This window comes from Pelodiscus sinensis, chromosome 3, assembly GCF_049634645.1.
Source record: "Pelodiscus sinensis isolate JC-2024 chromosome 3, ASM4963464v1, whole genome shotgun sequence".
Taxonomy (NCBI): domain Eukaryota; kingdom Metazoa; phylum Chordata; order Testudines; family Trionychidae; genus Pelodiscus; species Pelodiscus sinensis.
The window spans coordinates 55,646,595-55,790,773 of NC_134713.1; the positions used below are offsets into that span (position 1 = coordinate 55,646,595).

General features: G+C 44.3%; 1 protein-coding gene across 2 annotated transcripts; it reads left to right on the forward strand.

The window, feature by feature from the left end:
• The first annotated feature begins 3,337 nt into the window (after positions 1–3,337).
• On the forward strand, positions 3,338–84,063 carry ELOVL4 (ELOVL fatty acid elongase 4). 2 transcript variants are annotated; one of them, XM_075923779.1, is made up of 6 exons: positions 3,338–3,738; positions 37,640–37,827; positions 44,421–44,501; positions 70,752–70,923; positions 73,896–74,023; positions 81,424–84,063. In XM_075923779.1, exons 1-6 carry the CDS (start codon positions 3,639–3,641, stop codon positions 81,697–81,699), a joined length of 945 nt encoding a protein of 314 aa, XP_075779894.1. In that variant the 5' UTR covers positions 3,338–3,638; the 3' UTR covers positions 81,700–84,063. The 2 variants fall into 2 exon arrangements, with proteins under 2 accessions (XP_075779894.1, XP_075779895.1); XM_075923780.1 differs by lacking the exon at positions 3,338–3,738 and adding an exon at positions 37,008–37,143.
• Positions 84,064–144,179: the final 60,116 nt, after the last annotated feature.

Genomic DNA, 144,179 nt, shown 5'->3' on the forward strand with positions numbered 1-144,179 from the left:
ATCATTTTATTGCCCTTTTCTGAACTTTTTCAATGCCAAGATCATCATTGAATAAGCCTGTAGGTATCTAAATGCCTATGCTTCTCAGCAGATGCACTGCAGTCCTGCACCTAAGACCCAGAGTGATGCATGAACCAGTGGCATAGATTGGCATTCCTCTGCCTAACTCATCTGTAGGAGCCAATCTACTAAGCACGGTAAGTGCTTACCTAACAGTCGAGCCCCTGTGGCTGGATCAGGGGACAGGAAAAGGGGAGGATCTCCCTTATAACTTTTAACTTAGTGGTTAGAGTGCTCACCTGGGATGTGGGAGAGCCCCAGTTTAAGCCCCTTTCTCTTTTTTATCTGTTTGGGAGAAGAGATTTGAATTGGGATATGCCATCTCCTAATGATCCATCTAGTTCAGTATCCTTCCACTAAATATTTCATTTTGATCAAAAGTTTGATCATAACTTATCTTTGATAAATTGTGGAGAAGGGATGAGATACTAAAGGACTGGAAAAGAGCAAGTATAGTACCCATCAAAAAAAGGGGGAATAAGGCAACCCAGGGAATTATAGACTAGTCATTTAAACTTTGGTACTGGGAAAAATAGAGTAAATATCCAACCAGTCAATTGGCAAGCACCTAGAAGGGTATAAGGAGTATGTCTAGACTACATCCCTCTGTTGCCAGAGGGATGCAAATTAGACATACTGACATTGCAAATGAAGTGGGGATTTAAATATCCCGCGCTTCATTTGAATAAAAATGGCCGACGTGTTTTGCCGAGTCAGCACTTTGACGGCAAAAAGTGGCTGTCAAGACGGGGATTGGGCGACAAAAAAAGTCTTTGTTGACCGATCCTGTAAATCTCATTTTACGAGGCATAAGGGATCGGTTGACAGGGGCTTTCTTTGTCGCCCGATCCCCATCTTGACAGCCGCTTTTTGCCGACAAACTACTGACTCAGCAAAACGCAGTGGCCATTTTTATTCAAATGAAGAGCGGGATATTTAAATCCCCATTTCATTTGCAATGTCGGTATGTCTAAATTACATCCCTCTGGCAACAGAGGGATGTAGTCTAGACATACCCGAGGTGATAAGTGAGAGCCAACATGGGTTTGTCAGGAACAAATCTTGTCAAACCAACCTACTATCCTTCTCTGATAGGATAACAAGCCTATTGGATTGGGGGTGGGGAGTAGCAGTAGATGCGCTATCTCTTTACCTTTGTGAGGCTTTTGATACTGTGGCACATGACCTTCTTACAAACAAATTAAAGGAATATAGCCTAGATCAGGGGTAGATAACATATGGCACACATGCCATAAGTGACACACGAGCCGATTTTGAGTGGCCTGTGGATCAGCTGGTGGGGCTGTGTGGTCAGCGGCTGCCCCGTGTGCCGCCATTGGAGCCAGGTCACAGTGAGGCTGTCTCTGCTGGGGCAGCCTCACCACAGCCCTCATTCCTGCTCCATGGCAGCCACATGGTCCGACCGGTAGGCCTGCATGACCAGCAGCTGCTCCGGGGTCAGGGCTTCTCCAGGGGTGATTAGGCATTGTGGGGGAGTGGGGTGCCCCCAGGCCAGCTGCCAGGGCAGCTAGAGCTGGGCGGGGGTGTGGTGGCTGCGGGGAGGAGGGGATTTCATTCTGGGGCACAAGTGAGTGCTGGGGCATGAGTGAGGGTGAGTGCTACCTGGGCTACGGCTACAGAGCTGGGCGGCAGTGTGGGCGGCTGAGGGGAGAGGAAAACATGTGGGGGGGTCCCTCTACCCCAAAGCAGTGTTGATCCCTTAGCACCTGGGTTCCTGGCAGGAAGGCAAGGGCGCCATTGGCCCACCCCCCCATCAGGGCTGGACACCCCAGGGTCACCCACCTGCCCACCCCAGCCTTGCCCATTTCTCTGAAATGCCCCCCAGGCCACCCTCACCCCAGCCCATGCTGGCAATCCAGTATCACCCCCTGTCCCTCCCTGCAAGATTGGAGCCAGTGCTGGCTTCCTGTGGGGGCTGGAGAGAAGCCCTGAGGCTCTGCACTGCATCTGGCTTCCAGGGAAGTGCACGTGCTGCTCCTCCCTTCTCCACAGGAAAAACCAGAGTAGAGCCTGGGGCAGGAGACCAAGTCAGGTATGTGGTGGAGGGAGCCCCTCCCCGACTCCTCGGAGAATGGCGCAGCCCAGGGCAAGCAAGGCTAAATCTTGGCACGCCACTTCAGAAAGGGTGCTGACCCCTGGCCTAGATGAACATACTATGAACTGTGTGCACAACTGGATGGAAAAGTATACTCAGAGAGTAGTTATAAATGGTACACAATCAAGCTGTAAGGACAAATTAAATGAAGTTCCACTCTGATCAGTTGGGGTTTAGTTCTATGCAATATATTTATCAATAATTTATATTTATAAACAATTTAGAAAAAGGCATAAAAGAGTATATCTGTGAACTATAGCTTGAGAGGGTTAAAAGTGCTTTGGGGAACACACTGATCTTGAAAAATTGAAGAAATGGTCTGAAATAAGTAGGATGCAATTCAATAAGGACAAATGCAAAATACTACAGTTGGAAAAGAATAATTAATTGAACAAAACCAAAACGGGATATGATTGCTTAGGAAAGCACTGTGGGAAAGGATGGGGTGAAGGGGGAATTTAATGATCCATTATAAGAGGCTACAGTGCAACACTTGCAAAGCAAGTGAACATTCTGGCATATATTAGCAGGAGTGTTGTAATCAAGTCGGGAGAAGTACTTCTTCCCTGCTACTCAGCACGCATACAGACTCGGCTGGCGGGTAGTGCGCAGTTCAAGGCACCATACTGGGAGAAGACTGGGGACAAATAAGAGAAAGACAAGAGGAGAACCACCACAACGAAGAAAGCTCTAGGAATCCTGACCTATATGAAGAAGGAGTGAAAATAAAAAGTGGGGGGTTAGTGGGGGGTTGGTTTGCTCTGGAGCAGGGAAGGCGGGGGGGGGGGTGGAATGGGGGCCCTGGGAGCAGCGATGAGGGATGTAAATGGCAGTTATAAAGAGGGGAAAGCCTAGAGACCCAAGGCAGGACCAGAGCCACGGGAGGCGCAGATCTCCGAAGGGGTGTGTGTGTGTGGGTGGCCCACTAGGAATAGCGCGGGGGCAGGATGGGTAGGCACCGGCCGCACTGCAGGTGGGAGGAAGGGGTTAGGCAAACACCTGTCAGGGGCGGACCAGCTAACACTCAGCCCCGGGCATGGCAGGGGCTGCAACAAGGGACCAAGCCAGGACCCCCCTCGCCAGGCTGCCAAGGGAGGAGGGAGCGCGCACCTCCAGCTGCAAGAGCGCCGAGCCCTGTGCGCCTGCGCGGCCGGTGATGGAGCGGTGTCTGCGGGGTGCTGCGGCTGCGGCGGCAAGAGGGGGAGGCTGCTGGCCAGGTCACGTGGAGTGAGCCGCGCGCTGCGGACCATCCCCAGCCGGCGGACAGGGAGCCGGGCGCCTGCTGCGCTGCGCTGCGCTGCTCCCGCCCTGCCCGCGGGCACAGGCCGGTCAGCGCGAGGCGGAGTCAGCGGCGGGGGCCCCGGCAGCGGCACGCGCTTAAATTACGTGCCCGGTGCCAGCGGGGAGCAGCTGCAGCCGCGGCACTAAGGCAGCGCAGCCTCCCCAGCCACCGCCGCTCGCTATGGGACCCGCCGCCGAGCAGCCGGGCAGGGCCCCGGGCCTCGTGTCCAGCCTGCTGAACGACACCCTCGAGTTCTACCGCTGGAGCTGGAGCATCCGAGGTAGTCGCCGCTTGCACCTGCCGTGCCCCAGCCTCCGCGGCGCCGCAGCCTGCCCCCCCCCCCAGCCGGTGCCATAGCCCCGCTCCCCCCGACAGACTCCGCTTCCCCTTGGCCTCCGACCTGCCCCATCTCTGCTCCCCACAGCCCCCCCGCCAACGACTCTGCCCTGCCCCAGCTCTGCGCGCTTTGTTAGCGCTCCAGCCCCTCTTGCCGTTCCCCATGGATCGCCCTCCATCCCCTGCCTTTAGGGCACCTGCCTGTACCTAGCGCCTTCCCCTGGATTTCTGTCCCCCGGCCACTACTCTCCTCTGATCCCCCGCTCTCTCCTTCTGTGTCCCTTCGCCAGCCCCAGCTGACCACCTCGTCTCCAGTTCTCTCCATTTCCTGCTCTCTTCTTGTCCCCTCCTACTCTGCCCCTGCCATGGCTACTGCCCCCAGCCTTTCTATCCCTCTCTTCTTCCAGTCCACTCTGGAGAGAGACGGTCCCTCCCAGCCTTCCCTCCTTACGCGCTGTCACTGTCACACAGCGGTCAAAATGGCTCCATTCCTCTAGACACCGTCTCTATGTGCAGAGCAGGCACGGACTCTCAGTCCATTAATAGTGCATTGAACAGTTCAGAGGGGGTGAGGAAAAGAGGCAGGAGCCTTCCACCCCTGCAGGTAAATTATGAACTATTAGTCTCTTCTGCACCCCTATCTTATCTCTATGAGGGGTCCCTTTGCAGTTATAAATACTGGGAGCATATTGGTGCATGGGTTTCCCTTTGCCCTCCACCCTTCATGCCCTCCTAGGTGTTACTTAATGATATGATATGATTGAAGATAGTGGGACCACCTTATTGGAACATGTCACTTTCCACTTCTTAGTTCATCTTAGTCACAATATTAAATGTTGTGTTAAAACTTGTATTAAGTGGCAATCATATTATTGGTACTCTGGGATCTTATTGCTAAGTGAACTTCTACTTAATTTCCTCCTCTCAATTTATTTTCTTGGCAATATGTTATAGCCTAAAGTTTGATAGTAGTGATAAACAAGACCCATATATTCCATGGAATTATATACCTAAATTCACCAGTTAGCACTTGAGCAGTATCACTTACATTTTACAAACTTTTTTTTTTTTTTTTTTTTGCAAAATAGGGAACCAATTAATACAATCAACACAGAAACTTTTCAATTTATTTTAAAACTACAATCACTGTATTCCATTTCATCGTTTTCCCACATCTTCTTTATGCTGCTATTTTTGTTTTGGTAACTAGTAGCTATACTGGAGAAGTTACGAAGGGGACAGGGTAGAAAGCAGCTTGCAGTTTGGGAATATATATGTTTGTTTGATTTTCTGCTAAAATGAGCACCAGTGAAATAGTGAATAGTGATTGTTGAAATGGTCATCTTTAGGTTGCAGAGTTATTCCATTGATGCAATATGAGATACGTTCACTCTTGTCACTGAGTTATTTTTGCAGGCAGGCTTCAGGCTCAGGAGGACAATAATGCAACTGTTTGTGATTTTGATTGGTTGTCTAGAACAGGGAATGGTTAAAGATTCTGATAGCTCACCTACCTCATCAGATGCCTTTTCCCTTCCTGCTTTGCAGCCCACCACCCCCAGCCATCTGTCAGATAATAAATTAAGCTTATGTTGTAGATACAGACAGCTTGTTATTTCATGATCTGCCTTGCCACCCTAGCTTCTGATTTTACCTTGACATATTTTAAATATTAAATAATCCCATACATACATCTCTGCTATGTTTCAAATCTTCCTGAAGCTGAGATCAAATGGAAAAGATGCAACAGAAAGGCATTGCAATAAGCCAGCGTATGCTCCACTGAATATATTTGCATATACTGTACCCATGTAATATGTGGAACGGAGACTCTTTTTGCTCATCAGTGCTAGAGTCAGAATGAAAGAAAATAGTTTTAAGGGTCTACTCACAGCCTTTTAGGGAGAAGGGTTGTTTGGGTTTTTTTGGCTACTGAATGTGTGTTTTTACTATCTTCTGTACACTGTGGTACAGTGCAATAACAGTATAAATCAAAAGACAGAGCTGAAAGGGAAAAAAAACCTGAGCAAAGAGTGATTAGAAAAACAGCGAAAGCGATTGCTGTCTTCCATTAAAACGGCATATTATAAAAAACTTTTTCTAACACTGTGGCATGGAGAAACAGCATAGGCAGTAGTAGATGTCCTTTTGATGTTTCTAAAACCATCCTGAGCTTTTTTCTAATTAGGCCTTCAATTTTTCATTGTTCTGTTAATTTGCTGGTAATGAAATAGTATAGTAATTTAGGATTTTAAACAAGCTAAGTGTCAGTTACATTGGAAGGGGGAGAAGGCTTCTTGTTATGACCATTAGGTTTGGAGGCTGCCTGGAAGGACAGTCTTGGAAGGGGCCTAAACCATACCAGTATCATTTTAGTACTTATTTATATAGTGGCAATATGCATAAGGGGGCTCTAGAAGGGGCACTACTGTAGTCACAATCAAGTAAAAGGTAAAAACGATTGCTTCATGTTGTTTCATTGTCTGAGTGCAGGCCTGCTGATGGGGGAGGGTGACAAAGGAGGCAATTGCTGGGGATCCAGGTGATTTAGAAGGGCTTGCCCCTCCTCCAGCTGGCACCTGCAGTGAGGCAGGGCTAAGAGAGGCTTCCTACCCACTCTCACTCCACACCATTCCTGGAAGCAGCCAGCACGTCCTTGCAGCCCCTGGGGGAGGAGGGAGTGTCTGCACAGTGCCCCATCCAAAGCACCTACTCTGCCGGGAACTGCAGCCAGTGGAAGCTGCAGCGGGTAGTGCCTATGGGCAGAGGCACAGGGAGACCCCTTTTTCCCCTGCCTAGGAGTCACTTCAAGAGGGCTGTTCTGATTGCTTTTGGGAGCTGCCCGAGGTAAGTGCCAACTCCCTGACCCCTTCCTGTATCCCAGAGCTCGCACCCCACCATCCCAGCATGCTGGAAGTGAATGAGGGTGAAAGTGAGTGAGAGTGGGGGAAAGCAAGTAAGGGGGGGAATGAACAGATGGGGTGAAGGAGAAAGGGTGGGGCTAGGCTAGGCAGGGCCAGACCGAGCCATTCCGGCGCCCCGGGCAGACTGTTGAATTGCGCCCTGGGTTGGGGGAGGGCACATGCGCGGACCCACCCCCACCCGGCACATGGGGGAGGGCACGCGGAGCTGGCAGCAGTGGCAGGACGCACATGCCCAGCCTGGCGCAGCCCAGCTACTGCCGCTGGCGCACAGCCTGGGGCCGCCCAGGGCGGGCCAAGCCTGGCCGTGCAGGGCCCTGCGGCCACAGGGGGAAGGCTGCTGCTGGCCAGTGCTGTGGCGGTTAACGCGGCCCCCGCCCTGGACAGCCGTTGCAGGATAGCCGCTGACAGCTGCTGCAGCCCGTGATCCGGGAGCGGGGCATGCGGCGCCTGATAGCAGCTATAAGGCTCCTGATGGCAGCTACACAGGCACAGCATCACCCAAATGTCAGGTGGACTATATCTGCCCAGGTATGTTTTGAGTGTGCATAGGGAGCCCATTAACTGTTTTGCCCTACATCCCAGAATTACTGTTGGTGGACCTGCCTGAGTATGATGTTTCAACTGTTGACAGCTGTAGTGTCATCACATAACAATGCTGCTATGTCCTCAGATAAGTCATGAAAACCCTCAAATTCCATTTATGGATTTGTAGTACTCTTGCTCAGTTTACTGCTCTTCTTGCTCTTCTTTTACTTGGAAAAGGGCATAAAGCATCTGGATGCTCTTCTTGCTCAACTCATCCATTTAAAAATCATAAATTTACCATGTCCTGAAGAACCATAGCAGTGATGTTGTTCAGCAGTCATCAGAAAAGAAATTGTCATGCAATCACATCATCACACCACTTAATGACATCATGGATCAGTATTATTGAATAAATCATTTTGAAATTACACAGCAACATTATACAATATACAAAATAAGAAACGGTATTCCCATTACAGCTCCTACACAGTAATATTTCTTTGTTTATTCTAACCTTTCCCCATTGTCTTCTGTTTTCTTTCTCACTTGTAATCAGGCATCCCAGTTTCTCTTATCTCTTTTCATGCAATAGAACAGGAGTGGCCAATCCCGCGGCTCGCAAGCCGCATGCAGCTCTTCGCTCTTGAAAGTGTGGCTTGCAAAGCCTCCCCCATGGCTCGCGAAGCTGCCCCATGCACCCCTACCTCGGCTACTGGCCTCAGCCCCTTGTGCTCACCAAGATGGTAGTGGCTCATGGGAGCCTGATGTGGCCAAAAAGCCTGCCCACGGTTTTTAAAGGGGCAGCGTCTTTTTTTGGCTGGTGGGGAGCTGGACCTTTTTGGAGTTTGGTTTTTTTTGCTTAACAATTTTGGTGTGGCTCTGCATTTTTTCCGCCACTGTTCTGGCTCTCTTCACTTAATGGGTTGGCCACTACCCCGGAAATAGAACCTCAGTTACAAATTGACCAGTCAGCCACATATTTCATTTGGAGCTGAATGTATGCAATCAGACAGCAGAAGAGACAAATAATAAAGTATAATATTGTTGTTAAACTACTTTAAAAACAGCATTTTTCTTCTATATAGTAAAGTTTCAAAGCTGTATTAAGTCTGTTCAATTGTAAACTTTTGAAAGAACCATAAAGTTTTGTTCATCTTCAGAGTTGAGCATTTCAGAGTTACTAACAACTTCTATTCCCAAAACTTTTGCAACTCTGGGGGCTTGTCTACACTGTCACTTTACTGCACTGTAATGTGGAACTCCTTGCCAGAGGATGTTGTGAAGGCCAGGACTTTAACAGAGTTCAAGAAAGAACTAGATAAATTCACTGAAGTTAGGCCCATCAATGACTATTAGCCAGGATGGATAGGAATGGTGTCTGTAGCCTCTGTCAGAGGCTGGGTATGGGTGATGGGAGAGGGATCATGTGATGATTACCTGTTGTGTTCATTCCCTCTGGGGCATCTGGCAGAAGACAGGACACTGGGCTAGATGGACCTCTGGTCTGACCCAGTATGGCCATTCTTATGTTCTTACCAAAAATCTATTTAGCCCCATATCATCTCTTCCAACAGTGGCCAATGCCAGATGTCCAGAGGGAGTGAACAGAAACAGGTAGTCCTCAAGTAATCCCTCTCCTGTCATCCATTTTCAGCCATTGACAAACAGAGGCTAGGGACGCCATTCGTACCCATTCTAGCTAATAAGTATTGATAGGTATTCCTAGAACAGTGGGAGAACTCTCTTCCAGTGCTGGCACTGTGACCACACTGCTGCGTTAAAATGCTGTGGTGATTGTGTTTTAAACATAGCAGTGTATACAAAGTCTGAAGTTCTATGGCAGGGGTGGGGAACCTAAGATGTGGCCCCCAGCTTGCCTGGATCCGGTTCCCGAGGCTCAGGGCTTTTCCCCCCAGCATTGGGGAGCCCACACTGGCACTTCAGGCCCCCTCCCCACCACTCCCTATGGGGCTGGGGCACACACAATCTACTGGCCTGTTCCCCCTTCCCCCCCCCCCCCCCCCCGGTTCTGGTGTGCAAGGGGAGAGCCTTGTCAGTGAGGGTTTTGTTTTGGTTTTTTTGCTTCTCGCTTGTGTGCAGCCCCTGACTGATGTTTCTGTGAGTCAGTGGCCCCAACCCAATAAAGGTTCCCCATCCCTGTTCTACTGTAACGCACAAGACTTTTCTGACACTTTGCAATTCTGCCAGCATTCTTTCCTTTTGTTGTCCAAAATCCAGGAAGAGGTCCAGGAATAGCTTGGCTCACTTCTCAATTTTAGCACAGTCTTTCTAGTTTAGCATTGCTCAGCACCATCATAAGAGTACCAAGAAGAGAAAAAGTGTAATGTGTTTTTAAACATCAATAAAATCTGTTCTAGGATTATAAACACTATTGTGATAATCCCAATTGTACTTTTTTCATGGTGTCAGTGGAGGGCAGAGTTGTTGTTCGTCCTTTGAGTTCAAAGATGATCGTGACAGTACCGAATAGTTTGTTTTTTGTGAACATGTGAGTGGCTGATCAGACCAGTTTTAGCTTTGAGTTGTCTGTGGCACAGTGGACAAGAGATGCTGCAATAAAGTTACTAGATTAATAGCAGATGTGCTGCTGTTGTGAGATTTACACTGCTAGCATTTCTGCTTTGCCTCAGTAGTTCTCCTTGCTGCTCCAGTATTGATGAGACTTCACAGGTAGAAGGTTCACGAGCAAGATCTTCAAAGGACTCTGGATCATTGTTGAAATGTATGAAGAAGAACTTGACGGAGTCTTTGAAATATTTCTTCTGGCTTCCCTGAGAGTGCTTTCCTTCCTTTAGCTCGCTGTAAAAGATCTTTGGCACTGGCTCATCTGACATGCTGGTGACATGTTCTGTCCATCTAGGTTGGAATGCCTGCCTATATGAGAACACGAATATCTGGAACCTTGTCTTGCTATCTTGTCCTCTTCAGTTTTCTCAGACAGCCCAAGCGATTCAGCTTCATAATGTGGTGTCTGTACACCATTTTTGCACGCATACAAATTTGACAATGCAATGGCTTTGCCAACCTTCAGAATTGTTTATTGTGAACTCATTGTGAACTCCAGCTGGCAGTGTCCTGTGACATAAGTAAACTTGTCCACTGCCTGGATGGTATGGCCATTCACTGTGATAGTAGGCTCTATGTAAGACTTTCCTGGTGCAGGCTGGTTCAGCACTTCTGTCTTCTTGATGTTGATAGTGAGACAAAAAGTGTCACAAGCTGAAGAGAAATAGTCTATACTATTCCATGTCAGACTCAGATTTAGTATTCAGGGAACAGTCATTTGCGAATAGATTATGAACAGTCACTTTCTACACACAGTCTTTGCCTGTAGTCTCCTCAGATTGAAAAGCTTGCTATTAGTCTGGTGTCTCATGCCAATACCAGTGTCATAGTTGTAAAAGGCACCTGAAATAGGACAGAAGAGAGTTGGAGCCAAGGCACAGCCCTGCTTTACTGCCTTGATCACTGATTCACCATCATACATAACACAATCGAGTATGCCATCTTAGAATTGCCGAACCATTGTGATGAATTTCTTGGGACAGAGTTAAGGTTGTTTGGATGCCCTATATATACATTTCCATTCCTTAACATATTTGGATTTCTTCTAGGTTTAATCTTATCTCTGAATTTCTGTATTTAAAAGGCTTGGCTTTAAGATAGTAGTAAATATTCCTGTAACTTTTTCCTCTTTGAATTACTTATGTACTTTAAGCTTTCACAACCTATAATATAGCTTTTTGGTCTTGGAATACTTTTCTACTTTATTTAGGCCCCAATCCTACAGATTCTTAAAGGCTCACATGTGTAACTACTGACTTTCCATGAGAAGCACATGTATAACTTTGATGTTTAAGATTAGGGTCTTAGCATTTACATTACAATAGATTGATTTAATCAGTAATCAGGACACCTTGATTTAAATCAGTTTCAAGCTTTTATTTTGCATTTGTATTTTTTTCTAAAAAAAAAAAAGAACAGGTTCTCATTAGTGTACTAGCTTTTGCTAACCAGGAGTATACCCTATATCTGAGCAATTATGGTTTAATTATTCAGATTCTAAAATTTACATTTTTAAATTAAAGGTAAATGACAGTTCTTATTTACTAGATTTTTTTACTCAGTGTAATATTCCCCTAACCCCTACCTGCTCTCAGCAGGACGAAGTCTTTTCTGTGCCTGCTGTGGACAGGAGTGGCCCGAGGCCAGCTGTGGCAGCTGGCGCCCCCGGCGGAAGGCACAACTGGCGCCCCCACCTGCACGGCCATCAATGGCCGTGACGTAATCATTGGATGCCCGGGCACCCCATGACGTCGAGTCTGCCTAGGCTCACAGGCCACCCCTGGCTGTGGATCTTCCTGAAACTCACCAGCCTCCTTCAACACAACCACCACCTTACAGGCCTTGCTCTACAGGTAGTGATAGGCACACACCATCCCTCAAATCTATGAAGCATTCCTTGTTCATTGGACACTAAGGGTATGTCTACACAGCCGGGTTAAAGTCGAATTAAGCTACGCAACTTCAGCTATGTGAATTCCATAGTTTAAGTCAAAATAGCTTAATTCGGCTTTTGGTGCTGTCTACACAGCAGGAAGTCGAAGGAAGAGGGTTATCATGAGTTGGAGTGAGAAGTCCTCTAGTTTGACATTGTTTCAAAATAAAGGCTTGTAGTGTAGACACACACTATTTTATTTCAGAATAACGTTAGTTATTTCAAAATAACGCTGCTGTGTAGACGTATCTTAAAAGAATCACCAGACCTGCTATTCCCAAAGAAGCAATATATACCAGCCTATAAGAGTTAACTCAGGATCACCCCTTTGCTTAATACCACAATACGTAGATATCTTTATAGTGAAAATAATACGATTACTGGAATCTTCTTTAAAATGTAAGACTATTGGAAACAAATGGTTACCAACAGATCATTGCATGCTTTCTAGAGACTATATTTAATTAAAATTTAAGCTTATTTAGACAGGAGAATACCTCACTGGAAGTTCTCTCCAGCATTTTCAATCAAGCCTGGCTTAGATCCCTCTTTCATGAAGCAAACTTGCTCTTCATTTACTTTCTTGGTGAAGGATGACTACTGGTAGTCTTCTTTGTCCCCCAAAATGTAGTAGAGCAAGCTTTTAATGTGCACCTCAAGATCGGGTCACTATCCTCACCTCTCCGTTTGCTGTTTACTTCTTTCTGTTTGAAGAGGTTTTTTTACTCATTACCAGTTACTTTACATTGGGGAGAGACCTGTTGTGAGCCATAATATTTGGCTTACATGTGAACAACAAAGCCAGTGCTGAAAGAAAATCTGTTTTTCACCTTTGCTGGTGATTAGTCCATAAGAACATAAGAACTGAGGGTATGTCTACATTACAGCGTTATTTTGAAATATCTAATTTTGAAATAGTTATTTAGAAATATCTTATTTCGAAATAACGCATCTACACACAAAATGCATTTCGAAATAGCTTTTTGCTATTTCGAAATAGTGCGTCCATACTGATTGGATGCTGAATCACATTTAAGGCCAGCTGGAACTGGTTCCGGCAGGGCATCGGGTCAGAAGTTACCTTGTGGCCAGGGCAGCCAGCAGGGCATCCTGGCAAGGTCTGGAGGCCCCCTATTTTGAAATAAGTGTCTACACAGCGCTTATTTCAAAATAGCAATTTCAAAATTGGCGCTATTCCTTGTGGAATGAAGTTTACCAATTTTGAAATAAGCCCTCCGCTATTTCGAATTAATTTCGAAATAGCAGCTGGCTTGTGTAGATGCTAGGAATGTTATTTTGAAATAACTTTGCTGTGTAGACATACTCTGAGTTAGATCATTGGTTCATCTAGCACGCTATCCAATCTTCTGGAAGTGGCCAGAGCCAGATGTTTAAGAGAAAATGAACAGACCAGGGAAATTTCATATGGTCTGTCCTCTGTCAGCCAGATTTAGCTTTTCACAGTCAGAGGTTCAGGGATACCCCGAGCATGGGGTGGCAACCCTAATTATCTTTAGCACATAGTTTACTTTAAATGTGCCGGGTACATAAGGCTAGGGGACTGCACCCCCGGCTCACTACGCTCGCCAACCCCCCCATCTGTCCACCGCAGCCAGATCGTGGCCTCCCCTTCTACAGCAGGAAGGGGGCTGCACCAGCCCTTTCTACAGCCAGATGGGACCTGGACTTTTGGGCCTGTGGCCAGGGGGAGAGGTCAAGAGCAGGCTGGGGGCAGGGAGTCTGGCCAGAGGGAGGGGGCAGGAATAGGGGAGGGCACAGGAACAGACTGGGGGTAGAGTGTCTGGCTGGGGGCAGGAGCAGGCTGTGGGCAGGGTGTCTGGCCAGTCTGGGAGAGGAGGGAGCTGATTTCCTGGGGAGTGCGTGTGGATTACTAGAGCCAGGTGGCAGCTGCACCTGGGCAGGAAAAGGGCGGGGCAGCATCTGCTGCAGGGCCGGTGTTCCTTCTCCGGGGGTATCTCCATCTCCAGCTTGCAGCAGGTGGCTCTGGGAGACGGGGCTGGCCCCCTCTAGGGGCGATGAGTGCAGCAGTGCTTCAGGCCACGGAGACTCCTTTTTCAGGAAAGGACTTTTCCCTTTCAGCCCCCACTGGCTGGTGCTGTGATCTCTGCCCCACGCGTGGGGGCTGCTCTTTATCCTGTCTCTCTAACGCCCCCCTTCCACTGCTGCAGCTGGGACCAGCGAAGAGTAGCGGGGGAGAGAGCAGCACTCTGAGCAGCATGCAAGGACAAAAGCCAAGAGTCTCAGTGCATGTGCTTGGGAAGCTCTCACAAGGTCTCACAACTTCATATCAGAGGCAAACTTTGTAGCAACACCCCTCCACCTGAATAGCTGGAGCATCCTAGTGGCTCACCTCCTCAAAACAGGGCATGTGTGCGCATCCCCGTAAGCTGCATCTGGCGCAGAGTCTCGGGGTTTTCTCCTCCATCCCCATCTCAGGAAACTGAGCATTGGGGAGGAGAGTGGCCACGTGGCTCCCGTGACTCCCCAGAGCAGGAGAGAGGTCGTGCGGCTCACAGCTCCTACAGCTCCCCCTGGAGCATGGAGGAGGGGAGAAGGAGCGGAGAGGCCATGCAGCTGAGGACAGAGGGAAGGGCAGCAGGATGTCACTCGGGGTATGTCAACACTACAAAGTTAGTTCGAACTAACGGAGGTTAGTTCGAACTAACTTTAATAAGTTAGTTCGAACTAACGGAAGTTAGTTCGAACTAACTTTAATAGGCGCTACACTAGCGCTCCGCTAGTTCGAATTTGAATCGAACTAGCGGAGCGCTTAGTTCGAACTAGGAAAACCTCATTTTACGAGGATTAAGCCTAGTTCGAACTTACTAGTTCGAATTAAGGGGTGTGTAGCCCCTTAATTCGAACTAGTGGGAGGCTAGCCCTCCCCAGCTTTCCCTGGTGACCACTCTGGCCAACACCAGGGAAACTCTATGCCCCCCTCCCGGCCCCGGACCCCTTAAAGGGGCACGGGCTGGCTACGGTGCCCGTGCCAGGTGCAAGCCTGCCAGCACCCAGCCAGCAGACCCTGCACCTGGCACGGCACAGAGCCACCCACCCGATGCCCCCCAGCCCACCCCCTCTTCCCGGGACCAGCTGGCGGCTCCCGGGAGCTTGCCCTGGACCACAAGAGGCGGGCACCTTCCTGGGCTAGTGCAGACATTGTGGACCTCGTCCACGATCTCCGCACTAGGCACAGGAAAGTGGCTGTCTAGGGCAGGAGAGCTGCCAGCCTGGCCACCCAGGAGCAGGTGTGCATGAAAATCCAGGTGGTCCACTGAGACCCCCGACCCTGAGCCCTGAGCTTACAATGGCCGTCCTGGGTCAGACCAAAGGTCCATCTAGCCCAGTAGCCTGTCTGCCGACAGCGGCCAACCCTAGGGACCCTGGAGGGGATGGACCGGAGACAGTGACCAAGCCATTTGTCTCGTGCCATCCCTCTCCAGCCTTCCACAAACTTTGGGCAGGGACACCACTCCTACCCCCTGGCTAAGACTACTCCATGGACCCAACCTCCATGACTTGATCTCACTTCCCTTTCAACTCTGTTCTAGTTGTAGCCTTCACAGCCTCCTGCAGCAAGGAGTTCCGCAGGTTAACTCTTTGCTTTGTGAAGAACAACTTTCTCTTACTAGTTTCAAGCCTGCTACCCATTCCTTTCCTCTGGTGTCCTCTAGTCCTTCTTTATGGGAACTCATGAAAAACTTTTCTGAATGCACCCTCTCCACCCAACCCCTGCTTTTAGAGACCTCTATCCTGTCCCCGCTCCATCTCCTCTTTTCTAAGCTGAATAGTCCCAGTCTCTGTAGCCTCTCTTCATCTGGGACCTGTTCCCAACCCCTGATCATGTTAGTTGCCCTCCCCTCTCCCAGCCTTTCTCTTCCCCTCTCCCACCTCCTTTTCCCAGTCTCCCCCAGTTTTGTTCAATAAAGACAGAGTCAATGTTGGAAGAAACGTTATCTTTATTTTGTACATCAATAAGAAGGGAGGCTAGGGAAGGGTAAGTGGAAGGAGATGAGGGAGGAATGGGGTACGAGCCCCTGATGGGGAGGACTGGGCTGGCTCTGTGGGCTTCTGGGGGTGGAAGCTCTCCTGCAGCCCCCCAATTGCCTCCTCTCCCCAGATGGCAGCCTGCGGCAAGTGCAGCCGGGCTGATGGCCGAGTGCTGTGATGTGCCCAGTGTGGGCACTCCAAGCCAGGACTGCTTTGCAAGCGGGGCACCCCTTAGAACTGTCTGTCCAGGGTGGGGGTCGGGACCCTTTAAGTGCAGCCCTCGGCTATCCTGAGACAGCATCTCCATGCTCTAAGTCCTCCTCTGATGCCCTGCCGGCACTGCTTCCGGCCATCCTTAAGCCCTGTTCAGAGTCCACTCAATGTGGACATGCTAGTTCGAATTAGCAAAACGCTAATTCGAACTAGTTTTTAGTTCTAGACGCGTTAGTTCGAATTAGCTTAGTTCGAATTAACTAATTCGAACTAAGTTAGTTCGAACTAGCGCTGTAGTGTAGACGTACCCTCAGACATCCCGCAGGAAAAGGTTTTTATATATATATATATAGAGAGAGAGACTAGATTAATATCACTTCATTGTGATAGTGCATATCAAGAAAACATTTCTGCACTATGCCCACAGTCTTCTAGTGCTTATAAATATGTGGGGAAATATCCATTGAGATTTATGAGAACAGAATTACATTAATAAAGGTTATAAAATGAAAAGTTTGAAAGATTTAAACCCCCATACACCTGGGCACAACCAAGTGTGGTTGATCTTTAACCAAATGTGCTAGGAGGATCTGCCCACAAGGAAATTTCATTTAATAATTGCTTATTTCAAAATTTCCAAATATAAACTAGACTAGCTGTCCCAATGGTCTGATATGGTACTGCAATTCATGCCATAGGTGTGGAATTCATACATTTATACTGGTGTCCACTAGGAATTTAAGGGTGTAGTTGGCTGTTTAAACGGCTGATAAGCTTGAAATTTTTCAGCGGTTACATGGTTAGCCAATTACTTGCATTTTAACACCCCCCAGTGTCCACTAATGCTCTATAACTCATTCTCTGAAGCTATTAGGGGTTTATGTATCTTGGCTACAAGTCTTTCTGCTCAAATTTGGTTTCCTAATCTCAACCAAGAAATTAGTTAAAGTGATACTGTAATTAAAGATGAGGTAATATTCTTTTGTGTTTGTCAGCTTATAGATAATAAAGTAAACTTTATTTTAAAGCTTCATGTGTGGCATGTAAGTACGCCTGTCTTAGTAAACTTTGCCCTCATTGGAGAATCTTGGTTTGCCAATAACATAGTTTGGAATATGTGAAACTCACGTACTGAGTAGGTGTAACACGTTTTGTGCACTGAAGAATGTATTATTTGCATGTTTCCACATAATGATTTTCCATGTGCACAGTCACTGATGATTGCAATCAACTTATGAGGGCAGGGACGATGCTTGTCAGGAGGTGGTTTGAACAAAGTGATCTTTTAGATGTGAAAAGTTTTCATGACTTCACAGCAAATGTATGTACAGCCACTCCCCGAGTTACGAACACGTTACGGACCAACACTTGGTCCGTAACTCAAAGTGTTTGTAACTCGGATCCCATAGAGTTACATGGCGACCGCACTGTTCGTAAGCGCAGATCGCCGTTGTAACTCGGATCTGCATTTACGACCACTTTGGTCGTAAGTGCGGATGGTCTTAAGTGGAGGTGGTTGTAACTCAGGGAGCAGCTGTACTCTGTAGGATTGCCAACCTCCCAGTTTTGCCAGAGTCAGGCTCTATCTCCCCAAAGCAATTAAAGGGCAGATTTTAAGATGCTTTAAGTCCAGCAGTGCAGTAAGGCTAAAGCAGGCTCCGTGACTGCCCTGGGCTTATGCCACTCTTAGAAGCAGCTGGCGCATTCCCACAGCCCTGGATCATGCAGTAGGGTCTCTATGTATTGTCCTCTGCCCCCAGTTCTGGCTCCACAACTCCTTCTTGCTGGCAAGGGCAGTGCACAGAGCCCCCTGCCTCCCCTTTCTCTCCCCTCCCTCCCCATAGGAGCCACAGAGATGTGTCAGCCACTTCTGGGAGTGGCACGTGGCCAGGGCAGGTAGGGAATCTGCCTAGCCCTACAATGCCGCCAACAGGAACCGCCCAAGGTATGCACAACCCAGCCGGAGTCTGCACCTAATATCTCATCCTGCACCCCAACACCATACCTCAGCCCTTTCCAGTACAAAAGCTCCCTCCCAGAGCTTGCATCTTGCACCTCAATCCCCTATTCCAGAGCCTGCACCCCCATTCTGTCCCATCCCAGTTAAAATGAGTAAGAGTGGAGGAGAGCAAGTAACAGAGGTGGGGGGGATGGAATGAGTGGAGCAGGGCAACAGGAAAGGGGCAGAGCAGGCCTTGGAAGGGGCAGGGCAAAGTTATTTGTGTGGGTGTGTGATTACATGCTTGGCAACTCTAGTGTCCTGTGAGTTTGGCTCCTTTATTTAGTGTGCAATGGTTTCATCCTTTTCTTGAAGCAACTGCTCTCTTTAACTGTAATGTGTACTAGGGATGTAAATGGTTTAGTGGGTGAGGCTTACCAGTTCGAGTTAACTGGTAGGAACTGGAGAGCTCCCTGCTCCAGACCCCTGAGGCCCATCGCAAGACGGGGCCTGGCTCAGCACCCCCACCACAGGTTACACACTGGCTTCCCAGGAGCAGGTGGCTCCCCGAGAGCTGATTTACTTGCGGGCTCTGCAGTATAACTTTCTTGCAGGTTCTGCAGCATAAAGCTTTTAGCAGATTTTTAGCAGTTACACAGTTACACTTTAAAACAATTTTTTACCTCCCTAACGTGTACCCATTGTAAGATGTGATACAGCAAAATAAATTGATTCTTGGGATAAGTATATTGCGGAAGTCACAAACTGAAGTATTTCTAGGATATTTTAACTAGGGATGTAATAGTATAGTCCAGTGGTCCCCAACGTTTTGGGGCTGCCGCGCGTCCGGGGGTGGGGCTGCTTACGGGCCACGTGGCTGGGGGCGGGGCTGCCCAGGTGCCACATGCCTGGGGCCAGCACCGGCATGTGCTGTGACCCCGGGCAGAGGCCGCCCAAGTGCCACGCGCCCGGGGCCGGCACTGGCATGTGCTGCGACCCCAGGCAGGGGCTGCCCAGGCGCTGTGTGCCCGGGGCTGGCATCGGCATGTGCTGCACACCCGGGGCCGGGGCCGGGGCCAGGGCCAGCACCAGCACCGGCATGTGCTGCGACACCGGTCGGGGCCACCCAGGCGCCTGGGGCTGGCACCTGCCGCACACCCGGGGACAGGGCCAGCCCAGATTGCTCCGCGGGCGCACATAAATGGCCCGGCAGGTGCCATGGCGCCTGCGGGCACCATGTTGGGGACCACTGGTATAGTCGATTAACTGATAAGAAAAAGCTTATAGGTTAATGCTATAGACTACATGCATTTTCCCCCACCCCTTGCCAATAAATTTTTTATCAGTCTGGCCAGCAGCCCAGGTCAGTCCTGACTTGCACTGGGTCCTGGACCTACTGTGGTTTTGTATTTAAAGTGTCCTAGGAGCCAGGCAAGTAGGCAGCCCAACTCAGTTTCGCCTTGTGTTGGGTCCGGGAGTTCAGACCCTTGCCCCCGGGTCTATTATAGAATAGTCGACTAACCAATAAGAATTAATGAGGTTTATCAACTATTCAATTAATTGACATTTAGCAGGTTAAATCCCTAATTTTAGCAGGTTAGAAATATTGCTGTGATGTCATTTCATCAGGGCGGGGCCTCCTAAGTACTTTAATAGGTGTCTAATGCACATATGTATATTTTAAAATAGTTGCGTAGGGTTTCTTTTAGAAAGATGTGATTTAATATTTTTGTTTTAAGTTTACATGTTCCTTTATTGTAAGTATAGAGTTCAAAATAGCAAGAATTTACTCCAAAAGCCTTGCATTCAAAAGACAGGTTTTGGGTGTATCTGTGCAATCTTTTAAATAATAAATAATTTAAAATAATAATAAACCCTCTCCTAGGAGATGTCTCTGTCTGACCCAGTATGACCGTTATTATGTTAATAATTACTAAGTGGGAGGAGAGGGGAAAATTTGAATTAAATCTATCTGCCTGTTTTTAAAAATGGGATGTGACTGACAAAGCCTGTTGCTTGGCTCCCATACTCACTTTTGGGCTGCAGTCCATATAATTGACCAGCTCACTTCTCAGTACTTTTATGAACACTTACCATAGCTATCAAAACAATGGTACACGTAGAATCCTCTTGCACAGGGCCTATCCTATTTTCCCTATTAGTATAGCGTAAACGTTACTGGATAAAGATACCCAATTAAGATTGAAGTGGGCTCAAAGAAGATTGATTAAAGGATTGAAAAAACATCCCTTATAACAAATGCTACAAGGAGTTGAATCAGTTTATTTTATCAGAGAGACTACTTGATCAAAGTCTGTGAGAATTTACCAGAACAGACATACGATCAGAGGTCTCTTCAGTTGAACTGTAAAGCTGATGGACCCGGCTCATTGGCAGGTGGGATTGAACCTGGGACCTTAGGGGCTAAAGCTATGAGCCAAAAGCCAGCTGCCTCTTAGGTAAGGCTATATAGTAGACTCTCACTCCCTTTCTCAGTGGTCTCAGTGCCTGTTGGTTACATAAAGATATAAGAAGTTCCAATGCTAGAATTTGAAGTTAGACAAATTCAAATTAATGATGTGTATATTTGTAATAATGACATTTAATCGTTGGAACATCTTGGATGTGATTAAATTAAATTAAGACTGGGTTTTTCTTCTAGAAAATATGCTCAACTTCAGGAATTAGTTCAGGGAAATCTTGTTCCCTGTTACTTACCTTCAGCTCAGTGAAACTGTGTCTTAGTTCTCCATCTGTAACAGTCATAGAAAGCTAATTAATACTTCTGAGGCACACTCAGTACGGTGATAGAAGCGTAGGAATTCCTAAGTAGATAGTCATGTTAAAATCCTTAACCACCTCCCTCACCATGACACTTTGTCCATGTCACTAGTTTCTCAGATTATCAGAGTTGAAATAATTTTGTTTATTGTATTTTTCTTAGCTTGAATTAGTGAATTTTACTTTTTTAATAGAAATTTGCTTTTCTAGTAGTATCTTTTCACTAGGGATGCAAGCGACTATCTGATAAGGCTTATCGGGTAGTCAAGTCATTACTCGACTAGTCACTGCCCCCCTTGCTGCTTCTGTATCAGAGGCACCAAGCAGGGGGAGCAGGAGCCAATGCTGGGGGGAGGCAGAGGTGCAGTGGGGAAACCCACATGAGTAGGGACCAGTGTTCCCTCTAAGCTGCACAGCAGCACAGCTTCACAGGTGATTGATTAATCAACCCCGCCCCCTCAGAGGCTCATGGGGGGGGGGGGCAACTGCTGTGCCTCTCCCTTTGAAATGTACAAGAGCCACTTGAATGGGTTCCCTGTTCACCTTTTCCTTTGAAACATACAAAAGCCACTCACAACTCCTGTACATTTCAAAGTCAGGGGCACAGTGGAATAGCGAGCACCTCCCTATTGCCTAATTGAGTAGTCGATGGACATTCCATTGACTACTCAATTAGCAGATTAATCTAAATTTAACATCACTACTTTTCACATACTGCAATATTTGGATTGCAAATGCTGTAGGGGAAAGTTTATTTTTGGAAATTATTTCTACTGACATTTTTAAAAAACGTAACATTTCTATTATTGGCTTTGCAAAAAGTTAGTTTTGTCAGATTTAAGCTTTGGAACAAATTAGATGCAGGGGCAGGGTGGCTGCATATATCAATCTCTCCAGATGAATTGTCTGGTTACTTTCCAGGCCATCCTTTAATTCAAGACTAGCGTATTTTCCTCAGTGGTGGTCAAGGGAACTCAAGCCCAATCAGTAATCTTGGTCCCAATACAGGGACCCTACTGTTCAGCAAGTAGGCTGTTTACTCCCAGACTATATTGCTATTTCCCTGTACTTGTTTCTTAGTTTGTTCTCTGGCACTGGCCATTTGCTCCCTGTTTTATATTTTATTCCTCTCATGTGATTTCATATGAGTCCATCCTACACCTGTTCAGCTGAGCTTCATTTTCTATTAAGGCTTGCCTAGACAGCTTAATTCTCTCCTAGGGCCTCCTAGGTTAATTAGCCCCTTTTAGCTCTCTTAACCCCTTCAAGTGAGGATTCTTTTGACAGATTCTTTTGGCAAGCTTTAAAAATGGGATAGAATGTATTTGCAATAAATTCAGTATTTGAAATGTTTATGATGTGTGCTGATTCTTCAGTTTACAACCTTAGGACCAAGTGTTGCAAAGCGAGTGTCATGTTTTGTACTATGAGTCATTCCCTTCCAGTCAAGCAGATTATGTGCAGTAGTAAATACTGTACTTGTTGGTAAACATTTGTAGCACTGCTACTTAGTAAAATGTTTGGGCCATTATTTCTGAAGCATAATGTTTCTTTTAGTAATTTAAATCCTTAAAAACCACATCAGAAGGAAGCTAATTTAAAGATTTTATAAACATTTTGTTACAGTTTAATGTGTGTGAGCTCATTAATTCTGAGTTCCCTTTTTTTATGATGGCACTCTTTTTGTTTTGTAAAGTTCTTTGTAAATGATAGCAATAGGAAAGCTGACTGAAAAGTCAAATAATACAATGCAGAAAGAGATTTGTTGGTTAGTACTATCTGGGGTACTATTTTTCTGGCATTATTAAAATATCAGTTTAATGTTTTTGTTAAAATACACTAAATGAGCTAAAAAAAAGCTTGTTTATAAAGCTCACCTTTAGAAATATAACTGTTTAAAGACATCTGCAGAAGTGATGGTAATTGGACAGATGGATATACTGGATTGGTATTGTAAGTGTCTTTGCGCTGAGAATAGTAGCCTAGCTATTAATACTTTGAAAGGCTCCCTAGATAAATTAGTGAATAGCAGCCTTCTAGCTAAGGAATGAATATGCTCTTAATCTAAAAATCTAGACTACCACGTGTTGACATTACATGAAATATGAATACAGAGATGTTTTAAATCCGCATTCTGTATTTTTAGATGTATAATGCTTTCCAAAGCTAATATAGATATTAGATAGAAAAGACACATTCAGACTATGAAGTCCTCTTCCTGTCAATGCAGGAATTTTCTTCCTATAAAATATATTTTCATATAATTTCCTTCCATATAAGATATAGGTACAGAATTCTTCTAGTATTCTTGACAGTTTATACTTGTCAAAATAGTTTGGAAAATTAATTTGAGTCTCTATAATATGGTACAGATAATAATTATAAAGAAAATAGCCATTACAGAAACAAATTTCACACCAAAAATTTGAACACTGTGTAATATGATTTGTGAGAGCTTCCTTCTGTTTCAGCTTTTGCTCACAACAGTATTGATTTTCCCCTTTTCCTGAAAACTTTGAAATGTAGGTTAATTTTGTGTTCTCAGTGTCTTTGTGTTCTTTGTTTCCTGAACATGTAGGTGGGGTTTTTTAAAGTCCTTTATTAAGATTCTCCCCCAGTGCATATGTGTAATTTACACTAATGCTGAAGTGGCATTTGTCTCATAAAGAGAATTAAATACCACAAGGATAGGTACTTCTAAAAGATTAAAATATATATTCTTTATCTCTTGTTTCAGATTTGTAATGTGGGATTTTGAAAAACTTTCACATCCACCCACCATTACTGTAAAATGTACTGCATATAAAAGTCTGATTTTCATATAACTACATTTTTCATGTGCTAAAATCATTAACATTTGTGGCTCCAAGGCTCCCTTCTTTTGTTCTGAGTTCATTTTTTTGGCTGAGTGCCAATTAAAATTCTTACCTTTTCGGAATATATATTTTATTTTTCTGACAAAAAAAGAGATGTAGCTGTGCTGTGGGCTATTCTGTAATGAGTCATTTTATTTGTGATCAAATTAGAATCTGTGTCTGAGGATTTGAAAGGTAAATGCATTAATCCACTGAAACATTCAGTCACTCTCTGTCAATTCTAATCAGGTAAAGGCATTGGTAATTTTGAACTGAAGCAGCTGGAGGTTTTTTTAATTCAGGGGTCAGATTTCTTGCTGTTATATTTCATTTTCATGGGGAGACATTTCTCAACTGCTTGCATGTGAATTTTTAGGATTTAATGAGTAAGTAACTTTAAAAATCATAGCTTTCTATGCCCAGCAGATGTCATCTGTGGTCATCACTAGGGCCTTACCAAATTGATGACCATGAAAAAAGTATCAGAGACCATGAAATCATGTTTGCCTCTGGGAAATCTGCTCATTTCTGTGGTTTTACCTTGTACTGCTCAGATTTTACAGGGGAGTCTGGTGTTTCTGAAATTGGGGGTCCTGTCCTCAAAAGGAAGTCTGAGTGGGCCCAAGATTATTTTAGGGGGATTCACAGTGTTGCCACAGTGCTGCATGGCCTTTGAGCTAGGTGGACAGAGAGTGGCACCTCTTTTTCCATCCCAGCCCTCTGCTGACCCAATGGGGTTATAGCTGTCCCAGTCCCCATCTCTGATCCCTAGCTGCCCCATGTGATCATTCCACAGTATAACTGTCCCTCTTACCAGATCCCCTCTGTTTCCATTTTATGAAAATCAGTCAAATTCCAGGCACATCCCATTGTCCTGGGACAGCCAAAACCATTCCTTGCTTTAAGTTATGATAAGAGGAAGCTGTGTACCAAACTTGGTGGTCCTAGCTCTTACCGTTTAGGAGTCCTCGAACCAACAGACTCACGGACAGACAGATGCACATTTCTAAAATATATGGTAAGATTTACCTTCCTTTTTATAAAATTCTTTTTAGATGAAAAGCACAATCAAAATGTCATATTTTGCATTTTTAATTCATATTTCTACCCTATATTTCCCAAATTAAATTAGTCAGAATATAGTGTATTAAATTATAACCCAGCTGTATCCATGTGAAAATGTTATATGTGTGTGTGCGTGCACACCACAATCATACAACTGAGAAGACTGATTAGTAATTTCTTGATTATAACTATGTCTAAATACAGGAACCTTTTATTCCCAAGCACTTTACAAACATAGCTATACTGATGTACAGTGTAAACTCAAGAATCATAGCATCCATTGTCAGGTTCTCACTGAACTCCATTGAGATATTCTCCTTTCTGGGTGAAACATGCTCATTGTCCAAAGTCTCACAGGAACAGTACACAGGTTAATGTGAATTTGTGTCATGGTAGCACTAGAGAATGCAATCCTGGACCACTTCTGAAATCCAGAGATTTCAGGATCAGTTTTATTTTTATCTCAACATGAAGTGTTTTTACTAATTAAGCCTCTAGATATCTAGGGATAGTCTGAATTCTATCCCATTGGAGGCTGAACACTGCCAAAGAAAGAAGAACGTTATGTCCCCGAAGGTAACAATATAGTGCCCAATTTCCAACTGGGAGAATTACCTCATCAAGGCAGATTGCTTTGTTTTACTTTTTCCTTGTCTGGGAAGAGGATGATAATGAGAACACCCACCAAAGCCTGGTCACCTTTTAGAGCTGTGAGCTGTGCCTCTTCTGATTGTCTCCATTGTCCATCTGCACTCTGGTTTCTTTGCACATATGATATTTAAATGACTCAGAGGCTTTGTGTGCCAGACATTTTCCCCAATCATTTCCATTGGATTGTAGCAACTCCAGAGGCAGAAGAAGGAGTTGCTGTTGGCAGTTGCTGGGGACTCAACTAGTCTCCCCCTTCTCCCATTTCAATACTGGCATATTAGACATTCATTATCTCTTGAATCACTAGCTGGAGATTCAAGTCAGATTCCCTGCTGCAGTATTGTCCCTTTATGGTGCTCAGACTGTGCAAAGAGGCTGCGAAGCAACTGGATCTCTTTTCATTTCTGCATTGCCGCACCTGGCAGCCCTCCATATTTGAGATGAGAAGGTGATGTGGCCAGAACATGCTACTTCTTGGCTACTCCCAACTCTCAGATGACCCATAACTGACTCCAGAATCTAGAAGCCAATGTTTCTTTGCAGACACCCTTCTGCCTTTGCTTGGCAGAAGCTGAGTGCAGGGAACTTGAGAACAGGCACCAATTATTTCATTCTATTAGGAAGCTGAGTTCTGTTCTTTCTGATGATATACACTTTGCACTTGTTTATCTCAATTTGCTAGATAGAAACCAGTTGCTAAAATTGAATGGTAATAGGAGTGTGGGTGGGATGGTAAAATGGTAATCATCACAGTGTGATATCTTGGTAAATATGTAGCATCTTGCTAGGGCTGGAAACAAATGCTGCAGCACCGACAGTATCCAAACTTTGAGAATGGTAGAGTCCTAGTTCTCATTCCCTTCACAAGTTGGATCATATATTAATAGAGGTATTGTTCCAAGAACTATGTTAATTACAGTTGTGACGGATTTTTACGGGTGCGAGCACCTCGCACCCCTCCCCCGTCCAATCACGGCCAAGTCCGGGGAGGGGGCGGGGCCCAGCGAACCCACCGTCTGGGTTTGGCTCTTCAGCCCCCACCCGGGGTCCTAGTAGTGGTGTCTGGTTGCGGGGGCGATCACCCCTCAGCGCCCAAGGGACTGAGGGGGCTCGGCGGCCCCTTCATCAGCCTTCCCCCTTCTCGGGTTTGAGGGGGAAAAGGAGGTTGATGTGGGGGGACGGGAGTGGGGGACCCGGGCCCTCCCTCACCTCCGGGTCCCAGCCCGAGGCCCTAAGCGGAGGTCGGCGACCTGTTGTCGCCCTCCATGGCGGACGGGGCTACGGCCCTCAACTCGTCCGCCCACAGGCGCCAAAAGGGCCCCGCCTCGGGCTCCTTCCACTCCCCACTGACTTGCCCCGCTGGTGGAGCAAGGTTGGGATCACTCACCACGCTGGAGTTGTCGGGCGCGTCCCAGGGCTAGCCGCCAGCTGCCGAGCCCGTCTCTCCGGGTTGCCCCAAGGGCTGGGGGTTTGGTGCTCCTGGACACCTGGGCGCCCGCCGTTGCACTCTTCCCCTTCTTGCCGGGATGCTCCCGGCCTTTATGGTCACCGGGGGATGACGTCGGGGCGGTAAGCTCCGCCCCCTCCTGCGCCCCCCCTTCGGGGCTGCCCCGGCGTGCACCCGGGTCCTCCGCTGGAGCGTCAGCCGGGGCGGCAGGGTCGGCCGCTTCCTGGCCGCTCGCGTTCGGCCCCGCCTCCTGCTCCCGGCTCCTGTCGGCGCTGCGGGGCGTCCGGACCCCAGCGCTGCCGCACCGGTGTGTTTCCCAGCCGCAGCGGCCGCTTTTCCCACCATGGGGGGGGGGGTTCTCCCGCAGGTTCGAGTGCGGACCCCGCCGGGTCCGTCACACACCTCCCCCCCTTAGAGAGGCTGGTCCCAGGGTTTGGTTGTTCCCTTATTCAGGAAAAGAAGTCTGTGTTTTGATGGGTAATCCCTGGCCGGTGCACCACGTCAAAGCAGTACGGCTGTAAAGCCAAGTACCACCGCATTATACGCGCATTTGTTTCTTTCATTGAATTTAACCAAACTAAGGGTGCGTGATCAGTCACCAACTTAAATTTATTCCCTCATAAGTAATACCGTAGTGTGTCGATTGCCCATTTCACCGCAAGTGCTTCTTTTTCGATCGTGGCGTAGGCCCGTTCGGCTGGTAACAGCTTTCGGCTCAGGTATAGGACTGGCTGATCTCCGCCCTGCTCTTCTTGGGCTAGCACCGCTCCGAGTCCCACCTCCGAGGCATCTGTATAGAGGATAAAAGGTTTATCAAAGTCTGGCTGCCTCAGTACCGGGGCTGAGGCCAGGCTTTCCTTTAACGTTTGGAAAGCGAGTTCGGCCTGTGGGTTCCACTGAACCCTGGTTGGTTCTGCATTCTTTATCAGTTCGGTCAAAGGGGCAGCTAGGGAGGCGAACTGCGGTACGAATCTTCTATAGTAGCCTGCCAGCCCCAGGAACTGGCGGATCTGTTTTTTTGTTGTTGGGGTCGGGTAATCTTTGAGGGCTTGTACTTTGCTGTAAATTGGCTTCAGCTTTCCCCGCCCCACCATGTAGCCAAGGTAGGAGACTTCCCGTTGTGCAAAGTGACATTTGTTGGGGTTGGCTGTGAGGCCCGCCTTACCCAGCGTTGTCAGTACCGCTTCGATGTGGCTTAGATGATCTCTCCACGTTCAGCTGTAGATGACAATGTCATCTATGTAGGCGGCAGCGTACTCCTGGTGGGGCGCCAGAACTCGGTCCATCATCCGCTGGAAGGTTGCGGCTGCCCCATGGAATCCGAAAGGCATGGTCCGAAACTGGAACAGCCCAAAGGGTGTTGAGAAGGCTGTCTTCTCCCGGGCCGGGGGGTCAAGTGGGATTTGCCAATATCCCTTAGACAGGTCCAAAGTTGTTATGTACACGGCCTGCTCCAGTAGCTCGTCCCCCCTCGGCATCGGGTAGGCATCGAACCGGGATACGGCGTTTACTTTCCTGAAGTCTATGCAAAACCGGGTTGACCCGTCGGGTTTTGGGACCAGGACGATCTGGCTGCGCCACTCGCTGGCAGATTCCTCTATCACCCCCCAGCTTTGCATTAGCTGCAACTCCCGTTTAACCGTGTCCCACACCTTTCGGGGGAGGGGGCGGAGGGGCTCGTGCACCCTTCGGCCCTCCTCTGTGATGATCTGGTGTAGCCCCATGGTCGTACGGCCCGGCCTCGTTGTGAGGGTCCCCCGATGCCGCTGGAGGACCTCTTTTAACTGTTCCTGTTGTGGGAGTGTTAGTTCGGGGTCCCACCGGGGTTCTGGCTGCTCCTCTCCTTCCTCCCCTCGGGGTCCCAGGTCCTCTCCCCGGGAGGCCGGTGCTATCAACAGGGCCTCGCAGGGTACCCATTTCTTTAGCAAGTTGATGTGGAAGAGCTGTGTCCCTTGCCTGCTTCCTGATAGCTTCACCTTGTAGTCGACCTCCCCCACCCTTCTTACTATCTCAAAGGGTCCCTGCCACTGCGCTAGCAGTTTGGACTGTGCTGTGGGGAGGAGTAGCATAACTCGGTCCCCCGGCTGGAAGTTCCGCTGGCGGGCGTGGGCGTCATAGTACCTTGTTTGGTGCCTCTGACTCTCTTCCAGATTCAATTGGGCGTACTCGCCCAGCCGGCTTAGCTTCTCCCGTAGCTGGGTGATATACTGGACCGTTCCGCATCCGGTAGTCGGCGCCTGCTCCCAGCCTTCCCTCAGGAGGTCCAGGATCCCTCGGGGTCGCCAGCCATACAGCAGCTCGAATGGTGAGAAGCCTGTGGAGGACTGGGGGACTTCCAGCACTGCAAATAGGAGGCTGGGGAGCATTAGGTCCCACCCCCGGGGATCTTCCTTTGCAAACCGGTGCAGCATGCCCTTAAGTGTTTGGTTAAACCGTTCCACCAGGCCGTCGGTTTGGGGGTGGTAAACCGACGTCTGCAGCCGTTTGATTTTCAGCATCCTACAGAGTTCTTTAATGACCCGCGACGTCACATTCGGGCCCTGGTCTGTGAGGATTGCCTGCGGAAGCCCGACTCGCGAGAAAATCCGCAAGAGTTCCTGGGCCAGGGTCGGGGCCTTGGTATTTCGGAGGGGTACTGCCTCCGGGTAGTGGGTGGCACAGTCGATCACCACCATAATGAAGCGGTGCCCCCTCCCCGTCGGTTCCAAAGGTCCAACCAGGTCCATGGCTATCCGCTCGAATGGGACGGCCACCACCGGGAGGGGTACCAAGAGGGCCCTCGGCACCCTGGCCGGGCCGGTTTTCTGGCATTCAGGGCAGGATTCGCAAAAGTCCTGCACGGCTCGGAAGACCCCTGGCCAATAGAACCGTTGCAGAACCCAGTCCAATGTTTTCTCGTGCCCCAGGTGTCCTGCCCAGGGGTTAGCGTGTCCCAACTCTAATACTTCCCGGTGGAATCGGGTGGGGACCACCAGCTGCCTCCACTCCTTCCCCCCCCCTTTCCGTCGTGACCCGGTATAATCGGTCTTCCCATACCTGGAATTGCGGTCCTTGGGCGGGTCCGTCCGAGCCTTGCTCCGTCCCTCCGGTCGCGGTCACTTGGTCCCAGGTGTTTTGCAGGGAGGGATCCATCCTTTGCTCTGTCAAGAAATATGGTTCCGTCCCTAACTCCAGACAGATTGCCCCTCTGTGGGGCTCCCCGTCCTGCCCCTGGCTTCGGGACTCCGCTGCTCGCCCCTGGGGCGTTAGGGGGGTCCGGCTCTGCAGCAGGGCCCCAAATCCGGGCCAGTCTCGTCCTATAAGGAGGGGATAGGGCAGGTTCCTGGCTTTCCCCACCTTCCATAGTAGGTCCTGGCCACTGCCGGTCAGGTGTACTTGGGCGGTGGGGTAGGCGCGGACTTCCCCATGGACGCAGCGCATCCAGACAGGTTCTCCCTCCGATTGGCGATGGGGGACGAGGTCAGCCCTAATGAGTGTCACGGATGACCCGGAGTCTACCAGGGCCTTAACGGGCCACCCTTCCACCAGCATCTCCCGGATGACGCGGTCCCCGGTACCTGTTGTCTTTGCCGCAGTCCCGGCGGGTTCCCCCTGGTTCAGCGTGCAGTCCATCATGGGGCAGTCCCGTTTAAAATGGCCCTCCTGCCCACACTGGAAGCAGGGTCCCCGGGGCCCCGCTCGTGCCTCCCTCTGGGTCCGCTCCGCCGGATCTCCCTCTTCGGCTCTCTCCGGACGCTGGGGCGGTCAGACCGGGGCTAAATGAGGGACATTATCCCGTCCTCGACGTACTCCGGGAGGGGGGGTTCCCGCCCTCCGGGTTTCCCCAAGGGCCGGGACCCTCCAGTCTTTGGGCCTGGCAGTACCTCTCGCCGGCCCCCGCTCTCTTCTCGTTTGGCCAGTAGGTGTGCCTCCATCAGGGTTGGGAGCAAGGTTGGGAGGCTGCCCGTCCCGGGGTAATATGTGCATAATCTGTTCCAGGACTACCATTTCAGTGACTTGAACCCCCGTCTTCTGTTCCGGTTCTAGCCACCGATTGGCCCATTCCCGCAACCGCTGGGCCACCGCTCGTGGTCTGTCCCCTGTCTTGTACCCTTCTTGCCGGAACTTCTGTCGGCAGGTCTCAGGGGAGTGTCCTGTTTGGTCCAATATGGCTTCACACACCTTGACATAATTCAGGGCGTCCGAAATTGCTAGGCTACGGTAATAAGCCAGCTGAGCGGGCCCGCTCAAATTAGGGGGCCAACAGGGTGGCCCGCTGCTCTGGCGGCCAGCGAGCTGCCACTGCCACCCTCTCGAAGGTGGTCAGAAAAGCTTCGGGGTCGTCCTAGGGACCCAACTTGCTAAGGCGCAGGGGGAGATTGGGCCCTTCCCCGGCTCCTCCTGGTCCTCCCGTGGTGGTCCCCCATCTCTTCTCTGAAGTCTGCCGCCACTGGTCCTGTTGAGCGGCCATCTCCTGAATCAGTAGTCTTTGTTGTTCCTGGAATTGACTCGTCAGTTGTTGGACCAGCTGCGCCTGGCGCTCCTGCTGGACCTGGTTCTGCTGACGTTGGTTTCCTTCGAACCATTCTAGGAATTGCCGGGGCTCCATTGTTCCTTCCGGCTCAGTAGCGTACTCTGGGGAAATCGCCTGGTTTTCCCGGTCTTGTTTGTCTGTGGGAAACAAGGTTTATGCCCACATTCTCCACCAGTGTGACGGATTTTTACGTCCAATCACGGCCAAGTCCGGGGAGGGGGAGGGACCCAGCGAACCCACCATCTGGGTTTGGCTCTTCGGCCCCCACCCGGGGTCCTAGTAGTGATGTCTGGTTGCGGGGGCGATCACCCCTCAGCCCCCAAGGGACTGAGGGGGCTCGGCGGCCCCTTTGTCAGCCTTTCCCCCTCCTCGGGTTTGAGGGGGAAAAGAGGGTTGATGTGGGGGGACGGGAGTGGGGGACCCGGGCCCTCCCTCACCTCCGGGTCCCAGCCCGAGGCCCTAAGCGGAGGTCGGTGACCTGTTGTCGCCCTCCACGGCGGACGGGGCTACGGCCCTCAACTCGTCCGCCCACGGGCGCCAAAAGGGTCCCGCCTCGGGCTCCTTCCACTCCCCACTGACTTGCCCCGCTGGCGGAGCAAGGTTGGGATCACTCACCACGCCGGAGTCATCGGGCACGTCCCAGGGCGAGCTGCCAGTTGCCGAGCCCGTCTCTCTGGGTTGCCCCAGGGGCTGGGGGTTTGGTGCTCCTGGACGCCAGGGCACCCGCCGTTGCACTCTCCCCCTTCTTGCTGGGACGCTCCCGGCCTTTATGGTCGCCGGGGGATGACGTCGGGGCGGTAAGCTCCGTCCCCCCTGTGCCCTCCCCTTCGGGGCTGCCCCGGCGTGCGCCCGGGTCCTCCGCTGGAGCGTCAGCCAGGGTGGCAGGGTCGGCCGCTTCCTGGCCGCTCGCGTTCGGCCCCGCCTCCCGCTCCCGGCTCCTGTCGGCGCTGCGGGGCGTCCGGACCTCAGTGCCGCCGCGCCGGTGTGTTTCCCAGCCGCGGCGGCCGCTTTTCCTGCCGCCGGGGGGGTGGGGTTCTCCCGCGGGTTCGAGTGCGGACCCCGCTGGGTCCGTCACAACAGTCACCTCTTGACCTTCATATTTTCTCCCATTCTCACCTGGTTTGTTCCACTCTTTCTCTCTGGTTCACTGTAAATGTTTCTCTGCCATGTGGTCCACTTCTCTTGTCCCTACATCCTTCCCTGATGCTTGTGTCTTTTCTCCCCTGCACAAGTTGCTTAGCTGCCTGGTTCCTTTGGCCCATTGGCTTCTCTTATTCTAACAGCATCAAGGCTGCCAGTGGCTCCTGTTTTTAAAACTCCTGTTTCCTTTCCTCTTTTTTCTATTAAATAGTAAGAGCCCCTCCAATGGAAGTAGTTAGCTTGGTTTCTCTTCCTCCTTCAGCCACTTCATTGCAAAGGGCTTGGACATTTGTAAAAGTGGTTGCAAGCTGGGGAGGAAGCAACAGCACCATGTGATTTGTTCTTTCTGCAGGCCACAATCCAGGAAATTCTACTATGCAGAACTTGTTAAATGTTCAGCTATCTGACCCTAAAATGTGGTTCCAATTGATACAAATGGAAATGTCATGTTTTATATTTCTCTCATTGACTCTATATCAGAGGTACACAAATTACAAACAAAAGGAGGGGTTTTTGGACAGCCTTGCAACATAACTTGGGATCAAGAAGTTATGGATTTAGTTAAGGTTAAGCACCATGACCAATAATAAAGATTTTACTCTTAATTACATATGTGTAACTGTATTTCTTTCAGTGAGGTTGCACAAATGTAACTCAGGGCAAAATTTTAATACAACGCTATTGTACATATTGCCCTTGAATTGGAATTTAGTTAACAGTATCACTGATAGTGTATGAGTCAGGAAGCAATCACGCTCACTTTCATGCAGCTGTGTGATGATAGTGGAAAAGTTACTTTTTGTATGTAAACTAAATAGCCACAACTCGGAGTACAGATAAAAATCATATCTGATTAAACTGACGCTGTTTTTGCAGTTATTTTTTCAAAGTGGTGCCGTGCTTTAATTACTGTATCTTGAAGATGACAGTAGTCCTCAGACAAACAATGCTTTCTTTACATTAACCAGGACCGATGTTCCCTCTAAACTTTTCCATCCATGTGCAGAATAAATTTGTATATGCACCAAGGAATGTGAATGTGTATCACCAGTAGAAACAAACAACCTAGCTGTGGAAGTTCTGCTAATCAGCTGGGTGGCATTTGATTCTCTCCTGAGTGGCTGTCTGAGTACACAGTGTACAGGGAACACTGGCCCAACACTTAGTATGTTGAAATCTGTGTCCTTAAATACAACTTCAGATCTCTGGAGTGGTGCTCTTAAGTTAGGTTTGCCAACACTCCTGGTTTTGCCGGGAGTCTCCAGGAATCAGGCTCGACCTCTGAAGATTCCTGAAGCCAAACCAGGATATTGACATCTGAAAGTAAGGTGCTGCAACATGGTAAAGCAGGCTCTCTGCCTGCCCTGGCTCCGTGCCATTCCTGGAACCAGCAGGCACATCCCTCTCTGTGGCCCTTATGTGGGGGCTGCAGGGGTGGGGGGCAGCATGAGGAGCCATTGCCCCCTCAATATATAGACGTTTTAGCTACTCCCATGAGCAATGTGGGGTCACGACAGGCAGGGAACCTTAGCCCTGCTGCTCCACCAACTGGGAGTCAGCTACCTGGGGTGAGTGCCACACAGCTGGAGCCTTCATCTGACCCCCTTCTGCATCCCACCTCCTGCTCCAGTCCTGAAACTCCTCCCAGAGACCATGACCTGGATCCCCTTCTGCATTTTGACCCCCTCCTACATCCCAAATCCTTGCCACTCCTGAACCCCTTCTCATACCCAAACTCCCTCCCAGAACCAACACCCCCTTCCTGCACCATAACCCCATGGCTCAGCCCACAGCCTCCTCCTATGCTAGTGGTCACCAACCAGTAGATCAGGATCTAGTAGTAGATCCCGGGGCCTCTGACAGGTGATCCTGACTACTTTGGCCAGGAGGTTGTCAAGTGCCAGCACGTCAGCTGCCCTTTCCCACACTGCTTTGCTGCTCCTGCCCTCTGCCTTGGAGCTGCCTCCTGTTTGCCTCTTGCTTGCTCTGCAGGGTGGAGGAGACTGAGGAGGAGGATGCTGAGATGTTAGGGTGTCTACTTCCCTCCACTCCTGTACCCCAGCTCCCCAGAGTGAGGAGGGTGAGGCCTCAGAGGAGAGATGGGGCAGGGGCAGGGCCTCGGAGAAAGATGGGGAAGAAGACAGGGAAAGGATATTTGGGTTTGTTATTGATGGTTAATATTGGTTAATTTAATAGTCGAGTAACCTCACAAATTCTTATTGGTTAGTCGACTATTCTATAGTCCCCGGGGACAAGGCCAGTAGCCAGTGTTCCCACTTCGGAGGAGCCCTCTGCCACTCTGCGCTGCTGCCTTTGTATCAGAGGCAGCAGCACAGGGTTCCAGGCAGGAGCTGGTTCGCGAGGGGTGCCAGTTTAAAAAACAGCTCCCTTCACGGGACATGGCGCAAGCTGGAACTGAGCTGGGCTGCCTGCCCACCCAGCTCCTAATACATTTTAAATGCAGAGCTGCAGAAGGCATAGGTCCCGGACTAGGGATGTTAACTATTGGTTATTTTACTAGTCGAGTAGTTGATAGAATTTCCATCGACTAGTTCATAGGCACTTTTGCATTCCTCCTTTGAAATGTACAAGAGCCCCCCCCCCCCCCCCCAGGTGGGTCTCTTGTACATTTCAAAGGAGGAATGCAAAGCTCCACATGCAGCCCAGGGCCAGCAGGAAGTCCTGCTGACTCCGGGCTGCATATGGGTGTGCCAGCTTTGAAGTGAACAAGAGTCCCCAACAGGGACTTTTGTGCATTTCAAAGCGGAAGCGCAGCATGGATCATGAGGTCAGCGGGGGATTCAGAATCCCCTGCTGACTCCAGGCTCCATGCTGTGCAGCTGATTTGAAATGCCACGCAGAGCCCAGATTTGAAATGCCCATCTGACTGCTGGTTTCTGCTGATCCCGGGTTCCTCAGAAATGCTGCAGAGAGAAATCCCCAGCAGACCCCGGGCTCTATGCAGCGCTGCCGCCTTAAAACGCCGGCATACAGCTGATCCCAGGCTCAGCTGTGCAGCACCGCCCCTTTGAAATACCCGAGGCAGCGTTTCAAAGGGGGAGCACTGCACAACTGATGCCAGGCTCAGCTGTGCGGCGCTTCTGCTTTGAAATACCTCGTCTCCCCCTGCCTTTGTTGATTCTATCCCAGTAGTCTCCAACCTTTTTGAGCATGAGATCACTTTTTGAATTTAAGTGCAATCCAAGATCTACCCCAAATATTAAAACCATTGTCCCACCTCCTTCTTGCCTCTTCTCCAAGGCCCCGCCTGTGCTCATGCCATCCTCCCTCTCTTGCCATCCTCACTCACTTTCATCAGGCTGGGGAAGAGGGTTGGGGTGCAAGCTCTGGTCTTGGATTAAAGGATTTGGGGTGTGAGAGGGGCTCTGAGCTGAGCTTGGGGAAGGCAGTTGGGGTGCCGGAGGGGGTCTAGGTGCAGGCTCTGGGAGGGCGTTTGGAAGCATGGGTGCTCGGGGATAGAACAGGGACTTGGGGTGCAGGAGGGGGTTCATGACTGGGATAGGAGTTCGGGATGTGGGATCCAGTTTGGCCCTGTTTTCCTCAGGTGGCTCCTGGGTGGTGTTGCAGTGGGGCTAAGGCAGGCTCACCCCTGCTCTGGGCCACTCCCTAAAGAAGCCAGCAAACTCCATCCCAAATCCTGTTGTGCCCCTTTCTACTCTGTGGAGAAAGGATACAGAGTGGGAGGGGGCACCTTGACATCTGCACCCCTTTCTTCTCCCTACCCTGCCTTGCACAGCAATCAGGAGGCTCCCCAGGGGGAGGAGCAGCTCCAAGGCAAAGGGCAGGAGATGCACAGCAGTGCAGGGAGGGGTAGCTGACGTGCCAGCCCTTGATAGCCTCTTGGCCAAACCAGTCAGGATCACCTATTAGAGGCTCCAAGATCTACCAGTAGATCCTGATCTATTGGTTGGTGACCACTGTTCTATCTGATAGAGGCAGCAAGGGGGGAGAATCAACTAGTCGACTGACTATCCAATAGGCATTTGCTTATCAGATAGTCAATTAGTCTTTAACATCCTTATCCTGGACTCAGCATGAGCCATGTCTGAGCCGGGCTGCCTGCCTGCCCAGCTCCTAATACAGTTTAAATGCAGAGACACAGCAGAGGTAGGTTCCAGACGTGTTGCAAGCCAGGACTGAGCCAGGCTGCTGGCCAGCCTGCTAAAAAATTTACTGGCAAGGGGGGAAATGTGTGTAGTCTATAGCATTCACCTATAAACTTTCGCGTATTGGTTAATCGGCTACACTATTACATCCCTATTTTGAGAGACACTCTGGATTGACTTAACTTTAAAAAGTGATTTTGTGCTTGAAGAGGTTGGAGACTGCTGTCTTACTCACTTACACCTCTTGGCCCCAGCCTAGAGCACTCACTCCCCACCCCTCCCACACTCCACCCTGATGACAATGAGTGAGTGTTGGGGAGAGTGAACCACAGAGAGACCAGGGATGGAGTGAGCAGGAGTGGGGCTTTGGAGGACAGGGCAGGGACAGAGCATATGGGAAGGATAAGGCAGGAGTGGTGTAAGGGTAATTAGACAGTTGGTAACCCTATCTTGAGTGAGTCACTGAGTCTGTAAATAAAACTTGGGTATCACTCGTGGCTTCATAGAGTAGTCTCACTAAGCCAGTCCTTCAACCTTATTTATTTAGTAGTTTTCCAATACTTGTATAATTTCTGGTAGGTCTGAGACATAGCATGCTGATCTACATAACAAGTATAACAATTGATCCTGCATAAAATTGTACGTATTGTGGTTAAGCTAATTAATGCTTCTTTTATGCATTAAATTTTGAGTTGTCTGGCTTACCTTATTTGTGTGTGTCTGTACTTGAATCTGAATGACATTGGTGCCAATGAATGTTGTGATAATGTGACTACAGTTTATGATGGACAATGAGGCATTTGTTTTTTGTGGACCTGACCAATATAGTTTGCCTCACATAGTAATTCCTTGGCTTTTGAATTGTGTAGTCTAATTTGCATTTTTCCAACGTTTTGAAAATGTAATGTTACTAAACTACTCGTTTAAAAATGAATGATCAGTGAAAGGACAAGCACTTTATCTTATATCTTCCCATCCGATCTATATGTCAGGTAGGATAGATGTTACAGGAAATTAACTTTAAAAAATGTGATGACTAAAATTATAGTGAATATATTTTCTTTAAACATAATGAAAAAGCATGTTGGTTTTTTTATTATTTTTAGTTAATTTGATGTGTTTTATTCCCCCCCAGACAAACGTGTTGATGACTGGTTCTTGATGCAATCTCCATTTCCAACACTGACAATAAGCACCCTTTACCTCATCACTGTCTGGCTGGGCCCCAAGTGGATGAGGACAAGAGAACCCTTCCAACTGCGCTTCTTGCTGATTAGCTACAACTTTGGAATGGTTCTACTTAACTTCTATATTTTTAAAGAGGTTGGTCTTGTATTTTTATACTTTGGAATTGTGTTAGAATTCACAATTTTGTCAGTGTTAGATACATTGTGTAATGTTTATATTCTCTGGATGATTTGGTTAGCTGTTCTGGGTGCTGGATATATTGATGTTTGGTTTTTTAGTGTTCTAATGGTAATGGTGTCGCTGGAATTGGTATATGTCACGAGTTTGTAAATCAGTATGGCTACGTCTACATTGGCCCCTTCTCCGGAAGAGGCATGTTAATTTCCAACTTCAGAATAGGGATTTAAATAAACATGGCCGCCGGTTTTTTTCCGGCTTGGGGAAAAGCCAGAAAAAAGCGTCTAGACTGGTGCGATCCTTCGGAATAAAGCCCTTTTCCGGAGGATCTCTTATTCCTACTTTGAAGTGGGCTGTCCGCTGCCCGCGTGTTCCGCGGCTTTGCTCCCCGTCCCCCTCGTCTGCAGACCAGGGGGCCGGGGAGCAAAGCAGAGCAAAGCGGCGGAGCATGCGGGCAGCGGACAGCCCAGATGCGTCTGGACTGTCCGCTGCCCGCGTGCTCCGCTGCTTTGCTTCCTCTCCCTGGTCTGCTGGAGACCAGGGAGACGGCCCCGTTCATAACTGCGGATCCGACGTAAGTCGGATCCACGTAACTCGGGGACTGCCTGTACATGCTTTGTTAGTCTATAAAGTGCTACCAGACCAGTTGTTGTTTTTTAAGTTTATCCTGATTACTAGAACACTTCTCATACAATTCATATGAGTTGAACAAATCCTTTTCTGACTTAAAAATTTGTGACTGTCTTCATTTGCTGGCTGAAAATCTTTTTTTTTTCAGATTAACTCCTTAATGGAAGAATTTTTATTTTGCTAACATGAGATCCATTGCCAGGAGCCTACAAGTGAACTGTGCAGTTGAAACTAATGGCTTTTAGGAATTGGATTTATAAACATCTATTTTCATTCAGTTCACCATTAAAGTGGTATTATTCCAACAGTTATTTTTTCATATGAACCACTACTTTTTTTTACAGCATTGTTAGACTACGTTGAAGCTACTTGTGTCAAGACATACTTCAATAACATTAATTTTAGCTATAATTACTTAGAAAATCCTCTATTAGATTATACAGAACATACTGGACCCCATTTCTCTCTGATTTACATCTCCCACTGAAGAGAAAAGGATTACAAACAGTAAATGTTATTGCAGAATTTAACTCCGTGTGTGTCTCATCTAATTGCAAAGAATAAACAGGGCAGGCAGTGTCAGCACTCTGTTTGATTTCTTCAGATAAAGGTGGGAAGGGCGAAGGCAACTCCAAGGTCCTCCCTGAAAATTTGTAATACAGGTAGTGTGTGCCGAAGACAGCGAAAGAATTAATATATGCTGCAATTGATACCACATGACACCACTTTTTCAGGCAGATGGCCACCTGCAGCACTAAGTTTAAACATGTTAGTGCTGATTAAAAATGTAATGTCAGTTTATTGATGGTCACAAACACTGCTTATCTTGTGCACATTGTATTGAAGAACATGGGTACAAAAGTTGCAGCGCAAACTCCTCAAGACTCTTCTCCATTCTTTTAATGGACAGCAAAACCAGTTTCAGGATCATCTCAATTTGTTACTCTACTCCTGTGGTAAAATCCTTAAAGTTACTAAAGTGCTATTGGAACCTCCTCCATTGCACCACATGCAGCTTCAAAAAACCATTCCACTACCTACTGCTATCATTGAAATGCCTCTGATGTGTTTATCTAGATTAAAGCTATCACTAGCAGCTGGTACAATTTAGGCCAGGTCTAAATTAGACCTGGAATACATAGCTGGAGTTGTCTTAGCTTAAGTGGGAGGCGATTGTGAGGAGCTGCCCTCAGTGTTCAGTATATAGGTCTATACTAGACCCACTAAATCAAGTTCCAGAACGTCGATCTCCGGCACTTTACCCAGGTTAATTGTGAAGAGTCTGATAGCCTAAGAAGATTAAAACTGCAATCTCTAAAAATGAACTTGATTTCTCCATTTTAATAGCACTTTTCCCCCCTTGGTTTGTGTCTGAGCCTTTACATTTTGGTTTTTTTGTGTGTGATGTGTAAGCAGAGTGAAATTCTGCTCATATACATTTGGGGAGAGACGAGTCTCATACTAGTTCATATTGTTCTGTTAGGTCACTCCTAGCGTGGCAGATGCAGTTGCACAGCAGCAAGTGATACTCAGGTGAAGATTTGCATACTTCTGGGGATTTAAAATACCCCTAGAAATCTGGATTCACAGAAGAAATGAATCAATTTGGCTATTCCTAACATATCAAATTCTAATATGTATTAGTTGTTGATACTCTGGGTGCTTTTATTTTACAAGAAATAAATTAGAACACTTTGGGCATGTCTGCACTACAGAGTTATTTCAAAATAACAAGCTGAGCGTCCACACAGCAAGCTTATTAATTTGAAATAATAACCCCTCATTCAGGCTTGTTATTTTGAAATAATAACCCCTTATTCTACAAGGAATAATGCCTATTTCAAAATTACTATTTCGAAATAGGGTTAGTGTGGACACTCAGCTGCTATAATTGAAATAATTACTTTCCAGAGCCATTCAGAGTAACTACTCCACAGTGTCTCCTGGGCTCTAAGTTGAGATAGCACATCCACATTAAGGGAGCATGCCTCAGATTAATTTTGAGGCTTCCCTATAGTGTGGATGTGCTATTTCAAAATAGTTATTTTGGGTATTATTATTGTGAAATAACCTAGTAGCATAGACATAGCCATAATAATAAGTAATAAGCTTTTAACTTTATACTAGTTTAAAACCATTATCTCAAGTATTCACTATTAAGCGGGACTAAAAGAAAGGCTTGTCGTCGTAAAAACATGTTTTCTTGATTTTTAGATATAGTTTGGAGAAGAGCATTTGAAATAAATATTTGCACCTTGAGTTTTTAATGTTGCATGGTTTATAGCTATGCAGCTTAGATTTCACATAGCATGATGTTTTAGTGATTTACTGATTCCAGGACATATTAACTTACATGAGTAACAGGATGTAGGAGTCCCACTGCTGTGAATTATCACAGAATTCACAGGCAGGCATTGCATATTAAATGACTGATTTTGGCCTGACATTATTTCTAGAGTTGAATCAAATCAAATTATCCAATAAATATAATATATATTAGGTACTGTTTAAACTTTAAAATGCTATACAGGTATCCTTTCTGCTTGCTATATCCATCAACAACCTTAGATACCTTTCGACACAAATTTTTAAGGTTAGAAAGGAACACTAGATCACCTTGTCTGATCTGTATAACACAAACCATAGAATTCCACCCACTTACCCCTATTTTGACAATATGTGAACTCATAAGTGGGATCAGACCAGTAAGTGGGCTGGCCTTACAATGAGCTGTAAGAGGACTCAGTGAACTGTGCTGAATTAATTGCTTTTTCTTCTTGTGAGCTCTTTTGTGAAGTGTTGTTTTTGTACACATCAGCTAGTGAAGCTTGATGTCATAGGTTGCAGATTTTTCAGTGTCTGAATGGCATGCAATTCTATATCATCTCTTTGTTAGATACTGTGTTCTCTTCCGGCTCTCCTAGGGCATGTCTATGCAAAAGGGGAATGTCTAATTAAGATACACAACTCCAGCTATATTAATTACGTAGCTGGAGTCGCCGTATCTTAAATCACCATCCAGACAGCAGGAAATTGACAGGAACAAAATGTGCTGAAAGGGGGTACCCTCTCAATTTGAATTAGCAGGTATTCATTAGGCCTGCTAAACTGAACCCTGGAAGATCAACCACAGCTCCATCGATCTTCCCCATAGTGTAGACATGATCTTGGTGTCTAACAGAGATGGGGACACAAAGCAGTAAATTCATTTGAGATTGATCTCAATAACACAGAAATGACTGCTCTGTAGAGGCTGGAATAGGGGCTTCATTCTCCTCTGGCGGTCTCTGTATATCTGGTCTTCGCCATTATGGCTGATGGCCTAGAACTGTGGTCACCAACCAGTCGATCGCGATCGACTGGTTGATTGCAAGGCCTTGACCAGTTGATCGCGAGGCGTTCTGGCCCCCGATTTCCCTCCACCCCCAAGAAGCCCCACTACCTACCTCGAGTGACAATAGAGGTAGTGGCACTACCTCTGCCGGGTGGATGGGAGTCCTACAGCTGCGCGTGACTTCCAGGGATCCAGAAATGCGCTGGTTGCTTCCTTGCCCCAAGTCTGTGGCATGCTGGGAACTTACCGGGTGAGTCCCCAGACGCGCACGCTGGGACTTCCCTTCTCTGTGGGAGGGGGGAGTAGGGCCTGGAAGGGGCACATGATGGGGGCTTCCCTGCTCCACGGAAGGCTCCTGCCGGCCCCAGCGGAGGCGCGCGATGGGGCTTCCTTCATCCGCGGAAGGGGAAGTCAGCCCCGAGGGGGCGCGTGCGCAGCCTTCCCTGCTTCGCGGGAGGAGGGAGTCGGGCCCAGAGGAGGTATGCGACAGGGCTTCCCTCCTCTGGGGGGGGGGGCGAAATCCTGGGAGGAGGCTGGTGCAGGGGACTCTCTGCCCCCACTGGCACCCTGCCCCCTGCCACAGAACCCTGTCCCCTGCCCTCCCGGCACCCTGTTCTCTCTCCCCTGTCCCCAGCCACAGAACGCTGTCCCCACTGGCACCTGTCCCCTGCCCCAGCACCCACTAGCACCCTTCCCCCGTACCATGTCCCCTGCTCCCACCAGCACAGTTGGGGCCACATTAGTGAGGCTTGGAGGGGGAGTGGGGGTTGGAGGAGGGGTTTTTTTTGCATCTCACTTGTGTGGCCCCAACTGACTTTTCTGTGGGTCAGTGACCCCGCACTCAAAACAGGTTCCCCGCCCCTCTCATAAATAAAGACAATTCAGAAACTTTTTGTGTTTGTCATAGTATTTTTTAAAAAAATGAAGCATGGCCAACAAACCCCCAATTGGGGCCAAGCCCCCATCTGGCTGCAGCATCATAACACTCCTGGAACACTCCCCCAGACCCTAGATCTGACCCTGTCTTATACTGGAACCCCTGCCCTGAGCTCCTCACATACCCCAACCCAAATTCCTGAACCCTCATATCCACAAGTCTGTGGCTTGCTTAGTACCCCAACCCCACATCTAACCCCAACAGTGCCCAGCCTGGCGCCCCCTCCCCAATCCAGTGTCCCCTTCTCCTCCTCCTCTTGCATCCAGATTTCCTCCCAGAGCTTGCACCTCTCACCCCTTCCCACACCCAAATCCCTCATTCCCACCCCAGAGCCTACACATCCTGTCTCAACCCAGCGAGGGTACGGCTAGACTGCAGGAGTTTTTCAGGATTCTGGAGATATCCCAGAAAAACTCTTCTGCATCCAGGGATGCATTTGTTCTTTCGCTTTTTTTAGTGGAAGAGCAAACATGCTCTTTCGGTCACCCCTATATTCCTCTTTCCACAAGGAATAAGGGGGCTTCCAAAAGAAGGGTTTTTTCTGACATTTGGTCCAGTCTAGACAGGTCAAATGTTGGAAAAACCTCTTCCTACATAAGAATTGAAAAAAAAAGCAGCAGCATAAGGGTTGGGGATAGCAAGTGATGGAGAGGAGGAGAATAGAGAGGGTGGGGCTTCAAGGAAGGGGCAGGGCTTCAAAGAATAGGCAGGGCGGTAGATCTTGGCTTGTTCTGTCATTTAAAAAGTGATATTGGGTGTAAAAAAATTGGAGACCACTGGCCTAGAAGTTGGACCTGATTCATTGCTGTCTTTGGATCTGGAGGCCTGGCATACCTTTAAAAGTTGACTGAGAAGCTGTGGCCCCTCCCTTCTGATGAGAACTTATCACAGTGATTGAAACCTGAAGGCTAAAATACTGCAAAGTGCTTTATTTCTAGAGCACTTGGAAGCTTCTGCTGATAAAGTTAGCCTCAAAGAGGCATGTGTATAAACACATTACACTGGTGCTCTTTATTGGCTTTGTATTTGCCTCTGAGTACAGTTGTACATATTGATTACTATATTGTTGCCCTAAATGATCTAGGTCCTAGCTATCTGAGAGAGATATTTTTTTCTCCATATATCCCATCCTGGAGTTACTCTTCTTGTTGGTTTCATTAAGGTGTTCTGTATCTCAGAAACTAGTTTCCTCTCATGGCAGTATCCAAGATTTAGGTCACAGAGAAAGTCATATGAATTTATAGTATTCTCTACATACCTTGCAGACTCTTTGGTTTATTCATCTTTTTCCTGAGTATTTTATGTTTAATTAATGGGACCATTTGTCTTGACACCCAGTGATCTGAAAAAGTATTTTGTTAAAACTAAATACTGACCAATTTGTTAAATACAACTTTTAAAAAAATGAGTAGTCCTATGGCACCTTAGAGACTAACAAAAATATAGCATGACAGTATCATGAACTTTCATGGGCAAAATCCGCTTCTTCAGAGGAGATTATCTTGAGTGATGATTTGTTAAATAGTGTCTTTGTATTGTAAATAAAAATGGTTTAAAAGATTGCTTTTAGAATAAACTTATAACACTAAAATCATTAATAAAATTCTCTCTTTATGAACTTACTCTCATATATCATTTTAATATTTTCAGCTATTTTTTGCATCTAGCGCTCGAGGTTACAGCTATATCTGCCAGACTGTGGATTATTCAGATAATATTTATGAAATGAGGGTGAGTACCCTTTTTATGTATTATTATAAGGGGGAGGGATAGCTCAGTGGTTTGAGCATTGGCCAGCTAAACCCAGGCTTGTGAGTTCAATTTTTGTGGAGGCCATTTAGGGATTTGGGGCAAAAATTTGTCAGGGATGGTACTTGGTCCTGCTGTGAAGGCAGGGGAGTGGACTCAATGACCTTTCAAGGTCCCTTCCAGTTCCAGGAGATAGGCAATCTCCATTAATTTAATTTAATTTTTTTATTCTGCACATGCAGCTTATTATTTTAAGCTTTAACTCAGCAAGTCTGAAAATAACATGTTTAGAAGTAAAAGGTATTGGTCAATAATCTTCCCTCTTCCTGCCCAAGTTCTGCAATTTTTATCCTCCTCCTATGGTTAGCTTTATATCCTCTTTTACTCATTTCTGAAAGACAGACCAATATCCTAGTGGATATTGCATAAATGTGTATTAATAAACATTTTTCAATGTATAGGCTCTAAAGAGAGTCAGGAAATGTAAATATTAACATTCTCATATCACTGTGCATTTGCTCACATACTTCTTACATGTGGCTTAAAAACAGCAGGATTAGATATGTCATTTACTTCCCTGTGCCAGTAATAATCTTCATGATGGTGTTAAATTTGGAATAAGCAAGTGATGTCTGGGAACTGTGTATCCAGACTGGTTAGCAATATTCCTCTTGGAGTAGATAAGGACCAGTGAAGAGATGCATAGTTTTTGCATCAGTCCCTCAGGTCATTCCTGCTAGTTTATGGATGAGATTTATACACTCCTTTATTCTGTCTTGAGTATTTTCAGATACTGGTTGCATTAGTCTCAAGTCACACCAAGGTATGTCAGGGCGGGAACGTGTTCTATCTACTGGCCGCAGAAATCTTCTTGGAGTTCCATCTTAGCCCTTTGATAATTTAGAAAAAACACTGACACAGTAGTCTTAGAGGGGTTTGGTTTTAGCTTCCAGTATAAATATATTCTTCCATGATTCTGAGGTGACGCACTAAATATCCTAGATCAGGGATCGACAACCTTTTCAAACCAAAGAGCCAAACTACATCAAAATTCAGAACAAGTGATCAGCAAAGAGCCGTATAAGAATGCCCATTTGCAAGACTGAAAATATACAACTTCATATAATTGATAGTTGGCATAATGATTACTAATAGCATAAATGTAATGTACTCACATAATTTACTGGGACTTCTGCTGCTGCATCTTTTTGTACATTTCTTTGAAGTTTACATCATAACTGGTCAAATCCAGCTTCATGCACACATCCAGGCTGTCTTCTGTCAATATTATGGTAGGGGGTTGAGGATGTGGCGGTGCAGGAGTCTGGGTTGGGGCGTTTGAGGGGCTCAGGGCAGGGGCTTTGGGTATTTGATGGGCTTGGCACAGGTTTGGCGGATGTGGGTGGTGCAAAAGTGTTATGGCAGGGGACTGGAGATGTGGGTGTACAGGAGTTTGGGGATGTGGAGGTATGAGGGACTCAGGACAGGGAGGTTCACATGTATGACGGGGTCAGGGTTGAGGTATATATGGGGGGTGCAGAAGTGTCACGATGCTGCGGCCATATTGAAGCTGGGTCCCAATTGGGGGCTTGTTGGCCAGGCTTCATTTTTAAATAAAGTAAAATATTATGTCTAACACAAAAGGTTTCAACATTGTCTTTATTTGTGGCACGGGTGGGGAATCTTTTTTAGGTCTGGGGCCATTGTCCCACAGAAAAATCAGTTGGGGACCACACGAGTGAGAAGCAAAGAAACCCTTCCAAAACCCCCCAGCCCTCACTGATGTGGACCCCAACTGAGACACCTCACTCCCCTGGTGCTCCAGCCCCATGGTGGGGGGAAGGCAGGGAGGACTGAGGTTCAAGACCTTAGGCCAAATTTACTCTTCTGGGGCTCCAGGGTTAGTGGATTTTGTCCCCCTTCCTCCCCCCCCAGGCTCTGGGGTGGGGCCAAAAATGAGGGGTTAAGTGTGTGGGCCAGGGCTGCCAATGAATAGGATAGGGATGGAAGTGCAGGATCTGGGCAGGGTGTGCGGTGCAGGGTGGGGTGAGGGTGCGAGGTCTGGGTGGGAGATAGGGTACAGGAGCAGGCTGGCAGTAGGGTGTCTGGCCGGGGGCAGGAGTGGGATGCGGGGTCTGGGCATGAGGGTTGAGGGGGCCACTTACTTGCTTTCACGCCGTGTGTAACACAGCCTCCAGCTGCTCCCATTCACCAGGAAGGATTCGCAGGGGAAGCCTCTAGGAAGTGTGCCCCTGGGGGAATGAAAAGAGCAGCACACAGAGACATTTTTTGGTTCCTGGGGGAAGGAAAAGGGCGGCACACAGAGACAAAAATGACGGAGCATGCCACTGCAGTGATGGAGCATGTTCACTGCATGCCAGATCCTGCAGGGAGGCTCAGGGCTTTCTCTCCCTGCCAGAAGCTGGTGCTGGAATTTGTCTTGTAAGGAGCTGTAAGGCTGTAGTGACAGCGCTGGCTCCCTGCTGTGGGGAGAGTTAGAGGGGGCTGAGTTCGGGCTCCAGAACAGCCATATCTGGCCCCCTACTGAGCCATAGCTTGCTGACCCCTGTCCTAGATGATATTTTCAAAAAACATTTAAATGACTTGACTTTCAGTGAGGCTTAAGTGTTTCTGAAAGTGTTGGCCACTGTATATGAAAACTGACTTTTAACAGTTTAATCATTACATAACTATAAATTTCCTGCCCTGGACACATTATCCCACTATGGGTGAAACTTAAAAAAAGTACTGCCTGCTAAATTATCCATAACAACGTGGACATGAAGAAAAGAATTGCAGTTGTTGTCATCATCTTGTATCAGTTTCATGGCCAGTATTGCAAAGTGTAAGCAGGAGTAGTGACTATGAGCCAGATTTATGAACCATGTACTCAGAAATCCTGTAGTTTTATTATCACTGCCATAGTCTTTGCCTTCTGTAGAGCACTGCCGCAGAGCTCAGTTCTGTGAAGCAGAATGTCCAATTTTTTTTTTTGCATGACCTCTCATTGACTCACTCTTTGTCCAGTGGAAGCAACATAGTTTTTGCTGCACATGGGGCCTTCAGCAGTCCTTCTGAGGAAGACAGATTGTCTGGCATAATGCAGAAGAGGATACAATTCAATTAATTTAAAAAATGGCATAGGCTACAGATAATACATATGCCTAGTTGTGAGCAAGATAACATTGCTAGAGGAACCTTAACTTTTTCAAACTTAATGAAAAGATCTTGATAAACTTTTGGGAAAAAAAACTTAAATGAATTCACAGATTCTAAACCTAGGTTTCTAGTTAATGCCTAGGTTTCTAGTTAATTTACTTACAATATGGAGGAAAAATACAACTTGAATTATACCTTTTATTTTGCTGAAATAGCAGTAATTGGTTGATAATACCAAACAAATCTTTTATATATTGGTTACAGCTGATGATAAAGCATGGCAGTGGTAGTAAGTCTTAACAGGTCAACCCCAGTTTCCTACTCTCTACCTGATTCTTGGCAAATAACACAAAGAAGATGGGTAAGAAGTCAGTGAACAAGTTTTGCATAGAATAAGGAAAGCAACAGCCATTATAAAGAAGCTATACTGTGTCATATACAGTAAGGCCAACGACAAAACTGAGTCCATCTTTCAATTGTGTGTCATAGAAACTGCTATTCCAAATACACCAACAGAAGCAAAATACAGAGGTTACAAAACACAAGAGCTTCTGCAACCAATGTATCACATGCGGAAAGCTGTAGTTTTCTTTATTAAAAACACCAAGGTCCATAATGTAAGACAGTCCAGTTTTGTGAACCTTTTAAGTGGAGATGTTGCATATTTTGACAAGACATGCACCATAAACAGAAACTCATCTCTATACGTAACTACATTCATGGGGAGAGAACAGATAATGAGGGGAGGTGTATTTGACCATAAAATGAGTGTTCATTTGGTGGGAGTAAATGACCTCATCACTACTGAAGGAAAGTATCATCTGACTTGTTATATTCCTTTTATGAGGTCTGTAATGAAGAAGAGAGTGGGCACCAAAATTACTGATACAGCAATGCATTGGCTTCAAAATGAGCTTCATCCTGCTGATGTCAGAGGTATAGTGCCATTAGTGCAATCACGCAAAGGAAACTAGCACTGAAATTCCACACTCGTACATCAGTCATAGCTCAAACTATCAGACATAGATCAAACTAGGACAAACTCCAAGCTCATGCTGGAGACTTACTTCTCTTCTTTTCATTGTGTGATTGGTCTCCGGCTGAAAGACAAACAGTCTTCATTCCAGCCAAGTATAAATGCATATCCATCTCATAAATGATTCCTGCTAAGATATAGAGATGACTGACCCATTCCCCATCCCCAAGGAGATGTATTTCTGTCACTGGTACATGTTGCATTAAAAATTCCAGGAGATACTGGCCCCAAAGGTTTGGGGATCAGTGAGGTTGATGTGTCTGCTTGCATTTCAGATAGCTGACACATGTTCCTCCAGTGCTATATGAAGACAAAGTTAAGGAGAACTCTAAGAAACAAGAATCAGTTAAATTAAAGGTGCTTAGCATAGCTCAAGATTTTGGATACAATGTGAATATTGGAAAGAAATGAACACTAAAATATATTGATCTTGGATGAACCTTCCATCAGACAACAAGGTTCAACTTTTTCATTTTTATAAGGCTAGCCACTGCATTAGTCATGAAGGAATCCTAAAGTTGGGCACAGTGTGATGGGTTTGATCACTGGGGTCCTCTTGAGATTGTCACCCACTGTGCTAGTCTTACCACTGAACCTGCTTTTTTGCCCTCTGGCACACACCCCCTCCCCCCCGCCCACCTTGTCTTGCTGGGCCAGAAGTTATGGTCTCCCACAGGCAAGGCACAAAGTTGAGGTAACCACCCCCGAATAGAGCAACACAGGCATTGAACATGATCAGCTCTGGGAGGCTCTGCTACAGGGCCATTGAGAGCATCCAGGAACACCACCCCCAAAGGGAACTAAAATCCCAAGTAAATGTGTCTGTCTTTGTATACAAGTTTTACACAGAGAAAGCTCATAATGTAGTACGTGTTCAAGAGCTTAAAAAGGACACCATCAAAAACAGTCAGTCATATCCTTAGGGTAAGTTCATGTCACTTCATCTTTGTATAGTACAAAGATTTTGAAATTCAATCTCCACATTAGTGACCTCCAGAAGTGAAGGTAGCAGAAATGGCAGGTACATGGGAATGGTAGCCCTCCTGCTCATGCTCAACTGTGCCTAGAGAGAAGGAAATTGAGAGCTGCCTCTGTTCACCTTTAAATGTGTGATGTCATTCTTCATGAAATGTGATCTCATAAACTAAGCAACATAGGGTGCCATCTGCACTTTAGAAATGCATCCACTACCACCTGAAGGGCTCAATGAGTTCCAGCAAGGTAAGTTTGTTGTCAAAAAATCATGTCAGAAGTCCAACTCAATGGACCTGGATCAGACCCATAAATGGCTTGATGGCATAAGAAAAAATTATAGCCAATACTAAGACTAGCTCAGGCCTCAGAATATGGGTCTTGTCTTAAAAGCTGAGAGCCCATATTACTGCAGACACCAGAGCCATGCTTCACATTTTCTTGGATGATAAGTTTATTCATAATGAGTCAAGAAAGACAAGGAAGCAGTGTCTCAGATGGGTAGCCATGTTAGTCTGTAACTAAAAAAAAACTTTAAAAAGAACAATAGTCCTGTAGCACCTTAGGCTGTGTCCAGACTCCATGCCTCCGTCGACGGAGGCATGTAGATTAGCCAGATCGGAAGAGGGAAATGAAGCCGCGATTAAAATAATCGCGGCTTCATTTAAATTTAAATGGCTGCCCCGATCTGCCGATCAGCTGTTTGTCGGCAGATCGGGAGAGTCTGGACGCGATGCCCCGACAAAGAAGCCTTTCTTCATCGACACAGGTAAACCTGGTTACACGAGGCTTACCTGTGTCGATGAAGAAAGGCTTCTTTGTCGGGGCATCGCGTCCAGACTCTCCTGATCTGCCGACAAACAGCTGATCGGCAGATCGGGGCAGCCATTTAAATTTAAATGAAGCCGCGATTATTTTAATCGCGGCTTCATTTCCCTCTTCTGATCTGGCTAATCTACATGCCTCCGTCGACGGAGGCATGGAGTCTGGACACAGCCTTAGAGACTAACAAAAATATATAAATAGTATCATGTGCTTTCATGGGCACAACCCATGAAAGCTCATGATACTATTTATAATTTTTGCTAATTTCTAAGGTTGTTACAGGACCATTGTTGTTTTTTAAGGAAGAAACGTGACAGTGAATATGAGGATGTGCTCTGACTAACACTTCAAAGGTTCAGAGTTTTCTCTAGGGAGGAACCACCCATTTCGTTGCAAAATATTTCAAGAAAAGATCTGGCTACTGAAGCCATGCATGGTGCACTTTTAAATGCAAAGATCATATACATTTGGACAGCTTTGTGGAAACAGTTTATGACATAAGAGGAGATGCCTGGACATGTACACATTAATGACTCACAGACTAAAAATCATGCTACAGCTTTTTTCCGTGCAGTGTGGGGTGAGGAAAGAAGTCAAAGCAAAGGCTTTAGCCACGAAAGAAAACAGAAACACTCTTCAGTGACTAATCACAACCTGTGAAGTCAGCAGGACTGTGAATTTGCAATAAAATCTGAAGCATGAATTAATGCCTGTCTCTGTAGTATTGGCACTGATAAATGACAGTAACAATAGGCACAAAAGCAGTAATGGACGGTGTACTCACAACTGATGTCCACTGCTCACCCACAGTTGCCCAGAGGCCTGTTGATGACAGCTGACAAAAGGGTTCACTGTTCTTTAAAAGCAACTCCTGTTTCAGTTCTGACACACTCCCATACATTAAAAACACCACTTTTATGGTATTTTACCATAAAGACTATCATGCAAGGTCTTTAATGAAAGTTTGTAACTTATCAATACTCATAATTTGCAAAAAAAGCAAATATGATTCTAGGTTGTATCAACAGGTGTGTTGTAAGCAAAACTCGTGAAGTCATTCTTCCGCTCTACTCTGCACTAGTTAGGCCTCAGCTGGAGTACTGTGTCCAGTTCTGGGCGCCACATTTCAAGAAAGATGTGGAGAAATTGGAAAGGGTACAGAGAAGAGCGACAAGAATGATTAAAGGTCTAGAGAACATGACCTATGAAGCCAGGCTTCATGAACTGGGCTTGTTTAGTTTGGAAAAAAGAAGATTAAGGGGCTGGCCGGGAGGGGGGCGGGAAGCAGAACTGGGGGGACGGAATCGGGGGCTGTGGGGCTGGAGGGAAGGATGGGGGGGCCCAGAGGAAGGGAGGGAGGGAGAGAAGCAGACCTGGCCGTGGGGGAGGGTGTGTGCAGCCGGAGTCCTTCCGGCCGTGCCCCCAGCAGGTGCTCACTTTACTTGCCAGCAGAAGCCGGGCGGGGGCAGGGCTGGGAGCCGCTCCCCCCGCCCGACTTCTGCTAGCAACCAGAGGCTCCCAGCTGGGAGCCTCTGGTCCAGTGCAAAAGCTGGGTGGATGGGGTGGCTGGGAGTCCCCGCCCTACCCCACCCGGCTTTTGCACGCGACCACAGGGCTCCCAAAGCCAATCATGCTCCACCTCCCAGTCACTCCCCCACCCCCGCCAGGCTTCCCTCCGGCGCCCAGCCGGAAATTCACAAAATACCAGACATTACACATGTCCGGTATTTTCTGAATTTTTCTACCAGACAGACGGTGCAAATACCGGACTGTCCAGTAGAAAACCGGACACCTGGCAACCCTACTACTGGGTGTGGTGTACTGACCCATGTAATGGAACTTAAACTAGCAGTTCCCAACTGCCGGCCCACAGACTGGTGCCAGTCCGCAAACCGCTGGCTGCCAGGCCGCAGCAGCTGCCAGAGCTGAAGTCAGCTGTTCACAGTGGCTCAACTCCAGCAGACGTGGTGCCTGATTTATATTGTGCTGGGACTAAGGCGGCAGGAGGAGGAGCAGGAGACACATCCATACTTCCTCCCCCCGCCCACATGGTCAGTTTTTGCTGGCGGCAGCAGGCGCAGGTAGAGCAGGAGGTGCCTACCTCTGCCCTCCAACCTCAGTAATGGTGGCCTAGTCAGGGCTCCACCCTCCCTCACCCACCCATGGGGGAGCAAGATGCACTTGGGGAGGGAAAGGATGGCACGAAGTAGGGATCACACAAGCCACCAACAGCCACTCACCTTGCTTGCGCAGCAGTAACGGCCACACTCACAAGGGAGGCAGCCTTGCTCTGGGGAATGTGGGGATGGGGTGGGGACAAAGGTCAAAGGGGTGTTAGAATCATAGAATAATAGGACTGGAAAGGACCTCGAGAGGTCATCGAGTCCAGCCCTCCGCCCTCAAGGCAGGACCAAGCTCCGTCTACACCATCCCTGACAGATGTCTATCTAACCTGTTCTTAAATATCTCCAGAGAGGGAGATTCCACCACCTCCCTTGGCAATTTATTCCAATATTTGACCACCCTGACTGTTAGGAATTTTTTCCTAATGTCCAATCTAAACCTCCCTTGCTGCACTTTAAGCCCATTACTCCTTGTCATGTCCTCAGTAACCAAGAGGAACAAATTTTCTCCTTCCTCCTTGTGACATCCTTTTAGATATTTGAAAACTGCTATCCTGTCCCCCCTTAATCTTCTTTTTTCCAAACTAAACAAGCCCAGTTCATGAAGCCTGGCTTCATAGGTCATGTTCTCTAGACCTTTAATCATTCTTGTCGCTCTTCTCTGTACCCTTTCCAATTTCTCCACATCTTTCTTGAAATGTGGCACCCAGAACTGGACACAGTACTCCAGCTGAGGCCTAACTAGTGCAGAATAGAGCGGCAGAATGACTTCATGAGTTTTGCTTACAACATACCTGTTGATACAACCTAGAATCATATTTGCTTTTTTTGCAACAGCATCACACTGTTGACTCATATTCAACTTGTGGTCCACTATGACCCCTAGATTCCTTTCCGCCATGCTCCTTCCTAGACAGTCGCTTCCCATCTTGTATGTATGGAACTGATTGTTCCTTCCTAAGTGGAGCACTTTGCATTTCTCTTTATTAAACCTCATCCTGTTTACCTCTGACCATTTCTCTAACTTGCTAAGGTCATTTTGAATTATGTCCCTATCCTCCAAAGAAGTTGCAACCCCACCCAGTTTGGTATCATCTGCAAACTTAATAAGCGTACTCTCTATCCCAATATCTACATCATTGATGAAGATATTGAACAGTACGGGTCCCAAAACAGACCCTTGCGGTGAGGGCATGGTGGGATCACAGGGCAAGAGGGTGTTGGCATGGGAGGTAGGTGTCAGAGGTTAAAGGATCCAAGGGCACGGGGCGTAGAGGTGAGGGTCAAAGGGTGTTAGGCACTGGGGGGAAAGGGGCTGGGTTAGAGCTAGATGGACAGGTAACTTTTTATTTGAACATTCATTATTTATAAAACATAAGAATGGCCATACTGTGTCAGACTGAATCATAGAATCATAGAATCATAGAATAATAGGACTGGAAGGGACCTCAAGAGGTCATCGAGTCCAGCCCCCCGCCCTCAAGGCAGGACCAAGCTCCACCTACACCATCCCTGACAGATGTCTATCTAGCCTAGTATCCTGTCTGCTGACAGTGGCTAGTGCCAGATGCCCCAGAGGGAGTGAACACAACAGGTAACCATCATGTGATCCCTCTCCTGTCATCCATTTCCAGACAAACAGAGGCTAGGGACATCATTCCTACCCACACTGGCTAATAGCTATTGATGGACCTAACCTCCATTAATTCGTTTTTGAATCCTGTTAAAGTCCTAGTCTTCACCACATCATCTGGCAAGGAGTTCCAGAGGTTGACTGTGTGCTGAGTGAAGAAAAACTTCCTTTTGTTTGTTTTAAACCTGCTGCCTATTCGTTTCATTTGGTGACCCCTAATTCTTATATTATGGGAACAAGTAAATAACTTTTCCTTATTCACTTTTGCCACAGCAGTCATACCTTCTTACCATCATATACACCTCTATCATATCCCCCCTTACTCTTTTCTAAGATGAAAGTCCAACTCTTTTTAATCTCTCTTCATATGGGACCCGTTCCAAACCCCTAATAATTTTTGTTGCCCTTTTCTGAACCTTTTCCAATGCCAATATATCTTTTTTGACTTGAGGTGACCACATGGCTGTGTCTACATTGGCACCCCTTTCCGGAAAAGGGATGCTAATGAGATACTTCGGAATTGCAAATTCCGCAGGGGATTTAAATATCCCCCGCGGCATTTGCATGAACATGGCTGCCACTTTTTTCCGACTTGGGGTTTTGCCGGAGAAAAGCGCCAGTGTAGACGGGATCTTGCGGAAAATAAGCCCTTTTCCGGAAGATCCCTTATTCCTACTTTCAAGTGGGAATAAGGGATCTTCCAGAAAAGGGCTTATTTTCCGCAAGATCCCGTCTACACTGGCGCTTTTCTCTGGCAAAACCCCGAGCCGGAAAAAAGTGGCAGCCATGTTCATGCAAATGCCGCGGGGGATATTTAAATCCCCCGCGGAATTTGCAATTCCGACTGGTCTCATTAGCATCCCTTTTCCGGAAAGGGGTGCCAATGTAGACACAGCCCATCTGTACACAGTATTCAAGATGTGGGTATACCATGGTTTTATATAGAGGCAATAAGATATTTTCTGTCTTATTCTCTATCCCTTTTTTAATGATTCCTAACATTGTTTGCTTTTTTGACTGCCACTGTAGACTGAGTATGTTTTCAGAGAACTATCCACAATGACTCCAAGTACTCTCTCTTGAGTAATTATGGCTAAATCAGTCCCTATCATTTTGAATGCATAGTTGGGATGTATAGTTTGTATGTATAGTTGGGAAATCTAAATATATTATGTACATAGGATCCCACATGTCCACATGTTTGTTGGCCCTCTCAAAGAACTCTAGTAGATTAATAAGGCATGATTTCTCTTTAGAGAAACCATGTTGACACTCCCCCCAAAATTATGTTACTCTATTTGCATAATGAATATGCAAATATATAAATAAAATGTTACCAGTTTGCCAAAAGTTTATGAATGTGTTTGCCAGACCACAGTTTAAAAAACGTTGGGAACCACTGACTTAAACCACTTACAGAGATGAGCAATAAGTTTGCTCTACTACAATCTTAGCAGAGAGCCAGCTGGCTTTTAGCTCAAACTGTAGGGAGGCTCCTGCATTAAGTTCCAGAGATCTCAGGTTTAGTTTCGCCTGTTGGAATTACAATAGCAGCACAATTCAGTGCGATTAGTGAAACTGAGTTACAAGGAAACAGTATATCTCAATGCCAGCTCATTCAAACATGATAAAGTTCTCACTCCTTCCTGGCTATTGATTATACAGTATATTGTTTGATTGTCCACCGTTGCCCCAAGCAACAGATGTCACTGGACAACTATCAAAGTTTTCCATGAAAACCACTTGAAAGGAACAGTCTGACTGTGAGGGAATCACCCTATCTAGGAATAAAAGTAAAAGACTGATTCAGTAGTTCACAGGGTGGAGAATGGTTACACAATGTTTGTCACTGAGGAGCTACTTGGATGAGTGGGGGTGCTTCATGGAAGACTAGGTCCTAACTTCTTGAGGGCAACAAGCACTGTGAAAGACTTAATCATGAGTGGGGTCTACTGAATTAGATAGGAAACTTAACTGTTAATAGCTGTAGACTCTACTTCTTGTTTTATAGTTTTGTATGTAACCATTTGTTTCCATCACTCGTGCTTGTTTGTTTGAATCACTGTTGTTTCCTAAATAAATTTCCTTCTGTGTGTGACACAGGAGCAGTGGTCTTAGATAAAACTAGTGAACTGGGGTATGGGAGCAGAGGATGTGGGATTTAATCAGGTTCTGGATGCCAGAGAGGGACACTTTGAAGGACCTGGGGTCTGGAGCATATCTGTTGTAATCTGTAGAAAGCTCTTGTAATCCAATGGAGTATGGTTGAGTGGCTGACGGGCTTGTTACCAGAGATCAGACTTGGCAGAAGTTTGCAGTTCTGATAAAGTGTGTACGCCATTTTGTTCACATGTTTGCAGTTAACAGAAGCTAACACCCCAACAAGTGATGCTCTTTTCGTTCACATACTGAACACTAGTTTTGAGACAAGCCCACTGCTCCAATCTTATTTTCCTCCTCCAAATACAATGGATTTAAAATAGGAGGATAGAGGTCTCGTGCCACAGCTCAGGTCAAGCGCCAGCGAACTGCATGAGGCAATATGCTGTGCAAGAGTCAACGCTGCAAGACCAGGACAGCATAACTTGTTTGTATAGACGCATGCAAATACAGAGAACTGGAACAAGGCCTTCAATGTACCTGATCATTAGTGTTTTGGAGAGTATTATCAAAGAAGTAGATGTCATAAGTGACCCACTAAGATGTTGATTCAGTCTGTTACTATATGCCAAAATTGCTCGAAATACAGGTAGTCCCCGAGTTACGCGGATTCAACTTATGTCGGATCCGCAGTTATGAACGGGGATTTTCTCGCCCCGGAGGACTGGAGCGGCGGGACGCCTGGTCCCACCGCCCGCCTCCTCCGGGGCGAGAAAAGCTGCTCCCCGTCTCCCTGGTCTGCTGGGGGAGCCAGCAGACCAGGGAGACGCTGAGCAAAGGGCCGGACCCGCGGCGCTTCCAGCTAATCAGTTTCAACAGCGGCTGAATCTGGACGCCAGTTCCGACTTACATGCAGATTCAACTTAAGAACCCCAGGCGTCCCCAAGTCAGCTGCTGCTGAAACTGATCAGCAGCTGATTCCAGGAAGCCCGGGGCAGAGCAACTCTGCCTCGGGCTTCCTGTAGTCAGCCGCTGGTCAGTTTCAGCAGCGGCTGACTTGGGGACGCCTGGGGCAGAGTAGCTCAGGTGCTGCTGGGTTGGTCCAGTAGCGCGGCCGCTCCTTGGCGCTAGTGGACCAACCCAGCAGCACCCCAGCTGCTCTGCCCCAGGCGTCCTGATTCAGCTGCTGCTGAAACTGATCAGCAGCGGCTGAATCAGGACTCCTGGGGCAGAGCAGCTGGGGTGCTGCCGGGTTGGTCCAGTAGCGCCAAGGAGCGGTGCTGCGGGACCAACCGGCAGCGCCCCACCTGCTCTACCACAGGCCCCGGGCTTTGCTCCACGTCTCCCTGGTCTGCTTGGGGGCGGGGGGGCACTAGCTGCATCTCCCCCCCAGCAGACCAGGGAGACGCTGAGCAAAGCGGCAGACGACCCGGGCTGGACCCGCGGCGCTTCCAGATCAGCTGGAAGCGCCACGGGTCCGGCCCGGGTCCTCCGCTGCTTTGCTCAGCGTCTCCCTGGTCTGCTGGCTCCCCCAGCAGACCAGGGAGACAGGGAGCAGCTTTTCTCGCCCCGGAGGAGGCGGGCGGCGGGACCAGGCGTCCCGCCGCTCCAGTCCTCCGGGGCGAGAAAATCCCCATTCGTAACTGTGGATCCGACATATGTCGGATCCGCGTAACTCAGGGACTGCCTGTATTGCATCCTTCCTCTCTGCCCCTCCCTTTCCATGTTCTGGAAAACAGGCCCATTCCTGGCATTTCTCATTTTCCTGACACAACCAAAGCCTGACCCTGCTTTAAGTTAGAGTAAGAGGAAGTTGCATATCAAATTTGGTGGCCCTAACTCTTACTGTTTAGGACAAGTTCTTGAACAAACAGATTTGCAGACAGACCCACAGACAAACAGACACTCTAAATATAATAGATATAGATAATATATGCTATTTTTAAATTGTTTTTATTAATTGAGATTTCATTATTCTTTCTGTTAATCATGATATTAAGAAGCAACTTTATCAAAAATACAACTATAAATTAGGTTCTATATTTTTCATGCTTTACAAAGCAAGTTTAATGGTGCCTCTTCTTAAAATATTAAACAGAATGTGGACATGTACGCTCTTTCTATCCCTATCTCCATCACTAAGTGGCTGCTTGATCTTGAACAAGCAGTTTAGCATTTCTTTGTTTCATTTTTTCATCTACAAAAATAGTTCCTCACTCCTTAGGGTATTGAGATAATTAAAGACTTTACAGCACTTGAAATCTGTCAACATCTTTGTAAGTGATAAGTAATAGCAAAACTGAATTATTTATAGCTGTTGAGCAAAGCATGCAACTGATACTGCTGTTTTCTACTTATGTAGCACCCTTTAGGTGAAGGTTTTGAGATTCTATGAAAAAATGAGTAGGCATAATCCCACTGAGAAATGTGAAACTGAGGTGAATACCACCCTGGATCTTTAAAATTTGTCATGTCTTATAGGAAGGGGGGAATGGCTTTTAAGTGGATTTAGTTATTCAGTATAACTCATCTAACAGGATGTTAGTAATCTACATGGAATTCTAAGACTCCTGGACTATAAATATTGAGTGACTTGCTCTTTTAAGAGCAGGTTAGACAAACACCTGTCAGGGATGGTTTAGATGGTACTTGATCCTTCATGAGTGAAGGAGACTGGACCTGATGACCTTTCGAGGTTCCTGCCAATTCTGTTATTCCTATATCAAGCTTGTAGTGTGCTGGGCATAGAAACAAGGTTGTCTGACTGCCAGGTTTCACTTTCACATCCATTCTATGTTTAAGGTTGCCAACTTTCAAATTCCAGAAAACCAAACAGCTTTGCTCTACACATTACATAGCCCCTTCTCTGAGACCCTGTTCCAGCCTTGCCCCCACTTACTCCATCCCCCACTGTCACTTGCCCTCCATTACCCATGCTCATTTTCACTGTAAGGCCAAACAGGCCTTGTCTGGAATATTTATTATTTGGAAAGATGTGTTATGCTAAGTTCAGGTATTATTTGTTACAGGACACTAGAGCTGGCAGGAAAATAGCCAGAAAAGGTAATTTTTTTAAAAATGACATTTCACAAAGGTTTTCATGATTCTTTCTCTCCCCTCTTCCCATTTTTGTAACCAGCTCCATGTTTGTGTTCACTAAAGTTACTGTAATTTTTATGTGTGGAATTAGTATCACACATCATAGCTGCAATGGGTCCATTAAAGGTCCACTCCTGAAGCCCAGGTACAGATCTGTAGAACACAACCACAGAAATGCACCTTTCCAGATACTTAACATAACTACATCTGTAGAAACTGAATCCCATACGTCCATGCAGATACACAAGTGTATTCATGCGAACACATTTAGCAGGCACTAACACATATACTTCCACAATATGTATTATTTCAATTGTTGTTTAGTACCTAGAGACCCAACTAAGATCAGGGCTCCTGGGTGGTAGGTACTGGGCATATACATAAGAAGAGTCTGCAACAAAGAGTTTATAATGAAGCGAGACAAAGGTGGGCAGAGGTGTATGATACATTGTCTCTTCTGCAATTACTAATCAACAACATTCACTTTTTAAGACATACATTTCTTTTAGAGTTCCCTTCTCCCCCCTCCCAGGTGCCTTCTGGCACCTGCAAACACTCTCCCTGTCTGCAACAGCCAGTGTGTCCTCCTCCCTTTTCCCCTCCAGACATTCCCCTTTCTAGTGCTTCATTCCGTCTGCCCCATCTACTTCCCTTCAGGCTTTCCCCTTAAAACAATCCCCCGCCCTGCACAGTATCCCCCTCATCCACACTCCCCTTTTGTGCCCCCTCTCCCTTTGCCATCTGCACCCCCCTCCCCAACTTCAGTCAGACCTGGTCCTGGGCAGGTGCTCCCTTTCTCAGGTTGGAGTCAGCCTGCAGTGCACATTGCTGTTCCCGCATACTGTTGTGCGCATACCTCCTGCCATACCCTTGTGTGAACTGCATGGAGTCTGGGATTGCAGCCTTGGCGGTGCCTGCAGGGACGGGGAGAGGGAAAGGGAGAGACGAGGGAGCCAGGGTCAGTTCACAATGCATGGGGCTGGATCTTCCTCTGCTCTCTAGCTGTTTCAGCCCTGCTGCAGGGACTGGGAGACAGGGCACCAAGTGCCACAGCTGCAGCCCCACAGGCTGGATACAGTCATGAGTAATGTGGTGCAGTAACTAGCAAGGAGTTTGCCAGCCCTGCTGTGCGGAACAGCGGAGGTATGTGGACATTCTGTGTCTAGTGAGTGTGGCAGAAAAAAGACTATATGATCTCCCTTTAACCGGGTGTTTTTGTCCAAAACCTGACACCTGGTCGCATACCTTGGTGTTTCTCAACCAGTGGTATGAGTAACCTTAGAGGTTCTTGAGAGAAGTCTGTGGGGGTACGTCCATACAACTCACATTTGGAGAAAACTGAATTTTTGTTTTAAGTTTTACAGTGCTTTATTATTTTTGTTCTTTTTGCACCCCAAAATGTCATTGCCCGCCCAGCTATGATTAAGTTCTTTAAACAAATGTGTTGCAATGGTAAAAAAAAAAAAATTGTGTCTGAAAACTGTAGGTACTGAGGGTACTTACAATTTTTTTTTAAAGGGGTACTTTATAAAAAAGGTTGAGAAACACTGGCATACATAACTCTTCAAAACACTGCTTCTTGTTCCTGTGTTTCTTTAATAACAGTAGCACATAAGTATTAAACCAGCACTCATTGTAGCTGTCAGGATATTTGATTTAGCACTGTTGCAAGCCTCCAAGTGATTGCTTTTATATGAACATGTATGAGAGATGAGTAGATGCTTTTTTAATATCTTTAAATGTACAGCACCTTTAAGAGCATTCACTGCACAACAGAGTCATCAATGGGTGTGAGGCCAAGCTTTCTGTGGGAGTTAAACATATGACTGTCTGGCCCAGAGGCAGAAAGAAGTGCTGCATATTGAGCAATATGTATCTTAAGAATTCTTTTGGCTTGCCTATGTATCTGGGAACTCCCAGCTCTGACAGTCTTCTTTATTTCTTTCATCTATTCTCTCTCTCCCTATTATGGCAGAAATTATTCAGTCGTGCCTCTGTTTATGTAAGCTAATGAGACTATCTCACCTCCCTATCATGTACATTGATTCCAAAATATACACGGAGATGACGAAGCCATTCAGCGGGTGATTTGCAAAGCATGAAGATTGGCAACAATAAGTATGTTGCTACTCTTCCGGGAACTCACTGACTCTGCAATGCAGAACTCCAGCTTCTGCTCCTGTGATGCTTTCTCCTTCCAACTTTTACCTAACCTAAAATATGCGTGTCATTACGCAGGGTGTGATTTGACCCAGAGGCAGGTGAGACATCCCTCTTGCTCCTGCTCAGATTGGGGAGGGAGCCATTCCCAAGCAGAAACATGTAGGGCAGGGCTATGTGTCCTCCTGCTTCCCCTTTCTCCCTACTGTGTTTATGTATTGGGGGGGGGAGAGGAGATGAAGCTCTTCTCTCTTTCCTTCTACTTCCCGTGCAGGGGCTATCCTTCATGGCTTCTATGTAATGGAGCCCAATACACGCATTATCACACAGTGGAGCCATTCTGTCAGAGAGATAGAGGAGAGGGTGGCTTCTGCTTGCTTTTTGTAGCCATTTTGAGCTTTTGCTTTCTGCTGGCCTGCTACTAGTTTAGCTCTGCTGCAGACCTGTCAGGACCATATTCATGGACATGGCCCCCAGCAGACATGGGAGACCCCTAATTATGTGCTTATAGATTTCTTTTTCAACTTTTTTTTTATTTACTGGGCCCTAAAACATGTACGAGTCCCATGTACATCTCTGTAAGAGCAGGAATTACTGTTCACAATTTTATTTTTTTATTTAGTAACACTTGCGGTCCCCTCCCTTGAAAATGATTTGAGCATTTTTGTTATGTCACCTGACTGTTTTTAGATGAATGTCAATATATTTGAACTACAATGTGAATATATAAATGAATGCTTGTACCAGTGTGTGCTAGTTCACACTGTGTACACTGGTGTTAGCATTCTAGGAGTGATCAGCATACAACAAATGTGTAAATCATGCATTCTGTACAACCATCACTACTAAAGTGGACATGGTAAACAGAAAAAACAAAACAAAAAGAGAAAGAAAAGTGTTAAAAAAATGCAGCTCTACTAGAAAAATCTCCAAAGCTCAGCATATTAAAAAAACAACAACAGTAAACACAAAGGCTACGTCTACACTGGCCACAATTTCCGGAAAAGCCATGCAAATCAGGTAAGTCAGGATAGGGAAATCCGCGGGGGATTTAAATATCCCCTGCGGATTTAAATAAACATGTCCGCCGCTTTTTTCCGGCTTGGGGAATAACCGGAAAAAATGCGTCTAGACTGGCGCGATCCTCCGGAATAAAGCCCTTTTCCGGAGGATCTCTTATTCCTACTTCGAAGTAAGGAGGCCACTCTATCCATAGTAATCACAGCTGAAATGCGAGATTGTGTCCATTCAGTGTGGACGCCCTCTTTCAAAAAAGCAGATTAGTTTTTCAATGCGCTTTGGCAGTGTGGACTCTTTTAGAAGAAGTTTTTTCTAAAGATCTCTTCCGGAAAAGTTTCTTCTGAAAGAAGCCTGCAGTTTAGACATAGCCTTAGTGACTTGCTGAGTATAAGAGGGGTACAGAACACTGATTCTGCTTGCTTGTTTGAGTAATACATACAAAATCATCTAGTAGGGATATAAACAACGAGAAGTCTAGTAGGCAACTTAAAGACTTAACACATTTATTAGGGCATAAGCATTTGTGAGCTCAAGCTTACTTCATCAGTTGCATGAAACATAGAAACATATAGTGAAGTGAAAGGATTAGTTGGCAGGTATATGCATACATACATCCAGACAAGAGAGTATTACATCAGTGTTGAAGAGGCTAATTCAATTAGGGTGGATGTGGCTCACTTCCAACAGTGATAAGAAGGTGAGAGTAACTAAAGGGGAAAATTACTTGTTGTAACCAATGAGCCATTCCCAGTGCCTGTTCACACCCATTCTAATTGTGCCAAATTTGCATATGAATTCCAGCTCAGCAGTTTCACATTGCAGTCTGTTTTTGAAGTTTGTTTGCTCACTGGCAACTTTCAAGTTTGTAACTATGTGTCCAGGGAGGTTAAAGGGCCCTCCTACTGGTTTTTATATGTTACCATTCTTGTCTGATTTGTGTTAATTTATTCTTTTTGTAGAGACTGTTTGGTTTGGTCCATGTAAAATCAACAGTCAGAGAGCAACAAAAATGATTAGGGGGCTGGAGCACATGACTTATGAAGAGAGGCTGAGGGATTTGGGTTTGTTTAGTCTACAGAAGAGAAGAGTGAGGGGGGGATTTGATAGCAGTCCTCAACTACCTAAAGGGGGATTCAAAGAGGATGGAGAGAAGCTGTTCTCAGTAGTGACAGATGGCAGAACAAGGAGCAATGGTCTCAAGTTACAGTGGGAGAGGTCTAGGTTGGATATTAGGAAAAACTATTTCACTAGTAGGCTGTGTCTAGACTGCAGGGTTTTTTCGAAAAAAGTAGCCTTTTTTCGAAAAAACTTCACCTGCGTCTAGACTACAGCCGCATTCTTTCGAAATTAAATTGAAAGAACGCGGCTTTTCTTTTGACGGTGGTACTCCTCATTTCACGAGGAAGAATGCCTTTTTTCGAAAGTGTTCTTTCGAAAAAAGGGGTTCTTGAATGCAAACAGGGCTTTTTCGAAAGAGAGCATCCAGACTGCCTGGGTGCTCTCTTTCAAAAAAGCGGCTCACTTTTTCGAAAGAAGAGATTGCAGTTTAGATGCTCTTTTTTGAAAGAAGCTTTTTTGAAAGTATCTTTCAAAAAAGCCTCTTTCGAAAGATGCTTGAAGTCTAGATGTAGCCTAGGAGGGTGGCAACACACTGGAATGGGTTACATAGGGAGGTGATGGAATCTCCATCCCTAGAGGTTTTTAAGTCCCAGCTTGACAAAGTCCTGGCTAGAATAAGTTAGCTGGGGTTGGTCCTGCCTTGGGCAAGGGGTTGGATTCGACCTTTTGAGATCTCTTCCAATCCTATTATTCTAATGTACATAGCAGAGGAGCATTGCTGGCACATGATGGCATATATCACATTAGTGGATGTGCAGGTGAATAAGCCCTTTATGGTATGGCTGAGGTAGTGAGGTCTTATGACAGTGTGACTTGAGTAGATGTGTGGACAGAGTTGGCAATGGTGCTAGTTGCAGGGATTGGCCCCGGGTTAGTCTTTCTGTTGTGGGGTGTATAGGTAGTGAGTATCTGTTTGGGTACGTTTACACTGCATCCCTAGTTCAGACTAGGGATGCAAATGGAGACGACCGAAGTAGTTAATGAAGCGGGGATTTAAATATCCCGCGCTTCATTAACATGATCTCGCCGGCAAGAGGAGTAACGCTAGTTCGGACTAAGGGTTTTAGTCCCAGCTGTGATTCGAACTAGCACGCCGGTGAGATCATGTTAATGAAATGCAGGATATTTAAATCCCCGCTTCATTAACTACTTAGGTCGTCTCCATTTGCATCCCTAGTCCGAACTAGGGATGCGGTGTAGACATACTCTTTCAGATTTGGGGACTGTATGTAAGTGAAGACTAGCCTGCTTTCCAAGGTCTGTGATAGTGAGGGATCATTATCTAATGATAATGATACCCTTTGTGGCATCTCAAAGGGTACGTCTTTGAGATGCCACAGGGTTCCTTTTTGTTCTTTCGGAAACAGAGTACCACAGCTACCTTTCTGAAACTTATCATGGTAGGGACAACATTTGTTCTGATCTGGCACACCAATTTAATTCAGAAGAGCAGTACCAGAGAGATGTTCTTCAGCTTGCTGTGGCAGTTATAAAGTTTTTAAGTGCTCATGTGTTTGGCTTCCAGGGTCAGGATGATGTATTAGAATCCAAAAACATTAGAAATTATTTTGGGATTTTGAAGCTAATATCACAGTTTTATCCATTTCTGGCTGACCATCTTGTTACATTTGAACAAAAGAGTAAAAATAAGCCTTCCTGTCTATTGTCGTCTATCTCTTGACATTCATTGAATAGATAGGAATGATCATTAAAAATACCAAAGCAGGAGAATTGCAGCAAGCTAAGTATTTCTCTGTAATAGTTATTACAACCCCTATTGTAATACGTGTAGACCAGTTCACATTCACCTTCTGATTTCTCAATTCAGAGGGACATATAATTGTGAAATTTATTGAGTTTCATCTACCTGAGAACAACATGTGCAAACCTGCAAAGCTGTGCTGGCTATGACAAATAAGTTTTGGATGTGTCTAATTGCCAAGGACAATGACATGATAATGCTACATTTAGTCTGAGTTGGCAGTGTTAACAGTTGCTCAGATGTAGTCATTTTGAGGGGGTTATGCAGTCACTCTACTTGTTCTGCTTTTCCTCAACCTATAGCTAGAAATCCATTTTCCACAGTATAAATACGGACACTAGCCAGAGATTGTTGACTCTAAAAGGTTGTCAAATACTGAGTGGCATAATTGTGCCAATTCTACCAAGCCATTGTGTCAAAAGTATATTACTATTCAAAAAGCCTTGGAAGATCTTTCGAAAAATACAAATCAGTCTCCTGCAACTTGTTTAAATGCAGCTTATCTTCAGAAGAAAATGGAACAATTGGAGATGGCTGTCACGGCACGCTTTTAGATACAGTGCTTCATCAGTTCCTGCCAACCAACATTGAGCTACAGAAGAGGGACATACATTAAACAGCTGCGCGTAGATCTGTTGTGCTACTTGAAAACATTTGTTGGGATGTTATGTCACTATTTTGAATTTGGTATCAGAGAAAATGTGCTTGCTACTTCTGAATACAGTATATTCTACTTGTGAGTAATCCCTTAGTTGCCAGAAAAAAGTTGCCAATATCTGTCATTTGCTAATAAGTGAAAGAAAAGGGTGTGAGATTGCAGCCAGCACAGGAATTGCGGGGGTGTGCATTTCCTGACTTCATCCTTATGAATCTGCCTGTATTTGTGGCCTTTCTTCCAAATAATATAGTTAGTAAGTGGCATGCTATTATCAATATCCAAATTTCATTAATAACAAACTTACTGGGTTGGGATTTATTCCTGGGAAAATATTGCTATTATCTGTAGTTAACATTTGGATTGCTAGAAAGTGGAATCTACTGTTCTAGCAACATGAGTTTCTAGTCCTCATAAAAGAAAACCAGTTTGAGGTTGAGTCTGAAGAGGCAGTAGAGCCAGTACCTGAATGAAGTTGTCAGTTGTGCGTTGAAACTTTTTTGTCAGAACTTACAAATTTGCAGCTTGTCTACATCACAGACTTTCATTGTGCTGCATCGCTGCTTTGAAGTCCTGTTTAAACTGGATTAAGTGTGATGAAGTTTGCAGTTGCCCTCAAAACTTTCCTAACAGTCTCTTTTAGTGTCAGTTCCTTTGTACAAAAAAGAAACAACTACCATATGCACTTCATTATATGCTACAGCACTATTATCTTCAGTCTGCATTTTCTAACATTGACATTGGCCATGAAATTTTCTCAGTCTATCTGTGACTAAATAGGAAGGACATCAGTCATTTTCAAATGGTTTAAGATGATAATAAAAAAAAGAACTGAGATACACAGTGCAGCAAAGCCAGTTTGAATGCTTTGGGGAAAAGGGTTGGTCTAAGAAATTAACATTGCCAGTTTAATCACTGACTCCATGCCTTGGAGTACATCAATCGCAAGGGATACTTCTCCATGGTGCTGCAGGTGCTCATGGATCACAAGGACCATTTCACTGACATCAACATGAGATGGTCAGGAAAGATGCACGACACGTGTATCTTTCGAAACTCCTACCTCTTCCAAAAGGTGCACACCATCACTTTTTTCCCAGATCAGAACATCAGAGTCGGAAAGGTAGAAATGCCCATAGTGATTCTTGGCAACCCAATCTACCCCTTGCTCCCCTGGCTCATGAAGACCTACACAGACAGCCTGGACCCGAGCAAGGAGGAGTTCAATAACAGGCTGAGCAAATGCAGGAATGTGCGGGGGTGTGATCGGGGCAGGTGAGGTTCTTGGAAGGTGGCCCATTTGAGGCAGGTTGCCACGTGCTCCATGACAGTAGACAGGGAGGAAAGCATTGTCTCGTGCTGCCTCGAGAGCTGCTCCCAGGTGACTCTCCTCTCCTGTTGCTTCACAATCCTGTTCTGGTGCTTAGCCCAGATCTCCTGCACGAGTGAGAGCATGAAGTTCATCTGCTTGCGGAACATCTCTTTTCTTGTCTGCTTTCACCTGCCAATCTGCACCAGGCAGGCAGATACTGTAGGAGCTAGAGGATGTACTGAGTTGGCAGCTGGCCCAGCTGCAAAGAAAAGTTACAAGGGCAGATATTAGAAGAGATACATTGTGTGAATTCTAAACCTAATCTATTCACATACACAGAAGGTCTCTGTAAAGACAGTGGAGAAGTTTTCTGTGCAAAGCCAAATGTTTGCTTTAAAGTGGGCACTTTACAGCAGGTGCCAGGTGTCTCAGGGGAGTATCGGACACACTCGGTCCAGAGACAGGCAGGCATGGTAAGGGGCCTTCCAGGCCAGGAGCTTGTAGGTGGGGAGAGGGGCAGCACAGGGCAGCTTCCCGCTGTGTCTAGCACACACTGGGTCCAGCACACCGGGCCTCACCAGGACATTGCTACTTTCCCAGCCAGGGTAGCAGCCTGTGGACAGGAGGGAGGGGAAGGAGCGGGGCGGCTTCCCACTGTGTCCAGCACATGCCGGGTCTGGCATACGTGGCCTCTCCATTGCCTGAACCTGCTTGTAGTTAAACAAAGTTTGTGAACTCACCAGAAGTGCCCTCCCCAGGATTGTCGGTGGCCTGGGAGATGTCCTAGAAGGACATCTGGGAATAGAACAAGAAGCAATGGGCTTAAACTGCAGCAAGGGAGGTTTAGGTTGGACATTAGGGAAAAGTTCCTAACTGTCAGGGTAGTCAAACACTGGAATAAATTGCCTAGGGAGGTTGTGGAATCTCCATCTGTGGAGATATTTCAGAGTATTTTAGATAAATGTCTATCAGGGATGGTCTAGACAGTATTTGGTCCTGCCATGAGGGCAGGGGACTGGACTCAATGACCTCTCGAGGTCCCTTCCAGTCCTAATATTCTATGGTTCTATGTCCAGCTCCACCATCATGATGAGCTCCTGGCTCTCAGACATCAGTGACTGGCTAGTCTCCTCCTCCTCCTGCTCTTCCGCCACCCTGCTCTCCTGCGGATTGATGCCAGGCATATCTTGTCTGAACTTGCTGACCATGCTGTGGGAGCTGGCCGCCACACCCCTGAATGCATTCAGCTGCTCATAGTAGAAGCAGATGTAAGGTGCAGCTCCAGAGCATCCATTCTCCTCCTTGGCCTTGTGATAGGACAGTCTGAGCTTAATTTTTACCCTGCACTGCTGGGTGTCCCATGCGTATCCTTTTGTCCCAAGGCAGCTTGTGATCCTGCTGTAGATCTTGGAGCTCCTCTTGCTGGTTCGGAGCTCATTGAGGATGGACTCACCTCCCCACAGCTCGATCATGTCCAGAATCTCCTGCACACTCCAGACTGGTGCTCTTCTGCACCCTTGGGAAGTGGAAGCTATGGAAACAGATGTACCCTCAGCTGTCGAAGTGTTGTCTGACGGAATGTTGAAATTCAACACTCATCCCCTTGCTTGCCAGTGCTGGCCACGTGAGACAGATCATTCTGCTGCTCCCTGGGCATTTTTGAGCTCTATGGGAGAGCAATAGAGGTGGAACTTGTGGCCACAGTGGTCGGAGTGGACAACTGACGGAGGCCTCCCAGACACCAATAGCATCGAATTTCTGGCAACACTGCATCTATACTAGCGTCACTTCAGCCATGCAAGATCGGGAATAACGTTACTCCTGGTGAAAAGCAGGAGTAGAGAAATCGATGTCAGTGGTACTTATGGATGGTGCAACAGGCTTGATAGTGTGGACACACCACTTAGGCTGTGTCTAGACTATACCTCTCTGTTGACAAAGAGATGCAAATCAAGCATCCCCCAGTCGGGGGAGGGGGAGTGGCAGCATGTGGAGCCGCTTTTGACTCCGCTTCTTTCCTGCGAGCTGGATATGGCGGGAAGACTTGGGTTGTCTTCCCTCTCCCGCAAAAGGGAGTGGAGGCAAGGCTGGAGTACTAGTAGGGGCTCTCTTCAGCGGGGAAAGGGAGGGAGGGAGGAAGAGAGGGGCTGAGTTCAAGCTGCGGATCACCTGGAAGGCAGCTGCAGACCACTAGTGGTCTCGAGACCACAGTTTTGGACTACTGGACAGTGCATGTGATTCTGGAACAGTTTGTGTAGTGGGGTTGCTGAGAGCCAGAGAACCAAATTTGTAATCTTGTGTACAATTGGACATCACTTTGAACCAGGGGATGCCACGCCACGTCCAACCTCCCTACTTCCAGTACCTATTCAATACTATGGTTTATATGGTAGTTTTGGTCCGATTGCCTACGGGTCTTTCAGTCGTGATCTCTGTGGGAGAAGAGTCTAAAATAAAGAGGAAGTATATGAGAACTAGTAAACTGCTTCTCTTCAGAGATGGCTAAATTGTAAAACATGGGGGGGTGCGTCTAGACTGGCAAGATTTTGCGCAAGAGCAGCTACTTTTGCGCAAAAACTTGCCAGCTGTTTTCACTGGCCGCTTGAATTTGCGCAAGAGCACTGACTTTGTAATGTACAAAATCAGTGCTACTTGCACAAATACTTTCACGCTCCCGCTTGGGAAAAAGCCCTCTTGCGCAAGAATACTTGCGCAAGAGGGCCAGTGTAAACAGGGAAGAACTGTTTTGTGCAAAAAAAGCCCCGATGGCTAAAATGGCGATTGGGGCTTTCTTGCGCAAAATCACGTCTAGACTGGCCACGGATGCTTTTGCACAAAAGCACTTTTTGCGCAAAAGCATCCGTGCCAATCTAGACGCTCTTTTGCGGAAATACTTTTAATGGAACAACTTTTCTGTTAAAAGTATTTCCGCAAAATCATGCCAGTCTAGACGCAGCCAGAGAGTTTATAAAATAGTGTTTTAAACCCATGGTTCTTAAACTACAAAAAATTAATCCTTGGCCAGACTAAAATCCAAAAAAGCCCAGTGTGCTGATGTTGCCAGACATTTAATAGTGAAATCATAAATTACTTTTCCTAACCTGTGATCCCACTGCCGCTGCACATAACCCAGAATTCAGGGCTGTCTTCAGAATGGATTAGAAACTTCCCTTTCTCCCTCACAGCACACTGATGTAGTTACATTTCGTTTTATTATTTCTTTGAGAATCATTAAGAGCTTTGTTCCTATATTGCAGATAGCTGGTGCTTTATGGTGGTACTTCCTCTCAAAAGGAATTGAGTACCTGGACACAATATTTTTCATCCTGAGGAAGAAATTTAACCAAATCAGTTTCCTTCACGTCTATCACCATTTCACTATGTTCACTTTGTGGTGGATTGGTATCAAGTGGGTTCCAGGAGGACAAGGTGAGTGAACTGTCTTTTTTTTCAGGTCAGTAAAGAAATAAATGTGAGAAACAATCTATCTGGAATTTAGAAATAAACGACTATTTAATGGAGTGAACTGAGTAATATCTGATAAGTCTGTTCAAATAGCTTCGGATCATAGCAGCTACATTAGTCAGTGCAACTTCCTTCTGTGTGAAGTGAGGGGGAGGAGGAGAGACTAGAACTATAGTTTTACGAGTTGCGAAACACTTTACTCACAGGCATCAAATGCAAGACTGAGCTTCCATCTTTACAAATTCGATCTTTACAAAAATCATCACTTTACTATAGGGAGCAGGCAGATAAATTTGTCTCACCAACAGAAGTTAATCTAGTAAAAAATATTACCTTTTTCACCTTGTCTCTTTAATATCCTGGGACTTAAACTGCTTAACAACCCTGTTTTAACCTAACAATTTGCAACTACAGAGAACTAGGAATTCAGAACTACAAGCCAGTTTTGCCCTGTTACTCCAAACTAAATCCATTGAAGGGAATGGAGCTATTCTGGATTTTCACTAGAAGGAAATTTGGCCCTATATCCAAGTGTGGGGTTTTTTTGTTTGTTTGTTTTATTAACAAAGCAAGTATCAACATCTGAATTGCTAATTAGAAGGGTAGCAATAAACCTTTGTCAGTAGGTCAGGATAGTCAACTGCCTGCATGGGCCCCTGGGCAAGGTGTAGGGGGGGAGCAGCTCCGCGCTCCCAGAAGGGGTGGGCCTCGGACAGAAAAGGGTCAACAGGCAGCCAACCTCACTGCATCGTCCAGAGCCTGGTGCCACATCCCAGACCTCAGAGATGCACAGAGCATGTAGAGTGGTGCTCCATTGGCAGTAGCAGTGAAGGCGGCCTAGAGTACCAGGCCCTTTGAAGTCGCCCGACCAACTGCCCCTTTTCCTCTCCTCCCCTCCGCTCCCCAGCCCCCTCCCGCCCCCCCGCCAACCCCTGTCTATGGGCCTGCAGCAGGTTGTAGAAGCTGTTCATAATGATGCAAACCTATAATTAACATTCTTTTCCTTTCTTTCTGTTCTTGTAAAATTCACATCAATGAAATCTTATTTCCACTGTTTTCTCCATACCCTTCCTTAATTGCATTTTGTTCCTCTGTGTCATGTCTTGCTTTGCCTTGCCTCTCTCAACTTACAAATTCTCCTGAAGCAGAGGTTGGAAGAAAATGTCCTATTCTGTTTGTAAAGAGTTATAAAAATAACTATAAAATAATTTACAATAATAATACATGTAATCCATACTAAAATTAATCTTCTATTAAAATTCATATACTAAATTGTATATTTTGGATGTTTTACATGTTCACACGCTATATGCATGTTAAAATAGAAAATGTGAGGTTATATACATATTTCAGCCTGTGGGGTGAAATTCATAATCACAGATTTCTGTACAGGGGTTGGAGAATGGAATTCTCCCTAACCCAGCTGCAGGGCAAGAGGAATCCTGGGTTCCCTGTGTGTTCAGAGTCACTGCACTCTTTACACGAAGTTCATGGCCATTGAATAGGCGCAGTTTGTAGTCCCAACTTCCTTTTCCCAGTGAATCCCATACCTTGTACTTGTAGCCTATGATGGCCTGATCTTGTAAAATGCTGAGTGCCCTCAACTCCCATAAGCCTATGCCTCAGGCCATTTCAAAACTCAGCTCAATTCTGTGGTCCAGTTGTTCAGCCTCTACAATTCCTGGAACTAACAGAAGAAACACAGCAAGTCTGTGTTGTGGCCCTTCTGCAGCAACAGACACCGGACATGGGGTCATGTTGCAAATTCAATATAATCAAATTAGGATTGAATAAGGATTCACACTGGTTAATGCTCTACAAAGGCAGTTTCCCCTCTCTTGATATTCACATCTTTCCATCAATTGCTGTGAATGAGACACATACACCCTGACTTGATTAGCCTCATTAGCACTGGTCCTACACTTGATATATAACTTCTTTTTTTTCTTGTTTATATATTTATACATATGTAAATAGGGAAATATATCTATTTCTGGTTTTCAGAAGACCATAATTCATTGATTTTAATGAGCTTTGCTGGGCGCTTGACACTTTTGCAAATTATTTGGGGAGGGGAGTACCTAATTTTAGCCTGATAGATGCCAATGTTAGCTTAAATGTAAAGAATTATTACATTTTAAGATCTCACGGGTAGCCGTGCTATTCTGTATCTGCAGAAACAACTAGGAGTCCTGTGGCACCTTAGCCCTGGTCTACACTAGGAGTTATTTTGAAATAACAAGTGGAGCGTCCACACTACCAGGCCCATTATTTCAAAATAAGGCGCTGGTTATTTCGAAGTAATAACTCCAGGTTTCCATGAGGAATAACACTTATTTAATAATAGTTCCCTATGATACCATCTACATGTTTTGTTAGTCTATAAAGTGCTATTAGACCATTTGTTGTTTATTTCAAAATAGTTATTTCAGAAGTTATTATTTCTAAATAACTTATTTCAAAATAAATTCCTAGTGTAGACATGTCCTTATTAGGGCAAATATGTATCTATAAGTCTTTAAGGTGCCATAGGACACCTTATTGTTTTTACATAATAAGATAAATCCTGAAATATCGGTGCTACTGGTTTTTTTAATTTTTTAAAAAGGAGATTGTTATAAGTAATAGTATTGCATGTTGCAAACATGCATGTAGCTTAGATCATGTGAGTAGTCCCACTGAAGTGAGTGGGACTCCTGACATGACCAAGTTATTCATATAGGTTACATGTTTGCAGGCTCAAGCCTACAGTCAAACCTGTCTAAAGGCCAAAAGATGTGGATTTCAACTTAAGCTCAGTTTTTATGCATATTACTATTTAGTGCTTACAAAACTGTAAGTACAAAATGTGATAATTTTATTTTACTGTGTAATACAAATAGAGTTTTCATGCTTAAAAATAATACTATATGGACTCTTTTTTTATTTCTGAACAGCTTTTTTTGGAGCCCAAATGAATTCTTTTATTCATGTTGTTATGTACATGTACTACGGATTAGCTGCCTGTGGCCCTAAATTTCAGAAATATCTGTGGTGGAAACGATACTTGACCATATTACAAATAGTAAGTAAAATCTCTCTCTAAAGTTGCTTTGTTGTCTGTCTGTTAAATAGAATATGTCCCAGTCAAACATGAGGTTTGATGGCTGTCTCTTATTCACAGATTAAGTCAGAAATTATATATTTCTAGAAGTGGACTTTTGAAATACAGTAATTCCTTGCTTAACACATGCCCACTTAACACGTTTTCATGATAGCATGATTTTTTTTTTAGGGAACATTTTTTGAACAATACGACTATCCCCACAATAACACGATTTCCCTGACCGGCCAGCCGGTCGCCGGCAGCTGCGCAGGGCTTCCCCTGCCTCTTTGTGTCCGGCGAGGAGGGTCGCCGGGGAACAGCACGGCCAGCTGCGAACCTCCGCTGCTTTGCAAGGAGGCAGGGGAAGCCATGCACAGCTGCTGGCGACCAGCCAGCTGGGGAAACCCAGTCATGGGCTGCAAGCGGGGGGGGGGGGGGGCAGAGGAGAGGGAGCGAGGCATCTGGCCAGAGGGGGTTGCCAGGGAACAGCGCGGCCAGCTGCGAACCTCCCGCTTTGCAAGGAGGCAGGGGAAGCCCCGTGCAGCTGCTGGCGACCAGCCAGATGGGGAAACCCAGCCGACGACTGCAAGATCCCTCCCCTATCCTCCCCTTTCCTTCCCCAGAGCCAAACACCTCCCCTCCCTGCTGTAACCCAGTCCCCTTTCTCCCCCAACCTTATGTCCCGGTCCCAACAGACACCACTGCTTGAAACGCAACTCCCACCTTTTCCATTATTTTCAATGGGAAAATTGACCCCGCATAACACATTTTCACTTAACACGATCATTTTCTGAAACATATGTATAGCGTTAAATGAGGAATTACTGTAATTACACATATACATTGCTCTTTGATTACTCTTTTTAAAAAGTCAGAATAGCCAGTAATAGTAATTAAGCTGTTATTTTGCTTTTGCAAAATAATCAAATCTGTATCAGTTTGATTATAGTGGCATGCAGGGGCGGATATACGGCAGGGCGAACGGGGCAGCCGCCCCGGGCCCCGCGCTTCAGAAAGCCCCGCGCATGCGCCGTGGCGCCGCTGCGCATGCGCATGGTGTCACTGCGCATGCGCCATGGCAAAGGGGGGGGCCCCGCAAAACCGTCATCTGCCCTGGAGGCATGACAGAAATAATGAAAACCAGCTACCAGAAGGCAATTATACTGTGAAACTATTCTATGCCCTTAACATAATCCTTTCAAAGGAAAAGACAATCATTGTAGAGTTTGATATTTAATCTTATTTACACAGCAGCATCTACTAGCACAGATTGTCATTAACAATCTGATGTTTTTTCCATTAATTCCTTTTACACATTTAAATGAATTTTAGTGTTAGTGAAATACATGCGTCAATCTACAATGCTATTTCAATCTTCAGACCAGATGCAACACAGAAAGTAGTAATGTTTTCTAATGTTACCCTCCTGATCTGTTTCAACTCTGAACTGCTAGGGACCTCCTGTATGTGGGGAGAGCCTCCAGATCTGTTCATTTCCTGGTTTCTGTCAGAAAGAGAGTCCTTTGGTTCCAGCTGTGAATTATGGGTTTTGTGATGTTTGAACAAAAATCCATAATGTCCTAGGCTGAGTCCAACTACTCTTTCCACATAAACTACCAAACAGCAGCCAAGATGTAATGACTTTTGTGCTATTAAGCTTCAAATGTAGTCTAAAGTTAACTGGCAGCCATAGAACTGAAAAGGCTTTTTCTTGTGGATTTTATAGGCCTTGTCTGTGCACAAACCTGTACCAAAATAAGTAAATCAGTTTTAATTCAATATAAGTCTGTGTACTGATAGTCTTAATTCAGAGTAATGGAGTCTTATTTCAGTTTAGCTTAAGTAGATATTTTCCTAACTTAATCAGCATAGGATATTTTGTATTCTGAAAGAAAGGCTCACAAACCAACATGCACTGAAATAACACACAGTATACATTCAGACTTATTTAGCTGTTTCAGTCAAGTTTTAGATAGAGCAACACTTAGCTAGACCTTTACATCAGTTGTATGTGTGGTAAATAAATTGTAGTTGGAGCTGAGGGAAAGGAAGAGCTTTTTAAAATAATTGTTTTAAATTTAAAAAAAATACTTATAAGTACTAAAGGCCTGACCTTTCTCAGTAGTAGAGGGAGAGAGTTGGGAGGAATGGAGCAATCTTTGGCAACAGGGTCTGGAGGGTACCAGAAGTTGAAATGCCTATGTATATAATCAGCATGTGCATGCATAGTCTTAAGAACAGAGTGCTGGTGTTACCTGCATAAAATCCTTTGTCATTCACAGAATCTAGAGGCACCCACTCTTATCCATTCCTAGGGCTCAAGTGTGACCCTCTCAATATAGACACCCATCCTCACATGTTTCTAAGGCTCCTGCATAGCCTTCTCAATATAGTTATCCAACCTCACCCATTCCTGGAGCTCAGGTGTAACTTTCTCACTATAGGCATCCATTCTCATCCATTTCTAGGACTCAGACATAACCTTACACTCTGCAGACTTGCAGGATCTTTTATTAGTGAAAGAAACATACACAGTTGTTGTTGGTTGTCTCTCGGGAGCCGAGGAAGACATGTTGTGCATTTCATTTGTGGAGACGCATGTGGCTCTGGAGCCCAAAGGTTGAAGCACACATGCGGCTACAAATAGGGCATGGGACGCCGGTTGTCAGGACAGGAGAAAACACAGCTCTATGTTGTCTTTCACGTTCAGCTGCGATGGTTTGGCAGCGGTCATCCTCAAACTTTGTCACTGCTTTTCTCATAAGGGAACGCCAATTAGTCCTGTCTGCAGCAGTTAGTTCAAATTGTCGAAGTTGAAGGCCTGTCCACTGCAAGTTGGTCTTCAGGTTATCCTTATACCTCTTCCTCGGGTGTCCCTGTTTGCGACTGCCATGTACCAGCTCCCTGTAAAACAGCTGCCTCGGGATCCTGCTTTCATCCATGCGGAGAATGTGGCCAGACCATCGAAGCTGGATCTAGAGGATCTTGGCTTCGATGCTTGTAGAACTAGCTCTATCAAGCACTTCTTGATTAGTAATTCGGTCCTGCCAGCGTACTCGCATGATTGATCGTAGGGAGCGCATGTGGAACTGCTCCATCCGCTTAATGTGCCTATGGTACAGGGTCCACATTTCACAGCCATACAGGAGAGAAGTGAGGACCATGGCATTATATACCTTGAGTTTAGTTGACAGGTGAATATCTTTGTGCTGAAGAACTTTAATACGTAATCTCCCAAGTGCCTGACTGGCTTTCTGGATCCTCGCTGTAATCTCTTTGTCAAGGGATCCATCACTTGATATTGTGCTGCCCAGGTACTTAAAGCTGTCCAGTACCTTCAGTTGTGTACCCTCAATAGTGATACATGGCTGTGAAGGAGCACTCTTTGGTGCAGGCTGGAAGAGGACTTCTGTCTTTCCGAGGCTAATTGTGAGAACAAATAGTTTAGATGCTTCAGATAATCTGTCAATGATGGTCTGCAGGTGGTTCTCTTGGTGTGCCATAAGGGCGCAGTCATCAGCAAACAGCGCTTCGGTGATAAACCTCTCCAGTGTCTTGGTCTTTGCTGTAAGGAGTCTCAAATCAAACAGTGAACCATCCAAACGGTATCTGATGTAAATACCAAGATCTAAGTCTCTGACAGCATGCATGAGGACTTGAGCAAAGAACAGGTTAAAAAGCCCAGGGGCGAGTACACAGCCCTGATTCATGCCATTCGAGATGTTGAATTTCTCAGATGACACACAGTCTGAGAGTACCTCTCCTGTCATGTCGTCATGAAACAGCTTGATGAGTGAGATGAACTTCATTGGGCAACCCAGCTTCCTGAGGATGATCCACAGTGCATCTCTGTTAACCGTGTCGAATGCCTTCGTCAGATTAACGAAGACAGAGTAGAGGTTCATATTCTGCTCTAGGCACTTCTCTTGCACCTGTCTCATTACGAAGATCATATCGACAGTACTGCAGTTAGGGCAGAAACCACATTGTGACTCAGGGAGACTCACTTCTGAAACTGTCGAAATCAGCCTGTTCAGGATGATGCGGGCGAAGATTTTCCCGACAACGGAAAGCAGCGAGATACTCTGTAGTTCCCGCAATCGGCTCTTGCACCCTTATTCTTGTATAGAGCAACTATCACGGCATCACAGAGGTCAGATGGCATTTCTTCCTCTTCCCAAATACTGGTCAAGACACTATGAAAAACCTTAAGTGACTCCTCATTAAATGCCTTGTACAGTTACGCGGGAATTCCATCCTTGCCAGATGCCTTGCCGCAACTCATTTGCCTGATGGCCTTTCTAGCTTTGTCAATAAATGGAGGATCTCCCAGGTCTTCAAGAGTTGGCTTTTGAGGAATCTGTTCTAGTGCTGACTAATGGACTGATGATGGACAATTCAGGAGCTGACTGAAATACTCTTTCCATCGGTTATTAATACCAGCCTTATCCATAATCAATGTAGTTCCATCTGCAGACAACAAGGGAGCAAAGCCAGACTTGGAAGGACCAAAGACTGACTTGATGGAGCTGAAGAACTCCTTGAGTTTTTTAAGTCAGCATAGTGTTGCACTTCTTCAGCTCTTCTCCCACCACTGATTGTGCATTTTGCGGATTTCTCGCTGAGCCTGGACCTGGAGAAACTTAAACCTGTCTTTCTTAGAGATGGAGCCTGGGTCATTCTGCCACTCCGTAAATGCCTTGTTTTTCTTGGCAAGCAGGTCCTCAATAGCACTGTTATTCTCATCAAACCAGTCTTGATGATTGCATTTCTTGGGACGCAGCACTAACTTCGCTGTCTCTATCACCATTTCTCTAAACTGGCTCCACTTCTGAATTGGACCTCCAATCAGTGGTCTGTTGGCAGTCAACTTTTCATCAAGGCTTGACTGGAACTTGCGCAAACGAGACGGCTGCTGGAGTCTGGCAATGTTAAAGGTTGTTCGAATGAGCTTTGTGTGATGCTGAGCAATGTGTATTTTGAAAATAGTGCGGACAAGCCTATGGTCAGTCCAGCACTCTGCATGGCTCTGGTGATAAGGACATCCTGAATATCACGCTGATGAACAATGATATAATCTATCATGTGCTATTGTTTCAATCTAGGGTGCATCCAGGTAGTCTTGTATTTCTTTGCCATCCTGAACACTGTGTTTGTAATGAGGAGGTCATATTCTGCATATTTGCTCAACAGCAATAAGCCGTTGCTGTTCATCTTACCAACACCATGTTTGCCTAACACTCCCTCTGATCAACTGTGGTCACAGCCAACTCAGGCATTGAAGTCTCCCAACAATATTGTTGGCTGGCACTGAACACAGAAAGGAACTGAGATCGATATAGAACTGTTCAGTTGTCTCCTCTGTGCCGTTCATGGTGGGAGCATATGCACTGATGACTATGGCTTGCCGCTTGTGACTAAGGGGTAGGCGTAGCTTCATGAGCCTCTCGTTAATACCAACAGGCATGTCCGAAAGTTGTTTCATCAGACTAGTCTTAACGGCCAGGCCGATCCATTAACCCTATCCTCATTCTGCGATTTCCCTTTCCAGAAGAAGGTATAACCACTATACTCAGTGGCTGTGTCTATACTGGCCAGTTTTTCTGGAAAATCAGCCGCTTTTCTGGAAAAACTTGCCAGCTGTCTACACTGTCCGCTTGAATTTCCTCATGTAAGATTATCAGTGTTCTTGCGGAAATACTATGCTGCTCCCGTTCGGGCAAAAGTCCTTTTGCACAAAACTTTTGCGCAAAAGAGCCAGTGTAGACAGCTGAGATTTGTTTTCCGCAAAAAAGCCCCGATCGCAAAAATGGTGATCGGGGCTTTTTTCCGGAAAAGCGCGTCTAGATTGGCACGGATGCCTTTCCGCAAAAAGTGCTTTTGCGGAAAAGCGTCTGTGCCAATCTAGATGCTCAGTTCCGAAAATGCTTTTAATGGAAAACTTTTCCGTTAAAAGCATTTCCGGAAAACCATGCCAGTCTAGACATAGCCAGTGAGAAATCCTTCTTCAGCAAGCCTGGTTTCACTCAAGGCAGCAATATCAATACCATAGCGTGAAAACTCTTTAGTGACTAAGGCTGTTCTCCGATGAGGTATTACTGTGTCCTCAAGGTCCATGAGTGTACGGACGTTCCATGCTCCCATTACCAACTTCTTTTTTTTGTACAACATAACCTGTGCGTGATAAATATTATTATAGTGGGAAAGCCATTGCACAGAGACAATCCCATTCTCTCAGCCTCAGAAGTCGGAATCCAGTGCATGAAAAAAATCGTTACTTCTGGAGTAATATTCTACTTAATCTCTATTAACAATAATCAAAAACAGAATACACACATTACACATACAGTACTCACCACTCCCCATGAGACAGATGAACTTTTTTTGATGTCCAGTCAGGATCAGGTCCATCTGGGGGACTCCAGTTTCTGCATGGTGTCATTGTCACAGGTTTGAGGTCTGGCAACTCTGACCTTGGAGTTGTGCCCTGGAGCTGGTTCCCAAAGAAATTCCTTTTGGGCCCCAGTTTATATATTGAAACTTGAGCCCTGCTTAGCTCTAACTTAACCAATTATTTTACTTAAATTTTACTAGCCAATCATAACATACTGTAACAGAATGTGAGCATGTGACTCCCTGCTTTACAGTTAATGGCTGCTGCTCTTTCAGTCTTGCTATAGATGAAGGCCCTAGGTTTTAGGCCTTCATATATGGCTACAGGCCTTCCAATATGGCTACAGAAAAAGGTAGTGTATCCTTTCCCCTCCTTAATGATGCTTTTACTAAAGCCATCATTACTATTCCAGGAATCTTATACTTCAGATTTGCTGAGTTTGGGCTTGCCTCCTGGGTATTACTAACAAGGGCCTTATTTGACTTTGCATGCCAGCAGATTGAGAAGGTGACCACTCTAATAGTGTTTCCCACCAAGAGTGATGTCCTGCAGCTGCAATAGTTTTTAGTACATGAGTGATTTCTGCATTATCATCTTGCACTTCAGTACATTTGTTCTCCTGTCTGTGCAACATACTGCAAATGTGAATGTAACAGAGAAAACTAGTAACTAGAGTACTGAGATTTATATAGTTGCTGTGAAGCTTTTGATGATCTCTGCCAGATACTGTAAAGGAACAGCATTTTAATTTCTAGTAACTTCCTTCTGAAATTTAAAATACTGAAAAAATATATTTGACTACACTTTGCATTTGTTAGTGTAAAGAAACATTGCAAATATATGTATATATTACTTATGTAAGCCATGAATTGTGTGTTTCACAATATACTTTATTTTTTTATAATAAATATTGTATTTTCAGTAAAAGTCATACCTAACCTAACATGAAATGTTTTAATATACAATATTTTTTTTTTTTTTTTAGATTCAGTTCCATGTGACTCTGGGCCACACAGCCATGTCTATTTATATCGACTGTCCCTTCCCTAAATGGATGCACTGGGGTGTAATGATCTATGCTATCACCTTTATTTTCTTGTTCGGTAACTTCTACTATCGGACATATAAAATACCCAAGGAATCCATTAAGAATGGCAAAATAGTGAATGGAGCTGTTGCAAATGGTGTTAACAGACCAGCAAACAATCTAATGGTGGAACATGGAAAAAGGCAGAACAAGGAAAAAGCAAAAGGAGAGTAACTTATCCAGGCCTTAGCCATTGCTGGCAGTGGGGAACCTCCAGTTTGGCTTAAAAAGAAAAAGGAAAAAAAACACTCTGTACTAATTAACCCTTAGTTTACCGAAGAGCTAGAACACAGATATTTTCATTATTCATGAAGATTGTTTTAACAAAAATGCTTCAAGATAAATTTCTGTTACAATTATATAATTATCAAGTATTTGATGATCTCTGTGAAACCTTTCAGACCACTGGCACTGGTAAATAGAACAAAGAATAGCAGTTTTAGCAGTCTAAAGGTTAATATTAACAATGATGCCACTGATTTGTTGAAGACCACATTTCTCTGTGGAAAAAGGTAGCTTTTGAGTATTTCTGTTTTTGACAGAAATTTATTAAATTCTAAATTATGATGTTGCCTGTTCTGATCAGAAAAATACATTTTCTCTCATTAATTAGGGATATATCAAGACAATTATGTTTATATGCTGCTAGAACAGTTTGTTGAGTTACCAGACTCTCCTTGTTTTAATTGTCTGCTACAATTTTTCTTATATTGTGAAAATATACCTACCTCTTCATCTGCTGAAAAGAACATTTAGCATTAAATAACTTTAATTTTTGAAATACAGAATCCTGTAATATAAATGTCAGTTAATGCTAATTGGAGGGGAAAAGAGCTTTCCTGAAAAAATATATTTTCACCTGTTTTGTAGAATTATCATCTGTCTCTTTTAATGCAAACTCGGAATGGTATTCTGGATGTGATTAAGTGGGAGAAAAACTTTTTTAAAACATATTTATATGAAACAAAGACCATCTCATGGCCTAAGATAATCCATCTGATATAAGGCTATTCTACCTTTTTTCCCACCTGCATTAAACCCATGGTGCTAACTCTTGTAACACTCAAAATGATTGTATGGTGTTATGGTGAAAAGGAACATACTGTAGAACTTAATCCTTCTTTTGCAAATGCTATGCTTATTCGATGCCAGTCAGGTAAATAAAAAACAGGCACACTTCCTCAGGAGAAAGAATGTTCAGTTAAAGTACATTGTTACACCAAATACGTTGTAAGTATATAATATTCTGGGAATGTCTAACTATAAGTTGATCTTGTGTCTTAGTACTATAATGAGTGTAGATTACATGTCTATGTAAGCATATACTGTATGTACACAAATGGTATTGTTTGCAGGCCACTGTCTAATATTAATGATAGAGGTAGGTTGTCTGGCATTCCTCCAATATTGCTGGCTCTTGTCAGTCTAAGTTACAGGGTTGCTCTGCCCAAAACAGCTATAAGAAGACAAAGGCTTCACATAGATGAATCTTTCCTTCTGTGAGGAAAGCATGGCAATAATTATTATTCCTTTTCTAATAAGATGTGGATACTGAGGCATAGAGAATTGTCATTTGTGCCAGCTCACAGTGAATATGAGGCAGAGCTGAGACTACAGCGTAGATCTCTAAACTTCTGCTTCTCTGTTTAGGCCATGAGACCTGGTCTGCAGGTTCCCAGATAAATTTCTGATATTTATTATTAAAAACAAGTTCATCACTACTCAAATCTCTTACGTTGGGGAAATGGTACAATTTTTAAAGCAAGAATTTGTAAGAAGCTCTGTATGTAGAAGTTAAAATATTTAACTCAATTTTAAATTGTTAACTATTATCCATCCTCCCTATAATAAACAATAGGCAAACAAAACCAACTCCTCTTCTGTTACTGTTTCTGTCCTTCCCCATTTTACTGTATCCAAATGCCAAGATAGGTATGCAAGGAAGAAAACTTCAGAATATAACTTATAGTACTGAAAATAGGGGTTACAATGGAAGTCATTTTTTCTGTAGGAAGCCTTCTGGCTGTCCCTAAGCAGAATACATGACAGGGTACTGGACTGCTAGAGCACAGAGGCTCTGTTGTATTGGAATTGGTCTACGACCATTAATTATTTTATTGACCTAGTCTTGATGCTCTTAAAAATCCTCTCTGAATTTGTACAAATGTATATTTCTCTGTAATGGTAATCATAAAGCATGTGGGAGGGGAAAAAGGAAAGTCTTACATACAAGGAAAGTCAATTTTCTCAAGGTCTTCTCAAACAAATTTGCATGTAGTCTCCCTATTTCTAGTAAGCTAACCTTTTGACTGGGATGGTTTTTCTTCCTTTCTTTTTAAGCCAAATTAGTTGAAATGTTGCATACATTTAACATCTGGCTCCTAAAGGGCCTCTCGAGATTCTTTTGAAATAAAATTTTCATCTTGCATGTTGACCAGTACAGGCAGTCCCCGGGTTACGTACAAGATAGGGACAGTAGGTTTGTACTTAAGTCGAATTTGTACTTCAGTCGGAACTGGCATCCAGATTCAGCCGCTGCTGAAACTGACCAGCGGCTGACTACAGGAAGCCCAAGGCAGAGTTTCTCTGCCCCAGGCTTCCTGGAATCAGCTGCTGATCAGTTTCAACAGCAGCTGAATCTGGACGCCTGGGACAGAGCAGCTGGGGCGCTGCTGGGTAGGTCTCCGCAGCGCCGCACCTCAGTACTGCGGGGACCAACCCGGCAGCACCCCAGGTGCTCTACCCCAGGTGTCCCCAAGTCAGCCGCTGCTGAAACTGATCAGCGGCTGATTCCAGGAAGCCCGGGGCAGAGCAACTCTGCCTCGGGCTTCCTGTAGTCAGCCGCTGGTCAGTTTCAGCAGCGGCTGACTTGGGGACACCTGGGGCAGAGCAACTGGGATGCTGCTGAGTTGGTCCAGTAGTGCCGCTCCTCGGCGCTACTGGACCAACCCGGCAGCACCTCAGCTGCTCTGCCCCAGGCGTCCTGATTCAGCCGCTGCTGAAACTGATCAGCAGCGGCTGAATCAGGACTCCTGGGGCAGAGCAGCTGGGGTGCTGCCGGGTTGGTCCAGTAGCGCCAAGGAGCGGCACTGCGGGACCAACCGGCAGCGCCCCGGCTGCTCTGCCCCAGGAGTCCCGAGAAAAGCCTGGTCTGCTGGGGGGGGGGGGGAGGAGCGCACTAGCCCCCATGGAGGACCCGGGCGGCGGTAGCGCCCAGACGCACTGCGGTCCTGCCCGGGTCCTCCGCGGCTTTGCTCCGCATCTCCCTGGTCTGCTGGCCCCCCCAGCAGACCAGGGAGACGCGGAGCAGCTTTTCTCGCCCTGGAGGACAAGGGCGGCGGGACTTCGGCGCGTCTGGGCGGTCCCGCCGCCCGCATCCTCCGGGGCGAGAAAAGCCCGGTTCGTAAGTGCGGATCCGACATAAGTCGGATCCGCTTAACTCGGGGACTGCCTGTATTTGGGAGCCAAATTTCTACTTCCGGTATGCATAAAAAACGCACATAAGGATGAAAACAACTGAAGCTTATGGCAAGAAGTTAGGCTAATCTTACATTGGAATTCTGGGTCAAATGGTACTTGTAGATGGGGAAGTTGCTGATGGTAGAACTACGTTCAGTGTGAATCCAGGTGCACGCGCAGCCCAAACACCACTTGCACTCACAGGCAGAACCATTTATAGAGATCTTTCCTGGCACTCTGCTATGTGGAGAGGTCACCAACACTGTCACTGAGGTAGCATTGAACCCACAGCACCCATCCTCTGCTACAAGAGCTTTCCTTGACCCAATTGTTTATTGGTGTCCATATGATTCAGTTCTGCTTTGAGCCGGAATATGCTGTCTCTTATTAGCAGAGCATTCTGCAGTTTGAGGAAAGCATAGCATGGCTGTGAGTAGAATACTCGTACTTCCTCTCTGTTTCCTCCAGTGTCTGAGAAGCCAGAGCTGCAGAACAAAGCCTAAGTTTACAGCTTGTTGTTCCTCCTCTTTCCTCAGGTTTGAGGCATTAGCACATGTATGCACTACTAGAAACTCACTGACTTGCCTATTCTGTGCCTTGCCTCACTATCCATGGCACCTCAGAATTTGGCTTGAAATGTAGACAAAACAGAGTGCATGTGTAAATATGTGTACAAATACACAAAATTAAAACAAAAGTGCTGAAAATTTGTATAGTGAGTTTTTTTTTGCTCTGCACTTTTTTATATAATCATAACTCTGTTTAACCATCTGGCTCTGCTACATGGAGAGATCACCAAAGTTGGACTTTTCCATTGAAAGGGTTGCTTTCTTAAGAAATTCTGAAACCTTTGAACCAATCAGCTGTCACGCCACTTACTTGTACCTAATCCTACATATATCCTCCTCAATCCCATTTCCAACAGTGAAACTTCATCTCTTGATAACTCACTTCATATTTTTTTAAAAGCGAAGTAGGACTTATATATGTTCTTAACAGGTGCGCCCAATTTGAGAAGTAATTTACAAGTTTTAAACATGAAATTTGGCAGCTTCAAATTCCTAAGGATTAACTATCAAAACTAAAGTTTCAGAGGGGTAGCCGAGTTAGTCTGTACAGGATAAACTTTAAAAACAACTAATAGTCTGGTCGCACTTTATAGACTAACAAAACATGTAGATGGTATCATGAGCTTTCGTGGGCACAGAACCAAAATAAATAGGGGAGAATGGGGCAGGGGGAGGAAAAAGAGACAGTGGTGTTAGTACTCTTCCTCAAAAAATTCTTCAGAAAGGATTCTGTTGTTAGTACTCTTGGCTAACTAATGGTCCTTATTTGCTTCCTTTATCCGGTTTTTAGGTGCTTATATACTATCAGTTTTGCTCATTACATACCAGCTCGGTTTTCCCTTTGATATTTATATACCCATTGCCTCTCATTCTCTCCTCCCCCCCACACACACATTTATATTGGTGCTAGACCATCCAACACTCCAGTCATCAGAAGAAGTGTGCCCATGAAAGCTCATGATACCATCTACATGTTTTGTTAGTCTATAAAGTGCTACCAGACTATTTGTTGTTTTTAAAGTTCATCAAAACTAAGTGCTTCCACTGATTACAGTTATGATGCCAGGCATTTCAAACCTGAATAGGGTTGCCAGATGGTTTCTACAAAAATACTGGACACACTTGACATTACATCACAATCTACATTACATCTTATTTAGAAAATACTGGACATTTATATTTCCTCATTTATATTTTCTCAATTTGTTTCCCAAACAGAAAGCTCAAATACTGGACTGTCCAGTTCAAAACCAGACACCAGGCAATCCTAAACATGAACAGCATTTGTTGGTCATTTCAGGTATAAGATGCTAGGAACCTCAAAATGCCAGTTGTTCAAATATAAAAAAAAAATTGGTGTCTCAAGTGCACAAGGAATCACTTTCATCCAGACCTATGGGTATCACACATCATGCATGTTCTGATACCTGACCAACTATTCCATTCAAAGGGAGAGAGCTTTTTAAGAAAGCTATACAGTTACGGTACGACTACACAGTAGTGCGTACCTCGAAATAAGCTACGTGAATTGCATGGCTTATTTTGAAATTTGGGGCTGCCTGTTCAGTGCTAATTTTGAAATAAATCACTATTCCTGCACCTTACTTAATCCTCGTGCAATGAGTTTTACAGGAAGCCGGAATAAGAAGTCCATTATTTTGAATGTATTTTGAAATAACGGGCCATTTTTTTTAAGATGCACAGAATGCTATTTCAGGATGACGGATGTTACCCCAAAATAGCACCGCTGTTCAGACATACCCTTAGTCAGATAGGAGAAAAGTCTCTTCCTTTAAGTAAGCTTCTAGCACATCCAGCAGCCATGTTCTCAAGGATGGGAATGGATACAGATTTACAGGCCCCGATTCCACAGGGGTTTTATGCCCCTTTGCAAATTTGACTTCAGTGGGATTGCTCATGGTATGTAAAATTAAACCAGACTTTGATATGGTGTAATATCAAGAGCATAATTTGAAAACAAATACTTGCAATTTGGCATGCTGTGATTTGGATGGGAGATTTATTACTTGGTATTTAGATGGTACATTAACTTGAATCGGTTGCCAGCACGGGCAATGAAAATCCAGAAGGGGTTAGATGTAGCCAATCGTGTGACTTTTAGTCACCCTGCAATGTGGTGTCAGATTCAATGGGACAAATTTTCTGCTAATTTAAGCCATTGAAATTCCACTAAAGTCAATGGAGTTGTACCCATTTACATCATCAGAGAATTTGGTCCAATTACTTCTGTTTCTAAAGAATGAAAAAATACTTGCTTTCTGCGTGTTTCTTTTATTTGCCAATAATGCATGTAAATAGAGGTAATGAGGGGTTAGGGAGGTTTCTTGTGCATAGGATGCTTTGCTTTTTTAAACATTAAAATAAAGTTTATTTTTCATGCTGTCCAGAAGTTCACTGGTCATGATTTACACATAGATAAGTTTTCCCTCTCTGTATCTCACTTGGCTTTATGAAACTTATAAACTATGATTACATCACTCTCTGTATTCTGATGTTACTGGTTAGCTCTTTTTTTTTCAGGCACATTCTTTCAGTTTATGATTTGGTGGGATTTTTTGAACTAAGCTGAGGCTTGAGCAGATTAGTCTAGAGAGGGAATTGAGAACTTAGTGAAGAATTTGGCTTCCACTTAGATTCTCAGTGCCCTACAGGCATCTTAGGCTATGTCTACACTGCAGGTATTTGTCAGCAAGAGTATGCTAATTAAGTACTCATTAGTATGTGCTGTGCTGTCATTTGCATATCTCTTGTGCAAGCATTGTAAACGGGTCCATTTTGCGCAGAAAAACCCTTTTGCACAAGATCCTGTATACCTCCTTTTTTGAGGCATAAGGGATTTGCGCAAAAGGGTTTTTTGCATGTAATGGACCCGTCTACACTGCTTGTTTTTGTGCAAAAACCTCTTGCACAAAAAGCATCAGCAAAGATATGCAAATGACAGCACAACAAATGCTAATGAGCACTTCATTAGCATACTCTTGCCGACAAATACCCGCAGCATAGACGTAGCCTTAGAGTAGTCAGTGCCAAGTGTGGCCCTTAATATCATCTTAGGCCAACAGAAGCTGGAGCTGTTTATCTGTTGGGCAGGGTTAGCATGTAATGGTTTTCTATCCTGTTGCAACAGAGATAATATTGTGCCTTGCTTACATGGGCAGAAGATAGTGAGGAATTCCATTAAGGAAAGGGAGCCAATGAAATGGCAGTGCATAATGATCATATTGATGAAAGCCCTCTCAATCCAGCCTGTTACTAAAACCTTTCCTCTCCCACTGTGTTCTGGAGAAAGTCCTGAGGGGAAAAACTTTGCACCCTCTGAGGGCTGCAGACTCTCTTTTCTTTGCAGTATTAATATGGAGAAAAAGATCATTTAAAAAGTAAAGAAGTGAGATTTAGTAAATGTATCATAATGCTTTGTAATTTTACAGCACCAAGCACTTTACAGACATTGGATCTGATTCCCAGATCCTTGTCCTTTGTGAAGTCATTTATACCTTTACAATCCCATGGTAGGAGTGGAAAATTGGGACATAATAGTGCTTTACAGCTGATCTGTTCCCTCACTGATGCAGATACCTATATAAGATGAAAAACAGTGGGAAAGCAGGACTGTTACTGATATGTCTACACTGCATGTGGGAGTGAGCCACCTAGCTTAGAGCCATAGAGTTGTGCTAGTGTGAGTCATAGTAGTGCATTAAAATAGGTGGCCTGATGGTGCTTTGACATTGTAGCTCACGCTGGCACTTGGGCTCTTGAGCAACCTCTGTCCCCATATTTTTAATGCACTGCTACGTGCCCTGGACTCAGGCCAGGAGACTTGCTCCCAGATGAAATGTAAGAATATCCTAAGGGTATGTCTATGTTTCTTAGTGAACATGAGTTTAAGCCAAGCCCTCTCCCAAGCCACACACAAAGTCTTCTAACTCATGCCAGAAACTTCTCATGGCTCAAGCTGAGGACTTACCCGGGTTTTGTGTCCAAACTTAAGTCCTACCAAGACATGAATCCCAAGTTCATTCAGTTTGCAGTGTACGGTTGGATGAAGCTCAGCTCACCAGGTTCTCGTTCATATTCTGCCAATGCTATCCCACAGACCCTTAGGCCAGTGTATCCCAGCCCTTCCTAGATCAAACTAGCTAGAGACATAAAGTGTAACAAGAAAACATTCTACAAATATATTAGAAGCAAGAGGAAGATCAAGGACGGGGTAGGACCATTTCTTAATGAAGAGGGGAAAACAATAACAGAAAATGTGTAAATGGAAGAGGTCCTTAAATACTTCTTTGTATCAGTTTTCACCAAGAAGGTTGGGGGCCATTGGACACCTAGCATAGAGAATGCTGGCAAAAATGAGGTAGGTTGACAAGTTAAAATAGGAAAAGAACAAATAAAAGATTATGTAGCCAAGATAGATGTCTTCAAGTTACCAGGGCCTGATGAAATGCATCCTAGAATACTCAGGAAGCTGACTCAGGAAATATCTGAGCCATTAGGTATTATCTTTGAAAAGTCATGGAGGACAGGGGAGATTCCAGAAGCCCAGAAATGGGCAAATATAGTACCCATCTATAAAAAGTAAAATAAAGACAACCCAGGAAACTACAGGACAGCCAGCTTAACTTTTGTACCAGGAAAGATAATGGAGCAAATAATTAAGGAATTCATTTGCAAATGTCTAGAAGATAATAAAGTGATAAGTAACAGTCAGCATGGATTTGTAAATAATAAATGTCAAACCAATTTAATAGTTTTCTTTAATAGGATAACAGGTCTTGTGGGTAAGGGGGAAGTTGTAGATTTGGTATGCCTAGAATGTAGTAAAGCATTTGATATGGTCTCGCATGACCGTCTCATTAATAAACTAGGGAAATACCACCTAAATAAGTTTACCATAAGGTGGGTGCATGACTGCTGGAATAATGTTCTCAGAGAGTAGTTATCAGTGGTCACAGTGGGGTTCCACTGGGATCAATTTTGGAACTGATTCTGTTCAGTATCTTCCATCAATGATTTAGATAATGGCATAAAGAGTATGCTTATAAAGTTTGTAGCTTATGCCAAACTGGAAGGGGTCACAAGTGCTTTGGAAACTAGGATTATAATTCACAAAGATCTGGACAAACTGGAGAAATAGTCGAAGGCAAATAGGATGAAATCCAACAAGGACAAATGCAAAAAACTCTATTTAGGAAGGAACAATCTGTTTCACATATACAAAATGGGAAGTGACTGTCTAGAAAGGAGTATTGCAAAAAGGGATTTAGGGATCCTAGAGGAACACAAGCTAAATACATGCCAACCGTGTGACACCACTGCAAAAAAAAGCAAACATTATTGTGGGATGTATTAACAGGAGTTTTGTAAGCAAAACATGAGAAGTAATCTTCTGCTCTACTCTGCGTTGATTAGGCCTCAGCTGGAATATTATAATCCAGTTCTGGGTACCACATTTCAGGAAAGATGTGGACAAATTGGAGAAGAAGGCTATGCAGCCAGAGCTGCTACAGCACATCCTGGGTCCATATTCGGATCTGTTTGGAAATGGCCGGGGGGAAACTAGCCTGCAGCTGGAGCAGCAGCAGAAGAAACTGAACTGAAGCCAGAGCCTGGTATGTGCTGGCTGACATATATTTTGTTATTAATACTAACATTGGGAGGGATTTCTTGATGATGTGAAATTGAAATATTAGTATAATCTATTGGCTATAATGCGCTTCCAGTGAAGGCAGATGCTATGCTGTTTCTCTAGAGAACCCCAGCTTCTGCCCCAGAAACCACGTGATATTCAAAATGGAGACTGAGAAATGGAGGGAAAGGATGTTCAACAAGATGTTAGCATGAAATTTGACTACTTGCTTACTCACTGTTAGAAACGTGGATTTGGGTTATTAGACTTATACAACTTGCCTTCCCTTTCTTGCAAGTACAACGCAGCTTAGAAATTGGCCATGCTGGACCATATTCCCAGTGTAACTGAAGTGTCACAGATTTGCTTGCATTGCCAGCTCAAATAATAGCAGGCTATGTTTTTAGGTCTGAGTAATATTTAGCCCGCAGTGTCTGTATTATGAATCCATGGGGTCAATGTATTTGTTCTGAGGCTGCTAGTTGAATCTGTATAGGTTGCTTTTAAGGAGGCATCTCTATCCTAAATCAGCACCTTAGGGTATGTCTACACTACCACCCTAGTTCGAACTAGGGTGGTTAATGTAGGCAACCGGAGTTGCAAATGAAGCCCGGGATTTGAATTTCCCGGGCTTCATTTGCATATTGCCGGGCGCCGCCATTTTTAAATGTCTGCTAGTTCGGACTCCGTGCCCGCGGCTACACGCGGCACAATCTAGGTAGTTCGGATTAGGCTTCCTATTCCGAACTAGCGTTACTCCTCGTGGAAAGAGGTGTACCGGTAGTTCGGAATAGGAAGCCTAATCCAAACTACCTAGTTCGTGCCGCGTGTAGCCGCGGGCACGGAGTCCGAACTAGCAGACATTTAAAAATGGCGGCACCCGGCAATATGCAAATGAAGCCCGGGAAATTTAAATCCTGGGCTTCATTTGCAACTCCGGTTGCCTACATTAGCCACCCTAGTTCGAACTAGCGTGGTAGTGTAGACATACCCTTATTTATTTTGCAATGAATTTTTACCCATTTCTGGGCAGTGATGTATGTAAACTTCTCAGAGTGCAAGCTCCAGATCCAGGCCAGGGCATACACTGTACTTTTAGGGTATGTCTACACTGCCACCCTAGTTCGAACTACGGTAACTAATGTAGGCATTTGAACTTGCAAATGAAGCCTGGTATTTAAATATCCCGGGCTTCATTTGCATGTTCCCAGGCGCCGCCATTTTAAAATGCCTGGTAGTTCGAACTACCTGCCCGCAGCTACACGTGGCATGGGCTAGGTAGTTTGAATTAGGAGCTTTAATTCGAACTACCTAGCCCGTGCCGCATGTAGCCATGGGCAGGTAGTTCGAACTACTGGGCATTTAAAAATGGTGGTGCCCGGGAACATGCAAATGAAGCCCAGGATATTTAAATCCCAGGCTTAATTTGCAAGTTCGAATGACTACATTAGCCACCCTAGTGCGAACTAGGGTGGCTAGTGTAGACATACCCTTAGGGTCGTCTATTAGCCTTATTCATTCATAGATGTACCAGTCAGTCACCAGATGCCAAAATATCTTAGCATAGATAGATGGCTCTCCACAGTTGGCCTGGAATTAAAACTCTTGCTTCTTCTTCGGGTAGTCCCCGTGGGTGCTCCACGTCTGGTGTCGGGCTGGTCCCGGCGCCGCGAATCGGAGCTTGCCATAGCTGTAATCGACCGGGTCGCGCATGCGCGAGTAGCGTTCGCGCCTTTGAACAGCCGTGCGCGACCCGGTCCCCGCCAGTTCCTCTCATCCGCCCCTGGTCGTGGACGGAGTTCTTCTTGTCTCCTCTCTACCTCAGAGAAACGTGAAAAAAATATTATTAATTAACACTGCCATTTAAACAAAAGGGAAAACTGAGTAACCGGACGTAATTAATCTTAAAACCGGCGGTTCAAACCATGGCTCCGGTCACTTTCGCCGCAGCCTTAGTCCCACCGGCTTACTTTAAAAAAAAAAAAAGTAATAATAAATAAATAAAATAAAATAAATAATAGAGATATACAAAATATACAGAGAAAATAAAACCAACAAGGAAACGGGAACAGAATATCACTCGCAGAGAGGAGCGCGGGACAAGCCCTCTCAGTCCTTTAAAATGCCGGGCTTTCCCGGCTTCAAGAAATGTTCTGTGTGCAGGGACTCTATGCCGCTCTCGGACGGCCACTCTGCCTGTGTCCGCTGCCTCGGGGAGGCACATATTCCCCAAAAGTGTGGGCACTGTGCCAAACTCACATCCAGAGCTTGTAAGGAGCGGGAAAGGCGGCTGAAAGAAATTTTATTCGATAAGGCATTGATGCCTTCTACTTCGGCAGGATCCTCTGCCTCGGACCCTACTCTGGAGAAGCGGAGGGCTCCTTCCCCAAAGGCACCTTCTCCGAGCAGGAAGAGAGCCTCTCCCGCAAAGTCCCTGCCAATAGCCCCACAGCCGCGGGGCACCGCAGGAGGAAAGCCGGGTGCCTCTGGTTCCAGGGCAGCCCGTGCACCGGCAGGAAAAAAGCCGCCCGGCACGTCAAAGCCGCGGCCGCAGCCTGCACCGCAGGAGCCCCTGAAAGGGCCAGCTCCGTCGGCACCCACGCTCCCGGTGCCGACCACTCCAGCCTCCTCACGCAGTTCTCCTCAGGGAGCTGTCCTCAGCACCGTGCACACCGGGAGAGCAGCCTGCAGACCAAATGCCTGCCTCTTCACATTCTATTGAATCTACAACCCTGCAGCCTTCCTCTCAGGAACAGCTCCCACCTCAGGCTTCTAGGGCACCATCCAACTCAGATGCTCGGGTGCTTTCTCTCTCACCCTCTCCGGAGGCATCTTCTTGCACTTTGGGTCGTAGGAAGAGTTGCAATCGCAGGGTGTCTTCTCATCATCACCACCATAGGGAGCGTAGTTGTTCGCATCACAGGCGCTTTAGGTCTCGATCTCCTTCCAGACATTCCACGTACTCATCACAGCGGTTGTACTATGCTAGAGCATCTAAGCACTCATCACCTGCACACTCTGCTCGGCATGGCTCACGTTATCATGACCGTTACTATGACGAATTTTCGCGCTGTAGTCAGTCACGATCTCGCTGTAGATCACCATGCTCTTGTCGCTCAATAAGTCCAGGTTCCACACATTCTGGACGGCAGAGACAGCCTTCCCGGAGACCCGTGCCGTCCCCACGATCCCCGACTCCTAGGTCACAGCAATCAGACCTGGAGGAGGGACAACTTTCTGAGTCAGAACCAGACAAGTCTCCTAATGCTAATTCTTCAGTATCTTCGGCTGTCAAAGCTATAACTCCGAACGAGTCGTCACTCCCTGATGATCTAAAGGAATTCCAGGATCTGTTTCGCCGTGTAGCACAATCGCAAGAGGTGCAGATTACTGAGACCCAAGGAAAACAACATAAGTTGTTCAAAAATTTGCATCCGAAGCAACAGAGAAGGATCGCCCTACCGATAGATGAAGCCATTATGGAGGTGGCCGAGGATATCTGGCAAACGCCAACCTCAGTGCCACCTACTAACAAAAGAGTGGACAAAAAGTATTTCATACCATCAAAAGGCCTGGATTTTCTTTTCAATCACCCCCAGCCTAATTCGTTGATCGTCAATGCAGTCCGCCATAAGGCAAAGACTTCGCACTTTAAGAATTCCCTTCCGGACAAGGATTCTAAAAAGCTGGATTCATTCGGCCGTAAGGTCTATTCTTCCTCAACCTTACTCCTTCGCATCGCTAACTATGCTGCGCTCCTATCAAACCATAATTTTGATAACTATTCCAAGCTTCCTGAACTAATGCAATATCTTCCGGACAGTAAGAAACTTCTTCTGAAAGCTGTAGTTCAAGAGGGATTCGTGGCATGCAGAACATCTCTACAAATCACTGCTGATGTGGCGGACACCGCGGCGCGAGCCATGGCTTCAGGCATCGCTATGCGTAGGGCCTCATGGCTGTTGTCAGCGGGAGCTCCTAGGGAGTTACAAACCAAGGTCGAGGACCTGCCCTTCGATAAGCAAAAGCTGTTTGCCTCCTCAACCGATGAAATTTTACACTCAGGGAAGGATTCACGTACTACCCTCAGAACTCTGGGTATGTACACACCACCTTTCAGACAAAGGAGATACTATCCATTCCAAAGGAGGTATGACTATTCCTCATATAGGCAACAGCAGCGCGTACCTGAACAACCCAAATTTCGACAGCGCCCGCAGCGCAAACGCCAACAACAGCAAAATCGTCCACCAACCAGACCTGCTCCTAGGCAGCAGGTTTGACTCACATGCAAAGGACGCGAACATGCCTCCAGTGGTCAGTATACAGAAGCGCGTTTCCAACACATTCAACCACCGGCTGAAGCCCTACATACATCAATGGGCCAGCATTACATCGGACCGATGGGTCCTAGAATTAATAACATCAGGCCTCTCGATTCCATTCATTTCAGTTCCCCCCACTACCCCCCCTAACCTTGGCTCTGATTGTGAACCCGTCCCACGAGAATGTTCTTCGAGAAGAAATCCTCCACCTCTTAAACATAGGTGCCATAGAACGGGTCCCGAAGGAGTTTCACGGAAAAGGGTTCTACTCCAGGTACTTCCTGGTTCCCAAGAAGTCAGGGGGGTGGAGGCCAATCCTCGACCTAAGAGGTCTAAATCGCTTCATCCGCAAACAGCGCTTCAAAATGACCACGCTGGTCAAGATCATGCCAGCACTAAACAAAGGAGACTGGTTCGCAGTCCTAGATCTGCAGGACGCTTATTTCCACATTTCAATTCACGTGGCACACAGGCGATTTCTACGGTTTGTGGTAGGAAACGACCACTTCCAGTTCAAGGTACTCCCGTTCGGCCTTATATCGGCACCGAGGGTGTTCTCCACGACACTAGCGGTGGTAGCGGCACATCTACGCAGGATAGGAGTCGCAATTTTTCCTTACCTGGACGATTGTCTGATCAAGGGGCGCACATGCGCGGAGACCTCCCACATGGTGAAGGTCACTCTAGCTCTATTCAAGTCTTTCGGCCTTGTTGTAAACACAGAAAAATCCCGACTGCAACCAACGCAGATCCTTACTTTCATAGGAGCGCGGCTAAACTCTCTCGAAGAACGAGTGCATTTGCCGATAGAGCGTTTCCAGGTCATAAAGGACCTGGTGATAACGATTTTGCAGTCTCCTATGCTACCAGTCCGCGTATACCTGCAGCTCCTGGGTCATATGGCGGCTACTACGATTATTGTGCGGCACGCAAGACTAAATTTAAGGTGCCTACAACATTGACTGGCCACCGTGTACAATCCCGCCAGGCACAGCATCCGCAAAACGGTGGTGATACCCATGCAGGTCAAACAGTCCCTCCACTGGTGGACCGACCCCAGCAACATGTTAGTAGGGGTTCCGTTTCACGCTCCGCAACCAGCAAGAGAGATAACCACGGACGCGTCTCTCACGGGTTGGGGCGCTCACATGGGTACCGAAAAGGCACAAGGCCGATGGTCCCCAGCGGAGATGTTGTTGCACATCAACCTCCTCGAGCTGCGGGCAATATTTCACGCATGCAGATGGTTCAAACAGCACATAAGAGGCACAACAACAAGGATTCTAACAGACAACATCGTAGCGATGTATTATGTGAACAGACAAGGCGGTGCTCGCTCCAGATCCCTTTGTGCAGAGGCAGTTCGACTGTGGAAGTGGTGCACTCGAAACGACATTTCTCTCGTCGCTGCATACTTACCCGGTGCAGAAAACACTATTGCAGATGCTCTAAGCAGACATTTTTACCAGGACCACGAGTGGGAAATTCGTGCGGACGTCCTCAGGCCCCTTTTTCACCACTGGGGTCAACCGGACATAGACCTCTTTGCCACAAGGACCAACGCGAAATGCAGAGCTTACTGCTCCAGAGCGGGAGTGGGCATGCACTCTCTGGGAGATGCGTTTCTTCTTCACTGGGGAACATCACGGTTATATGCTTTCCCTCCTGTTGTGCTCATTCCCAGGGTGCTAGAGAAGGTTGTCATGGAAGGGCACGAGTGCTGATCATAGCCCCGGCTTGGCCCAGGCAACCGTGGTATTCGACCCTCCTGCAGCTCTCGACTCGGATACCGTACCGATTCCCTCATCTACCGGACTTACTGTCGCAACAGAAGGGCTCTCTTCTCCATCCGAGGCTGGACACCCTTCACTTAACAGCCTGGATGATAGATGGTTCAGCACGTCCGAGATGCTTTGCTCGGACCAGGTAAAGCGCATCTTGCTCTATAGTAGGAAAGAATCGACTAGAAAGACCTATCTCTCAAAATGGTCGAGATTCACTCGTTGGTGCGCTCCTAAAGACCTCGACCCCTTTCTTTCACCACTTAATGTCATATTGGACTATATTCTCCAGCTGCAGACGGATGGGCTATCCATATCATCACTTAGAGTTCATGCAGCGGCAATTGCGGCCTTCCACATGCCCATCGAAGGGAAGTCAGTTTTTTCCCATCCTATAGTGGCAAGATTCTTTAAAGGCCTCATTAACCTTAATCCACCAGTTAGGCCCCCACCACCTGCGTGGAGTCTTGACTTGGTCCTCGACGTTTTAACAAAAACCCCGTTTGAACCTCTAGCAACCGCTCCGTTGCCTCACCTCACAATGAAAGTACTTTTTCTCCTCGCTATAATGTCGGCACGTAGGGTGAGTGAGCTCGCAGCACTGATGTCATCACCCCCATATACAGTTTTTTCTAAGGACGCTGTAACATTGAGATCACATCCAGCTTTTCTGCCGAAGGTCTGTACCGACTTTCACATCAATGAACCGATCGTTCTGACATGCTTTTACCCAAAACCTCACACGTCGAGACGGGACGCTCTTTTGCACACTCTAGACGTCCGCAGGGCTTTAGCCTTCTACATAGATAGAACCCGTGCTTTTAGGAAAACGGATCGTCTGATTGTCTCCACCCTGGGACACTCTAAAGGTCAAGCCTTATCTGCCCAACGTATCTCGAAGATCATCGTTTCTTGTATTACTACCTGCTACAGCATGGCTAAGAAACCGCTTCTATCACACCCTAGAGCCCATTCGACACGAGCGATGGCTACGTCAACGGCCTTTGTCAGAGGAGTACCCTTACGCGACATATGCCGTGCTGCTACATGGTCTTACAACACGACGTTCGCAAGGCATTACGCAATAGTGCAGCGCTTGGCTTCTGATTCGGCCCTAGCCTCAGCGGTGTTGCCAAGCCACAATGCTAGTGATTCCGTAGCCCATGTTTAGTGGATTACTGCTCCGGAGTCACCAGACGTGGAGCACCCACGGGGACTACCCGAAGAAGAAGAAGAGGTTACTCACCTTCGGTGCAGTAACAATGGTTCTTCGAGGTGTGTCCCCGTGGGTGCTCCACGACCCGCCCTCCTCCCTGCTACGGAATCTTCTTTATTATCTTTTTCAGATGGCGGTGAGAGGAACTGGCGGGGACCGGGTCGCGCGCGGCTGTTCAAAGGCGCGAACGCTACTCGCGCATGCGCGACCCGGTCGATTACAGCTATGGCAAGCTCCGATTCGCGGCGCCGGGACCAGCCCGACACCAGACGTGGAGCACCCACGGGGACACACCTCGAAGAACCATCATTACTGCACCGAAGGTGAGTAACCTCTTCTTCCATTCAGCAACCTTCAAGACAATGATGTCCTCCAGAGCTTGTTCAACCTGGGAGGATTTTGAAACCATAGCTAGTAACAAGGTCCTTCAGAAGACTCCCCCAACCACCAGGGCAAAAGAGGGTATTTATAAATGCTTTTAATTTATTTTTAGTATGTGCATCTTACCGTGATGTGTATGTTAGAAGTTCCCGAAAGTCATGCTTCAAGCTATGCAGACCAATGAATTTTATGTGAATAAAATAAAACGAAAACACAAAAAGCATCTTCGATTGACCTTGAAGTGACAGTCCAAAGGAAACTGTAAAACTCTTATTTTCACTGACGATAACAGGCTCTTTCATTTTCCTTGTCAGGCCCTTTCACCTCTGCTGAGCAGGAGGGGAAACAGCAGTCTGGAGGAATGGATTCTGACCAGGCATACAAGGAGAAAGAGAATCATAGAGTAAATGAGGCTGGACATTTTAGGCAAATTAAATGAAGAAATTTCTTATCAGGAAATGAAGGAAGTAAGAATGCAAAAAAGTCAATGAGGCTGCCCAATATAAGGAGAGATTAGCAGTCTAGTTCGTGGAGCAAGAGTGGAGATTGTAGGAAAAACACAGAGTGCAACAACAGAAGCCGTTTGAGAAGTTGCTCACTCTCCTGTCAACCAATCTGCAGTCTCCAGCTGCAGCCTCATGGTCTGAGTCCTTCCATGCTACATTGTCCTGCAGACTATGCAGCCTTTGAGGTTTGCCTTTGCCATGACCAGCCATGAACACAGCACTGAACAGTCAAATGTACCTGGTATATTCCTCCACTTCTGTTCAACATTTCCATGCATGTGAAATGTGCTAATAGGGCCAAAGACGGGGGACACCCAGAAACACTGGAATTAGTATATTGGCAATGTATATTTTTGGCCGTTTTTCCCCTTCTTTCATTTGATTTCTTAATATGCTCTGTTTTTTATTTCCTGTCTTTTACAGCTTTTAAATCTGCCTCAAAAGTTTTTACAATGTAACTTCTTTACTTGCATGTTTAAAATAAAGTTTTCAATTTGTAAACAAGGATATCCAAATTGTTGTTGTTAAAATAAATACAAGGAAACCTCATCACAGTAATCCATAAACTGTGTATATGGAGATAAATCAACAGTTTTTATAAAATACAAAAATCAGAGAATCTCATTATAGTAATCCATAAGCTGTTTGTTGTATGTTAACAGTTTTTATAAAATACACTACAAAATTCACTACAATTCTAATATAGCTATCTGTAAAAATTCTACATGACAGTCAGTAACCATATTATGTTACTCAACTTCATCCATGTCACACTGAAAATACATGAAATGGACACATAAAACAACTCTGGTTTCCTTTACATTTGTGGATCCTGCCCTAGTAATGTCAGGTGCACTTTCTCTAGTTGCTCACAGCAGAGCAGCAATCAAACAGTGTTTTGTGTCCATTCCTGATAAAAAGATGGAGTTGGGCTCCTTTGTGGTTTATGTACTCCATGCACTCCTTGTGCAGAACATACAAAGGATGTTAAATATCGATTAATTTATTAGTTGATAGGCACTTCCGCATTCCTCCTTTGAAATGTACAAGAGCCCCAGAAGTGGCTTTTGTATATTTCAAAATTGGAACTCTGCATGCAGCCTGGGGCCAGCAGGAAGTCCCACTGACTCTGGGCTCCACACGGCCACTTCTGCTTTGAAATGCACAAGAGCCCATTTCAAAGCAGAAGCACCTGCATGGACCCTAGAGTCAGAGGGACTTCCCACTAGTCCTGGGCTGCATGCAGTATGCCAGCTTTGAAATATACAAAAGTCCCCAGTGGGGGCTCTTATGCATTTCAAAGTGGAAGTGCCTGCATGGAGCGTAGGGTCAGTGTGGGACTCACCATTCCCCAATGACCCCAGGCTCCATGCAGCGCTGCTGCTTTGAAATACTGTGCAGAGCCGGGGTCAGCTGGGGACTCCCCAGCTGATCCCAGGTTTCCTTGCAACATTTCTGTGGAACCTAGGATCAGCTGGGGACCCTGGGCTCTGTGCAAATTCTGTGTGGAGCCTGGGATCACCTGGGGGCTCCCCAGCTGACTCTGGGGTCTTCAGAAATGCCGCATGAGCCTGGGATCAACTAGGGAGTTGTCAGCTGATCCCAGGCTCCACATGGCACTGCCCCTTTGAAATGCTACCAGGGCGGCATTTCAAAGTGGCAGCACCACACAGAGCCCATAGCACGGGCTCCGTGCGGCACTGCTGCTTCGAAGTACCCCCTCTTTCCCTCCCTTTGCTACCTCTATATGATAGAGGCAGCAAGGGGGAAGGAAGCGACTAGTCGACTCAACTATCCAATAAGCATTTGCTTATCAACTAGTCCTTAACAACCTTATAACAAACTCTGAACATGTGAGTCCCATCAGTAGGCCCAGAGCAGCTAGGAAGCCTGTTCAAGGCCTGTAGCCAACTTCCAGACAGCCATAGCAACCAACTTCTGGACTGGTATGGCCTCTGATCACACAGCTCCAGCAACCAATGTGTGTGGTCAAGTGAGGGTGCACCTACACAACACAGTTATTTCAAAATAACAAGGTGAGTGTCTATACAGCAATTCTGTTATTTTGAAATAATTTTGAAATTATGGATGGCTTATTTTGAAATCTGTAAACTTCATTCCATAAGGGATAATGCTTATTCTGAAATAGCTCTTTTGGAATAGCGGTACTGTGGATACTCTGAAATAGCTTATTTTGAAAGTGTGCAGTGTACACGTACCCTGAGAGTGTAAGTTCATTAAGTATTTTGCCACTTCCTTAATGTGGCCTTTGTCAACTGAGCTGAGATTTCCCAAGCACATCAATCAAAAGACACTGCTTTAGGTAAAATATAAAATGGGTTGATTACAGAAAGTAGCAGGTGGAGAGACCAGAGTTGGTTACTTAATCAACAAAAATAAATTTGTAGTCTATATTCTACACACTAAATATGGATTTGAAGCAAGCAGTGTCTCACCCCGACAGATGGTACAAGCAGGTTACTGCTTCTTAGTCTGGATTCCATTTCCAGCCTGGGACCACACTCCCTTGTTCAAAGTCTTTGTTCTCCAGACATTGTTCCAGGAGTTGACTCGGGGGGGGGGGGGGGGGGGGGGAGTGATGATGTCACTTCCTCACTTTTATAGTTTCTTCCAGTTTGCTGGCAAGAGTCTTCTTTGATATGGGGGGTAAGGCAGCACGTGCTGGTCAAAAAGTCCCCATTGTCCATGTGCTTTTTCTGAGAAATCTCTGGGATGGCCAGTGGAAAAGTGGTTTCCCTTCAAGGGGCCATCAGCATATTTCTGGCTGGTCATTTGTTGTAACTGAAACTTTGGCTGTGGGCGTCTTCCAGTCTCACAGTGTATTTCAGTAACACATATTGCAATGCTTTATAACTTCACATATGAAGACAGCACATACAGTCCAACCAAATATTATTGTTCAACAGATCAAGACTTTACAAATGATACCTCACAAGATATACTTTATACGAAATGTATCATAATAATGTCCATGGTGCTACTTTGATGTACAGAGTGCCACAATAAACCTCACCTAAGACACAAGATGTGTGTAATCCCACACTCATGAGCATTTGGGTTGAGTATTGTGTAGAATAGAGGTGTACAGGTGAACATACAGATTCTGAGGTCAGAGGCAAGAACAGAAAAAAAAAACAAGAAAAAATCATGCAGGAGCCTGTAAATACAGTGTGATCCTGGGGAAAGCTAGACAGAGAGAACATTTTGGATCTGGTGTTGACTGGAAGGATTTGGGGAGCTAGAAAGCTAAAAAAAGTGCTCCTTTTCTCTTGGTGCACGCTGCATTCAGAGACAGAGGACACCATATATTTCCAGTAAATAAACAGGATTGCATAGAAATATCTAGCTGCTACCAATTTCTTGTCCCATCGGAACCTACCCACAGAGCCCCAAACTTCACCTAGCCACGTGGGTCAAAACCAGGCAATAGCCCATAAAACTCTTCCAAATAATTCCTAGAACACAGCTTTCAGAAGAACATCAATCTGGATTTTAAAGATTCCATGGATGGAAAATCCACCACAATTCTTGGTAAAATCTTCAGATGGCTACTTAGCATCATTATTTCCAGTCAGAGTTTATCTAGATTCAGCTTTCAGCCTTGGATCATGTTATGTCTTTCTCAGCTAGACTGAGAAATATCAAATATTTATAAAATTTTTGCTCCCCATGAAGAGACTTATAAACTGTAATCAAACAACCCCTTAACCTTCTATTTGTTAAGCTAAATAGACTGAGTTCCTTTAGAGTATCACTGTAAGGCATGTTTTCTAATCCTTTAATCATTTTTTTCTGAACCGGTTCCTATGTAGCAACATCCGTGTGCTACTTACAGCTCAAGAATTCAGGTCTCCCACTATAAGGCACCAAACCAGTTACAAAGAGCACTTCCGTTCACCATAGTGGCTACCAATACATCATATAAGCAATTTTCTTAGACATGCCAGTTTTCCTGTGCCGTCAGCAGTACCACTCCCTATACAGAAGAGAGGTTATGAAAACCAATTTCACTAAATAAAAAGAAAGAGTTCTTCTGATCCCAAAGGACCAGCCACAATCCTAGGTCAATTTATAACTCAGATCTTACTCGGAAAGCACACTGTTAAGAAACCCCTTACAGTCTACAATCTAAAGGTTTATTCACAAAAGAAAGGATGAGAATTAAAACTGTTAAAGGAATTAAATACATACACCAATTGCAAAGTTCTCGGTGCAGACTTGACACAGAAGTGGAATAATCGGCTGTCTTAAATCAAGTCTACAAAATACATCTGCTATAAGGATGGGTCATCAGCCCTTTGTTAAAACTTCAGTTCATAGCAACTCCAGAGGTGAGAAGCTGGATTGAGCTGGATTGAAGACAAAATGGAGGAACCTCCAGCACCCTTTTTGTAGCCTCAGTCATGTGGAGGGACGCCCATCATTCTCCAGTGGAAAAATACAGCTACAAAATGAAGTGTGCCACATGAGCAAGTCACCTGTCCATACATGACTCAGCCCTTTTTAGGCAGCAGCCATTGCTCCCATGCTGGTCTGAAGATTCACAGAAAAGTTCATCAAAGGTGGACTGGCACCACCCAAGGTCCACTGTTAAACTAGCAAATCTATTCACTTGACTAACCTTGGATCTAGCTTTGGATCTCTTCCCCTGCTATCTCCCCTTCACAATGCACCCAAGAGCATAGTTATTCTGGTAGCCCAGCAGAGTATTCTGCTAAATGATGCAATCTACTCCGTGTGTCACAATTTCCATCCTGGTTGCTCCAGGGGTGGTGCTTGTTCTTTCCTCAAGGCAGACAGCTATCTCACAATTAGTCCTAAGTGATTTGTATCCTTGTAGTGCTTGCAGTTGTCCGTGCTCAGTAATAAGAAAGTAAATTCTGTTCTGGAGTAGTGATTGCATTACGGCTTTACTGGACATTTCACTTACTAATAAATATTAACTGACCAAGGTTTTGTTTCATGCTTTTAAAAAAAAGCTCCGTTTGCCTACATTTATGATTGGGATTGGAAAAATTAAAACAAAATGTTGTTCGTCTATAAGATAATATACAGCTTACTATGACAGCCCCAAAATGGATGTTCTATTAATACAATAAAAATAAAGATATGGGATCTTACTAATTACACAAAATCTACAGGATTAAGTTAATTTTTCTTTAGAAAGCAGCTCATTCTACTGCACTGCAATGCAGTCTTTAAAATATAAAGTCAAAGCTAATCACTTAAGAAGCAAAAGTGAATGTTTACTCTTACAATACATGCAGGCAATATGCTTTATTGACGTTATGTTAGAACAGCTTCTTTTTGTACACATCTTTTTTGTTTTGGGTCAGTTTGGAAGAAGGGTATTTCATAATCATCTAATGATCGTTCCTAAACAAAGGCAGTTTAGTACACTACTAACCTTCAGGCACCAGACCATTTATCCCTGTCTGCCCCACCCTCAACCTCGTCCCCCCCCCAGACCTAGGTGAATGCATTAAAATGCTGACATGGAGAATAGGGAGAGTCCAGATAGAGAGAGACTCTAAGGGTATGTCTACACTACCCCCCTAGTTCGAACTAGGGGGGTAATGTATGCATACCGAACTTGCTAATGAAGCCCGGGATTTGAATTTCCCGGGCTTCATTAGCATAAAGCCGGCTCCGCCATTTTTAAAAGCCGGCTTGTTCGAACCCCGTGCCGCGCGGCTACACGCGGCACGGGCTAGATAGTTCGAACTATGTAGCCATTCCGATCTATCTGTACACCTCGTGGAACGAGGTGTACAGATAGATCGGAATGGCTACATAGTTCGAACTATCTAGCCCGTGCCGCGTGTAGCCGCGCGGCACGGGGTTCGAACAAGCCGGCTTTTAAAAATGGCGGAGCCGGCTTTATGCTAATGAAGCCCGGGAAATTCAAATCCCGGGCTTCATTAGCAAGTTCGGTATGCATACATTACCCCCCTAGTTCGAACTAGGGGGGTAGTGTAGACATACCCTAACTCTCTTACAAAGCACAGATGAGCATTATTGTTAGGTGGCTTTTTTGTAATTACAAGTACTTCTGCTTTTTATGATTGTCACAAGTGACAAATCTGTGTTTTACTAATTTAAAGAAATCAATATAGTAATTTAAAGATGATGATTTTTAAATTTGTTTATTTAATACTTGTTTTTACCAAGTAAAAGGAGCTGTCACAAAAGGTGCAACTCTGAGTATGTGTATTTATCTTGTTCCAGCCCTTATGTAGCCTGAATATATACACATCAGCTTTTCCAGAGCTCACTACTCAGCCTTTTGAGGCCAATGTACTGATATTTATATTCTCAGAATAGCCACTAGAGGGTGATCAATGACTGACTGAACTATGAAAACTGATTGACCTCTGGATGAGGAGAGATTTACAGTAGAGAGATTTAAGGTTAAAAATAAGAAACAAGAAAATATCACAAATAAATCATGAAGGTTTAATTTAGCAATTGTGCAATAAACCAGGAAAAGAAAACAGAGTACATGGATTTCCCTTGAAAGCAATATGAAATTGTCTTGAATCCTTTAAGCATCTGCTTGTTGCAGTTTCAGTCTTGCCACAGTCTGGAGCCCTGAATCAGCAAGCCTCATATTTGATTGCAATGGACCTTCTCAAACCAATAAAAATAAGCATGTGAGTAAATGTTTGCAGGATCCAGGCCAATCCTGGTGAAAGTCTTCCTCACTGGTTTTTGTAGAGAATAACAGGCCTTAATGTTGGACTGTGTAAATGCCTTTACAAAAGAAAATGGTGAGACATCAGGCCAAAGTTTTGAACGTAGGCCCCTCAATATATGTAAGTGCCCATATAAAAGGCTATGTCTACATTGTAGCCTTCTTGCGGAAAAGCTTATGCAAATGAAGAATGCAAGAGCCGTTCTTCCTCAAAAAATTTTTGGAGGAAGAACGGCTCTTGAGCAAGAGGGGTTTTCTGCGCAAAAAGGAGCCATATACACAGCTCCTTTTTGCGCAAAAGCCTCTTGCGCAAAATGGCTGCTCTTTAATTATGCAAATGAAGCGCAGCGATATTCCACACTGAGCTTCATTTGCAGAAGCTTTTCCGCAAGAAGCCTACAATGTAGATGTAGCCAAAGTGTCCATACTTTTAGAAGTACTGAATACGCATAACTCTAGTTGATGTCACCAGGAGCTTTAGATGCTCTGCAGCACTCAGTCCCAGGCTGCTTTCAGTGTGGTTTTGAAATATGAGTGCAAACATTTGAAAATATTGGTCTTCAATGTGAATTACAACATATTTGGGCTACGACAAAGTTGTGATTAGGGTTGTAAACACATATGGCAAGTTCCCAGGTGTGTTTACGTTTAGACAACAAAAATCACAATTAAAATTTACCCAAACACAAACATTGTCTAATAAAAAACTTATCTGCAGAAATCTAGCTCTTTTTTTGGTACACATTTCTTTGTCAGTTTACAAAATTAAGTATTTTTTCTTTAAAAAGTCAGTCCTGGTACATACAAAGCCATTGTCACTCCTCCAAACACCCGCCACATCAAAAATATATGCAAAGACATAAGGTGAAATGTAAGGTATGGCCGAGAAGAACAGTTTGGGGAAGGGGAGTAGAGGAGGGCTGTCAAGGCCAACAAACCATCTTTCCTGCTGTTCTGATTCTGTGCTAACAGCCAGTCTGGGGACCACTTTCAATTAGGCCACATGCACTGAGCAGGAATCAAGTGGAGTTCGTGCATTCTGCCCACTTCCATCCTACCCCTACTGTGCCACATCCTTGCCCCGTCATTCTCTCTATATGGAGATGGTAACATCTCAACTGCCCAAGCAATATGCCAGGTAATGATTCCCCTCTGCCAGTGGAATTTAAAGTATGTAGAATTGGGGCTGAGAATGAAGCTCAGAGCAGGCAGTATTAAACAAGGTCTTCCCAAAAGGTCCCTGTAAAATATGTGCAAGCCAAAAGTATAAAATCCCATATGAGTGTGTGTTTTTGCAAAAACATTCTATATCAATAAGATATTATTCATATAAAATCTTACTGCAAAACTGACAGCTCAGTGACTCACCAGCTAATATTCACATGCAATCAGACAATATCCTGGACATGAACTCCAACCATCAAGAGGGCAGCATTGGGGAGGGACCTGGTGATTAAGCAGTTTGGCAACAGCCATTTTAAACGGGCATTCTTTTAAATTTTAGCCATTTCAGTAAGGTTATGTTGCTCTTAGAATGTTAGGCTGTGTCTACATTGGCAAGATTTTGTGCAAAAACAACTGCTTTTGCACAAAATCTTGCCGCCTGTCTACACTGGCCGTGAGTATTTGCGCAAGAACACTGATGTTCTACTGAATGAAATCAGGGCTTCTTGTGCAAATAGTTTGATGCTCCCGCTTAGGGATAAGTCCTCTTGCGCAAATGTTCTTGCGCAAGAGGCCAGTGTAGACAAGTAATATCAATTTCTTTGCGCAAGAAAGCCTAATGGCTAAAATGGCCATCGGAGCTTTCTTGCGCAAGAGAGCATATACACTGGCATGGATGCTTTTGCGCAAAAGCAAATCTTTTGTGCAAAGGCACATGCCAGTATAGATGCTCTCTTGCACAAATATTTTAACGGAAAAACTTTTCCGTTAAAAGTATTTGCACAAAATCATGCCAGTGTAGACGCAGCCTTAGTGTTTGAATGGCCAGCCCAGAAAGCAACAGCAATTGGGGATTGAAGATGATCCCATTTTATTATACTGAATACCTGCAATCAGTTTGAATGGGAAGCAGATAAATGACTTGTAGACAGGTTGGGAAATTGATTTGTTTAGCATTCAAATAAGTCCAGAGTCTTCACAGACATTTCCTAAACCCTAAACCCTAGCAGCACATCTCCGTTCATATTATTATTCCAGACTTTTATGTCCCCAATAAAAATGCAACAAAGGGCACATAAAAAGCTGTGAATCTTCTCAAAATGAGTGTTCCTCCAAAGATATGCCATTCATCTTTTGCTTTCTTTCTCTAAAAATCAATATTAGGCATCTTATTTCAGAGCTGACAGAGAAGATTTTATTATCCAGCAGGACATCTGAATGATTAACCTTGAACACTAATCAGTATGTTAGAATGTTCTCACCAGATTTACAAATGAAGATAAAAATCTAATTAAGTCAGCAGGGGGGCACAATTTCTTTTAAATATCACGGGTTTTGCTGCAATGTGTTTGTTTCTTCTATGACATTTGGGATTCAGGAGAATGACATGTCTGGGCTGAGATTGCCTCACTCTAAGCTGGCTCTGAGGGAGAAAATCTAGATCCCCTGCTTTTACCACGTGGTTCATCAAGAATCAGCAAGGATTAAAGTAGTGGGGTTTGGTGGCATTTAGCAGGGCTGTTAATCCAATGTACCTTCACAGAAGCTGAACACACTAGTCCAAATTCATAATGATATAAGAGAGAGCACGATTTTTTTTCACTAACTTCAGTGGGAGGTTAGAGCATTCCTGTTAGGAAGGCCACCAGCCTGGGGGGCTATGAGCATGGTGTGTGCAATAATCATCAGAAAGTGGACTGGCATGCACTAGTCTGAAGACACAGGATGGCTATACAATGATGCTGAATTTCAGTTGTGACTGTCCTGTGCTGAATTTGAACCAATGACCTAGGCGTGAAAGAACTTGTATTTTATTAACAATGCCTCATTTAACAACCTGATAAAATGGCTAGTGTTTAAGTAATAGCAGAAGGAAGTGATATGATGATTTTCACATGGTCAGTTTCTGTCACCTTAACTCACATTGAAAAAATATGTAGATATGTGTTTTATGCTGCCACTCCTCACCATAGTATACTTTCATGTAAGATTAGTATCAATAACAAAGTTCTTAGTGGACTTCCTGGAGACCCTGGGATGTCTCCCCTTTGGGGGTGAAAACACTGCTTGGGGTAGGATTGTTGGGTTTTAAGGTTTTGTTGAATTTTTTTATTGTTATAGATAAGGGTTTGTTGGGCAGGAGGGGATCTCAGTGTTGTGAGTCTTATCCTTATGGTGGAAAACATTTTTGAAGCGGAAGATTTTTTCAGTGTTTCCTAAAGATGGTCTGCATTTGCCTGATCTTCTCTTGTAGACTGGTCCAGATCCTTCTGGATAACCGCGCCTTGTTCCCAGTTCTCACATGTTTTGTGATTTGCATTGGCCCAGAGAAGCACAGCTGTCATGGTAGTTTCTAAAGCAAAATTCAATCTTTGGTGAGCTGAGGCACAATCACTTAGCTTTGAAAATTAGGATGAAGACCTTAAATTGGCATCAAAGCTAACTGGGAGCCAGTGGAGGAACTTGAATATGGGCCTGATTTGGCAACAGCGGACTTTAAATCATGGAGAAATTCCTTGATTTCAAGCAGCTGGTTGTAGATTACAACAGGACTAATCATCATGTAAAAGGCTTTATTCAGTATGAGTCAAGATCGCAGAATCGGGGCTGTAAAGACTCTGTATCAAATTCAGAGGTGCAATAAATGATGGTGTGAGTAAGCTACTATAAGTTACATGCTTAAAGCAATGCAGTTGGAAAATCAGCCAACAGGACAGTGTAAAATGGCAACAGGAGGGAACTGCTTTACTTACCGCATTCTTAAAACCTCCTGTTGGTTGCTTTTCTCCCAATTGATCCCAAAACAGCTGCCCCTTTTCCCCAGACCTCATCTATACTGAAGAAATTTATAACGACTAGAAACATATTTTCCCAGCACATCTGTAACATATCCTATGTGTAATTTAAACCAGTTTACTGATTTATGCCACTCACTTTTACCCAATGGCGCCAATGTAAAATGGGTATAATTAGAAATAAGCATTTTTCCTGATATGGTGTGATGGGATGATTTGGAGCAAGGGGAAAATAAATGTCAATATAGTTTCATGATATTGTGATAGGCTGAGTTGCCGTTGAAGCTGAAAGTCAGTAGTAAATCCAACTCTGGACCATATAAAATCCTGCTAATCTGACCTTCATTCAGGAAAGCAAATAAAACTACTGATCTGGGGACATTTCTTTTAGCCACAGCAAGCCGGTGAGTCTAACTTCAGTACCAGGAAAACGGGTTGAAACTATTGTAAAGATCAGAATTATCAGGTGAAATACAGTATGTTGGGGGAAGAGTCAATATGGCTTTTGTAAAGGGAAACCATGCTTCACCAATCTGTTAGAATTCTTTCAGGGTATCATCAAGCATATGGACAGGGAGATGCAGTGAATAGAGCATTTGGACTTTCAGAAAGCCTTTGATAATTCTTTACACCAAAGGTTCTTATGCAAAGTAAGCAGTCATACTGTAAGAGGAAAGGTCCTCTCAACAACTTTTCCCCTGGAGTACCAGCACCTTTGTTTTTACCAAAAAAGCACTATACAGAGAAATTCAAAAAATGGGATGATTGGGCAACCAGAAATAATGAAATTAAATGTTAGTAAAAGCAAAGTAATGCACATGGAGAAATATAATATCAATTATACATACAAAATGACGTGGGCCTAAATTATCTGTTGCGTCTCAAAAAAGAGATCTTGGGGTCATTGTGGACGATTCTCTGAAAACATCCACTCAATGTGCATGGGCAGTCAAAAAAGCAAACAGCATGTTAGCAATCATTAGGAAAGGGAGACAAAATCATACAGACTATCCTCATACCACTATATAAATCCATGGTGCACCCATGCCTTGAATACTGAGTGCAGTTGTGGTCACTTCACTTCAAGAAGGATATTATAGAATTGGAAAGGAGAAAAGCAACACAACTGATTAAGGGTATGGCACAGCTTCTAGATGGGGCAAAATTAAAAAGAGTGGGATGGCTCAGCTTGGAAAAGTGATAACTAAGTGGGGATATGACAGAGGTCTATAAAATCCTGAATGGGGTGGAGAAAGTGAATGAGGAAGTGTTGCTTTCCCTTCACATAACATAGAATCCAGAAATCACCCATTGAAATTAATAGGCAGCAAGTTTAAAATAAATGTAAGGAAGGAAGTAATTTGTGAAACAACTATTGAACTCATTGCCAGAAGAGGTTGTATAACTGGATTCAAAAAAGAATCAAGTAAGTTGGTGGTTTGCCAAGACGGGCAAGGATGCAAACCCATGCTCTGGCTACACCTAAATTTCCATTTGCCAGATGCTGGGACTAGACGACAGGGTATAGACTATTCGATAACTGTTCTTTTCCATTCATTTCCTCTGACACTGCCCACTACCAGAAGACAAGACAATGGATTAGATCAGCGTTTCTCAAACTGTGTTCCATGGCACACCGGTGTACCACAAGGCAGTCTTAGGTGTGCCATAGAGAAGATAGCTGCCTTAAAAGGGGAATCCCTGTGCTTCTGTTCTGCCCTGCTGGATTTGCGCGCGAGACTCCTCCCACTTATATCCACCCAGCCCTGCCTCTGGGGTACGCACTCACCTCCCTTTCCCTCCCCCAGCAACTCTCTCTACCTTCGGGACGCATGCACTTCGCCGCATCTGGCAGCCCACATTGGTCCAGAGGCTCAAGGAGCGGGCCCAAAGGACCCGGAAAAATTAAAAAAAAAAAAGCGAGAGCTTTCCCTTGGCACTGGACCGCTCAGCTTTAAAAATGAAAGCCAGGGCTAACTTTGTGATTGAGGGAGGGTAGGGAAAGCGAGAGGAGTGACGTCATTAACCCTGCCCCAGGCTGCTGTGAGTGATGCCAGCCCAGCCCTTGCCTAGGGAGAGGGCAGGAAAACGTGGAGGTCATGTCAGAAGCTTCCACGAGGGGGGGGCACAATGTTACTTCTTTGTTTTTGTTTTTGTTTTTGTTTGCCTGACAACTTTTTTTTATGTAATGGATAGCTATTGCCAGGTTTTGTTTGTGTATTTGTGTGTGTGTTTGTTTACAGTTGAAGGCTGCTCACAAACATACCACAATATACTATTTAAAGTTATTGTAATATAATTTGGGATACTTAGATTAAAAATATACTTTTTAAAAGATACTTATTATTATCACTGGGCAGGGAGTGAATATTGTCGTCAGAAGTAAAAGCGTCCTCTGGTCAGGGTTTGTTTGATTTTTGTTTTTTTCTCAACAAAAAACCCTTAGTATTCCTCATAAAAAAAATTATTGTTTGGTGTTCCTTGGTCTTAAAAAGTTTAAGAAACACTGGGTTAGATGGACCATTGATCTGATCCTTTATGGCGATTAGTATTTATTGTATATTTTAGTGAATCTGTGTGTCTGTCTATCAGTTTGTTTGGTCAAAAACTTCTCATAAACAGTAAGAGCTAGCACCACCAAATTCTGTATACAGCTTCCTCTTATCATAACTTAAAGCAAGGGTTGGTTGTGAGAGGAAAATGGGATGTGACTGGAATGGGGTTGCATCTCAGAAAATCATACAGAAAAGAGACAAAATCACCAGGCAGGTGAAAGGGGCTAGTTGGGGGCACACTCTCCCCGTGTCCAAAACCGCCCCCCAGACCTCTCCCCCAGCATCCTTTAGGGATGACAGTGAGGGAGGTTAAAGCTTCCCCCAGATACATACAGGGACATTGCTGGCTGTTCCCCTTCATCCCTATCTGTGAGTGAAGGAAAAGTTCACAGATGTAATTGAGCAATGTTGGGTAAATGTGCTAGTATTTTTATAACCAAGAAAGCAAATGGACATGGAAAAAATAGATATTGAAGGATATGGACTTGCACTCAGTATTTCAAAAATTGGAACCTGTGCGGTATTAAGTATGATTCTTTGTGTTGAATCTTTACTTTTAAGACCTCAGACTATTTGCAGAGACTGAAGCCATTTTGATCTTATTTTATAGCTGTTCCTGAGGGCTTGTGGAAACTGAGCAATACTGCTGACAATAGTTTTTTTTTAAATCTCATTCTGAAGGATGTATCTTTTAGCAAAGTGCCATAACTTTGCATCTCCAGTGGTGTTTGAGACTTATTGGCATGGGTTGTTGCAATTTAAGTACCTTGTCGGCTGATGAAACTTGATACAATTGTAGGGCTGCCTTTTTTCAAGGGATGCCCTTATTTTCTCATCTCTGTACAAAAAGACTGGGAGTTGCTGAGTGCCTGCAAAAAGCAGCAAGAAATACGTCAGTGAACAAAGGTGACTACTGATTTAATAATAATAATAATAATAATAATAATAATAATATTGGGAGTAGGAGTAGGGTAGGGTTTAGGATAATAATACTGGGAGGATGGATAGGGTAGGGGTGCTAAAGCATGCCCTTAGTTTTTGAAATACAATGTTGACAATTGTAAGTTAAAACAATTTACCTGCTGTTTGATGGAGCCGATGTCTTTGAACTCATACTGAGCTATTTAATATAATCTCCAGTAATCATATTAGTTTGTCTGTGTATATGTATCATGCCCATCACTGTGTTAGCTGAGTGCCCTGCAACGTAAATAGGAATATTCTAGATCCAGTTGAATTGTCATTGTGTGTAGGCAGTTAACACTGTTACCTGTTGATCTGGAAGTGGTTTTTCCCAGCTGAAATAAATAAATGCAGAGAGTCATGTCCTGAAGGTGTGAATGGAAAATAATGCACAGTACAGTACTTCCGGATGAGCTATGAATATGGTGCATGTAAAACTATAAGTTAATTTGATGCAGCTAAAGATTACAATGTAACTAATTCCATAATATTATCTGAACAGTGTGATTGTGGTCACTGAATGCACTGGCCTGATCTGATTCCAAGCAGCTGTATTTTTAAGCTAAGTACACAAAGGGCACAAATGTGGCTTTACATTTCCTTAATGCTTCCATATACTGCCACAGCTCGGGACATTCCTGGATCCTTGTGTAAGTTAGGGTGTGTCTAGACTACAGTGTTATTTCTAAATATCTTATTTCAAAATAGTTAATTCGAAATAAGTTATTTCAAAATAACGCATCTACACACAAAATGCATTTAGAAATAGCGCATCTACACTGAGTGGATGCTGAATCGCATTTAAGGCCGGCCGGAACCAAGTCCAGCAGGGCATCAGGTTAGGAGTTACTTTGTTTGGCTGCTGCCTGTGGCTATCTGAGGCCTGTGCTTAAAGGGACCCCCCCCCCCCCCCCCATGGACAGCCGGTTCTCAGCTTTCCCTGCTTGCTTGCCTACCTCAATGAAGGACAGCAAAGCATTTTTGTCTCTGAGGGTATGTCTACATTAGCCCCCTAGTTCAAACTAGGGAGGCTAATGTAGGCATTTGAAGTTGCAAATGAAGCCCGGGATTTAAATATCCCACGCTTGATTTGCATCTTCCCGGACGGTCGCCACTTTTTGAAATTTACAAGTCTGGACTAACTGCCCACGTGTACACGCAGCAGGGACCCAGTAGTTCGAATTAAAGCCCCTAGTTTGAACACCTGAAATACCAGAAATACTGAAAAGCTATTTAGGCTAAGAATCTGCATGCAATAAGTTCCCAGGTGATTTAGAACTAGCTACTTGTTTTCTTTCATTTTAACTTCGTAACCTAGGGTGTGTCTAGACTACAGGGTTTTATCAACAAAAGTGGACTTTTGTCGACACAACTATACCTGCGTCTACACTGCCGCTGAGTTCTGTTGACATAACATCGACAGTACTCAGCAGTTTTGTTGACAGCTGTAAACCTCATTCTAAGAGGAATAACGCCTTTTATCAACAGAGTTCTGATGACAGTAGATGTGTAAAACTTTTACCCAAAGAAAGACAGATTTATTTGGGCTTTTGATTCCTTTTGAGAATTGGTTTTCTGGGTGCTATGCCCTAGAACTGTGTCCTCCCAAAGCTGTATTGGTTCAGTGTCTGCATTGCTCTGCAAGGGGGCAGTAATTCCAACTCTATGCCTTGTCTGGGGGAGATCAGAGGATCTGGCCCAGCAGGACAGGGTGGTTGAGAGTCCCAGAGAGCAAGAAGGCGTGTGTCAGTGTCATAATCAGCACACTGGTGCACAATCCCAAAGGGTCTTCAGTGGCTGCACCCCGTCACACTCAGGCTTTACATTTCCACGTTATGTTAATTTTTTTCTAATACAATTTACCTATTGCCCTAAAATAGTTCTGCAGGATATCCTTTAGCTATAGGAGTTAACCAGAGTCCATGGTCAGCTTCCCATCTCCAGATACTCCCTCAAGTTCTAGATAAGAAACTTGTCTCAAGCCTGCTTGTAAAAAAACTATTTTTTCCTTTATTTCCCCACTCAGTCCCCTCTGCCTCACAATTTTTCAGAGAAGAGAAATTCCCTCTTGACTTGAGAGTCAGGATGTTCTTTTCAGTTTCACTTGTCTGACAAGGAATATTTACTTGAAGCCAGCTTTATATAATCAATTACCTTGGTTCCCCTCCCTGCTTGACAGCTCACTGTCCTGCCATGAGGTATAGTACATATTATGAGCACAGTTTTCTATACATACAGCTATATAAATTCATTACTGTTTGTATACATATCACATCACGACCATCCAGTTCAAAACATCGCATCATATTTCATAAAAGACCTTACAGGCAGTCCCCGGGTTACGTACAAGAAAGGGACTGTAGGTTTGTTCTTAAGTTGAATTTGTATGTAAGTCGGAACTGGTACATATTGTAGGGGAAACTCTAGCCAAACATTTCTCCAGAGCTCAGTTTTATTCTCCCACACCTCACTTCCCTCAGTCCTTTATTCTCAAGCTGAAGTGTCTGCTGAGAAAAGCTGCTCCACGTCTCCCTGGTCTGCTGTGGGAGTGCTAGCTTGGCGTGTCCCTGGTCTGCTGGGGGGAAGCAGCTAGTGCGGGGTTGCCTCACCCCGTTTGTAAGTAGGGATCTGATGTAAGTCGGATCCATGTAACCCGGGGACTGCCTGTACTGACTATATTTTATAGTGCAATCATCCTTTGGACAATCAGTGCATTTAACTGATTATTCAGGAGGCAGTCAAACCATCTGTTCTCCCCTGGGGTGTCCAGACCCCAGTTGTCAAACAGCCACAACAGGTCAGACCACCTCTTGGTGGAGGCGGGGTAACAAGGTGACTCACAGTCCTGAGTACTCCAAGAATCATCACAAAATGTAATTCCACTTTGAATAAAGTTCTCTCTGTTTACAGAAGGTTCTCACTGGATGTTTCAGAACCATTTATGGGGTATTAGCTGGTGCAACACAGCATGTTCTTCTCTATTGGCATCTATCTCTGCATAAATCTCACCAAAAGCTGTTCAACAAAGCCCTCGCTGTCCCAAAGTACAGCAAAACCTGATGTTGTACAGGCATGTCTGGAAGCTCGGTGGCATTTTAATGTACAACCTGTCATGACACGCAGCAAGGTCTCTAAAATCTCATAGCTCTTCTGAGAATGTTTGCACAGCCATATAGCCCCAATATCATGATACATGGTGTCAGGGCTGTTCCCCACTCTGACACTTCAAGTGTAGAAGGTGGGGTTCACAAGAGACCTTAAATAACTTTCCTGTATAGTCTCTGCTTACAAAAACTCCCCAGAGTCACCGATTCACTGACTTGGGGAGGTAGTTGCCACCAACAAGTGATTTAATCACTAAAAAACGGGAAGAAACACTTGAAATTCTTCCCAAGGGATACCCCAAGCTCTTTTGCCACAAGAGAGCTTGAAAAAAGAAAGAAACAAACAAACAAAACCCACAGACAACAAACTGTGCCCCTCAGAGCTGACCTAGGCAGGCACACATACAGACCTCCTGTTACCTTTCAGGACACAAGAATCAAATCATCACCTTACAAAAGGTAATTTTATTAACAAAACAAAAAGATATAATTGATAAAGTGTGCTTGATTGCTAGATGTTACAGAGTAGCTGAGAAAAGAACATATCAAAACACAAAGAAAACATCTCTTTGGGCTGTAAATTAAATATGGTGAGTAGGAGAGGGAAGGCAAACGGAATTCACACAGAGAAGTTTAACCAAACAACCAAAACAAAGAAAAAAATTCCCTGTTGAAACTAAATATACGTTTTTCCCCCTATTTGCTCATGATCCCTTTGTAGTCCAGTCTACTTCCATGCCTTGAATTCTTTAGAGGCTTGGTAGTCCTGATTATTGCGAATTGCTCCCTCCAGCCCTTAACTTAGAATTCACACAAAGGAAGAAGCAGCTAGGGTATCTATATACAATTCAAATGTCAACAGTCTTTCCCATTGGCTTTTCTGGCTTTCTGCCAACACCCCCGCTAGCTACCTGAGTTTAACCCTTTAGTCAGTGGGTGCTGGCCAGTACTCCTCCTATCAATCACACATGGTATCATCCAGAAGCAGATATATATCTTGCTTACAATATTTGTAGAATGCATACCATATCATAAATAATACTAAATCACAGGGACACTTAGGATTGGGAGGTGAGTTCATTCAAGAATTTCTCTGTAGTTTTGAATAAGTATTTAGAAGAACACGCTGTAATTTTTAAATGACGCTTTGTTCTACTGAAATTATACATAACTTGTATAGTATATATATATATATATATCCATTTTCTCAAAGTTCAGGTCATTTCATATTTGTTTATAAAGGTTTTTTGCACTTTCTTCTGAAGCATGAATTAGCGGCTAATGTCAGAGACAGAACATTGTAATTAGGCTTTGAAATGAAAAATGCAAGTTTATTGTATATCCCAACACTTGCAGAAAAATTGTAGCGACTCTTAAACATAGAAATTGTTATACTGGGTCAGAGCAGTATTCCCATCTTGCACAGTGTTCTGTCTTTGACATTAGCCACTAATTCATGCTTCAGAAGAAAGTGCAAAAAACCTTTATAAACAAATATGAAATGACCTGAACTTTGAGAAAATGGATATCTATCTATCTATCTATACTATACTATACTATACTATACTATACTATACTATACTATACTATACTATACTATACTATACTATACTATACAAGTTATGTATCCAATGTAATGGTAATTGTGAGTGCTTCCTTTTATATACATCACTAAACTTTCTTTGAATCTTACTTAAGGTTGGTCTGCACTAGGAACTTACATCAGTACAGCTATGTCTCTCAGGGATATGAAAACTTGAGAGATGTAGCTATACTAACTTAACTCCCAGTGTAGACTGTGCTATATCAAAGGAAGAGTTCTTAAAAAGCTACAGAGAATGCTATAGAGGAGGAGGAAAGGAAAAGAACCTAGATGCTGAGCTAGCAGATAAACTGGATAGATTATGTGGTAAGCTGATAAAATTTTAAAAAAATAAAGTAGAGGACTGGGAAGAGAGACGAAGGAAAATAGGAAAGGTGACAGGCCAGGAGGCTAAGATTTTCATTTGGGTAAATCATTAGTATAGTAACTGAAGCTGAATTTCTGTTGTGGATGGGATTATCCAAAGATAAGGTAAAGAAAGAGATGAGGAAAGGACCAAGGACAGAGTCCCATGAAATCCCCACAGAAAGTTGGAGGGTTGATGAGGACATAATAAAGACATGAGCAGCAAAGTATGAGGAGAACCATGAGGAAAAAATATCACAGAAGCCAGGGGAAGAAAAGATTTCAAGATGCACAGCATGACCGATGATGTCAAAGGTAGCTGACAAGCCAAGGAGTATGAGGCCAGAGTATTGGTTCTGAGTTTTAGCTAAGAAGAGATCCTTAGAGATTTTGATGATAATACAAATTAGTGGAGTACAGGGGACAGAAACTGGACTGGAGAGGGTCTAAGATGTAATTGGAAGAGAAGAACAACAGTCAATGATTGTGGATAGCACATTCAATGAGTTTAGAAAGGAAAGGGAGAAGGGAAATGGAGTGATAGCTGGAGAGTCAAGTGAGGTCAAGCTTATTATATTCTAAGATGGGAGTGACTAAAGTATGATTGCATTGCAAAGGAGAATGGAGGCTGTGTCTAGACTACATGCCTCTGTCGGCAGAGGCATGTAGATTAGACACATAGGCAAAGTCAAATGAAGCCGCGATTTAAATGATCGCGGCTTCATTTAAATTTACAGACCAACTGGCTAAGTAGCAGGTCAGCAGAAAAGGACGTGGGGATTACAGTGGATGAGAAGCTAGATATGAGTCAACAGTGTGCCCTTGTAGACAAGAAGGCTAATGGCATATTAGGGTGCATTAGGAGCACTGACAGCAGAACTAGAGAAGTGATTATTCCCCTTTATTCAGAACTGGTGATGCCACATCTGGAATATTGCATCCAGTTCTGGGCCCCTCACTATAGCATGGATATGGATTCATTGTAGAGAGTCCAACGGAGGACAATCAAAATGATTAGGGGGCTGAAGCACATAACCTATGAGGAGAGGCTGAGGGATTTGGGTTTATTTAGTCTGCATAAGAGAAGAGTGAGGGGGGGATTTGATAGCAGCCTTCAACTTCCTGAAGGGAGGTTCCAAAGAGGATGGAGAGAGGCTGTTCACCGTTGTGACGGATGGCAGAACAAGGAGCAATGGTCTTATGTTACAGTGCAGGAAGTCTAGCTTGGATATTAGGGAAAACTATTTCACTAGGAGGGTGGTGAAGCACTGGAATGGGTTACCTAGGGAGGTGGTGGAATCTCCATCCCTAGAGATTTTTAAGTCTCAGCTTGTCAAAGCCCAGGCTGGGATGATTTAGTTGGGGTTGGTCCTGCTTTGGGCAGGGGGCTGGATTTGATGACCTCCTATGGCCTCTTCCAGCCCTAGGACTCCATGATTCTATGATTCTAACAAAGAGGAGGCAAGAACTGAACTAGTTTGGATAATTCAAGTAGTAAGACATATAAGACATATAAAATCTGGGCAAAGTGGATATCTTCCCAGTTTGATCCAAAACTGGGCCTGGGATGCTAGCATGGAGCTGGATAAAATTTTGAGGGGCGGGTTCTTTTCTAAAGTAAATTTTACATTGTTTGGGGTCTTATAACAAACATTTTGGACAGTTCTAACTGCTGCATTTTTGGAGGCAAGCGTCAGAGCAATTCAACTGTTAGGATTAAATTAAGGAAGGAACTAGTAGCAGGAGGAGGGGAATTTGGTAAGGTGCTGCAGTGCTATTACAGGAGATATTCTTTCCCCCCACTGAGGACAGTGCTGGAGCCAATAGAACACAAAAAGAGCACTGGATATCCTTTTTTATATATTTTTGTTCCATTTTTCACATATGAAGACTACACCACTGGCCCCTGCAGCTCAAATTATTTGATGTAGTTGTAGGGTTGAATATAACAAGTCAAATGGATATCAGTGGCATTACTGTAGGGACAAATTTGGCCTTATTTTTCTTGGTTAGATTATATCGTTGTACTGATATATTAACTCCCAGAAACACATCTGTCTGGATTTACTCATTACAAGTGGGCAGCATTACTTATGTTTTTCAATATCTCAGAAACCTGAATGGTTAATTAAAATGTATGGCCCTATCAAGTGCTATTTTAATAGCATTTCAATTCTAATGTAAATGGTCAATGACTAATAAAGCTCTGCATTACTGTATGTCTATTGTGAAATGCTGAAAGAGATATAGAGGGAACAGAGAACCTCAGGAATCAATTCCTGAGTTGCCTGTGAAAACCATTTTGGTCCCCGCTATAGCTAGACCTGCTGGGAATCCCATGTCTTTGATTAATGAGTGGTATTTTTCTGTAAAAATCAAAGACTTTGCTATTATTTGATGTCAGAAATTGTTTGTCTTACTAACAAATGAAGGAGAAATTTCTTTTGCACATACCTCATGCTGGTAGAGCCATTAATCAGAGCTGTCTTTTGTGAACGTAGAGTGCCAATTAATAATGATGTGTTGGAACCCCATGTCGGGTATATTTCACAAGTACAAACTGATTGCTCTTGTCTATTAAGTTTTACTGATTGTTTCACCTATTTACCCTTAATTAGCTGATTCCCTGCTCTTGCCATCCATGACTTGCTCTCACCCTATCCTGCCTAGCCATTTATCTTTGCCTTCTACTCCCACCTCAAGTATTTTCTAGTGTCTCCTTTCTCTCCCTTCCACTCCACTTCCCTTTTATCCTCTCACTCCAGCCCCATAACCACTCTCTTTCCCATAGGCTGTATCTAGACTACATCTCTTTATCCACGGATAGATGTAGATTAGCCATGTTGAAATTGCTAATGAAGCAGGGATTTAAATATTCCATGCTTCATTAGCATAAACATGGCCACCGCTTTTTTTTCGAAATGCAGCTTTTTCAAAAAAGCGGCAGTCTAGATGCAGATCTTTCGAAAAATAAACCCTTATCCCTCATAAAATGAAGTTTACAGGATCTTTCAATAAAGGGTTTATTTTTCGAAAGATCCACGTCTAGACTGCCGCATTTTTTTGCAAAAGCTCCATTTCGAAAAAAGCAGCAGCCATGTTTATGCTAATGAAGCACAGGATATTTAAATCCCCGTTTAGCAATTTCGACATGCCTAATCTACATCTCTCTGTTGATAGAGAGATGTAGTCTAAACACAGTCATACTGTACTTTGTTTGCAGCAGTGTCACAGTTTGCAAGCTGAACAGTGGTTCTGGGATGTGCAGTGTGGATAAAACATGCTGTGTGCATCTGAGACAGCACACATAACCTTCACTGATGCAAGTTGACTGTGTGATTGCCCCCAAGTAAGTTGCAAAGCTGCAGTTCTCTTGCACAGACTATTCTTGTCATGCTTTTGAAAAGTGGTTACAGCACAGTGAAGAACCATCTAACTTTAACTTTTCCTTCCTTGGTAGAGCCAGAACTGTCATTTTGCTTGGTGTTAAAATATTTGCTTCTAGTGTAAGGAAATTTGATATAATATCTTTTTCAGATTGTCTCAAAGTGACATGTCCTGCCCCAGATCCTAAAATACCTTCTACCATTACGATTATTTGGGAAGCAGACTGTGTCAACCCCTGCCCACAATTGTTTATAATCTAAAAGCAAAAGCTTAAATGCTTTACTAACCTTAATAATCCCATTGAATCCAACAGGACATATGGTGCTTGCAAGGTCTGGTTGCAGTAGGAACTGCATCCCACACTGAAGTACCCCCACTCTTCTTAGAAAGCCCAGAGGGCTCCTCCTTGGATCAGGAATCTCCTGGTAGAGGCAGGGGCAAGAGGTTGGCTGGGCAAGTGGAACCTCTGATCACCCCTTCCAGCCCCACAGATTCCTTAAAAATCTGTGGTCCCTCTATGTGGTGAGGAAATCCCTAGTGGATGACAGGACATTATCTAAACCAAATTACAGGTGAGCATGTAAAATGCCAAACTGTATCTGTTGCTCTTTCACAGAGGGCAGTCTACTGGGATTTCTTCCTCACAGGACGTGTCATTTGCCTCATGTGCTGTCAGGTTATATCAATAGGGCTTTAGCCTTTCCTCTCCTAAATCAAAACGGTCTTATCACAGCTTTTCTCTTGATAGAGAAATTAAGTAACTGTGCTGTGACTGAGTAATTGCATCATACTTCTTGATGCCAGCAAAACAACTGGTCTGAAACACCTCACTTTTCCTTCCTTCCATCCATCCATCCATCCATCCATTCAAAGGGAGACTGCCAGGTTAAAAGTCTTCCTTTTAAAATTCCCTGAAATTCTTTTACCCCATTTACAAGCAATGCCCATTACTATATTTTTTTGTATAAAATGTCGTTTGTATTGCATTATTTGTACTGCTTGCTTTACATGCTATATTTCTCTTAACTTGATCAATGAAAATTGACCCAGAACTAACCTAGGACTACCCACTCCGTTTTATTGACAAGTTTTCATGCACTTGTACAATATTGCAATGTTTGGTTTGTAAACACTTCAGGGGACTATTTATAAAACTGTTTCCATTAGAATTAAAGTAATATTCATACTATCTAAAACAGGTTATCTTTGCTTTCAGGTAACTTAAACGGAGGGCTAAGTTTATCCTAGTTCTGGCAGGCTGCACACCTTGTACCCACATGGGGCCCTGACTTGGGACTCAACCCACAGCAAGAGGGAGGATGGAGTCACTGTTACACTCGGTCAATTGCTCACTTCATGGATTAGGAGGCAGAGATACCTGCTTTGCTTCTCAGGTAAATGACCTTGGCCCAGCTACCACACACGCATACATGTTTGCAGGCACAGGCCTATGACAAAAACGCTACTGCTAGTACTTAAACTGATTATATTCCATATGTGTGACTTGGACATACAGAAGCTGATTCTACTGCCAATTCCCTAAGCCCACCTCACACTCATGCTGATAGTACTGTAGTGCTCAAGAGTTGCCATTAGGTCACAATGTCTGCAATTAGTATTATTGAACAAGAGCAAAGATGGAAAACTAAAGGTTCTTAAATTATCGCTGTACAGCAAACATTTTTCTTTAGTAGATATTAGTCCTTGGAGAAGGTGGTTTTGGATAAAGTGCATACTTGCACATATGGATTTTATATTACTTTGAGGATTAAATTGATTGGTCCTCTGTTTGCTGCGAGAGGGACAGGGGTGATACCAGGAGGGTGCCAAAAAGAGTAAATGTACCCTGGCAAATGGAGAGGTTGCTTGACTTTTCCCAGTGCAACAAGAATGGGGATGTTCAAATATTTTGGCAGATGCACTTATGAAAATTATGGAAAATAAAATTATTATACCAGACGCTGCCTTAAATTACCCCAAGAAATAACTTTGTTGCATGTTTTATGCATTTGTCACTAATACTTTCTTCAGTTGAAGATGCTGAGTCTTTTATGTCATGCAATGAAGTTTTTCTTTTACTAGAGAAAAGCATTTCCTATTTAGGCACTGGCAGACTTCTGATCTATTGGGATTTCATATAAATCTTTCTTATCATGACTAAGCACAGATTCTTGAGAGAACAGAGGGTTTACTCATAGTTTGTCTAGTATCCCTTTAAATAGTTCAGTCAAATGAATAGACAGGGAAATGAGTGGAGAGAAAAATAACCTTAATGTTTTATTAATTGATATTATTTTAAAACAGCTTAAACATGGAATATCCCGAGTCCCCAGGTTCTGAAAACTACTCCAAGTTGGGTCTGAATAAAAAATTAATCACCCTTCACAGCATAACACATGTCTTCCAAACTTAAGGGCTACGTCTACACTGGCATGATTTTCCGAAAATGCTTTTAATGGAAAACTTTTCCGTTAAAAGCATTTTCGGAAAAGCACGTCTAGATTGGCAGGATGCTTTTCCTCAAAACCACTTTTTGCAGAAAAGTGTCCGTGGCCAATCTAGACGCTGTTTTCCGCAAAAAAGCCCAGATCGCCATTTTTGCGATCGGAGCTTTTTGGTGGAAAACAAATCTCTGCTGTCTACACTGGCCCTTTTGCACAAAAGTCTTTCGGAAAAAGACTTTTGCCCAAACGGGAGCAGCATAGTATTTCCGGAAAAGCACTGACAATCTTACATGAGGTCGTCAGTGCTTTTCTGGAAATTCAAGCGGCCAGTGTAGAGAGCTGGCAAGTTTTTCTGCAAAAGCAGATGATTTTGCGGAAAAACTTGCCAGTCTAGACACAGCCAAGATGTGGAAGCCTTTCCCCAAATAATAATGACTATAGGATTTGGTCCTGATCAGTGTAATTTCAGATTCCATATTTGTAGGTAAGATCATTATTTCACTGGCCATTTTTTGTATGAAAATTCAGTTTTAAGAGGCTACTTCTACACTGCAGGCTTCTTTTGGGAAAAGCTTTTCTGGAAGATGTCTTCTGAAAAAACGTCTTCTGAAAGAGAGCGTCCACATTGCCCAAGCACATCGAAAAAGTGATCTGCTTTTTCGAAAGATAGCATTCACACTGAATGGACACTATCTCGCATTTAAGCTGTGATTACTATGGATGGAGTGGCCATCAGGGCACCTGTGCTTTTTTCCTCTTTCCTTTTCTTTTGAAAAAACTCCCTCTTCCCCATCCACACATGCCTTTTTCCGAAAGAGCTCTTTCAGAACCCTTCTGTTCTTTTGATATTTTGTTAAAAGAACGCGATTGCTGTGTAGCCGTAAGTGAAGTTTTTTCAAAAACATAAGAACACAAGAACATAAGAACGGCCGTACTGGGTCAGATCAAAGGTCCATCTAGCCCAGTAGCCTGTCTGCCGACAGTGGCCAGCACCAGGTGCCCCAGAGAGGGCGGACCGAAGACAATGATCAAGCGATTTGTCTCCTGCCATCCCTCTCCAGCCTCTGACAAACAGAGGCCAGGGACACCAATTCTATCCCCTGGCTAATAGCCTTTTATGGACCTAACCTCCATGAAATTATCTAGCTTCTCTTTAAACTCTATTATAGTCCTAGCCTTCACAGCCTCCTCTGGCCATTTTCCCAAAAAACTCTAGTGTAGACATAGCCAGAGCCTATCACAAAACCTATTTCTGTAAAATCACACAGAGCTGTTATCTGCACATTTGCTTAGCATTGGAAGGTTTCTTGTCTCAAGAATCATAAAAGTTGTATCTTCTTGTTATGGAAAGGGTTAATGAGCTACTGTAGGCTCAGTCAGCCCCACTTCATCTAACCTGCAAAGGTTGTCAGCTCCTGTTAAAAGGAAAGAGCCCAGCTCTGTTGGGAACAGGCTTTGGAAGAGAGCACACCTAGGGCACTCACTCTGTGAGAGAAGTCTGGCTTTAGGCCATTCATTTCTACTCCTTAATGTGTCTGTATTTCTTAGCAAATTTCAGCTCTCTTTAATTTCTAGCTCTATTATAGGATGAGCAGAAACACTGCCCCATCTCAAGTGATTTCAGGTCTGCTTGAGCATTTAAAATAGTAACAGGGGCCTAATGAAGCCTATTTAGCTCTTACTTTGAACAATGGGGAGGAGCAGGTCAAACCAGTACAGAGGTCCCTAGGGAGACTCCACACACCTCCAAGCTGGGATACCATGACTCTAGCATTTGAGCCCCTGGCTTAACAAGGTCCTTTCAGCTGAAGGTGACCCCCTCATTTGGGACAGATAAATCATAGTCCTCCACTTCCCTGTGTTCATACAATAATGAAAACTGGTAGGCTGCGTCTAGACTGGCATGATTTTGCGCAAATACTTTTAACGGAAAAGTTTTTCCGTTAAAAGTATTTGCGCAAGAGAGCATCTATACTGGCATGTGCCTTTGCGCAAAAGCATCCCTTGTGCAAGAAAGCTCCGATGTAGACCATTTTAGCCATCGGGCTTTCTTGCACAAGAAATTAACGTGGCTGTCTACACTGGCCCTCTTGCGCAAGAATACTTGCGCAAAAGGGCTTATCCCTGAGCAGGAGCGTTGGAGTATTTGCGCAAAAACCACTGATTTTGTACATTACAAAGTCAGTGTTCTTGTGCAAATACTTGTGGACGGTGTAGACAGGCGGCAAGATTTTGCGCAAAAACTGCCACTTTTGCACAAAATCATGCCAGTCTAGATGCACCCTAATACTGTTTCACTACCCCTACTTTCTTTACTAATATGATTAGTAAACCAACACCAGCCAAAGTTTATTCATTTGAGCAATACTGCTCTATTTGCTAGATAGAGAGGCAGAGTAGGTGTGTTCATTAAATGCAGGGGTGTCAATTAATTGCAGTAAATTCAGTAACTCAAAACATTAATTTTACTTTAAAAATTAATCACAATTATTTGAACTGTTAAACAATAGAATACCAACTGCAATTTATTAAATACTTGTGGGTATTTCAATTATAACACAGAAAACAAAGTGTACAGTGTTCACTTTATATTATTTTTATTACAAATATATGCACTGTAAGATGATAAAAGAAATGGTATTTTTCAATTCATTTCATATAAGCACTGAAGTGCAATCTCTACAGTACATATAACTTACAAATGTCATTTTTTGTTATATAACTGAACTCAAAAACAAAACAATACAAAAATTTAGAACCTACAAGTCCACTCAATCCTACTTCTTCTTTATGGGAGATAATGCTGCCTGTTTCTTGTTTACAGTGTCACTAGAAAATGAGAACAGGTGTTCACATTGAACTTCTATACTTTTATACAAGGTTTTTACTTCCAGGTATGCAAAACATTCATATTCCCCTTCATTCTTCAGCCTTCATTCCAGAGGATGGAATGGTGATGGATGCTCTTTAAAAAAATACATGATTTAAATTTGAGACTGAACTCCTTGAGGGAGAATTGTATGTTTTCTGCTCTGTTTTACCCACATTCTGCCATTTATTTCATGTTATAGCAGTCTTGGATTATGACCCAGCAAATGTTAGTTTTCAGAACGCTTTCACAGCAGATTTGACAAAAAGCAAAGTAGTACCAATGTGAGATTTCTAAAGATAGCTACAGTGCTTGACTAAGGTTTAAGACTCTGACATGCCTTCCAAAATCTGAGAGGTGTGGAGCATTCTTTCAGAAGTCTTAAAAGAGTAACATTCTGATGTGGAAACTACAGAATACAAGCCACCAAAAAAGAAAATCAACCTGCTGATGGCATCTAACTCAGATGATAAAAATGAATATATTTCAGTCCGCACTGCTTTGGATCATTATTAAGCAAAATCCACCATCAGGATGGATGTGCTGGAATGTCCTTTGGAATGGTGGTTGAAGCATGAAGGGACATAAATCTTTAACTCATCTGGCACATAAATATCTTAAAATGCCAGCTACAATAGTGCCAGGTGAACACCTATTCTCCTTTCAGATGGCATTGTAAACAAGAAGCAGGCAGTTATAGCCTGCAAATTGTAACAAAACTTGTGTATGTGAGTGATTGGCTATACAAGAAGTAGGACTAAGTAGTCTTGGAAGCTCTGAAATCATACCATGTTTTATTTATGAATGCATGCATTTTGGTACATAATTTCATATTTATAAATTCAATTTTAATGATAAAGATTGCACTTGTATGAGATGAAATGAAAATGCATTTTTTTGTTCTTTATAGTGCAAATATTTGTAATAAAAAATAAATATAAAATGAGCATTGTAGACTTTGTATCCTATGTTGTCATTGAAATCAGTATATCTGAAAATGTAGAAAACATCAAAAATATTTAAAATAAATGATATTATTTTATTAACAGTGCAATGTATCACATGATTAATCCCACAGTCATGATTAATTGTTTAATGTCATGACTAATGGTGATTAATCTTTTTAATTGTTTGACAGTTTACTAAATCCTAAAGCCTCTCCCTGACAGCTAGCTGAATTCATTCAGACCCTGCTTCCACAAATACTGAAAAAGGCATCTATTGTAAAAGTAATATAGTTCCTGTCTAAATAATAAGGGATAGCTACTATTTGGAAATTGATCCTCTCTACTTGAATTTGAAATAGCGTTGCTGAAAGGGGATGGGGCTGGTTGATGGCTAAGTACTTTATTGTATTGGTGACTTATGGACAACGTGAACTACAACTCTGGATGTTCTCTTACCCCTAAAAATCTGATTTCTCTGACTGGTAAGATGGCACCTGCTAAACTATTATTCTGGATGTTCTTTCAGACCTTTCTATTAGATTTGTACCATTTGCAGAGTCCTATTTAATAAGCAAAGTAAGTCAGTTTGGTTTCCATGCTAGGAGCCTGACCAGTCTAGTCTAGCATCCCATTTGTGAAGCTCTATGGCTGGCAAAGGGGCACTCCAGGGGTACGTCTAGACTACATGACTCCATCAACAGAACCATGTCAACTAGTTTACCCAGCATAGTCAAAGAAGCAGGGATTTAAATAATCCCCGCTTCATTAAAATAAACATGGCCGCCGCGCTGTGCTGACAATCAGCTGATCCAGCATAGCACGGCAGTCTAGACGCGGATCTGTCAGCTGGGGAAGCCTTTGCCGACCAATCCTGTAAACCTTGTTTTACGAGGCATAATTTAAATCCCTGCTTCATTGACTATGCCAGGTAAACTAGTTTACATGGCTCCTTTGATGGAGCCATGTAGTCTAGACATACCCCAGATGTGTAGAGACACAGAAGATCCCTTTAGAAGTAGCAGCAGGTGATGTGTTGACTGATGCTGAACTCTTCCTCCCTCCTAGTGGTAAATTGAAAAGTGTCTCCCAGTCCTGGATTATTTCTGAACTAGCAGTGTCAGAATCCTTGGTCCATCAGAAAAGCATCCAAGCACCCATTGCTGGGTTATGGCAGTCTGGGGCCAAACACCAGCTGGAGATCCCACTCCACAATGAAAAGCCAGGGTGGCATCAAGAGATCTCCATTTCTCTTTGATGGTGACAACAGTAAGCTCCATCTACTTTTGGAAGCAGCAGAAGTGAGAGCAGGAGAGCTCTTCTCTTTCTACCCTCAGAAAACAGCATCAATGCCTCTCCTCCTTATTGGCATCCAGTCTCGTCAAGTAAAAGAATGACTTCCATTACTTACCCCAGTATCTGCCTGAATTGGTGGACAGGACCAAATGCACCCTTCTCCTCCTGTCATGGGTAGCAGGTTTAAAACTAATAAAAGAAAGTTCTTCTTCACACAGCGTGTAGTCAACCTGTGGAACTCCTTGCCAGAGGAGGCTATGAAGGCTAGGACTATAATAGAGTTTAAAGAGAAGCTAGATAATTTCATGGAGGTTAGGTCCATAAAAGGCTATTAGCCAGGGGAAAAAATGGTGTCCTTGGCCTCTGTTTGTCAGAGGCTGGAGAGAGATGGCAGGAGACAAATCACTTGATCATTGTTTTCAGTCCACTCTCTCTGGGCACCTGGTGCTGGCCACTGTTGGCAGACAGGATACTGGGCTAGAAGGATCTTTGGTCTGACCCAGTACGGCCGTTCTTATGTTCTTATGTTCATCCACAGTCTCCACTGAGCTAGGTTGTGCTGCTTCTCCCTGCTGAGCAGTGGGTTTTGGTTAGAACACACTGGCAATGTACCTCAGTGAGTCATGACTAAGAATACCAAATTCAGGACAAACTGCTGAGAAACAGGGAAGACGCACCTGAAAACTAATGTTTATTCTCTCATAAGACATACCAAACCAGCAACAAAAGTAAACTTCTGTCTGCCTACACTGGCTAAAAAGAAGTCAGTAGTGCAGCCTCCTTAGGTATTCCAGTCCTGAATTGAGCCAGATATTAGATGTAATGATGAGCTATTATTTACAGCCAATTTTATCAATCAAAGAGTTGAGCTGGGTTGATGCTGGGATGGAGCAGTACCAACTTTTAAGCCCAGCCTTCATGTAGGTCCAGACAGCAAACAGCCAGGGCTCTGGCCTGCATTCAGGCAAATCTGTAGAAAGTTTCAGTCCAGCCTGCAAGGAAAGAGGAGAAGTACACAATTCAGGTCTCTGGCCTACAGTCAGAGAGATCTGAATTAGTTTATGTATCCTTTAAGTACAGTATGGCACACAGCAAACATTCAAGGGCCTGAACTGCACTTTAGGGTAGAACACCAAAAGTTATGAGCCCAAGCTTTAGATCAGGAAGGTACAGCAATTCTCTATAGCACTGGCTGTGTTAAGCATGCAAATACAGTCTAGACAAGAGTCATGGCTTAGTGGACTGTAGGCCATAGTGCCAAATTTTGAAATAAACTGCTATTCTGAAATGTCCCTTAACCCTTGTGGACTGAGGGTTACAGGGACACCAAAATAGCACACCCATTATTTTGAAATCTATTTTGAAATAACAGGCTCATTCAAAAGATGTGGAATAGCTATTTTGGGCTTTCAGTATCCCAAAATAGCACCACAGTCTAGACATAACCTTAGAAATTTTCATTCAAACATGTTAGTTGAGATTCTAATACTCGCAAATACCGCAGGATGTTAGGCATCAGTACCTATTCCTTTATCTGGTCCTGCAAGAATCACAATCTGGACTGTATGTTTCAACACAGAACACAGAGGGAAGTTTTGTCAGACAGCAAATTGGCCAGCTAAAGTTTTATATACACCTTCCTATTTTGCCATTCATCCTAGAGCCTTTCCTCCATTGTTAAAATTACATTAACACAGAATGCTCTCCATGGTCCTGAATTTGTGGTTTCAGTTTAAAATACCACAAGCCCATTGATATACTTAGCTTATCCCTCTGTTATATTTCATCTTTATCAGATATCTTTTGGACTATTTAGGCTAATTATGGTCTTCATGTATAGCCTGCTGGACTTGGTCTAGTAGACATACAATGGATATAACTGAGGGCCAAAATTAGCCCAAGTAGTCCAGATAAAGAGAGAGTGAGTGTATATTAAAGTCACGTTGCAATCTCCTTACCTTTGTCATTGTCAAAGGCACTACTATAATTAATACGAGAACCATGCAAATTAAACTTCGTGGCTTCATTTTAAATTCAAAATGACATTGATTAATTGGGGAAGTGGTCTGAAATTAGCAACATAAAATTAAATAAAGACAAATACAAAGTAGGAAGGAAAAATCAAATATACAAATATAAAATACTGAGAATAACTCTGTGGGTAGCAGAATTACTGAAAAGGCTCTGGAGGTTATAATGGATCACAAATTGAATCTGAGCCAACAATATGATGCCATTGTGAAAAAGGCTCATAAAATTCTGGGGTATTAACAAGACTGTTGTATGTAAAACACAGGGGCTGTGTCTAGACTGCATTCCTTTTCCATAAAAGAGATGCAAATTAGACACATCGTAATTGCAAATGAAGCGGGGATTTAAATCCCCCCCGCTTCATTTGCATAAACATGGCTGCCACTTTTTTCCGGCTCGGAGCTTTGCCGGAAAAAAGGGCCAGTCTAGACGCGGATCTTTTGGAAAATAAAGCCTTTTGCAAAAGATCCCTTCTTCCTCTTAAAATAAGGAATAAGGGATCTTTCGGAAAAGGCTTTATTTTCCGAAAGAGCCGCATCTAGACTGGCGCTTTTTTCCGGCAAAGCTCCAACCCGGAAAAAAGCGGCAGCCATGTTTATGCAAATGAAGTGGGGGGAATTTAAATCCCCGCTTCATTTGCAATTGTGATGTGTCTAATTTGCATCCAATTTACGGAAAAGGGATGCAGTCTAGACACAGCCAGGAGGTAATTGGATCACTCTACTCAGTACTTGTGAGGCCTTGGCTGGGACTACTGCTCCAGGTTCCAGTTGCCATGCTTTAAGAAAGATGTGGACCAATTGCAGTGGGTCCAGAGAAGAGGAAAAAAGAGAAAAAAATTAGAAAACCTGATCTGGGGGAAAAGTTAAAAATGCTTAGGTCTGTTTAGTTGTGAAAAAAGAAGACTGAAAGTGTGTGGGGGGAACCTTATAATAGTTTTCAAATGTCAAGGGCAGTTATAAATAGGACAGTGATCAATTGTTCTCCATGCTCACTAGAGGAAGATCACGATGCAATGGGCTTAATCTTCAACATGAGAGATTTTGATGAGATATTAGAAAAACTTTCTATCTGTACAGATAGTTACGCACTGGACTAGGCTCCCCATGAAAGTTGTATCATTCCCATTATTGTGGGTTTGTGGGTACAGGTAGACAAACATCAGTCATGGATGGTATAAGTAAATTTGGACCTGCCTTTCTATAGGGGGCTGGATTAGATGTCTTCTTGAGGTCACACTCAGACCCCTGTTACTATGATACAGAAAGGTATAAAATAGATGGATTATAAAAGGATTATCATTTTTTAGATTGTATTTTGTAAACTCTTCCCTGCAGTATTGTGCTCTGATTGTTATCTCCTAGTTTAACCTCAAACATGCTCTTTTAAAAAAATCTTTCAAATTTATCTTGGAATTCAAATTTGTGAAGAGTGAGGTATGCCTAACTTTATACGATAAGTGGCACCTGACATTTGCCTTTGTTTAAAATATTTATATAGCTTGAAAGACTAGGAGTTTGGAGTTGAGACCTCTCAATAAGACTTTACAATCATGGGAGTATTATGATAGTCAAAGTAAACAAAGAGATAGAGGCTGCAGGACTGAACAGGTTAGTGAGCTGCTTACAGACGTTACAAATCTCTGAAAACAGCCCTTTCATCCAACATCACTAGTCCTGTGCATCCTGTGCTACAGTGAGAATGAAATAATGGAGGAGGAAGCTGTTCAGGAGCTTCTTAGGCTGAACTCCTCTCTGATGTATTGATAAATTTTTCAAGCATACCATTGTAAAAAGATCTGAAGAATTCCTCACTCCATAGCCCAAAGCTAACAGTCACTAGCTGAAACTGAAGGAGGCCTATTGGCAGGGTGTTTTTAGTGGGGGATCCTCACTTATTTTGGTCTACCAGGAGTTGGTGATATTCAAGGCATACAGCAAGATTTATTTGTTTTCCCAGGTTTGTGGGGAAGGGAAATCTTGGACTTATGAGGGGGTGGAGCTGGTGTGGGAGAAGGATCTCATGATAGAAAGATTTGTTCGTGTTCCCCTTGATATACTTTTAGTTCTGATACACATACATCTAAGGCAGTGGATCCCAAACTGTGGCCTGCGGACCTCCAGCCACTACAGTGGTCCCGCTCCTTATTTTCTTTTCCTTTTCTTCTCCCCTACCCCGGGTGGGGGAGCAGCAGACATGCACGTCAGGATGCAGCTTGCTTTTTTCCCCTTCTCTGGAAGCTAAGGGAGTGTGGGTAAAGTGCTTGCATGCCGTGCATGCCTTTCACACCTGGCTGGTGTATGAGAGGCATGCACGGGATGAAAACACTTTCCTCTCACTCCCTTAGTGTCCAGGGAACGGGGTCAAAAGCAAACTACATCCTGGCACATATGGCTGCTGCCTCCCTTTCCTCCCACGCTCCCGAAGTTCCACCCTTGAGGAGCTGGCAGCTCCCTTTTGGCCACAAGAGCCCCCTCACTCTGTGGATGGGCAGAGGATGGAGGGGACAGGAGCTGAGGAAGCAGCGCAGGCAAAGAGCAGCCAATGGGACCTGAGAAGCTCCGTGCCCTGCAGTCTGCATGTTCCTTGGCCCATGCTGACACTGACAAACTGTGACTGTGCTCTGGAGTCAGCTTATAAACGGCTTAGTCACTTTGTACCATTTTTTTCTCTTTTTTTAATATGTCACCCTGATCTAACTGTTCGAAAGCTATTAGAGTGGTGAGAAGGGTTTAGCTGGGCTGCTAGCAAAAATGGATAGTTTGAGGGGTCCGTGAAATTTTAATAGATTGAAAAGGGGTCCATATGCTCAAAAGGGTAGGGAACCACTGACCTAAACCATTAGCTTGGTTTAGTGGAAAAGCCCAAATATATAGCTATAGTAACTAACTCTCAGGGAAAGGAGAAGAGCAATGACACCTACTTGAAAAGAAGCTGATTAAGTCTCAAGGCATAACACCAGCTGTCTATTTTAATCACATCATCTTGTGAAGGGATTTTAATGGGGAACTTTTAAAATCTGTTATGCTTACTAGGCGATGGTAAAGTTGACACTGAACCTGGAACTGAAACATTTAAATAGCAAAGCTCAAGTCAGCGTTGCTGTGAAATGCAGTTTGAATCTTGGCATAACACTCCTCTCAGCTAAGTACAATATTAATATTCCACTGACACCCACAAGGGGTTGTTACAAAAGATATACATTCAGTCTCTTCCAGCTGTTTCCTAAATAACTCCGCCAGCATACTTACATATCTTGGATTCATTATTTGTATTATGGTAATGCATACATGACCTAGCTCCATTGTCCTAAGAACTGTGCCAGAGAGCTTCCTGACTATCACTATAAATGGGTAAGGGATACAAAACACAGACAAGGGGAGCAAAAGGTGATAATGAGACAATTTAGGTCAGTGTAATAAGCACAGCACACCAGCTGCCTAAAAATTATTATGGGTTTATTTGGAGACATCACAGCAGATGTGAGTTTTGATGAACGGTTTGGAGGAGACTAATGTGGAGGTTTTAGTGGGAAGTTATATTTGTTTGAACTCTCGTTGTTCATAAGCTGTTCCCATCACTCCTTTTTCTTCCCTCAAACTATGTCATCTCCTGAGCTGCTACTGTATGTTAACCTACAATCATTATTTTTTAGCTCAAGAAAATGTTGTGATACAGAGAACAAAAACATCATTTTAAATGACATTTAGAAGTTAGACAGTGTTGTCCAATAGAGGTAACAGAATATAAAAAGTTGTGAGACCCAAAACATTATCTTCTAATTTTAGTTTAGTGCATGTTTTAATCCTTTTAGCAATAGAACAAGAAAAGATAGTACGTCTGGACAGCTTTATTGAGTTAGAGAAATTAAAATGTAGTCAAAGCTTAAGATAACCACATTGTCAATGTTTTCATCAATGAAATTCATATGGTCTTTAGACATTTGACGTAATCTAACCTTCAATAACATAGCCTTCAATAACATAGAAACATTTAAATATGATGCTTTATGAGGGACTGAAGCTACAGTTGTTTCGACCTCCAGCTAGTAAATGTAATAACATTTCCTAAGAGAAGATGGAAAAGTGAAATGGGACACTATGTGCCAGTGAATTTGTATTCTTCTAACCCTAACAAAAGTAATACATGTGAAAAATCAAGCAAAAGTGTCTCAAAATAAAACAGCAGGAAGATTATACAAAATAATTACTATTTCTGTAATCTAAGAACAAAAATATGAAATACAAAAGTATAAAGCTACTTTTCAGTTATTTCCTATTCTGTGTATAAGGAAGAAGAGCAATGCTGGAGATATTGAATGCTACCTGTAGATCTTTAACAGGTTACAGTTTAAATGTCAGTGATCAGCTAATTGTAGGTAACTATTGGCAACTTACTGCCTCCTTTTCTGGGTGCCCAATTTCATATCTGAGGTCTGATTGGTGGAAGTTCTGAACACCCACAGCTGCAGCTGAGGTCAATGGGAGCCAGGCTCAGGGCTGTTCAGAGCAAAATCTGAAATTGAGCCCTCCCCTTTCCCAACCTCGCTATCCTGAAATTGACGTTTTCCATCATCGGAGGCAGCCTGGCCAAATTTGAGTGGTGCTGCGATCCCATGTGCCAGGTCACAGTGCCACTCAAATTACAGGGGCGTGGGGGGGGAGGGGCTTTCAAACTGGTATCCAAGGCAAACTGCCCCTTTTCTCTCCACATGGCACTGTCTGTGTGCTCTAATGCTAAATTCTATGAAAAATTAGTGCCTGTGTGTCAAATTGGCACCAACAATTACATAATATCTGTAAACCCTAATCTCACAGAGCCTCATCCCACATTGATAAAATGGGAATAATGATGTCCCTTCAAATCATAAGGAGATAGTCAAAATAAACTACTGCTTGTGAAGCACTCAGATATTATAGTGGTGAGCATCATAGACGAGTTCCATGATGAAATAAATAATTCTGTCATCAGAATGGACTAAATAATGTGATTGAGACATAGGGCTGTATAATGAACAATGAGGCGTAAACAAAATATTGAATAATTCAGTGAGCATTAAGCATCCTGTACACTGAATAAGGTAGGTATCCGGTGGAAAAAATAAGATGTGAGCATGTAATTAAAGATTGTATCATAAGTCATATGCACCAGGTGACTGAATTCAGATTCAACCAGCAACCTTAAATTTGACTTTCCTAACTTTTGAGTGTTTGGGTTTACAATCTTAATAATGTTCTTTTCATGTAGCTTGTGTGTGTGTTTGTGCACACATATGTGTTTATGTGTGATATAATTACAGTGAGCTATAACAGACCAACCTACAGAATGCCATGTGGTAGGAGAAAGTTAAATGGAGATTTCAGCAGGTTAAAACTCAGAATGGGGGTGGATATCACTGTTCCATGGAGGAGGGCAGGAACTGTACTTTTCTAGCTGTGCCTGTATCAGTACAACTTCAGTGGAGCTGGATCACTATAACAGAGGATTATTTGGCCCTCAGGCCCACCAATGGGGAAGGGGCGCAAAAAAAGGACAGCTGCCCCAGGGCGTGGCAATTCAAAAGGTCCTAGAGCTACTGGCTGCTGCCACTGCTGTCACAACAGCAGCTGGAACTCTGGACTCCTTAATCCCCCACTGGAGCACCGTACCGTTCATGCTGGGTGGCTTTGAGAGCTGGGCTGAGGTGGTAAAGGCTGCCCTGCATCTTCTTCCTGAGGCCCACCCCTTCCATGAGTGCAGAGCCACTCCACCACATTGCTTAGGGGCCTGACAATCATTGGACCCCCTGTTGGCCCTTTATTCTTTAACTGTTCTATATTGCCCCAGTAATGCAAGTCTCTTATTAGAATGAAAACCCCACAGATGTAAAAGATGCAATCTAATACATTTATTTTTGTTTACAGTGTTCTTTCTAAGGCATTATAGCAATAGTTTTTTTATGATGAGAGCTTCTGGTAAGCACATTGTACTGCAGTATACATAATGATTCTACTATCAATCATCATTTATGTAGATATTAAATATTATTAGAGTTGAAGCACTGCTCTGATGAAAAAGAACATTGGTATGAATAAGTGGGAAAAAAAGATGTGTCTTCTCTGCAGAGAATCAACTGTCCCAATTTACTGTTAATGGAAACTTGGGTGTTTAAGTAGCCTAGGAAGTGAAATGTAGGTACCTCCAGCGGTTTATCAGAAAGATTAATGTATTAAAAGTATTGTAGATCAGAAAGGGGTGAGATATTCCCTAATTTAAACCAGGAAAGAACACTAATTTGTTTCAATGTGAAACAAGCACACAGAAATATGGCTAGTTCTTGGTATCTAAATAGAAAAGCTGAAAGACAGTCAGAGGCGTAAGAGAAAACTTGCACTAATAGCATACAAATGTTTTGTCAGGTAAACACCACAGCTGGATATAAATCTAATAGAATCAGTTTGTATGGAGAATACACTCTGCAGATGCCGAGAAAGCAATAACAAATGATTTTATTAGTATTAATGAAGTCAGCTTGTGCTATTTATAATGTAAACATAATTTGAATTTTAAAATTGCCTCATTGGAAGAACAGAGGAAAAATTTCCATTCATTATGCTTTAAAATATACTAATCACATAATATATTCTTAGTAATCACAAATGAAAGGCTTCTTTACATAGAGATGATTAATACTAGTCAGAAAAATTCAAGTGTTTTCCTTTTGTATAAAAACACATATTTTATCTAAAACACAAATATTCAAGGCTGAATAGTGAAGTGCTGAAAGTTAAGCTAATGAATAATATATAGTTATTCTTGGAGTGATTAGGACCTTTAGAAAAACATAGATTGAAACATGATTACATCTGATTTTTAGGCTTCTTTCAGCCATTACATATTGAAAAATGGAATCTAGTAAAACTAGTTGCTCTATTTTGAATGTCTGACACTTATTCTAGTCCATAATATGAACTAGCAACATGTGAGGGAGGTCTAAAGGGACATACCCACAACCTCCCCTCCCCAGTCTGTGGCAGAAGGCCTGACACACTGGTTTCACTTTGATCATTAGTGTTTGAATTTATTTGTTAAACATCAGATATTTTATTACACTGAAAAGAGGGGGGAGGGAGGAAACTTTAAGAAGGGTCTTTTTATGGCGAGGCACCTCTGTGCTCTTTTTTTTAACCTTAGAAATATTATGAATGTAACAGAAACATATCTTCTACCAAGGTTTCTAAGGCCAGCTCTATGCTAGACCTGGAAGGTAAGATAAAGGTACGCAACTCCAGCTACGTAAATAACGTAGCTGAAGTCAACATATCTTAAGTCGAGCTTGGCACCATCTTTAAAGCAGAGTCAATGGGAGCAAACTCCCCCATCAGCTTTTCTTACTCCACGCGATTGCAAGGCGTACTGGTGCCGACCAGGGGTGCCTCAGCATTCGATGTAGCAAGTCTTTACCCACTAAATCAAATGCCAGAAGATCAATCTCCAGCATGGCAAGTGGAGACATGGCCTAAGGCATTTGCATTAAATAGGTGCAAAGAAAAAACAGTTTTAAATAATCAGAGTACAAATTAGTTTTCCCCTAGTTTCCACAGTCAATCATGTTTTCTTACATGGTTTGTCTTGGTTTCATAAATCTGATAGTTCTCCAGTAGCCAATGAGTCTGTCAGAAATAAAACAAACAAACAAAAGAATAAAATAGATTTGGCTTTCTATTACAATAAAGTATCTCTAGCTAAACCTAGCTAATATTAAGATCCTTTTGTGTGCTGGAAGCTTAGCCCTTATGCATTGCTCCAAAAGGAACTCACACATGTGGTCCATTAGACTGCTTGGGAGCTTGGAAGACAGCTGTGCCTCCTAATAAGTGAAACCATAAAAACCTTCAAAGTTTCCATGCTCACTTTGGACATGCATTCATTCTCTTTAGCCATTTTAAGCTAACCAGGAATTATGTAGAAATTGACTAAATGGGCATTTTAGTAGATGGAATATAAGATCAGGCAAGGAAATTCTGTCTCTCTTTTGTGGTCTGACAGAAGCTCAGAGGTACAATGGAAGTGTCCTTGGCCCATCACCCAGTAGTTGATTGATTGACACCATTCCCATTAGTAATCAGCCTGGCTCTTTAAAAACCTTTCAAGTACCAAAAGGGTGTTATGAGGAGGGAGACAAGTTATTCTCCTTAGCCTCTGATGATAGGCCAGGAAGTAATAGTCTTAAATTGCAGTAAGGGAGGTTTAGGTTGGACATTAGAAAAAACTTCCAAACTGTCGGGGTGGTTAAACACTAGGGAAAAAATTGCCTAGGGAGGTTGTAGAATCTCCATCACTGGAGATATTAAAGAGCAAGTTAGACAAACACCTATCAGAAATTTTCTAGATCAGGGGTTTTCAAACTCTGGGTCGTGGTTTGTAAGTACAAGCTGCTAGCTGGTCGTGAGATGCTTTGTTTACCTGCACCTCCCCAGGTACGGGCAATTGCAGCTCCTGTTGGCCGTGGATTGCCATTCCTAGCCAATGAGAGCTGTGGGAAGTAGTGTGGATAAGGACACTGATTGCCCATACCTGGGGAGGTGCAGGTAAACAAAGCATCTCACAACCAGCTAGCAGCTAGCCCTTACAAGCCATGATCCAGAGTTTGAAAATCACTGATCTAGATGGTGTTTGGTCCTGCCATGAGGGTGGGAGACTGAACTTGATGACCTATCAAGATCCTTTCCAGTTCTACTATTCTATGATTCTATGAAATAATTGACAAAAATGGGAATGAGAATCATTCGTAGAAATCTTCAGTGGCAATAGGCAGTCTGTCTTCTTGTGTGCCAAACATCGTGAGGGAGAAACAAGTCCTAGAAGATGGTATTTGTGATAGATCTGGCAATATCCCACAAAAACCTTATGGAATTAATGTAAAGATCTTTGGGGTATTATTTATTGATCATTGTATGTAATTTCTCTAGGAGATGTGACTAAGGAAATCTCTGGGAAGTATTAGGAACTTCAAAAGACGTTTTGGTATAACAGGTGTGAAGTGGATTGCCAAGACAATCTTGGGATAAAGGGAATGCAAATGATGCATCACCATTTGGAAGCTTCATCTCAAGCAAAAAAAGAAAAATGTGCTGTGCTCCGCTTCCCTGTGGCTCCTGCCACTGCGGGGAGTGAGAGGGACACCAAGTCCCCCAAGGTGATCCCCAACACTGTGTCCTGGGGACTGGATGTCATGGGGAGAGAGGGTGTGGCGACGGTAAGAAAGGGTGGAGCTTAGGGTCCAGGATTGGACAGGGTCTCCCTGGCTCACTGGGAGTCCCAGGCCAGATTGCACAGAGCAACTGCTTCAGACGGGGATGGCCTACGGGTCAAGAGTTTGAGACCCCTGCTTTAAATTTAAAATAAAAAACAGCCCCAGTGAAAACAAAACAACAAAGGTCCGAGCTTCAGGAGTAAAAAGAAGATGCAGGCAGAAGCCCAGCCAGAGAATGGGGCTATCCAGTTTATTGCACCCAATGCAACATGTATGATTACCTGCCCAATTGGCAGGTGGCATATGTGTTCATTCTGTGTAAGGAGCTGCTGGCCCTCAGAGACCATGTACGGGCTTTGGAGAACAGAGCAACTGAAGCGGAGAAGCTAAGGGAGACAGAGAGGTACATAGATGAGACTTTCTGGGACACTGTAGAACAGTCCCACCCCTGATCTGGCAGCCTTTGTGCTATTGAGGAGGATGAAAGTCCCTCGGAAGGAGAACATCCAACTGGAGCAAAGAAAATCCTGTAGTTGGGACCCTCTTGCACTGAGGATACTTCTCCAGGGGAGGGAACTCCAGTTATTTGGAAGAGACAGGTGTTAGTACTGGGGGATTTAATCATTAGAAACATAGCCAGCTGCATCTGCAGTTACCAAGAGAACCACATGCTAACTTACCTGCCTAATGCAAAGATTGAGAGTCTCTCGAGATATCTAGATAGACTTATGTGTAGTGCTGCGGTGGAGCTGGTGGTAGGTATCAATGACATAGGGAAGGCTACAAGAGAGCTCTTGGAGGCCAAATGTAGGCTCCTAGATAAGAGACTAGATAAGTCCAGAACCTCCATGAGAGCATTTCACTCACAGGGCCAAGCAGACAGAAAAACTGTAGGGTCTCATTGCATGGATGTGATGACGATGCAGGGAGGAAAGGTTATATTTATTGGGAGCTGTGTAAACTTTCAGAAAAGTGGGAGTCTATAGAGGAAGGATGGGATCCACCTAAACCAAAATGGAACCAGACTGCTGGCACTTACAATCAAAAAGGTTGTAGAGCAATTTTAAACTAAGGAAGAAAGTCCACAGGTTCAGAAGAGCACACTGTTCAGACAGAGACATCTCAAGGGGAAGGATCTATTCATGGAGATTCTCTATGTCCTACTAAAGAGGAGAGGATGGAAGATGATAAGATATGGGTAGGCTTTGATGCGAAACCGTCAGCTGAAAAAGACCCCTTTTAATTACATTATGTAATGGCAGACAACTAAAAAGTGACAAGTTTTTAAAGTGTTTATATACAAACTCTAGAAGTTTAAATGATAATAAGGGTGAACACTGTGAAATATTGTGTGAGAATATTGGTGTAACAGGCATCAGACATTTGGTGGAATGATAATTAATGGTACGCAGTAATACCAAAGTACAAAATATGTCTGAAGGACAGAACAGATCATGCTGGTAGGGGAGTGGCTCTACATGTGAAAGAAAGTATAGAATCAAATGAAGTAAAAATCTTAAATGGACAAGCTACTTAGGATGGGTATATGTCACATCAGGACAGGATGCAGCGATAAAGTTTCTAAGCACCTTAAATGATGGTTTCTTGGAAGAGCATGTCCTGAAACCCACAAGAGGAGAGGCAATTCTTAATTTAGTCCTAAATGGAACACAGGAATTGGTCCAATAGCGATCATAATATAATTAAATGTAACATCCTTGTGGCAGAAAAAACCCACAGCAGCCCAACAGTGTATCATTTAATTTCAGAAATAGAGCCTACACAAAAATTAGTTAAACTAAAATTAAAAGATACAGTGTCAAAAGTGAAACCCCTGCAAGTTGCATGGAAACTTTTTAAAGACATCCCATAATAGTGACTCAACTTAAATGCTACCTGTATGGATAGGGTTCTCCCATCAGTGTCAATAACCCACCTCCCTGAGAGGGGGTTGTTAGATTTATGGAAGAGTCTTCAATCAGCTTAGTACTACCCACACCAGTGGTTAGGTCCATTTATTTGTGTTGCTCAGGTGTGCAGATTTTTCCCATCCCTGAGCAATGTAGTTCCACTGAATTAATTTCCAGTGTGGACCAGGTCTATGTCTGCTCAGCTGTAAATATCTGTCAGTAAACAAACCATGCCTGACCTTATTTAAAATCCTATATAATTTCCTTATTAAAATTTTGACATACAAAAGAAATTTCCTCTAAAAAACACACCACTTCCACACCAGCCATCTTAAGTACTGAACAAAAAATATATTGAGCCTAACACTTTACTGGAGTCAATGGAGTTGTACCTATTTACACAGGTACTGAATTTACCAGTAGATCCCAGTCCTACCCTCCAGTCAACATAAGGACACAGCTTCAATAGTAGTTGCAGCCATCTATCTAAAGACTAAATTGGATCTACAGAGGTTAATATGGCCCACAGGACTTCTTTGCTTCTCCCATCATTTCTGGTTAGGAAGGACAACCAGGTTTGGGCTACATGTTATTTTCCATCCCAAGAAGGGTAAGAGAGGTTCCCACTGGTCCTAAATTCTACTGTTTATGGTTGCTGAATAGCAAAATTATAAACAAAAGACATTTTGTGACTTTCCAAATATTCTGTTTTTAAAAAATCAGACTTTGTGAAAGGAGAATAAAGTATTTCCCTTGTAAGAGGCTGGTTGCTAGGGTAAAATTGAAGTAAGTTAGCACATTTGAAAGGAGTAAGTTTTCCTTTCTGTAGATACCTTAGACTGAGGTGACCATGCCCTCTCAGGCAGAGGCAAACCATTTTACAGAATCATCCCCTTTTTTTCCTGACCAGGCCTAGTAATAGAAAATCACAGCAGCAAATTATGAAGAGAATCCATTTAACTCTTTCTTAGCAGGGTCAAAGCAGGTTAATAGAATGAGATGTTCCAGATAAATGCTGACAACATAATACATACAGCTTTTATTTGGAGCATATTAGAATCGTAGAATCATAAAGCTGGAAGAGACCTCAGGAGGTCATCAAGTTCAGCCCCCTGCCCAAGGCAGGACCAATCCCAAGTAAATCAACCCAGCCAGGGCTTTGTCAAGCTGAGACTTACAAACCTCTAGGGATGGAGATTCCACCACCTCCCTAGGTAACCCATGCCAGTGTTTCACCACCCTCCTAGTAAATAGTTTTTCCTAATATCCAACCTAGACCTCCCCCACTGTAACTTGAGACCATTGCTCCTTGTTCTGCCATCCATCACTACTAAGAACAGCCTTTCTCCAGTCTCTTTGAAACTTCCCTTCAGGAAGTTGAAGGCTGCTATCAAATACCCCCTCACT

What these genes read in the sequence shown, in the direction of transcription:
- ELOVL4 (XM_075923779.1), top strand. Translation starts at nt 3,639, where the DNA reads ATGGGACCCGCCGCCGAGCAGCCGGGCAGGGCCCCGGGCCTCGTGTCC. An exon ending in ACTTCTATATTTTTAAAGAG is followed by an intron (nt 37,828 to 44,420) that starts GTTGGTCTTGTA and finishes TAATATTTTCAG; the next exon opens with CTATTTTTTGCATCTAGCGC. An exon ending in ATAATATTTATGAAATGAGG is followed by an intron (nt 44,502 to 70,751) that starts GTGAGTACCCTT and finishes CCTATATTGCAG; the next exon opens with ATAGCTGGTGCTTTATGGTG.